Raw genomic sequence first — 110,497 nt, 5'->3', positions numbered from 1 at the left:
AATAAAACATAATTATTTTTCAAAACATTAGTTAAGTCGACATCATGAACAATTCACATTGACTATCTTGATGTCTGATTGCCTTTGAATACAAGGGTTTGGTGCATAAAGAACCCTATTTAAGTTGGCTTTTTTAATGATCAGGTTTTCAAAAATAATTATCCTATCTGCCATGTTTAACTATAAATAACAAATCAAGAAGAGTTGCATGTGCTTATGTTTATATTATGTGCTAGCACATGATGCCAAAATAATCTTGATTTTTAGATTATGAGATAATTTGGGGTGGTTTTGGTTTTAGTTGAAGTGCTTCTCCAGAATCAATTATGTAAGAATTGTGATTACAAGTTGCAATATTGATCATTAGTGATAATGTTTAGAAATTGAGCTCAAAACACTTTATAAGAACTGTGGGGGTGAGAAAGGATGAGAATTTTGGTAAATAAGTCAAGTCAATGGGCACACTTTTATCCCAAACAAAAGCAATAAAATGGAAGGGAAAATTACTTAAAGGACCCTTGTAGAGGGATTTATTTTTAAATAATTCCTAAATTTTGTGCGATAACTTGATAGGACATTTAGTAAATTTTTTATTTCTTAATGATTCCTTATTATTGGCGAACTCACCGCTTTTTTATTTACTGTAAAATTTATCACTTTTTATTTATTGCTGAACTTGACACCTTTTTATTTAGTGTCGAGTTCACAATTTTTATTATCGAACTCACTTTTATTTACTGTCGAGTTCACTACTTTTTTATTTAAAAAGTGGTGAATTTGACATTGGTAAAACTATTTTGAGTTTGTTTGACTAAAATATATGGAAAAATCGACTTGTTTATATGATTTCAACAAAAAAAAAATCATTCTTAATCGATTTTCATCCAAAAATTAAGAAAAAAAAAAAGTGGAAAAAAAATCCTTAGTTTTTTACGTACATCTTCAAAAATTTTGAAAAAACCCTTAAAAATGATTTCTTCTTCCTTCTTAAATCCTTTTTGACGGAATTAAGTCCCTGAAATTTAATTGAGATGCAAAAATCCAATTTTTTTGGATGAAAATGATAAGTTCGAACGGTTAGAACATTCAATCGTGAGAAATGTGAGAGATGAGGTCCAAGGAATGTTAAGAAAATAATAATTTATAAAATGGACCATTAATTAAGAGACCGCTCACAACTTAGGGACTCTTTAAAAAAAAAATCCTTCTGCCAGGACCCTTTAAGTAATTTTTCCAAAAAAGAAAGTAAAAAAAAAATGAGCTCGGAAAACTTAATCTTCTGATCCCTTCTTGGCTTTAGACTTTTTTGAGGAATCCAAAAGACAAATGCTAGTAGCAACATTGGCTTCTGACCCCTTCTTGGATTTTTGAATTTTATGTGAATTCAAAAGCCAAAATGCCCACGAAACAATAATTTGACTTCGAAAAGTCCTTTTTAGGGAGAAGAAATCTGAAAATTGCCTCTGAGAAGCTGCACGAAACCTTACCTAAACATGTTGGTTAAAGACATGGCTTTGGACCAAATTGAACGACTAATGTGATTTGTTCAATTGGTTCCAGATTTTTTGAATAAAGCTATAACTATGAAATAATCCCATATATTACACACTTACTGTTAGATGTTGATATTTGGATACTCAAAATCTAATTCGTTCTAATTCGATAACTCTTGGTCCATTATATAGATTTGGGTTCGAAATAAGGATTTAAGTCCTAATCTGATAAGAGAAGTGATTGGATGATGTGTTTGAAAATTAATTGCCAATGTGTAATTTAATTAAATATTTGAATTATATTATCTTTTATGTATTCTTTCATCAAATCAACTTGGCTTGGACAATTTAATTCTTTGATTAAATCAACTTTCATTAAAAGTTTTGGAAAAAAATTAATTACATATCCAAAGTTTTAAATGACACATCTAAATTGATTTTGAGCTAATTAAATTTCTTATCAGATCGATATCAATTTAGTACCAATTCAATCCGAACAAGATTGACAACACTAGTCGATGTCATGTGACATGCCCAAAACCAAAGTATAATAAGTGAGATGTTGTAAACCACATTATTGATCGAGACGCAGAATCGATGCCTTAGAGATTCTTAGAACAATAATCAACACAATTGGACAAATTACAAAAACCCAATTTTCTTTTCTTAATCATTGCAAGATTCAAAGTAAGATGATTGAGATTCTTCAAGCATTATTTGACCTTAGAAATTTACCCTTAGTGTACCTTATTCTCTTGATGATTTCACACGATTCCTTTTGATACCCAAAATCACTTATTAGTTTTTAGAAAATTTTGAGTGATTTGGTTATATCTAATTATTGTATTTATTTAATAAAAAGGGATTCTTAGTAAAAAAACATATTCCACCGACACGATTCCCTTTGATAGACAAAATCTTACCCATTTAATCACAAATCCATCTTTACAACCACCATGTAAATCCATGCATAAATGAGCACATTCATACATAGACATCATAAACTACATTCCTCCACAATCACCATGTACATCCATGCATATTATAAAACTAACACCTACATAGACAGACTCATGTATGCATGAGCATGGGGTATCTTTCCATGGCAATGTATGTATGTCCCTTTATGTATAATACATTCATCATCAAAACATCATGGACTTTTATTCTTCCTATAATAAATAGAATGACGATTGACCAGGCAAAGTCACATGGAGTGTTTCAGTTCCAAACTTCTGACGGACATGATTAAAACATATTGACCCGTTAAGGCCCAACAACCATACGATTTATCCCAAATCTAACTTACAATGCCACCATTTAATACTGTTTTTGGTGACAAAATAGTCCCAACTTTGCCACTTATGTGACCGACCACTGTGCCTTATCATCTGTAATTGCTCCCACCATGTCCCCTCCCCTTATTATGTATAAAAACGAACTGTTAGTTTCTCAAATTCAAAATTCCATCACAAACCCAAAGAGCCTAAGCAACAGAAGAGCAGAGTTTCAGTTTTCAAAAATGTCAAAGGTTGGTCTAGGACTTGAAATTACAGAGCTAAGATTGGGTCTTCCAGGGGATTGTCCTTCATTGGAAAAAAATGAGAAGAAAAGGGTATTTTCGGAAATTGCCTCCGACGAAAATAGCTCGAATGAGGATAGGAAAAACCAGCACAAGAATCAAATTGTTGGGTGGCCACCAATTTGCTCATATCGAAAGAAGACCAATGCTCAAGAAAAAAATGGGTCCGAAACCACGAAGTTGTATGTGAAAGTTGGGATGGATGGTATGCCATTTCTGCGTAAAATCGATTTGAATTCCCATAAAGGGTACTCAGATCTGGTCATCTCTTTCGAGAAGCTCTTCGGTCGCTCCAGCATTGGTGAGTAGTCAAATTACTCTAAATTTTTTTCTTGTATTAGACGAGTCAAATTATTTTAAAACTATATTTAACATTTATTAAGAAGTTAAATAATAAGTAGATGTTCATCCACAAAATCTTAATTTTCACCATTTAAATCACTAAAGGAATTCAATTATTTTACATTAAAAAAAAAACATGAAAACTCATTTGAAATTTCAAAAATATTAGATGAGTCATATTGGATCTTGAATGTTGAATGATTTACAAATAAAATCTCATTCTCTCGTGATCAAAACAAAGAAGACGTGAAAATTTAATAAATTGGCCATGCAATATTAAGACTTATATATATATATATATTATATCTAATAAAAATGTGCTATGAGGGACACTGAAGTAATTTTTACTTTGTTTTATTTCTGACAGGTGGGGTGTTGAAGGACCGTGACAGTTCGGAATATATTCCCATTTATGAAGACAAAGATGGAGATTGGATGCTTGTTGGCGACGTACCTTGGGAGTAAGTCCCTCAACAATCACTTTTTTTCAGTTTATTATTGTACCATATGTGCAACTATAGTCTGGGCCCACATGATTTTCCTTCAAATCCTCGGAAATTAATGTAAAATGGGGAAAAAAAAATTGTAGTGGTTCACTGTTCATCCCTCTCTGCAAATTGATGTAAATTTCGCAAATTTAATTATGTCTTTTTACAAGTATAGATTATATTTTTCACAAGGACGGGGCAATTGAAAAAAAAAAAAAAAAAATCTAAAAATTATTAGAACATCTATTTTTTTTGTATTTTGCCAAAGTTATTTAATTAATTATATATATTTTTTTAAATTTACAAAAACATCATCTTTCTGTAAGTACGTTTTCTATGAAAATAGTTATTTGTTTTATAATTAGATAGATGAATTTACCTTTATGCCCTTTAGTTTTAATATGTAAAAGGTCCATGAGTAAATAGAAAATGCGTCATTCAACATTTAAAACAATTTTGATTTAAAAAAAAAAAAAAAAAAAAGGGGGAAAAAGAAGCTTGATTGATTCGTTAAGTTTTTACAAAAGAATCGTAATAATCTGATTATCTGATGTGGCAAGCTCAATCGACTATACTGACATGACAAGTTTGAAAGTCATAGATCTATGTTTCTTGTATATCTTGAGGGAATCATGTATCTCGAAAAGCGTACATCTATGATTCTCGAATTTGTTAGGTAAGGTAGTCAATTGAGTTTGTCATGTGAGAGTCAGTTTATCACGACTCTTTGCAAAATAATAAGCTTTATCATAAAGTCTAACTTTGAACCTTTAAATTTTGACGGAACCGTCCTTACAAAACATGTGGCATTTTGTATTTATTTTACATCTTTACATTTTTCATCAATATTTAAAATACCTCCTTAGAAATACCACGTGTTAATGTGTAATCAAAACGAGAGTGTTCCTTCAATGGTCCATAATCCGGATCAGGTGTTTTTTTAATTTTCACGACTTATCTCCATGAGTCAACTGAACCTGACTCATACAATAAATGGTGCTGCATTATTAGTGGAGAGGGGACCAAGTTAATGAAGTTGGCCATGGAGGATATTTTGTAATATTGATGGAAAGATGGGGGTATTATAGTAAAAAAATTATCATTAAAGTTTACGCGGTTTCTACCATGGACCCCGCTGTTTCCCCGACAAGAAACAAATTTTAATTTGATGACAGAATTGTCCTCGAAGACTAGACCTGGTCAATGGTCTAGCCAGCTTATCGTTACACATGTAGACCTTTCATCCACAGATTCAAAAGACGACGAAGATTACACGTAAAGAGATAATAAACCAATAACGCGTAGAATGTGACTTCTATAGACCATATAATTGATTGCCTATAAGATATAGGTCAAGAATTATGGGTTCAGGTCGGATTAGGCTGTAACCGGAACCGTTCCAATACTTGGAGCAGATCGAAATCAATCGTCTAATCAGATTCCATATTGTATAATCTTTTATCTAAATCAGATCAAATATATATGATCAATGCTATGATCTATAAAATAAGAAATCAAATCTCATGGATTTTGGGGGTGGTAATAACGACAAAATCTTATGGGTCGGATAAGTTCTTGGATCCCAAAATCATGATCCGGGCCCTAAATTCTCAAATTATATTGACAATAATATTTGATCAAAGAAAATTTTCATGATAGATCTATTGAGTGGGACTCATCAATTGGTGGGGTAACTCACGTATAATCTGAAGCCCCTTGTTACTTGATATACAATTAAGGACTAATAGTTTTATTTATCTAATATTCATTATTATTGAGAATAAAATAATTAATGTTTTGTTCATTATTGTATACAGGATGTTTATTGAATCATGCAAAAGGCTAAGAATAATGAAGAGATCCGACGTGAAGGGGTTTGGATTGCAGTCTTGAATCTCCAAGAAAGACCGTAGAAATGTGACCAATCAAAAGGAAAAACTTATCAGTTTCATCGGAGATTTGTTTATCTAGTGTTGTTAATATTTGCTTAAGAAGACATTTTTTTTACTTAAAGTGTCATTAAGGCTTTCTTATTGTTGATTTAAGCTTTATATTATCTAGTGTAGTTGTTTAAATGCTGCATTTTTTAGGTTTAAACTTAAATTTGTTCAAAAGAAGTGAAAGGGGGAAAAAGCAAGAATCACCTTCAAAATAAAAATGTTCTTTAATTCGTTAATATGTTCTCCTCATTGAAGTATAATCGTTATCTTATATTATATAGAGTTTGCGTTATTATCCCTAAGGACTTTTTTTAACAAAATTTAAGAAAAAACATTAAATATAGACAAATTTTCGATTTTGCTTGGACAATCGTTTCCTAAACAATTTCAAGCTACTATACCAAATCACCTCAAAAGGTCATGGAGCCAAATTGATTAATAAGAAAAAAATGACTCATTGACAGTCAAAATTATCGATTTTCATGTTCTTTACCCACTCCACTACAGTGATTAAGTATAATCAAATATTTAAAATACATGCTCTGCTCTCTTCTTTTTTTTAAATATTAGTATGGGTTGAGATGAATTTTCATCTCTTTTTATTTGGCTCGGATTTCTTTTAGGATTGATTCCTAATTGTTATATCCAAAGAGCCGTTTGATGGATGTTTGTCAAGTCTTGTCGTGCTGATTGGGAATTTGTGGAACAATTCGTCATGAAATAAGAATATGACACCATTCTGGATCTTGATTCTAAACATTTTTGAGTTCTAATTTCTCAATCATCATCGAAGTGATTTATTAACCAAAGAGTTATATATATCACATTTTATTTTTCACTAGATGGAAGTGGACTATGCTGGAAAAAAAAATGGTTCAAGAAGTAGAGCCGACAACCAACTCAATAAGCTTAACTTATTCTTCGCAGACAAAAAAAAAAATCCGAAGTTAATGATAAAGAGTTCTGATATTCTGACTCTAAAATTTTCACTCGATTGACATGGTAAGTACATAGAACCATAAATCTTTTTCTTCGAGATACATAAGGAAAAAGATCTACGATTCTATGCACTTGCCACGTTACTCGAGTACATATCGAGTGAAAATTTTTGAGTCAGATTATCATTAGTCAATGATGAATTAATAATGCATCATGTCACAATGCACATAGCCACTAGAAGTCACATTCACTGCAAATATTTTCATTTACTATATTAATTAAGCAAAAGATTATTCAATAATTTATTAATTTAATACATTAAAGCGCCTAACTAATCAGTTACATGTCTGTGTTTCGGTTCAGTGTAACCTCTAATCTTGCAAGAACCGTAACAATATATATATTTTTTTTGGAAGAATAAATTAAATAAAATAAAAACTAGGAAGAACATGTGGCCTACCTTAGGTATAAAATGCATGCACATAGCTTTGGATACCGTTACAAGAATATAATTAGGGTTTCAAACCATAGTTTTACTAAAATCAAAGCCATGTGCTGAGTATATATAACTAAGACATATTAATCTAAGGTCAAAATCATATTTTACTTTAATTTAAACAAAAACAATTTCTACTTAATCCAAATCCCTATGTTGTATCGTCATGTTCTCGTGTTCTTGTGCATGCATGAACACCATGTTCGGCACGAACTCCATGATTGACTCGTTAATGATGAAACCCTAATTTAGTTTCAAATACCACAATGAATCTCTATTTTTACATTTTTTTATATTATAATATCCTCTGATCATGATTGATTTAACTAAGATAATTAAAACTCACACTTGATTAATTACAAATAATTTGTGTTTTCCTAAACAACATAATTGATAAGTTGACATGCACGACAGCTGATCAGATTGGAGATTAAATGTATTAGATAAACTCATAGATCAAGAGAAATACATCAGCATTTCAACGATATAAAGAGAACACTCCTAATAGAACTTATCAGAATAAATGCACAATCTAACTAAAATATTAAGAGACTTATAAAAAAGGGAAGAGTACTTTTCGAAAGATAAATTGTAAAATTACTTCTAATTTGAGCATCGAAATATCTTCGATATGGAGTTCAAGGCATCAGAGAAGAATATTATAATCAAATATCTTATTACACATCTCGAGATAGTCAAATTTTCATGATACTTGGTTGGATTAGTCAATGGCCCAAGTGGGAGATTAACTAATTTGATAGTTAAAGGTCTTTTGATTTTTAAATATCTTTAACGTTATGTCTGCCATAAATAAATATCCCTGATTAAAAAACTAAAATGACATATTTAGAAATTAAATATTTGTGATTTTTTTTTAAAGGGTTCTTGAAGATTAGTTGTCGGCCTTCAACCAGCATTTTTTTTATTTTTTTTATTTTTTTTATTTTTTTTATTTAAGATTATTACAGATATGCCACTCTATTTGTATGACGAAACTGCCCTTAAGTCTAACTAACAAAACAGTTTTTGGTTCAAGAATATATTATATGTATTAGCCCTTTACAATCATCTTTAGTAGTCATCCCCAATTCCAATCTGTTGGACCTTCTACGAGAATTGTAAGGTAATATCACGAGGGATCATCAGCAATCACAAAAGATGATGACTGGGGAGGACGGTAAAGGGACGATTCCTCCACCTACTAAATATAATATGGTTAGATTCATTAGTTGATAGTAACGGTTATATGGGAAATATCCGTCACTTCTAAACCGACTATAAAATTTCCTTCCAAGTATGTAGAATTATTTGTTAGAAAAATAAAATATTGATAATTAACTCAAAGAACTTCTATTGCCACATCAACGTTTGCTAATGCCACCCCAAGATTTGAGCTAATTCTTTGATGTTTTTTCTTATGAAATGGGGTGGCGTTAGCAAAAGTTGATGTGAAAATCTTAACTTTTGAAAAGTTTGATATTTATTCCCAATTATTAAAAATATTTTATTGTAAAATATAAATTTTAATTGAAATATAATAAAAGGAATTTTCATTTATTTAACTTTACTGAGATGAGTTTCAAATCTTCTTGCTTGCATTTTAATATCCTTTAGAATAAGTGTGACGGAATTAAATTGACCTTTAAACCAATTAATTAAATATGACATGTTGAATTTTGAACATAATTAAAAATTTGTTTTCACCTTCATTTTGTAATAAATTCCAAACCCTAAAGGATGAGAGGGGATTATAGAACCAATTTTTCAAAATCATGATCATTCCCCAAGTATAACTTTTAGAACAGTAACATTTGAACTCCTCTTTAGGAAAGAAAAACTCACAAGCCCATCTCTAAAAGCCATGCACCATTCATAATAATCAAGCATGAAATCTAGAGAGAAGAAATCTCACACAACACATCCTTTATGATATCCTTAAGGCCAACCATATAACTGACTACTCAATGTTAAAGAAAGTATGTGGATAGTAATAAAAGCAAGGTTTGTCTAAAGTAGCCACCCTTGAATGCGAATATATATAACAACTCAGTGATCAAGTGGTCTTATGTCAAAGATGAATGGGGCTAATTGGTTTGTGAAAACTATAGAATGTAAAAATGCATCAATATTGAATGTTTCCACCATAAAAGAAGGTACTCACTTAAGCATGTGATCGGGGATGAAGCAAAAATGAGGATGTTGATTTGAGTAATGCAAATATTGGTGAGAAATAGATGTTGTAAAAATGAAAATCAAGAAATACGTGCATCTGTAGACCCTCAAATCTTTCCAACAAAACTTTATTATTAATTAGTAGGGAACGCTTGTTGTTTATCTCACTATTAATACAAAATCATTTGTCATTAATTTAATAAATGTGAAAAATAAAATAGCAAAGATAACACAATCGAAACAATAACACAAGGATTTATGTGGTTCAACAGTGTGGCTATGTCCACGAAACATAATAAGTGTGGACACGGGATTTTAAATATTCTTCAAACATCCCTCCACTTTAGGGTGTTTTGGAGTCGCCACCATTCAAATTGGTAAAAGGGTGTGAATGGTCACCCGGATTTGTATTTTTGAAAAATCATGTCATTTTGCCATTTTTTGTTGACTCTCGTAAGATAAGGTGTATGGTCCAACCTTGATTCAAGGTAAGGGGGTCCATTTATGGAGTAGGGAAGGTGTTAGGCACCCTACTCCACCCACCATAGGTGGTAACCTCGGATTCAATTTTTTTTTAAATAAAAAGAAAATAAAATGAAAGAAAATCGATGATGTGTGCCCTCAAGTGTGAGGGGCTTTCGATGTAGGTTTCAATCATTAAGGGCACCCTTATGAAGAAGGGGCCCTTTGGTGATTTAACCCATGGGGTGTGTGCAAGTGTGTAGGAAAGGAGAAAGTAGAAGAGGGGATGTGGAGGGGGGTGTTCTTTTTGTTGAACCCACCTTGTCTCAATCTTGATCTTCAAGTATGTCTTCCCTTGAGTTGACTTGGACTTGCTTGAGGTTGTAGAAGATTGAATTGAGTTGAAAGTGAGGTGTTGAGAGTAGAGTAGAGTAGAAAGTTGTGGTGAGTTGTGATTTTTTAGAGGGTTTTTTTTTTGTCAAATTTTCATTAGTTGTTGTAAGAGGAGAATTGAGGGGTTTTTATAGAGGTTGGGAGGTATTTTAAGGGTATAATAGGGTGAAGGATGAGAATAGTGGATAATGGCATGGGTTTGAGAGAAGAAGGGTATGAAATTTGAGGGAGAAATAAGGGTAGTTTTGTAATGAGGGAAATGGGTTATGTTTTAACCCAAATGGTTTGGATCTTATCCAAATCCATTTGGGTAGAGTGTTTGGTGGGGTGAGATGAGTGATGGTTGATGGGAGGAATGGTGGTGTAAGGGAGTTGTTTGGAGAAGGAGTGTTGAGATGGTTGAAGAGGTATGGTGTTTGATTTGGAGAGATGAGTAGTGATTGGTTTGATTTTGAGAGGATTGAAGGGATGATGACATGTGGCAAATGTAGGGATGAAGAGATTAGTTGATTGGTGATGGTGGTTGGATGATTAGAGAGAAGAGTATGGGAGGTATGGGTTGAGGTGATTTTGTGAGAGTATTTTAAGGGAAAGTGATGGATAGATATGGCTTGTGATGTGGATGGTTGATAGTGTTAGAGAATGGGGAATAGGTTAGGGTATGTAGGGTATGGGTTATGATATTGGTGGTTGATGATGAGAGGATGGGGAATAGGTTAGGTTAGGGTAGGGTTATGGGTTATGATGTTGGTAGTTGATGATGAGAGGATGGGGAATAGGTTAGGTTAGGGTAGGGTTATGGGTTGAGTTGATTAGATGAGGGAGGTGGGAGGAGATGATGACATGTGTCATCTCTTGGTGATTGGTTTGATGTGATGATGATGGTTTGGATTGGGTTTGGGTAGTGAGTTGGGCTTTGGTTGAGTTGGGTTTAGGAAAATAGTTTGGGTTTTATGTGATGGGCATGGGTTTAGATTGAATTGGGTTTATGATGGATTGGATTTTGGATTGAATTGGGTTTAGGAGAATAGTTTGGGTTTTATGTGATGGGCTTAGCTTAGGTTGGGTTTGGGTGTGGGCTTGGATAAAATAGTGTTGGGTGGAGTTGATTCGGATTAGGGTGATGGATTTAGGTTGGGTTGGGTAGTATAGAGTAAAGGTGGATTCGGACTTATATTGGGTGGGATTTAAGGATGAGAGTGGTGACGTGTTTTTGGGTCCATGGGCTACGTGAGTAGCCTTAGACATTTATTGACGGAAAATGCAATGGGTTTTGTAGGTTTGGACTTTGGGGCCCATCCCAATTTTTCGGTTTTCGGGGCATCGTGCGTCGAGGGCCCGCTCAAATTCGGGTGTCTACAATTTAATAATCATTATTTTCTCTCTTTATTTTACAATTCTAGAGATATTTATTTATGTAACCAAGAGTTACCAAAATATGTAAAACTCCCCAAAATCAAAAGTCCCAAAAAATAGAAAATTCTTAAGAAAATATTACATGATTGCCCTTTTCATATCCCATACAAAATTTGAATATGAGACTTCGTCTTTTGCACCCCAGTAACTCTGCATTGCACAACAGAATACAAGACATTTACACAACAATATAGACTATGTAGGTTTATTTACTTTAGGGTCTAAGACGTAGATATCAACATGATCGTTCTACTAACATGAAAGAAAATAGGTTTTGAATCTTTTATATTTCTAATGATTGGAGATAGCATGACATAACTCTGGTTTGATTATATTCTATAGCTCATAACAATATGTCTATTAACACAACAGTCACCTTATTATGTATCTGGATGAAATGCACAAAATCTATTTGATACATGTTCCTTTAAATTTTATTGGAGAGAAACTAATAGGGCAACGTAGTTTTTAGCTCAGCTTGGAGCCCAAGATGAGTATTTTTATGTAATCGAGAACAATAATTCCATCACCAAGGAGTTAGCGAATATTCTTAGGTTCCCTAAATATTCCTTTAACCAATGGAAGTGACAAAAGTGGCCACCATGTGTAGGGAAATCAATGGGTCGATTTCTTAAAGGAACTATAACAAGAATTGATAGATTTTCTCAATTTAATTGAATAATTCAAACCGATGATAATTTTCTTCATTCCTATGAGTTTGATTGTCCCAGTTATAATGGGTTTCAATAAAATGAATCCAAAATTGCAATTTTCGATTTTGATTTTGTTTTGGTTTCGATTACATGGGTACCATATAACAACCTTAACCGTTTTGGGTTATTATTGGATTGAGTCGTTTCAGAGTGACTGCACAAGACACTGCATTTAACACTGAAAAAGGTTCACACCTAACATTTGATGTTTTCAGACGTATCTCGAGGAAATATCTCTTCTTCCGACCACATATCCACATCAGCTTAAAATGTGGAAAGCAGTGTCCTAAGTTGTCACTTCAGCATTTTCCTATTAGATCACATGATAGCTCACTTGTAGTGAATGGAGTTTCTGGTTTGATGGATCCCATCTCTAGGATCTACAACGAAAATGGAAATGCACACTTTATGGTGAATAAAGTTTGTTTGATCTGATCGAGAAATATGAGATAGAGTGTTAGACTCACCAAACGGTGGGCTCCACAGGTTTTACGATTCTGTGGATTCGGTCTTATATATCGTTTATTTCTTGTTTTTTTTTTGATAGAACGCACGTCAATGGCCGTACTAAAAAAAAAATCTTGTTTATCATTTTATGTCTAACAACGATTAAGTTGTTCATGTAAACATCACCACTTGAGTTCCATGTGAAAGGTTTACTTTATATGTTGGAACAAAGGTGAAACATTGTACTATTGTTTGGCAAAATATGACAGATTACTTGCTCAGGAAAGTTTAATCTCCAAGAATCTCATAAGACATTTTCTTGAAATTTCCGTTTGACTCAAAATTATTATTTTAAAATTTTAATTAAATCAGTTAAATTTTAAAAAAAAATACATATCTATATTCATTGGGGGATCAATGGATCGATCAGACCGAAATCCGATCCAATACCATCCACCAACTTTTGGATACAAAACAAAGTTTTAACTTTCATTATGTATTTGATCTAATTTGATTTGATAAGCCTATATATATATTTTAAATGTATGAAGAATATTTATATTTTGTGTATCAAATTGGATATGATTCTATTTAGATTGTATCTATATCGAGCTCATTAGGATCCTAATATTGAGATCTAAAAGTCAAATCCAACAGTATTCAATCAATTTGATTTGATCTATTCTTTATCAGATTGGTCCAAAATCAACCTATATCCGAATTAGACCTGATCTTTATTATTTTGAGCTTTCAAAATATAATTTTTTTAAGAATTTTTTCCTCGCATTATCTTACCATTTTACGGTCACATCAGATTTTTAATGCATGCAAATAAAATGAATTATTAAAAAAAAATATCTTTATATATTTAAAATAGGCAATTTTCCAAACTGTTAAAGTAGCTCTATTTCTTCAGTCTAATACAACATCCTTTTTATTATATGTTATGGTAAATTAAACTAAAATTTGTACTAAAAAAAAACTCTTTTTTTTTTTTTTTTTAATATTAAGAACTATGAATTTAGGGATAAACAACAAATTTGTACACAAGACTAAGCAATCTCTGTCTAATTTGGTAGAGTTTTGTAATTTTATTGAAGTAAGGGATATTATGGTAAATTCAATAAGAGAAGTTAGTTAATGATGATTTAGAAAAGATCTGAAGAAGCAAGGACCCGTAAATTGCGGTCATCATTGCAGTTCAAACGCAGAGCCGTGTGCCAGCTACCTGTTTATAACTCACAAGTGTCGGTTACGAACAATGTCTTAATCTGCTCTTAAAGATGCGAAAAAGGAAAAGTAGGGGACACAAAGCCGACATACCAACACTGTCACGTGCTTGTCGCGAGTACGAGTTTCTTCGCACGTGAACTAACAGAAAATTGACTTCAACCCTAAGCTAAACATGTGGGACCCATGTGCTTTCTTTCAACCCCTCTTCGAGAACCTTAAGTTGTTTTTCATGTAACTCTTATACAAACAACATCTCTGTATAAGATTATGTGAATTGGTATTTTTAAATCATGCTAATTCTTCCATGGCCCCACCATTAATGGGAGCCACGCACTCCATTTACCCAAATGCCTTAAAATTTTTAGTCTAATTGATCACATCTTATTGTTTGATTGATACTATTATTGTTGATTTAAATCATGCTAATTTTATTTTATTTTATTTTTAATTTTGAATATAACTATTCGGCGATTTAAAGCACCCAACTAATTGTCGGCACATGGAATTCCCTTCTCCCACACAAATGGAATATTATTTGGGATAAATATCTAAAGGAGACGTCTAAGGGGTGATTGAAAATTCAGTCCTCTATTGTGACATATCACATGAGATCTTCTAATTTATCGATTATATTTCATGTTTACGATTTTCATTTGGGTAGACTAACCCATTAAACATGGAAAAACGAGGATATGAGAATGACACAACATTTCTTTAGATGATCATAAATATTATTTATGCATCGTATTGATATAAGTATCCAAAAAAAGGTATTATCAACTTTACGATGTTCAAAATCTAATCAAATCTTCATTCACATTCGTTTGATCTAGAATAAGATTATTATTGATCAAACCTATTAGAGGTTTAATGTTACACGGACTGCCCTAGAGTTTAACTTAATGCTATTCGAAATTGACTTCCTCTATATGGGTAGCCATCTCTGCGACCCCTTTGGAGGAATCGCAAAGCTGCCTGTGCTAAAATATGAAGCCTAATATTAATTAAGCAGATAACCTTGAATAGGAGCTTGTTCACCAATCTCGTTGGTTAACCTTCCAAGGGCCTAGATTTTATTGATTGATAATAAATATATATTAATTGATTAAAGTTTTTATACAAACAATTTGTTTGTATAGCAAAGCATGTAAACATAACTCAAATAATAAAATAAACGTAAAAAAAAAATCAAAACCAACGGCCCAAACTTCACAATCTAGCCAATCATAGAGACGCTTTCGTCATTCATTGTCAGATACATGGAACATATCCTAACCGTTCTACTAAGAACACGTGGCAGTCTCCAAATGGTTGGTTCAAAATAGCCGCCTGATTCTCTCTTAACTTCCTATATATTGAGAGCACAACAGGACAAGTCTCGCCGACTGAATTTCACGATAGAAAGAGCGAAACACCTAAACAGCAGCGTTACCAACCTATGGAGAAGATGTCAGCAGAGACGACGAAGAACTTGCCGGAATCTGACACCACTTGCCTGAATTTCACGGAAACTGAGCTGACCTTAGGCATACCTGGTGAATCAAGGACTTTGACCGAGATAGGAGGAAAGGGGAGTGCGAAACGTGGCTTCTCGGAGACTGTTGATCTCAACCTTGGAAACGAAGATCGCAGCGATGATCAATCGGAAACTCAGATCTCATGTACTGGAAAACCTCCTGCAAAGTAAGAATTTCTCAAAACGGACTTCTCTAGGGTTCAACGAACGGATCGGATCGGGTCGATTGGTTCGAATTCAGATCTGGTCTTGTTTGTATTCTGGATACTTTGAGATCGTATAAAAATACGATTTCTTATACGTCTATTTCTTTGTTTTCAGGGCACAAGTGGTTGGGTGGCCACCGGTGAGATCGTTCAGGAAGAACGCGTTGAAGAGCTGTACGTACGTTAAGGTAGCCGTAGATGGAGCACCGTATCTACGAAAAGTAGATTTAGAGATGTACGGTAGTTATCAGCAGCTCTTGAACGCTTTAGCGGAGATGTTCACCTGCTTCACCATCCGTAAGTAGTTCTCACTGTATTTCTTATCAAGTTTACGGTATTACCCTTGGAATTCCGAAAATTACCAAAAGACAGTAGGGGTAATTTAGAGTTTTTGTTTATTGTTTTTAGGTAATTATTTAGACGAAAGGAAGCTTATGGACCCTGTTAACGGAACGGAATACGTACCTACGTATGAAGACAGAGACGGTGACTGGATGTTGGTTGGGGACGTTCCTTGGAAGTAAGTTTCCTAAATTGTCCTCCATTAATTAGTTTAGTTGACGAAAGTAGCCCTGTTCTTTCCATATTATTTTCTTTGAGTTGCAGGAAAATAGTATTCTAGAAAAAAATTGATTTGTGGGCATATGATCGTTCATTTTAATTGGAAAATCCTTTTTGCTTGTAGGAAATCAAAGATTAACGTTTTATAGGAAATCCATTTTCTTTGAAAAATCACTATTCTTTGGAAGTATTTTATCTGCTATCACACAAACCCTTGTTCTACATTGCTTGGTTGCATGTAGAGCATTTTATCTTAAAATGATACTAAGGCTCTCTTAGAAATTCATTTTTGTTTGAATGAAACCACGTATCAAAGGAAATATTTTACGAAATTCACTTTCTCAGCTCCAGTTTCTTTGAAAGTTTAGTTTATTTTCCGTAGGAAATATTTTCTGTGCAAATATACACGCATTTAGTTTACGTTGTTTAGCTGCATGCAGTGATCTGAGAAGCACTTTCACTTAAAGTGACAATAAGGCTATTAGTTTATGGGAAAATTAATTTATTAGAATGAAATAATATATCAACCAACAGATTTTTTGAGGAAATCCTCTTTCTTAGAAAATTTATTTCCGTTTACAAGTATTTTCTCTGCAATCATACACGCACCTTTGTCTATGTTGCTTGGCTTCTTAAGGAAACTAAAGATTGTTATAAAAATTCATTATGAAATCAATACCAATAGAAATTAATTTTGTTTAAATAAAGAAAGAATTTAGTATTAAGAGAAAATTTCTAACTTGAAAATTTTGAATGGTAAGAACACGTTTTTTTAGGGTATCCCACTTCCTTTCGGGATCTGAAGTAAATACCTATACGATTGCATGCCCTGATCCGATAGAAGTTTCCCAAAATTCAATTCTGGAGACTACCTAATTTCGAACACATGACCAGATAGAGCAAATATCTGTCAACAAATTTGATTTGGAGCAAATCTAGGTTAATCGGATCCGATCTGATAACTATTGAATCCATAAACAATCGGGTTCAAATAAGATCTAATTTGATTTGACAAATACTACACGCATGAAATATAGATTTATGCGATATAATCAAATAAAATATGCATAATATAATCCCCAAGAGTTGGTTACAGGCGAAGACCATGCCTCTAGAAGTGGAGGTCTCGTGTTCAAAACCCCCCCTTAAGATCCCCTTTGGGATTTATCCCACAAAAAAGAAATTACCCAATGAGTGTGAGGGGAGGGGATTGCACACCCCCTGAGGATTAGTTGGGTGCTTTAAGAGGTTTTGGTTCCATAAGTATATATAGTTTTCCACAAATTATTGCACTGGGGTTGATTCAGAACCTGGTCCAGTAAGATATCATACTGGATCCTTATTAGATCAAATCTTCACTATCTGATCCGGTTATAGGTCTAATCTGATCCATTGACAGCCCTAGTTACAACAACTATTGTTTCTAAAAAGGTTAAATGATATTATTATATATACTATAAGACTGTTATATTGCAAATATTATTTTTAATAATATTGCTATATTTTCATTTCTTTCTTCTTTTTTTTTTTTTTTTCCTTTTCTGTTTAAGATTAAGCTAAAACTTTCAATATGTTCAATTTTTATATTATATAAATGCTTATTTATCTAATCCAATATTCATTTCCTTTTTTTCTTTTATTACAGAATGTTTGTAGAATCGTGCAAGCGTCTCCGATTGATGAAAAGCTCAGAAGCAATTGGGTTAGGTGATTAATATGTTCCTTACCATTTAAATTAATCTTATTTTTTTTTCTTTCATTTTCTAATTTAATATTTATTAATAATAAACTTATTTATTTATTTTTAATGGTTGATGCAGCTCCAAGGACCCCTACAAAATGCACAAGCTCAAGTTGAGAAAATAGCTTTTGAGGATCACTCTTTGAAAGATAAAATAGCTTGTACAGAGATTATTCCTTTGTTTTCTGGTTGCCGAGTTTTGACTGTGTGGAGCAATAGTAGACAAATAAAAGAGAGATGCGTAGTTTTCTATATCATAGCCGGCTTTTTTTTTTTTTAATCTTAATTTCATAGAAATACTTTATTATACTCAAAAGCATTTCATTTGAAATCATATTTTACCGTAAATAAGATTCAAATTCGTAGAAAATCTGAGTAAATTATGATGCGAATTCCTTAGGAAAATGGGTATGGGAAAATGCATTCCACTATTTGATTGACCTTAAGAAAATGTCGAAAAGAGAGATGGGTTATTAGTTTGAGTCGTGATAATATAACACCCCCTCTCCGACACAAGTCGCCCTATGCCCCCATCATAGAACTGTAGATCATTTGCCTGGGGATACACAAGAAAAAGATTTATGATTATGTGTATCCTGAGGCAAATGATCTAACGGTTCTGTGACGGGGGTGTGTTAGAGGGGGCGTTAGCAAAATCATTACACTTAATTTTGGGGATGGGGGTAATTATGAGAGAATAACATTAGGCGGTGGGACAATCATTTTCTTTCTCTCCCAAGGTAGAAAATCCCTTTGGGTGGTAAAATGAATCTCAGGGAAAATGTGCAATCATAACCCCAAGGTGTTGTCCGAGTGGCAAGTCGAGCCATAATAAGCTCCTCAGCAAGAGGTCAGGTTGAGTGTTCGAAACCAAACAATGATTTCCTTGGGGGCACTCCCCAGGTTCGGTTGACCCTCGACTCAACTAGTTGCACTTAGGACTTTCCAAGGGATGATGCGTGTGACTGTGGAATTAGTCTCACCCAACGGGTGGGGATACCCATGATTAACCACACACACACACACACACACAAAAACATAAAAATCCCATTTTCCATGTGCAATCATGCAATACCCTTCATTGAACTTTGTTTGAATTCTTTGAGATGGGTATAAATAAAGGAATAATTACTTAGAGGACCCTGGCAGAGGGAATTTTTTCTAAATAGTCTTTGAATTCTAGGCGGTAACTTGATGGTCTACTTAGTAAACTTTTTATTTCTTAATAGTCCCTCATTATTGTCAAGGTCACCACTTTTATTGTCGAGATCACTACTTTTTATTTATTGTCAAGGTCAACATTTTTATTATCGAACTCACCACTTATTATTGTCGAGCTCACCACTTTGTATTTATTGGCGAGCTCGACAGTAAGCTCACCAATTTTTACTCTCGAATTCAATGTTTTTTGTTGTTGAACTCGACGCTATAAAACCCACCTGTTTTCGTTTTTCAAGATTTTCATATAGAAATACATGGAAAGATTGACTAAAAATTGACATAGCGATTTGTCTAGATGATTTCAAACCAAAAGAATCATCCTTAATTGGTTTTCATTAAAAAACGAAGCAAAAAAAAAAGAAAAAAACTATAGTTTTTTACATGTCTTCAAAATGCTTGAAAAACCCTTTGTCATGCTCGAAAGGTATCAAAAGAATCATGGAGTCGCTCATTGTAAAATTGTAAGTAAAGTCCTTCACTATTTGTAGTGAACAAAAGATTTTATGTTGGTCTTTAAGAGATCGAGCAAGTTTGAGGTTGTTGATTATTTGGATTCAAACTATGTAAGATGTCATGACAATCTGAAGTCCACTTTTAACTTTGTTTTCTTGCTTGCTCATCGGGCAATCTCTTGGAAAAGCTCCATACAATTTATTATAACCGATTCTACCATGAATGTGGAGTACATTTGTTGCTGAAGCTAATTGACAGGCTTTACAGCGGAGGAACTTCATTATGGAGCTGGGTGTTATGGATTCTATCCACAAACCATTAATCATTTATTGTGATAACGAAGTTGTGACCAAATATGTGAAGAATCATTGGATGATGAAGAGTAACAAACACATAGAGATCAAGTATCTTTTAATGTGTGAGAAAGTTTGAGAGGGCATCATTGATATTCTACAAGTGGTTACCAATTTGATGATTGTTGATCCTCTTACTAAAGGTCTTCCATAAGATCTTCAAAGAGCATGTTAGTTGCATGGGAGTACTTAGAGACTTTAGACTCTATAGTTTAGATAGAATTATTCTATCATGTCTTAAGCGATGTGTTATTACTCTGATTCTAGATGCTAGCATTAAAGTTATTAAAGTACTCATATTTTCATTCTATACCTTGGTAATCACTTGTTCGAGCATATGTTGTGTGAGTTGAAGTTTAGCATGAGAATATGGTTAATGTATTCATGAGGTATGCTTAGGATATATGCATCTGGGAAATGCATTGCTAACCATTTATTCTGATAGGATGTTGATGGTTTTCACATGGTTGGTTTTGTGTAACATATTAGAAACACACACTAAGAGTGTGAAGCATGATGAAATTGAAATACATGCACAAATGATTGCATGAGTTGTTTGTATATATCACTTCATTAAAACCTCCATAAAGTTTAAATTCTCAGATGCATTGATGATCTAACTTTAAGACCATGAAACATTCTTGGAGTTAATATAAGGAACTCCAAAATACCCATGATCAATTGTTAATATTATTTTTAAATTTGGATGAAAGTTAAAGTGATTTCTAAAGACCTTTGAGCAATGATTTTTCTAAAATTTAGTGTGACCACTCGACTTTTAAAATAAAATTTTCAATGTTATTTTTAAAATTAAAATCATTTGTATGGATCAAGTGAGAGATTGTTGAAAATTTTGGTCCAAACAAGAAATGTTGTAAGGACTTCATTTATAATTGGAACACTGTTTGCAATCAATGGTTTCCAATTTTTCAAAAGGTTCGTTGATTTATCTGAAATCAACGGAGTGATTTCCTCTTGTTGTGTCCCACATTTTCGTGATAGGTAGAAACCATGAAGCTTGAAATCATTGGTTGAGATATCAAGAAAGTCAAAAGTATATTATTTTTTCTATTCCGTTTTATCTAAGATTTGCAAAGGGTATGTCTTCAATTTCGAGTTGATAATGTTCTTGTTTTGTGTTTAATCGGTTGAATGTTTGAGAGCTAAAGATCCTTGATTAATGGGTAAACCCAACATCTACTACTTGGGATCTTGGGCCTCCACACCATAATATCTATAGTTTCCAAACAAAATAACTTTCAATTTGAAGATTTAATATTTTGTTAATTATTTACTGTTGTTAGTGATTTGAGACCCAAATTAACCATCTGATTCAATGGTTTAGGATCATTTTACATGATCAATGTAGTAAATTTTTTTTACAGCATTTCATCTTCTTGCATGTTGTAAACTAATACTTGTCTGCAGCAAGGAGCGGCCAAACAGCTCTGATGTTGCATCCATACAGAACAAAAACAAGGTCATTTCATTTTTGAATGTAATTTATTTTCTTTTATCTTATTTATATTTGTCTTTCCATCAATCCTAATGTCCACATATCAAATAAATTAATTAATTTTTTATGTAGAATTTTTATTGCAAGTTGGGACATCTTTCCATCCATCCCGACAGTTGTGAATCGGATTGGATTTTGCGGGAAATGAAGGAAAACATAGATATTTGGTTGCTATTAGTTCACAATTCTGTTGATTTTGGTTTGATAGAAATCTATTTGATGAAGTTTGTATCCTAAACCAAATTTTAACATGTAAATTTTGTTTTACATTTTAAGTCATGTGTCATGTTGTACTTTGGATGTTTAGAACAAGAAAGGATTGCTATATCGAATTGAATTGAATATAAATATCTACGCTTCTTTAACGTCGTTGATAAAAAAAAAAAATTGTTGCACTTGGTTTAGTTAGAGAGATTGAAAACTATTATTTTTGGGAAAAAAAAATCAACCTAGATTTTTTCAATTACCTAGACTACAATCTATTACCATCGAAGAGTTCATTAGGGTTTTCTAAGATGGTGTTGGTCCAAGAAAAGCCTTGGGTCATTGAATCCAAGGAGGTGGTTGCTTGAAGCCTAATAAACACCTACAAATTTAGTAGAAAGGGCGATCATCACCTTTAGGACATCGAGTCTAGCTCGAGCCTTGAACCATCTTTCATCTCTACTTCGATAGGTTCTTCTTGATTTATTTTTAGATTGCAAGATACAATATTGCTGGGTTGCTTGAACTTATTATCCAGCTCAATTGAGATTTGAATCAACTACAAAGAGGTCGGTAACTAACTCTTACAAGTTTTTTATTCGTCTTCTATTTTTCCTAAATCTGGAATTTTAGAAATAATTTTATCAACAAAAAAATTCACACAATGACATGACATAGTACGAGATATAAAAAAAAGATTCATTCTAGCACAAAATCATATTGTTGGTGGGCCCCATGTTTGTCATCTAATTGAAGAAAAAAAATAGGATAGATCATTTAAAGGGTCTTTAGTGTTGGAATATTTTTTGGGATTTTGTTTGGTTTAAGACAAAAGTGACCCAATCAAGCATGACAGATGCTTCGAGAGTTCAAATAAATAAATAAATAAAACACCATACAAAAGGGATGGACAACCCTTCCAATCCTAATTCACTACCATTACCCACACCATATAGAATTATTCTAACAATTTCATTACACAATCTAATCACTCATGAAAATTATTTCAATTACAAAGCATAATTTTCCTAGTAATTTAAAAAAAAAAAATATGAGCAATACATACGAGTTAAGCTTCATATGCATGTACATAAGACAAAATCAGCACATAAGTACAAGAATAAGCTCTTAAAAGGAAACATATATAGCTCAAATTTATAATTGTTTTATGGAGATATAAAAGGTCATCCATGCAGACATTGGCATCATGTGACGACCATGCCAAGCTCCTCCTATGCAAGCTAATTGTTGTCATTAAGGATTAGATGATTTTTAAGGGGAGGTATGGCAAATGAGACAAGACCCCAAATCTTAGGGACAGATTTGAGTCGATGGATGGTATAACTATAACAACAGCCTGGTAAAACTCTTGGCACACATTCCTAAGGTGAGACATAATAATCTATTATTACTTAATTGATTTAAATCACCCATTTGATTTGTCATGATTGTTTTAAGTATGATTCTTGGATGATTTTTCTTGGCGAGGAAAAACTTGTGTGGACAAAGAGTCATAATTGTTTCAACACACAGCTACTGACTTGGCTTCTGTTTACTACCCACAAATGTTTCCCAACTATTCTCTTTGGTAATGAACTAAGCAAACAACAATGCTTGTAACTCATAGCTGTCAATTAGTTTACAATGGCTGAACACTTCCTTGTCAATTAGTTTACAATGGCTGAACACTTCCTTCAAACAATCCATGAATTTATTGATAGAAAATTGATCCACATCCACCCACAAAATCACACCATCTATCGAAAACTCTTGGTGGGATGATGGAGAGACATGAGAGAGGGTCCAAAAGCTTGTCAAAGTTCAAATCAGAACACTTAATGTCAGATGTGTTGTCTTCAACCATTGTTTGTTTTTGTATATATGTAGCGATACATTCCCAGCAAATAAAAGGGGGAATGAGATCGGTAATTGTTGTTATTAATGAATCTCTTGTTTAATAATAAAACTGGTTCCATGCATATCTCACTAGTCATCATCTCCTCTTGTTAGAAGCTAACTGCCTCCCCTTTGGTTGTGACTGTGAGCTTCCCATGTTTGGTTCTATTGAAAAAACTTCTCTCTCTCCTGCCCACATTGAAAAAAATGAAATTTCCTGATACAATCACCTTGTGTCATTCAAAAACATGATTCAAGAACCATAGTGTTGTCGAAGATGAAATTTTATGAGTTAAAAAAAAAAAAACATGCACGTAGGTTGTGAATTTGGACCAATAAGCAATTACTGCTCCTGAGTCATGAGTTTGGACTGCTAAGCAATTAATGCTCATAGGTCATGAGTTCGATACCTAGTATGAGCATTAATTCCTTAGGGGCCACCAATGACGGCGCACCCTCACTTACCTGGTACATGTGATGTGCGGGAGTTGCATGTGCTCCAAGACTAGTCCTTAGATAAGACCATGGTTTATGGACTGGCAAAGCCTAGATACGAGCCTGGCTTGCTGTCTAAAGGGATACCTAGTTATTAGAAAAAGAAAAAGAAAAAAAAAACTAGTTATATTTCACTGTTGAATTTTATTTTTAAATTTGGGTGCTAACTAGCCTTCCATTTACAACACTTGATCATGCTCGAAAAACTATGTTTTTTTACCATGACTTTTTTTCATGAAATCTAGAAAGATGTAGTGTTTGATTGTCAATACGATAATCCATGTGGATCGCACAAATACTTTGTAAGATTTCTAGGCAATGGATGTGTGGGAAAGAGAGAGAAAATTTCTCTCTTGTTACTTACGTCATCAATACCACATGTCAAATTAGTGTTGGGCTGTGACCAAACAATCAGCCATCCAATACAGTATCTCATTCTTATAAAATAGGGTTGGTGTCTATGTGGCATGATTTAATTGGTGTTTAAAACACCTCGGGTTCCTAATTGAGTCGTGCACACAACCCAATGTGTTCATTTCCAATCAAATTGTGCCACGTAAACACCTTATGATTCATATTGGTTTTTAAACATTGGTTTCTATTTCCTTGTTTCAAAGCAAATCGATAATATATATAAAAAAAAAACGTAACAATCCCACTAGTCGTGCAGCCATAGATTCTCTATTTTCTAGGTTTTAGAATAGGACTTCATATGATCCTACAGTGGCATAATGTGGAACAACTAGTGATTAAAGAGTAATACTAGTGTATTTACAATGGGAACACTTCCCCCACTATATTTTTTTGTTAAATTACTTTTTTTTGCTAAGTAAATTGTTATATACTTTTGAGTTTGCCCCCTAAAACTTTTGGCAGTTGCCCCATGCCCACCCCACTAAATTTTTATTTATTTATTAGAGCTTCCTCTATTTGGTTGATATTGATAGTTGCCCAAGCTCCACCAACGACATTGTCCTTTGACATAGGTCTCCTATCAAAGACTAATGAGAAGTGACCTAAATGCCATTTTCTTCAACCTCTAAAAAAAATCGTTGAATTTTTTCCTCAAATTCATACTCTTCAACCTTATTGAGAAACTATAGTTTGCTGCCTCTAAAAGAAAATCATGGCCGGCGCCCCTGAACTGATCAACCTTTTAACATAGTTTATACAATTGGGCCCATTAATATATATAGGTGGGTTCAGGTTGGGCTTGGTTGAACCCTAAACCAGTGGGTTTTATCTTAGACCAGCCCTGTACTTCTTTTGGCCCAAAATCAATTATGTTTTTGCCCAACTCAACTAAGTTTTCGTTTTTCGTTGATGCTTGGATTCTATTAAAAAAATGGGCCGGGCCGAGTTATTAACCCAATGGGCTAAATTGATACCCTATCTACAATGTAGTACGCCTCGACACTCGACAGGCAGAGTGGAATGAAATTATTGACACTTTTTGTGATGAAATTATTGTTCTTTTGGCGCTTATGAGCTTCCCTTCAAATTCAATCACCACCGAAAGCACGCACCTGGCGCACTTTAGATTCCACATGTCAGTCTCTCGATTTTTTTCTCTATTTTTATTTTATTTTTAATTTCCAACCTCACCAAACTTTTTTTTTTTTTTTCGCTCTTTTTTGATTCTGCGATGTCCCTGAATTATTCAGAAAATGCCATCCCTTCTCTTCAATCGAGAAACCCTCATTGATCTTTCATGGAGGTTGAGCATCTCATCAGAAGCCCAAAACCCTCAAAAACCTTCAAATCTCCTCAGAAAAACTCAACATTTTCTCCCCTAGTCTGCATCTTTCCTCACCAAACCACTCTTAATTATTTTGAAATCTACAGATGAAGATCTGCAGATTCATCGCTGTTTAATGATTTCAAGGGTTAGTCTTTCTTCAATTTTGTTTCTTCGTTCAAGATCAGATTTTTTTTTTTTTTACATTGTAATCTTATTCAGAGAGCAAGAAGTAGATTTTCTCCGGTGTATCTTACTTCTGTTATCAGAATTTTAGGTTTATTTGCCATCTTCACAAGCAAGATCTAATCTTTCTTCTTAATCTAGGTTTTTCTGCAAAAAATTTTAAATTTTCTTGACGTAGATCTAGGCTTTTGTCACATCTAGTTGTCGTATACGATACAGATCTAGGGTTTCCTCCTTTAATATCGTATCCATGGCCATTATGCAAGGTTTTGATTTGAAGTTTGGACAGAGACCTAGCTAGGATTCTCCGTCTCGTTTGTATTTGTTGAGTTATTCAACCATGGTTATGATCTAGGGTTTAATATTCGTTTGATTCGACTACGTAGTCGCCATGCTCAAGCAAATTTTCAGCAGGATTTCCCAGAAATCTTCGAAATCTCAAACCGGTGATTCTGCTGGAAGCAATTCCAGCAACAATTCCATCTCCTCCGGCATCGGAATCCAAAGTACAACGAGCGGAAATGCCATCTCTGGCAGATCAAATTCTGTTAAACGGATGTCATCGGCAGTTTTTCCAGCTAGTGTTGTCACCGGAATAGAGCCTCTTTTATCTTTTAAAGATGTTTCGAATCAGGAGAAGCAGAACTTGTTCGTCGGTAAGTTGAACCTTTGTTGTGTGGTTTTCGACTTCAACGATCCAAATAAAAACTCTGTAGAGAAAGATCTGAAACGTCAAACCTTGATTGAGCTAGTCGAATTTGTTGCTTCCGGATCTGCTAGGTTTACTGAACCAGTAATTGCTGCAATCTGTAAAATGTCCGCAGTTAACTTGTTTCGGGTTTTCCCACCTAATTATCGGTCTAATTCAAGTGGTGGTGAAGCTGATGATGAAGAACCAATGTTTGATCCTGCTTGGTCTCATTTGCAAATTGTATATGATTTACTGCTTAGATTTATCACTTCTAGTTCCCTTGATGCAAAGGTAGCAAAGAAGTACGTAGATCACTCATTTATACTGAGATTGCTTGACCTATTTGATTCCGATGATCCGAGAGAAAGAGACTGTTTGAAAACAATTCTGCATAGAATTTATGGGAAATTCATGGTTCACAGGCCGTTTATCCGAAAAGCTGTAAGCAATATCTTTTACCGTTTCGTTTTTGAAACAGAACGACATAACGGAATCACTGAACTGTTGGAGATTTTTGGAAGTGTAATAAGTGGGTTTGCTTTACCATTAAAGGAAGAACATAAGATATTTTTGTGTAGGGCTCTTATTCCTCTGCACAAGCCAAAATCTGTAGGTAATTACCTTCAGCAATTGTTGTATTGTATAACACAGTTTGTTGAAAAGGAGCCGAAGTTGGCAAGTTGTGTGATAAAGGGGTTGTTGAAATACTGGCCAGTAACAAGTAGTCAGAAGGAAGTGATGTTCTTGGGTGAGTTGGAAGAGATTTTGGAAATGACTAACATGGTTGAATTTCAAAAGATTATGGTCCCGTTATTCCGGCGGATCGGGTACTGTCTCAATAGCTCTCATTTTCAGGTAATTTTTCTCACCCTTTTGTTGTTCTCTGTTATTTTGTTCATGTCTATGTTTTGGTGTGTTTTCTTTTTGATTGGGCTTTGTTAGTTATCGTTGTTCCACTTGTAATCCTGACCTTTATATTTTGTTCACTTATTCTTGAGGAGCATATTTCTTGGGTTTATTTAGGTGCTCTGCAAGATGTCGTCTATGTTTTCTTTTGATGACTTTCATTATTTATCCTTTCTTTAGTACTTTGTTGGAAGACCTTTAGCTAGGTTTGTTTGAATACTTTCATCATTTTTCCTTTCTTTTCGTAAGTCATGGCATTACTTAATTAATTAATTTATTATTATTGTAATAATATAATTTTCTAGATAATAAGATTTTTCTAGTAAAAGAAATATGAAATATTTTAAGAAAATAATTATATTAATTTTGTTTACATCATTGCTTTTGTAAAATGTCAAGTTTACCAGGGCATTATAGAAATTAAAAATTAGTTTTTGTTTGACAGTTGAAACGTAGATTTACCATTGTATTGAAAACTTTATAAATACATATTTAATTGGACATCTTTTTGTTAGTAGTAAAGATTGAAGTTCTTGAGTTTTTAATTAATGGATACAATTAGAAATTTGTTTTTAGTTGTGGGTTCAAATTTTTGGATATCTCGTAGATTTCTTTGAGGTTAATTGAAAGAATGTGAATGCATATGTAATGGGCCAGTGAGCCCCACTTTCTGAGAGTAGTAAAGGTTAAATCACCTCTCTCCTTTTTGTTTTACCTCAGATGCTACACTTCTCTTTCTATCTCATATCTCTTATCTCTCTAGCACACTTTTTTTTTCTTTTCCTCTCTTCTTCCTTTTCCCCATTTTTCTCATTCTATTCCTTATTTCTTTCCTTTTTCTTACCTTTGTTTCTTATATTACCTAACATTGTTAATTTTAGGATGAGGCCCCTTCTCGGAAAATTAGTTCGACAATCAGGGTTTTTGTTTCTTGTTATCTAATCTAAGGTGGATTCCTTGCCTCGGAAATGATTGGTTTCATCTAAACCAATCAGCGGGATTAGTGCGGGGTGCAGCATGATCAGTGAGGGGTGCACCTGACCCTTGCCCCATCTTTTGGTAGCAGCCCTGTACAAGATGCCAGATGAATATTTAGAGTCGGTCAAGATTTTGTTTATGTTGAAATTCTCTACTCATAGGGTGTCAACAAGAACATTGTTACGTAGATGGCTTACCCCTCTCAAGTCTGTTTATGAAGGAGACGACAACATAAGCTCACTTATTTCTCCTTCCTCAAAAGCATGTTGCACTTCTAGGACATTCTTCAACATCTCTTGAAGAACTCCATGGGGAAGGAGTCAGGAACCATGGCTTTATCACCTCCTACCTCCCCAACAATGTGCTTTGCTCTAAAGATAAACAATCGAAATCTTTGCTGTCCAAGGTAGGCCTCCACTAATGTGAATCCGAGTATAAATCCTCGTAGAACCGATAGATAAATATCAGATTCTCTCCTGGTATTCTTCAGTTCTAACCTCAATCTTTAGGCAAGATCATTTATTTACCCTGCTTCTTGTAATTGTACTCAATGGAAAAGTTATGTTTTTATCACCTTTAAGCATCTCTCACTAGATTTTTGTTCTAGTTAATTTCCTCAAACTTCATCAATTTCTGAAATTTCAGTGTGTGACCCTTTTCCTCCCATCTCCCTTTAATATTGAGTTCTCTTCTGACTGTCTATCAAGGTATGGAATCTCCTATAATCATAGTCCCATCTTTTCAGTTCTTCCTAAACTTGGGATACTTCCCTCAGCCTTCTAGAACATATAAGTCTCCTTTATTTCGATCCGATTACAAGCTTCCAACTCTGATTACATACAGCCACGTTTACCTCTCTCAGATGTTGAAATCCCATATCACGTGAGTGGTGTAGTAGTAGTGCATGATCGATTCTTTTTATGTAGGAGTTACATGGATTTTGTAAATTGTAAGGAGTGCCCCTTAGCTAAGTGGTAAGACGTGTGGAGAGTTGTTCCCACATCCTAGGTTCAAACCCCCTTGAACCCATACTTCTTATGCTAACTGCTGACCATGTTACCTGTCTCTAACCACTGACCATGTTACCTGTCACTAACCACTAATCAAGCATTTACCTATCCAAAAAAAAAAAAATTGTAAATTGTCTGCAATATTACAGGTACATTGTCCTGTATGATCATTTCCCAAGTTTTTGGGACAGAAAGAAGGCATTCTTGAAATTCCTACTTTGGGATTACTACGGCATCTGTCTAGTACACCCAAAGCTCCAGTAACTGTCCTCTAGCAAACATGTGTTCAGTGAGTGGTAGCCATGCAGTGTGTACATGTTCTCTATATTTTATTGGCTTTTTGTCATCTGTCTTTACTTCCTAAAAAAAATGTGATTGATCTGTTACGAGGATAGTATTGTCTTTTATGTCATGTTTGGGGAATCGCATTTTGCCAAGTTCCACTATGTTGGTGGCTTCAAGCCAGATTATTGTGGTGCATATTAAAGAAATAACTCATTAAAAAAATGTGATCGTTTCAGGTGGCTGAACGGGCTCACTTCTTATGGAACAATGATCACATTGTAAGCCTGATAGCAAACAACCGACAGGTGATCCTACCGTTAATTTTCCCTGCCCTGGAGAGCAACACCCGGAACCACTGGAACCAAGCTGTGCTCAACCTGACTCTTAATGTGAGGAAAAATATATCAGAAATGGACAATGAGCTGGTCTTGTCTTGCCAAGAGATGTATGAGGAGGAAGACACAAAACTAAGGGCAGCAGCGGAGAAGCGCAAGGATACATGGGAGCGCCTGGAGACTGCTGCCAGTGCCCAGCAGCCAGTAACTGGAAACACTGCAGTTCTGGTAACACCACCACCAGCCTCTATTACCTGCTAAGTCTGTTTTTTTTTTTTCAAAAAAACTAAACAGCATTTTTTATGTTTTGGTTTTCATCCCAATGTTTTATTGTATGGTTGCCACTTGCCAGAACAAGTAAATACTTCGAAAGTATGTTTAAGAGGTGGGGTTGAGAGTGAGGAGTGCTTGAATGGGTGGGTGTGATCTTGGGGCTTTAAATGCAAAGCCAGTTTCTGTGTTATAAGGTGTTCCACTATGAACACTTGTCTTGTTAAAAAAGGTTCCTGTTAAGGGCATGTAATTTTGGGATTCAAGCAATCATCTGTACTACTAACATCTTTTGTTACTCTTTTGATCCATCAGTGAATTTGCTTCACTGTTCATAAATTCATTACCTCAACTATGGGTATATCTGACAGCAGTGTTACTCTGTCACTTATTAGGACTTGTAGAATTTTGGCCACTCTGAGTCATGTAAGACGAAATGGGATACTACACCTATATTCTAAGATTTGAAACACTGATCACTTGACTCTAACATATCCATTAGATGAGTTAACTTGTTTGTTCGTTAGTCGATTTTCCTCAGTCTATGTGTATTACCAAATTCATTAAGGGTATGTTTAATTGCACATGGAAAATAAGGTGGAAAATCAATTTCCATGGAAAATGACATTTTTCAAGTGTTTGATTGCACATGGAAATGGAATTCATTTTCCACCCCATTCAAAAAGTCCACAAAATCATGGATTTCACTTTCCCACCCATATGGGTGGGAAAATGAAATCCACCCATGTTTTCCATCATCAATTATTCCCTACCACCACCACCACCACCATTACACTAACCTTGCCGTCGTTGTCATCGCCGTCGTCACCATCGCCGTCGGCTCCGTCTCTGACCACCTTCTCTCTCTCTCTTCTTATTTTTCTTCTTCTCCATCCCTCACCTCCTCTGCCACCACCACCACCAAGTTCTCCCTCAATTTTCCTCACTTACCTTCATCGTCGTCGTCGCCGCCATCGCCTCCACCATCGTCGTCGTAGTAGCCACCGCCACCGTCGTCGTCGCCACATCCTCCTCCTCATCTTATTTTTTCTCATATTTTTTCTATGATTTTATCCAAGTGAAATCAAACAATGGAATTTGATTTTCCAACCCTACCTATTTTCCACAACTAATTTTCCATGGATTTCAAATTCCATGGAAAGTGACTTTCCATGCAATCAAACATACCCTAAATATCTAATATATATATATATATATTCTTTTGAATAAAGTTTTACGTTTATTACTTGAAATAAGATTTTGATGTTGTTGAATTTGATGGTGAGATTTACTTACTTTTTTTTCCCTATACAATTATAGCAAAAGAAGGTTGAATATTATTTACAGAAGTTTATCTTAAATAACTTTTAGAGTCGAGCTACACCAACTTCGTCAGCACAATCACAATATTTTCCTAACTTTTAATTAGTTAGATTCCCACCTTGATTCATTTCTTGCTTAGTTGACTGTAGCCGAACCTCCCTGTGTGACACTGTATTCAGAACTGTTAGCCGGGGTGGGAGCCTAACAATATTAACTAGGCCAGTCGGACTCAAATATTAATATTACACAAATAATTTTCCGTTTCCGTGGATTCTCAATTGGTATAAGCAAAGTTTTAATACAGAGACAATTGGGCTGCATTTTCGTGAGCTACACCGAATATTAGAACATAGCAATCCATCGCACAGAGAGTAAAGCTTCTATGTTTTTTACTGTTGCTTTATTAGGGTAAATCTTCCTGAGGGCTGAGATTTGTCCGATCTTTTGGTGGCGCAATGGGATATTGATGAAAGTTGTTCCCCAAGTTAAAGTATATAGACTGCAATATAATAATTGAGAAATTGTAATAGGTTACTAAAATTCAAATTTTTAGTAAATTTGTATTTTTCTGCTCTCCAATCATTTATTCTAAGTTATATCAAATTGAGTTTTACTCTGACTCATATTGAAGAGGTCATTTTTCACGTGAGAAAATTGTTGTTCATTCTAACTTAGTAAGTTTCAAATATTACTAAGGGTTGCCACCGAGCAAATATGGATTACCACATTGACAATCTAACATTAGAGCTTTCAAGATTACATGGAAAAAAAAATTGTTTTGGACTTCATCCAAGACGTTGAAAATGGACGATAACCAAACTCCCAAATTTTAAATTAAAATTCAACAGTGAAAATTAAAATTTTGTTTTTAGAATTTTTAAAATTTTGTTCTCCACAACTATGTGACATTGGACCATGTTTTAAGATGCCACAATGTAAGTTCAAGACCCTCAATAAGATTTGAAATCTTACCAAAATTAGTAAGGTTAGCAAGATTTTTTAAATTTATCACTGGATTGCTTGGTACCGAAGGAAGTTTTTACTTAAATCATGGCTAGAGGTACTCTTATGATTTCGAAATCTTTTTTAATAGATAATTTGTTATCCTTGTGCAGGAAAGTAGCTAATTTTTGATAGTTGTGGTGGACCGTGGACCCAATTATAAACGACAATATCCCACCACGTTTTAATCCACGCTCCTTTCCATACCTAACTTTACTTTTTTTTTTTTTTTTTTAAGTTGACAACATGCACCTCTAGTCTTGGGAATATTTGAGATACCTCATGTGTCTCCTTCTTGATCTATTGACATTGGTCTATTCTTATAGACTAATGAAAAAACAAATGATATAAATATCCTCATATTTAACTTAACAAGATCTTTGGATTTTTCTTTCTAAAATCAATCATCTTCTAATTTTTTAATTTTTATGATAAATTATTTTAATCTTGAATAATGCTGAAGTGACCTCAAAATTGTATCTCATATCTCACTTTTCTAATATAGAAGTATGTAAGAATCATAGATGTTGTTCATTGAGATACGAATGAAAAAGCATCTATGATTCCTACATACTTCTACTTCAGGAAAGTTAGATATGAGGTACAACCTTGAGGTCACTATTTCACGTGATTCTTCTTTAATTTTTTCAGTCTCATCTTCAATCAAACTTTTTCTATCCAAAATTTATCATTTTCTACTTCTCCAAAAATATGTTCCTTTTACAGCTCAAAGTTTGAAATATAATGAAAGATTGAAGATGTGTGGGTAAATTTTTTAACCAAAAGTTTGAAGACGAATGGTTTTGGTGGGGAAGAAAAATCAAGTGTTTTTTCACAAAAACTTGAATATAATGGTATTTAGGTCATTCTTCATTGGCCAATTTGAAAAGACGTCAAGGGGCATGTAATCAATTTGAAAATATAGGGATGCGTGTTAAATATTCACCATAGCGTGGAGGGGCTGTCTAAATTATCTTAATTTTTTTTTACTGAGACAAGTCAAAGGAGGAAAGTTCTCCGAAACTGACAGGTGTACGTTATGATGCCCGGGTCGCTCCGGAACCTTAGAGCCTAAGGAAAATATCAGAGGTTAGATCATATACTATAGGGAGTTGTTTAGTTATCTTACACTCTTACTCCATTAGTGATGGATTCGCTAACTGATCTAAAATCTTTTGCGGAATAGTTGGCCTGCTAAAGGCCCATTTTCAATAAAAGAACATCAAACATTTTCTATTTGTAAAACAGCAAATTTGTATCTCCTATGACCTGTCCGCCATTGAGTGCTTATCGTAATACTTTTTTATGCGAAAACTTTGCATCAAAGTTTCTGTATGCGGTTGACGTGACAACGTAAAGAACCATAGATCGTTTTCTTCGGGATACAAATGAAAAGATCTGCGGCTTGTACCCTTACCACATCATTTTTCCATAAATAAATTCCAACAATATCCGCGTTGTACATCAAATCTTCATTTAATTCCAGTTTATAAAACACCGTCACGTCCGTTCCTATATGTTCAGTAGAGGAGAGAGAGAGAGAGTGAGGAATCTACTTCGTCTTGTAGCTTTTTGAATTATCTTCATTAGGGAGAAAATGTATTCTGCTGCACCGTCGTATCAAGAGATGTCGTACTTTGATCACGTCCAACGACGCCACGAGGAGAAGGGATGTCTTTACGCTTGGTTTGATTTCTACTTCTCTTTTACGTTTTAAGTTGATCTGGACCGTTATCAATATTGATTTTGATTTGAAGTGGGATCCACTTGAACTTTTCAATGATTAGATCTTCATAAACTGTTGATTTCAACCAAGTGGTGGGCCCACCGATCTTGTGGGATCTGTGAAATGATGATTGATATGGTGTGATGTTGTTTTGTATTTTGCAGTTTGTTCGCAGCGTGTTGTTGCTTCTGCTGCTTCGAGACTTGCGAGTGTTGCTTGGATGTTCTCTGTTGCTGTTGCCCTTAGATTCTCAGTCGGATACTAGTGTGTGTGTGTCCACCTTAGGAACATAATATCGTATTGTTCTGTAATTCTCCTGTTTGTCTTAAGGATGATGTAGTGCTTCGCAGACCATTCCCCTTAATAAAAATATTTAGTTATTTATTTTCAATTGCATTTTAATGGATCTTTCGTTGTTATTAACATGGAATTATGTATGATGCATTTACATCGCAATTATTTTTGGGTTGACGATTCCAAAAGTTATATTTTGTAACCCTATTTGATTCACAATTTTTTCTAACTAATTTAGTAATATGTATAGGATCGGATCCGTGTATACACATATCTACTTATATCTGCAACGTATTTTGTTTTATGTGGGCTAAAAGTTTTGGATTTAGCAGATCATCCTCACTAAAAATCAGCTGATTCTAAAACTTCTATATCCCCATATTTATAAAACTTCTATATCCCCATATTTATGAGTTGAAGAATGGTGGAGTGGCCACTTTTTGTAAATCAGTTTTGAAAGAGTTTAAAAGTTTTGGATGGAACTGAATTTTTTGTGAGGATGATCTCTTCATCATAGAGATTATACTCGCGAATTCAAACTTTTAGTCACATAGGACAAAACACGTTGTAAATATATGAGTATATATTTGTACACGAACCTGAACCATATACATACATATTTGGGAATGGTTCTTGCGACATAAGTAAAATCAATGGTTTTTCAAATTATGGGTTAGAAGTTGATTTTTTGAAAATCAACCCCTAATCCCATCAAAATTGATTTAGAATGTGAATCATAGATTTTTTACCAATAATTAGTAATAACTTTTTATGGATTTGGAAGTTTTAGATTAGGTTGATTTTTTGTGAGGATGATCTTCTCATCATAGAGATTATCCTCACAAAAAATCAGCTCACTCTAAAACTTCTAACTCATATTTTGAAAAATCATTATTTTTACATATGATTTTACTTATCCCATGAACCACCCCCCATATATATTGGTGGCGTTTTTTTGACAAAATCTTAAATAACATTGTAGACAAAATATTTTGTCTTCTATGAGCTAAAACTTTCAGAATGGACTGATTTTTTGTGATGATGATTTTTATGATGACAAAATCATCCTCACAAAAAATCAGTCAACTCTAAAATTTCTAACCCCATGAAAAGTGATTACAAACTAACAGTTCACGATTCTTCATCTTATATATATGAGGACGGTTCATGGGATATATGTAAAAAATCATAATTTTTCATAATATGAGTTAGAAATTTTGGATTAAACTGATTTTTTGTAAGTATGATCTCTATGATAAGAAGATCATCCTCACAAAAAATAGCTCAATCTGAAACTTGTAAGTTCATAAAAAATGATTTACAAATTATTGGTAAAAAATCGACGGTCCACATTCTAAACCACTTTTGATGGGGTTAGAAGTTTCAGATTGGATTGATTGGTTTTTAGGATGATCTTCTCATCATAAAGATCATCCTCACAAAAAATCAACTCAATTCAAAACCTCTAACCCATATTTTGAAATTTTATTATTATTACATTGTTTAAATATATATATGAATTGCAAAAAACATAAATATAACATTAACGCATTAATCATTTCAATCTTAATTAGTTAGTGAACATATTAATAAATTTTATTTATTAATAAAAAATATTTTTAATTTTAAAAATGTGTGCTTAGCATAATGTATGATGTATGTTTGAATACAACATGCAACTTAAAAGAATTCTTGAGGGTTTTTTCCTAATGGACAATGGAAAGGAAAATACAAAAAAGAAAAGGAAAATTGAAATGATCAATCTAAGAAAAGAAAATACAAGCAAAAATAGAGTAATTACTCCAAAATATTATTTCAAACGAAGTCCTCAAAAAATATTCCTCTGAATCCTTTAAAAATCTTACACTAGAAAAGAGTATAACCCAAGAATTGATAAAACTAACTCTTAGATTGATCGAGTTTTCCTTTCAAATCAATCTTTTTGAATTACAGAAATTCATATCTAATTGAAAATGGACGACTATCGAACTCCCAAATTTTAAATTAAAATTCAACGGTGAAATTTTTTTTTTTCTAAAATTTTTAAAATTTTGTTCTCTACAACTCTGTGGCATTAGACAATATGTTTTAAGATGCCACAATATAAGTTCAAGACCCTCAATAAGATTTGAAATCTTACCAAGTTAGTAAAGTTAGCAAGATTTTTTAAATTTATCACTGGATTGCTGGGTACAGAAGGAAGTTTTTACTTAAACCATGGCTGGAGATGCTCTTATGATTTCGAAATATTTTTTAATAGATAATTTGTTATACTTGTGCAGGAAAGTAACCAATTTTTGATAGTTATGGTGGACCGTGTGGACCCAATTATAAATGACAATATCCCACCACGTTTTAAATGGATGTCACATGTTATACCATGCACCCTCCTTTCCATACCTTACTTTACTTTTTTTCAAGTTGACAACATGCACCTCGAGTTTTCGGAATATTTGAGATACCTCATGCGTCTCCCTCTTGATCTATTGACATTGGTCTATTCTTATAGACTAATGAAAAAACAAATATCCAGATACATACCTATGGCAAACATACATACATACATACATGATCAAGTATAAGAAACTGCTACAAATTAATTCAACACAGTGTATAACTACCAACCCCATAAAGAAACAATAATTATACATACAAAACAAGTCCAGCTTGATCATGAAGAAAACAAGCAATCCGATGCAGCAGGTAATCACCATACAACCAAAACTAAAACAAAGAAAAACTGAATAACATGCTATATAAGATTGATTCTCTGAAGTCACCAAATGCTTCACACATATTTACAAGTAACACATCATAAAGCCTCAGTAACTGGGATGTGCACCTTACCGAGTGATGTCCTGAAAAAACTACTCCCACACTTGGAGTCCTGCCCAATGACAGCAAAGTCCACAAGTTCCACGCTCGACTGACTGAATTCTCCTAAAAGCAATCTATCACTATTTGCTGGTGGTGTCGTAGAACGTAGTTCATGGTTCCCAATATTTTTCCGGTAATGCTTCTTGTTGCTGCTGCTTCCTCGTGAAGATTTTCCCTTGTCCTTGTGCTTGTGCTTGTGATTGCCATGCTTCTTGTTGGTTCTGGATCGTGACTGGCCGTGGCTCTTCACAGTGTGAGAGAGGGACATAGTGGGTGGATCATACACGTCTTCAGCCCATGTTACTGTGAGCTTCCTCAGAGGTGTTCCGTGTTTCTCACGGCCACCTTTCATGGCAGACACGAGCTTCAAATGAGTCTAGGAAGAAAAGCATAAACAAGAAAAGAGGAAGAAAGATCTTGTCAAGGAAGGCTACCTCAAAGCATGTAAAGCAATATCATGGTATTAAACTTGCATATGATCATCACACTTGCACATGAGGAAAGTAGATGTAAAACTGGGTTCTAGGCGGGATCTGTCTAACTAAAACCCCACCCGTGCAGATCCTTCTTCACTTTCTATGAAGAAAGCATTTACCCAAAGAAGAATTAAGCCAAAAGCATAAAAAGATAACCTCTTGGGCAAACTCATCCTAATTTTGGGTAAGAACTAAGTTATTCTATTGACATTATAAACCAACTAACAAATAAACCCAGCAATACAAGAGAAATTGTTTGATCACACTTCCCAACCAATTCAACGAAACCAAATACAGCAAAATGGGAACTAAGATCTTAATAATTACACTATTAAGGTAATATAAAATAGTAAGATCTTTATCTACTAATGAAATCCATACAAAAAAATTGTGTATGGTTATTATCAAGTAGGGTTTGGTGTGGATAAGCAGATAGGATCTTATGGTGGATTTGTAGAGCATCATAAAAAGACATGGGAAGAAGGAAATAGAGATAGGGTGTTAGAGAAGATTTTCCAACATAAGAAGGATCTTGGGGGGGAGATTTTGATAGAGAGGAGAGGAGGTGCTATCAGTTTCCCCCATCACTGTCATTGTTGAAGCCTCCTTTCACCCAAGCACTAGTTGCCTCCCATCATTGTTTCCTTTATGATGACTGGAGGGTTTTGATGTGGATGAAGAATGAGTGACAAGTGTAGCAGAGACATAAGTAGAAAGATGGTTTTGTCAGACCCATAAAAAGAAAAAAAATATATCCATGCCCTTTTATAATAAAAAAAAGTTAAAAGGGTGGAAAAAAATAAAATAATTTTGAAATTGTGGCACCCAAATGGCGATACTGTGAGCATAACAAACTTATAGATAGTGTTAAAACATGTCAAAATGTAAATCAAACAAGCCCTATATGCAATTATCTGAATTTTGTGGGCTTCTACAAATAGAGATTAGTAATAGATAGATGAGGAAACTCACAGGCAAAGATATTGTGCGAGCACAGGCATGATTCTCAGAATTCATAGAGTTTTGTCCCATAAATGCAATATATGACATGATCTGTTTGGAGCATGGAAACGTTGCACATTTGCTCAAACCATTTGGGGTTGTTGCAGTTGAGGAATCAGCCTGATGTATTTTCAACTCTTCACACAATTTTCCCTTACTTATCTCGTCCTCATCTGAAGTTGGAATACGACCTGATACAAGATCCTGGACATCTTGAACGTGTAGGATCCCACTAAGTGAATTTCCAAGTTCTTCTAATGCATTTCCTCCAATGATACAACTTTTGCTGTGTGTAAATTGCTTATGGTTTACATATGACTGTTTCAAGTGATGCAGACTATTTACATTTTCAGAAACTGGATCATCACACAGAGTGGAGATGTCCATTGATGATAGGAAGTCCGAAGGAAACAAAACTGCCAAAGCATTCTAATTAGAAAAACCATGTTCAAAGTAAACAAAAATAAAGGGATAAACAATAGATTGTCACCCAGATACTTCGGACCCACATGGGAACTCAGCATGGTATAGGCATGAAATCCATGTCAGAAGTGGGTGTCATCTGTAACTAGTTAATTATACTAAGAGAGTACCTAAAAAGTGTAAATAGTACTTTTAGTCAAACAAATCCCTCACTTGTAGTGAGGGAAATAAATACCCCACTCACTTGTGTAGGTCCACATCCCCTTGGACAAAAACAAGTTTTGAGTGGGCTTTAGACCCATAGTTCAGTTGGTTTGACACATTGCAAAGCAATTATGGGTTCGTACAAGTGCTCCTTCCCGGTGGTGAATGTGTGGGGCCCGAACGTTCTTTCTAAAGTTTCCTTCTTTGTTTGGGTGGTGTCTTTGGGTAAAATCTTGACATTGGATGATGTAATGAAGAGGGGTCATTTCCATAAACTTTTGTGGGTAATGGGGAGTCTGTAGATCACATGTTCATTCATTGCAAGGTAGCCTACAAGATTTAGTATTACTTTCTAAATTGTTATGTAGTGACGTGGTGTGCTCCGGGTTCTTTGCAGAAGGTAGTGGAAGAATGGAGTGCTATAGGGGTGGGCTTCTCCGAATTTAAGAGAAAACTATGGAGCATTACTCCCTTTGCTATTTGATGGGAAATTTGGAGGGAAAAGAATTTTAGGACTTTCAAAAAAAAGGAATCCTCGGTCCAAAACATTATTTTGTCCATCTTGGGGACTATCTTCTCGTGGAGCAAGATTTTCATTGAGTCTAAGGGGGTCCTTTTTGAAGACTTCACAGAAAAATGAGGTAGCATTGATTCGTAGTTTGTAGTTTTTGTCTTTGGTGTCATTTCCCTTTTTGCTCCTTTCTTGTTTCTTTGTTTTGCACTTTGCTTCATGGTCTCCTCGGTCATGCTATTAATAAAGATCATTGATTTATCAAAAAAAAAGAAAAAAAAAAAAAGAAGCAACTATAAGGTCATGGGTTCAAGTCCAACTTACCCATCAAAAAGTAAATAAAAATACAAGTTTTGATTGTCTCCCACACAAATGAGGGGACCACTCCTGATATTTTAAAGATCATAAAATGAAAACAGGGATATACTTTTTGCCAAAAGAGTTCGGTCTAGTAAAGCTTTCATGCACGAAATTATATCAAGTTTGATACTCACATCTAGATACACAAAATAATACTAAGCGTGATTAAAAGGTATAAGGAGATACTTGTTAAGAACTACAAGTGAAAATAAGGACAATTGCTCTATGTAGGGCATGTGCCGGTTCGGTGTTTAATAATAAAGGACCATTGTTTAAAGTTAGAATTTCAAGAATTAGTATTAAGTATATTCCCAGGCATCGAACAACCTATGCCGCGTTGCTAGTTTGCAGTCTCATTCTCACTGTTCAATAATTATTACAGTAGAAATGCATACAAATGTGGTTCACAAGAAAGCAACAAAAGGATTTGAACTCACTCGACTGGGACGATCAACTCAATCTCATTCTATGCAGGGATTTATGACGAATGGCAATATGACTAGGAGATATGGTGGTTGGAAAGGCACCTTTGGGACCCTCCCTTGCATATGTAAACTAAACCATGAATATGAAAGTGTTTGGTTGTACTGGTGATCAGGTTCCTACTAAGAGAAGAATCTGGAACAGAGGGCTTGTAGTATCTTTACGTATTTGGTAAAAGTTCATGGCCACCTTACTTCTCTAATGGGGAATGGAGGAGGAGCCTAAATCAATAGCCACTATTGATAGATTCACAACATGATCAATTCGACATGTCCTATCAATCTAATAATTAAGCAATTCAATACCCCCCTCCCCTCTTGGAAATTGACCCACCATCATTTGAGCTTTAACATTCTGTAAAATTTTATGGTTCAAATAGTTGTTAAAAGTCGATGAGTATTTGAAATGCATCTATTTGAAATCCGCTTTCCAAAACAATGCTCAATAAAACTTTCTCGATATTTTTTTTTTGACATTGACCTCTATATTTCATTCTTTGTTTTTAAATGTGTAACTGGAGGCAAGGAACTTCAATGGCCTGGAAAGTGAAGTGTAATTCTAATGGTGACACCTTTTTTAATGAAACACTAAAAGTCAGAAAAAAAAAAGAAAAATAATTACCAATGGTGGGAAAAGAATGTTGATACATTTTATACGAGAAAGGCATATTATTCTAGATAATAATAATATAGAATAACTTATTATTATAATCTAAGTCAACTTTTGTGGGAAAAAAATGAAAGAATAAAATAGAAATTGTGAAGCTCATACAATCTAAAATTGCCATCACCCGCATATGTACCTGAGCTACACTAACACAAGTAGGGGTGTCAATGGGTACCCATTAAATCAGAATCGAAAACACCGGTTCCAGATCCTTATTTTCAATACCCAATTAGAACTAGGTCTAATAGGAACCAAACTAAATAAGATCAGGAACCAATAGGTTCAACCCGATGGGTACCCGCAGGTACCCAAAACCGATTTGGTTTACCATTTTTTCCTATTATAGTTGGTTGAAGGTTTTTGTACCTCTTAAAGTTCATCGATATTACTTAATTTTTTCATATAATTTATGTATTCTAATTTAAAATGTCATTTCCTATAAGTTAATTACTATTAAAGAAGATGATTTTTAATTTTTCAAAAAAAAGCTAACTCATAAATTTGTTAGATCCATTTGTAATTATGCTTTTATAGATGATATATTGTGTTCTTGAAAGGAATTCTTTTTTGCAATAATTTGTAAATAATATTTTCGTATTTTATGATTTAAAAAAAAAAAAAAAAACTTGCATATAAAAATCTAGAATATGAACATTAGTCAGGATTTTTATTTTTTATTTTTTTATCCATTTATCAAGAACCAATGGGTACCCACGATTTTTGGCGGTTCCGGTTTCACTAATTTTAAAACTGGAACTGATAATAATCGGAACCAAAGAACATATGACGGTTTCGATTCTAAAATTCTTAGGAACCGCACCGTTGACACTCCTAAACACAATGCACACGAAGATGTTGGAGTTGAACACATAGTTTTTTCCAAGGGCATAATAGATGAGTTACATGCTTCAAACACTATCATGATATTTTTATATGATGCAAGGTGTGTTCAAGAAGCCCGGTCCTGAGGAGAGTCTTAAGGTATAATCATCAAATGCTTTTCAAAACTATGATTTAACTGTCTATTATGAAAAACTAAAGAGGTTGTCTATTCTGTCTATAGGTATAGACACAATGAACAAGTTCCCTATCTTCTTCTTTTTTTGGGTTTCAACAGGATCCATTTTAACAGGCTTTCTTATATGGGTTTTATTGTGAAGATGGGGTTTTTGAAATCTGTGGTGTTACAACACACAAAGGTGACACATTCATCTGTTTAAGAGGCCTTTTGTGCATCAAATCGATAATGTTACAAGTTGTCATGAAATAAGATGCAATAGTACGAGATATCGAATGAAACGCATGCTTCACAATTAACGAAAGAATACCACAAAACAAAGCAACAAAGATTAAGAACATTACCTCAAAGATGACAGAATCCCCAAACCTTTGATGATGAACTCTAAGACAAAAGAATCCCTCTCCGTAACAGAAGCAATAGCAACGATACTGTGAACAACAATCAAATCCAACTAAACTGCAAAATCAAATTTTGATACCAAATGCAAATTTCTTGATCTCGTTGGCCAGAAGATATCTTAAACACCACTTCGATTTCTCGATCTATGATTCCTTTTTATTCGTTCGATAGCGAAATAGCTAGGAAGAAAGAAGAAGAAATCCTAAAAACCGAAAGATAACCTAATGCCAAATGTTAACTAAAATTACAACGCCGATTCCATTTTTCAAACTGTTTCATACGATTAGAACTAGAACCTCCATGAAAAGAGATCTCTGTAGGTATCATCGTTGCACGCCTGTGAAGGAATTCAACGACCACTACAGACATGGTCGATTCGATATTCTTCAAAACCCTAACCAGAAAACCCTAATCAACGACTCGATTCACAAAAAAAATCAAATAACGCCTTCAATCAACTCAAATCAACCCATCAGAAGATCAAATAAACAGAGATTCGTCACGAAATTGACACCAAAGAAACTTATCGAGGGAGAAACAGAGATATTTAGGAAAAAAATTGGGGGTTTTTGGAGAGATTTTTCTCTGATTGATGGCAATAGAGATCAGAGATTACGTTAATGGCGGGCGAGGGGATAAAAGTGAATTTATATGGAGAGAATCAGTAGTTGACCTGTAGAAATATCTAAAGACATAAAGGTTGTTTTCGTGGAACGTAATCAGGAACGTACACGTGTCTATATGATGTGATGCACTGTCGAGATATTTATGCCTTTTATTTATAGGTGGGATCCAGCATATCGTCCCATGCCTACGTGGTGTGTTTTGGTTTGATTTAAAATACATTGGATTGCGTGCACAGCTTGTCTAGGAGCCGATGAATTTAACTTCTAACCACCATATCTTGCCACGTAGACTCTATTCCTATAGAATATCTTGCCACGTAGACTCTATTCCTATAGAATATGAACGGGACACCGTTCTGGATCCCGATTCTTATAGAATTACGTAACTAACCGAAGACTCGGTCTTCATGCTCCTCAATTATATGGTATTTTAGTAAAACCCCTGCGAAATGTTCTCAATTAGTGGTACCCCCGTCAAATGCAAGATGAGGTCTTCAACCCTAAACTTTCGTTGACCCATTCTGTCTGTTAACATCGTCGATTTTGATGACGTAATGTTTTGTCAATATTGAAAACACCCTTGCAAATGATTTTTTATGAAAATATCATTCTTTAGATTTCTCATCAGGAAGAAAAATGAAATAATCATAGTCATTGATTAAACTATTGTAGATTATTGTATTAAACCCAAAGAAATCCTAAGTTCGTCATCTTTAAGAGGATGATGATGAAGTAGGGTTTCTCGTCATCATATTTAAGAGGGAGGATGAAGATGAACTAAGTTTGATATGAAGAACAATAAGTTTTCATCTTTGTTTGGAAGCTCTTCCATTGAAAAAGAGGGTTCACCCTTAATAAAGATTATTTCCATTTGATCTTGTTTAAAACACTACTTTTAATACAATGGATGGAAGGGAGAAGGCTCATGTGAGTTATTTCAACTTTTTTAACTCATTAGTTTCATTTTTTATTTTTTGAAAAAAAAAAATGAAGGAAATAACATATTGTTATGCATATGGGGGTAACACTGAGTAATTTATTTACAGTAAGGGGGTTTTATTAATTTTTATTTCTTCTTAATTTAACCACAATTTTTTTGTTTAAAATAATGCGGTTTGCATGTGGAGATTCTAATCATTGAGTCAAAGAATGCCCTTGGAATAAACTATCTCGTAGGATATCTGGTTGCATAAATATACGAAATTTTTGACATCCAAACAATCACATAGTTTTGGACACAAAGTTTTGAAATGCCAAAAATGTGGTGATTTCCAATGCCTTAATGATGTAATGAAACAACCTAAGAAGGACGAAGGATCAACATCTTCAAAGACAAATGCAATTAATTCTTTAGACTGAACTGGTGTACAAAATTAAAAGTGACCATTGAAGTTGATTTATATGAACTTTGTTCTAACTTTTCAGACAAAGTAAATGAGGAGATGTAATGGAATTAATTTTTAATTTTAATAAAGTCATGAAAATTTGAAAAATGTTAAAGTTGCTCCTTTATTGTCACATCGCAATTGGTTATCTCTTTAACATAATACCAATGAAAAAAATTGGAAACAATCCAACCAAATTCATAAACATTCATACTCTTTATAAAAAAAATTAAAAATTAAAGTTGCAGCCCTATCGACAATCCTCGGTGGTTCCTCGTCACAACATGAAGCTCGCACCAAAGTATTACGGTCCATATCAGGTGGTTCAACGCATTGGTAAAGTGGCATACATACTGGATTTGCCGTCCTAATCACGTATACATCCTATTTTTCATGTTTCTTGTTTGAAGAAGAATGTAGGTTTACAAGTTACTCCTCAATCCACACTTCCTAAAGTGGGCAATGAAGGTCAACTCCTCATCGAACCAGTGGCAGTTTTGTATCGAAGATTGGTGAATAAAAACGATAAAGCAGTGACCCAAGTACTAGTGCATTGGCTCAACTCATTCCTTGAAGATGCAACTTGGATGGATTGGTACCAACTTCACCAACAGTACCCTGATTTTCAACCTTGAGGACAAGGTTGTTCCCAAGAGGTGGGGAATGATCTGTGGATCAGTACCTGTCCCATTAGAAGTCTTTTTAGGAGTTTATATAAGGAGTTGTTCTTTGATATTTAAGAGTTTCTATTATGGGTTAAGAGTTGTTTTTCAATTAGGAGTTCTATTCTTTTGGGAGTTTCTATTGTTATTTCTGTTAAGAGTCTATATATTTCTGTAATCTCATTGAGATGAAGAAGAGAAATTAGTAAATTTTCAATAAATATTTAAGAGGGTTTCCCCCTAGACGTGAGAGCAATTTATCTTCTATTTTGAATCTTCTTCTTTCCGTATCACAAAATGAGAGTTTAACTTTGTAGAATTAATTAATAATGAATGTGAAGAAACCAGAAATAATTAAATCACGAAAAACCTTAATTTTCACTTTGAATTCGAATTTAGAAGTGATCATGGCTTCGATTCGACATGTATCGTTAATAAAGAGCTTTGGGGTTGTTAAGTAGAGTTTTGACGGATTGAAGTGAATCTCTATTGCAGAAGAGACGAAGATGTTGAAGATCCACCACTAAGAACCCGACGAAAACTAGAAGCGAACGCTATTAAAGAAGGATCTCGGACGAGTCATCTCAATCTCGGATGACTTTAATCTTGAATATTCAATCTTGATGTGGTTGTGCTTGTGGAGCCGAACCATAGTTTAAAAACGGGTGGGTCTATTTGCATATTTCACCCACTTGAACCGTTTTGATATTGATTTGGACTGGGATCCACCCACTTACCGACTTGAACTTTTCAATGATTAGATCTTCATAAACCGCTGATTTCAATAAAGTGGTGGGCCCACCCATCTTGTGGGATCTGTGTAGTGGTGATTGATATGGTGTGATGTTGTTTTGTATTTTGTAGTTTGTTCGCAGCGTGTTGTTGCTTCTGCTGCTTCGAGACTTGCGAGTGTTGGTTGGATGTTCTCTGTTACTGTTTCCCTTAGATACTCAGTCGGATACTAGTGTGTGTGTCCACCTTGGGAACATAATATCGTATTGTTCTGTAATTCTCCGGTTTGTCTTATGGAGATGATGTAGTGCTTCGCAGACGATCCCCTTAATAAAAATATTTAGTTATTTATTTTCAATAGCATTTTAATGGATATTTCGTTGTTATTAACATGGAATTATGTACAATGCATTTACATCGCAATTATTTTTGGGTTGATAATTCCAAAAGTTATATTTTATAGCCCTATTTGATCCACAATTTTTTCTGACTAATTTAGTAATTTATATATGGGAATGCATCAAGGGACATATGTAAAAATAATTTAAAATTAATAAATTTTCAAAATATGGGTTAGAAGTTTTGGATTGAACTGATTTCTTGTGAGGATCTCTATGATGAGAAGATCATCCGAAAAAATAAATCAGTCCAATCTGAAATTTCTAACCCCATTAAAAGTGATGTAGAATGTGGACCATCCACTTTTTGCCAATAATTTGTAAATCACTTTTGATGGATTTAAAAGTTTCATATTTAACTGATTTTTTGTGAGGATGATCCTCTCTTCATAGTGACCATCGTCGATAAAAATCAGCTCACTTCAAAACCTCTAACCCATATTTTGAAAAACCATTGTTTTTACATATGTCCTTTGAACTGCCCCTTTATATATATATATATATATATATATATATATATGTGTGTGTGTGTGTATACACATACCTACTCATATATCTACAACGTGTTTTGTCTTGTGTGGGCTAAAAATTTGGGAATGAACTGATTTATATTTATATATATATATATATATATAAAAGATCGAATCCGTGTACACACATATCATCTACTCATATATCTACAATGTGTTTTGTCTTATGTGGGCTAAAAGTTTGGGATTTAGCTGATTTTTAGTGAGGACGATCTCTACACGAGGAGATCATCCACACCAAATATCATGTAGAGATCATCCACATCAAAAATCAACTAATTCTAAAACTTCTATCCCCATATTTATGAGTTTAGAAGAATCGTGAATCGTCCCTTTTTTGTAAATCAGTTTTGACGAGGTTAAAAGTTTTGGATGGAGCTGATTTTTGGTGATGATGATTTCCTCATCATAGAGATCATCCTCACGAAAAATCAACTCAATCCGAAACTTTTAGCCACATAGGACAAAACAGGTTGTAGATATATATGTACACGAAACTCTCGACCCATATATATATATATATATGAGGATGGATCATGAGAGATAAGTAAAAATCATATGTAAAAACAATGGTTTTTCAAAATATGGGTTAGAAGTTTCGGATTGAACTTAGTTTTTGAAAATCAACCCAGTCAGAAACCTTCTATCCCATCAAAATGTGGACCATCGATTTTTTTACCAATAATTAGTAACTACTTTTGATGGATTTTGAAGTTTTAGATTATGTTGATTTTTTGTGAGAATGATCTTCTCATCATAGAGATCATTCTCACAAAAAATCAGCTCAATCTAAAACTTCTAACCATATTTTGAAAAATCATTGTTTTTACTTATGTCCCATGAGCCGCCCCCACATATATGAGTTGCGTTGTTTTTTTTTAACAAAATCCTAGATAACATTCTAGACAAAGTATTTTGTCTTATATGGGTTGAAAATTTCATAATGGAATGATTTTTTGTGATGATGATCTCTATGATGAGAAAATCATCTTCACAAAAAAATCAGTCAAGTTTGAAATTTCTAACCCCATGAAAAGTGGTTACAAACTAACAGTAAAAATTGACAATTCAAGATTCTTCATCTTATGTATATGGGGACGGTTCATAGGACATGTAAAAATCATGGTTTTTCAAAATATGAGTTCGAAATTTTGAATTGAGCTGATTTTTTTAAAGTATGGTCTCTATGATGAGAAGATCATCCTCACTAAAAATCAACTCAATCTAAAATTTGTAAATCCATCAAAAGTGGTTTACAAATTATTGATAAAAAATCGACGATCTACATTTTAAATCACTTTTGATTGGGTTAGAAGTTTCAAATTTGATTGATCTTTTTTAGGATAATCTTCACATCATAGAGATCATCCTCACAAAAAATCAGCTCAATCCAAAACCTCTAACCCATATTTTGAAAATTTATTATTATTACATTGTTTTTACATATATATATTTTATTCATTAATAAAAAATATTTTTAATTTTAAAGATGTGGGCTTCGCATAATATATGATGTATGTTGAATACAACATGCAACTTAAAAGAATACTTAAGGGATTTTTTTAATGGATAATGGAAAGGAAAATACAAAAAGAAAGGGAAAATTGAAATGATCAATCTAAGAAAAAAAAAAGGACAAGGAAAAATAAAGAGCAATTACTCCCAAATATTATATAAATATTGTTTTCCTAAAAAAATATCCCTCTGAACTCTTTGAAGATTGTACACTAGAAAAGAGTGTAACCCAAGAATTGATAAAACTAACTCTTAGATTGATCGAGTCTTTCTTTCAAATCAATCTTTTTGAATCACGGAATTTCATATCCAACTGGAGTCATTCACCAAAAACTTTTCTAACCAAACCCGAAAGGCAGGAACATGAATCTATCCGAAACAACAAAAAATAGTGGTTCCAAAAATTCATTGCCACCTCTCAATGAGAAAGCAAGTGATTCACAACAAATGTTAGGGCCGCAAAAACTCCTTCTCAACTCATCAATTGTTAAAATCATTTCCCTTTACAATGGTCCAAGAAAAGAAAATACACGAGAAATGTTCTCTTGTAGAATTAGTATAAAAAAAATGTCATATCCCTAAAGAGGATCGTTAAAAATTGATGGTTTGAAAATATTCTGAATTGATCATTTTTAATATATATGATCTATTATCCGCAAGATAGATGAAGGGAATGAGAAAGATATTGGTTAGATAGTTAACATGGAGATGTGAGTGATTGACATACGAGAATCAAAATTTATAAAGCAATATTAAGATCAAATATGTATTTTGAAAAATTAGATTTAATTTGGTAGGATTAAAGGATGTTGAGATAAGTGAGTGTAAAACATAAGTTGTTGGTGTGAAGTTTTTTTTTTTTTTGTTTATATATTCTTAAAAATCTTCTGCAAACACAAGTATGAATCCTCTACCCACCACTCCACCAAAAACATAAAAATTGGCTCAAGTCCACAACAAACAAGTATGAATCCTCAAGTCCCTTGTTTCGATATTTTTTCCAAAAAAATTATATTCCCCTGAAAACGAATTTTCAAAACAATGGGTTGAATAACCCTCTTTGCGTCAAAAACACATCATTCATTTCTTTTCATCAAAACCCTAACCAAAGTCAAATGGAGGAACCTCTGAACCACTCTCGGCCATATCCGGAAAGACAGATTATATATTCCTGAGCGCATCTCAAAGAAAAGAAGTACAAGATGATTATTTATTTGTCATTTTTTATATTAAAAATATTTTACTTTTTTTTAGTTTGATTGAAAAGTGGACGGCAAAATAAAATACCAATATTTCACATTTAGCCAAAATCCTCTTTTGACTTTCAGGATCCGTAATAACACCATATAACTACCAAACCCCCATACATTTCCTAGAGATCCTCCAACCAATGTAGATGGTTATGATCTACCAATCACTTTTAGGGTAATTTATCTCTTTGTGGGTTCTACCAATTGATGAGTCTCTGTTCTTCGATAAAAGGGCTGCGCTGGGCCCTCCCCACTTTACTTTATAGTCAATCAACCATATCTTTACTACTAAGAAAGTCACGATTGCTGAAAGTAGAGAGCTCAAAAATCCATTCAGAGGAACTTATAAAACAAACACAGTGAGACAGATTTGTGAATCATTTACAGGAGCCTTTCAACATGACATCAATAAATTACATATGAGAAATTTTTGCAGTAACATAATCCAAACCCAACCCAGTTGTATACATCCTCCTCAAGAAAACATTAGAGGGAATTACTTGAACTGCATGGTTATGTAAAATATTTCACAAATCAGAAAATCTAATGTTTTGCGAAACAAAAATGATTTCAAAGCCGTAAAGTCAAGACTTTTCTACAAGAAATTACCTTCGTACCACTAGATAAAATAACATTGTTTTATGTTCTTGAGCAAATTCTCAAGAGATGGTAAAATCTTAGGAAAGAACCAGGGCTACGACGAAGAAGGGCTTCCAGTTGATGTACCGAAAGACCACTTAGACGTTAATGTTTCAAAGAAAAGAAAAAGTAACTGCAGTGTGTATTGGTGAATGTTACAGTTTTTCTCTTGACTGAAACATTCCTCTTAAAAAAAAAAAAATTTAATCTTGCCAATAACAGTATTTAGATTAAGTGACAATCATCAAAGCCTACCTTTTTTTTTTTGTGTGCAAATTGTAACTTGTGGATTTCAAATATTGACACATGTAAATAACACTACATAGTAGAAAAACCATGATACCTGCCATAAGAACATGTCAACCAAAACCACCTCTCCTCCCCCTTCCCCTCCCCCTCCCACTGTCCCTCTCTCTCCCTCTCCCTCTGCCTCTCCCTCTAAAGCCTGTTCTTCCTCCATTTCTCTCCTCTTCACACCTTTCAAAATTAAACATGCTCATCCGTATCTTCTCTGCCTCCGACTCTTGACCCATTTTTACCTGAAATAGTTAGGAACCAATTAAACAACAACAGTAATAATAACAGCCATGGAAGATGAAAAAAATACGTACATGAATATCTTCCAAATCTAATTCATTCTGCAGCTGCCGAGCGATCTCCTCATCACGGCTAATGTTGTGTAGGCTGTCTCTTCTTAGAGGTTTCACCCCACCTTTTCTCCTCTCCCATTCATCTAGAGTGAAAACTTCTGGCTCTTCCCTCCCTTTCCCTCTATATTTTGGACCTCTCGGATGATGCCTGTCACCCCAAGTTGGCCGATTCATTTTCTGTAGAAGTTTTTGAGCTGCTGCTTGATTTTGAACAGGAACAGCTTCGGAAACTATGAAGGAACAGATATTTACATTAGTGCGATCTTAAAAACTAGACGAGATTTGTTTCTTGAATTAAAATAAAGTATGAGAAACAAAATGAAGTAACACCTTCTTTCGGGCGAGATTCGGAACTACTTGGTTTTTCTTCTTGCTTTCCAGTTAGGGAAGCTGTTTTCGTATCAACATCCATTTCATCTGCTTTAATATTGAGGCTCTGCTTCCTTCCCATTTCTCTAGAATCTGAAATTCGGATTTCTCTAGCGGGAACACCGCCCAAGTTCACAATGTTAGGCACAAAAGCTTTTGATGTTGACTCTGGAAAATCTAGAAAACACCATATTCGTTTGAGTTGCAAACCGATGAGTATTTCTCAATGAATTAGCCCAAAATTTGCAAAAGCAATGAGAGATAACATGAATTATGTATTTGCAAATCATGAATTCAACAAGAACCCAGAATATAATCCCATTCTCAAATTGCCTCCAAAAGGCCCAATGTGGTAATGCCCCTTCGTCCGGAGCCATTTGAGAAACTAACAAAGATAGGGATTATGCTAAAAGAAATATTAAAATGCATAAAGAAAAATAATGGTCCACTTTTTATGTAAAACTTGCTTCAAAATCAAGGTCTTCTCATTAAACAATTGTGTGTCGGTCTCATTAAACAAGTGTGCGTCAGTTCACTTATTCTCAGGCTTAAGTTGTAAGTTCCTTTCAGTATACCACCTTCAAATACATGAAAATTTATCTTCATGACCATCTTATATAAAAGTTTAAAATTAAATAAACAATGATCATTTCAAATTGCAAAACCAATAAGTAACTACTACTAAGGACAAGAACAGTTAAAATGACCCAAAGCAATTCATTTTTTTTTTTTCCACAAACCATTAACAAGAACATGGAATATACATGATGTCACGGACAATGAAGCATTATAGCCCATCTGACAATGTCTAAAATGGTATACCTTTTAACTACTCTCAAGCTGATATGGTGAGGATGTCATACTCCAATCCTCCCAAACACGTGCATTTGGTCGAATATTCCAAAATCCCTTCAAAAACTTAGGTTCGCCCTCTTTATTTCAAACCTTTACAGTCACATATCCCTTGTTTATCAGGTCGGTTTCAGAATTGTTATGCATTGTTTCATTAATAACTAAGAAATATAAGGCATCCCAAGTCACCCATTTCGAACCTTTTCGTACGGTCTTACTTTAATATTTTTATATTCCATCTTTATTGCTGCCTGCCTGCCTTTGGTTATAATGGCATCGACATAGAGAAGACTGACTTCTACAACTTACATACCACCCTCGTAGACAAAGAAGGGGCTGGCATGTTCTGTAATCACTGTGGAGAATGTAATTTATCAAATTATAATAAATCCCTTGGCCTATGTTAATCATTCAATAGGCTTGTGAAGCAAGCAAAAATCCTGTCATTCTTCCAGTGTCCTGAAGGGTCGTCCCATATGTCATTATTAGCTAATGGATGATATTAGTAGTAGTTATTAGTACATTAGTTGTCAATAGTTTTATTCTTTTTAGTAGAGAAAGTGGGGTATATTTTAAGTCCCTAGGGGCAATCTTGTATTTTTTTTTTTTTTTTTTACTTTTCTTAATATAAGTTAAAGGATCCTCTCTAAAACTCTTCTTACCATTTCTCTCAAGCTGTCAAGTGCCAAATAGGTCTAAAAACAAGTTGGTACCAGAGTAGGTCTTCTTCCACCTGTAGGGGATTATTTCTATTGACATCACCATGTTGTTACCTCAACAGGATTGTTTTGACGAACAAAGCTCACTTTCTGAGCTTTTGACTGGGGCAACCAAGATTATTAGTCAACATGTGGAGATGCATCAGATTTATGACTTTTTGTGTAGACTCTAACCTGAGTATAAGTACTTTGCATCCAGATTCTTGCAACAAAACCACTTCCTTCCCTACAATCAGTTTATGAGCATCATCGTGCAATCATGTCTCCTTCCAGCTCCACCAACATGAGTGATTTGCTCTAGTTTCTAAATCTCGATACTCTCCCAATACTTGTGGTTGGAGAGTGATAGAGATTGGGATCATAGACATAATGGACCCTCTGGTACTGAATGTAATCGTCTCTTTTGCACCTTTTGCAACAAATATGCTCATGATTGTGAATGCTACCATAAGTTGCATAATTTCCAAGTAGAGAAGTAGGGTATTTTAAAGTCCTTAAGGCAATTGTGTGTTTTAATCTTCTTAATAAAAAAAATTAATGGGTCCTCTCTAATACACTAAGGCTTGTTCCACATTTTCTTCTCTTCTTCATCTCCTTCCTCTTAATTTCATCTTTTCTTTCTTTCTTCTCTCAAAATAGGTCCAAAATCAAGTTTAATCTCTTGTTCAACAAAGCACTTAACAAAATTATTTTGAATTTTCCATCACAATATGAGGAAAAAGAATCCTATAAGAAGAAAAGGAATTGGTATTGATGAAGAATGAAAAAAAGTGAGTAAAAAGAAAGTTTAGAAAATACTAACAAGATGAACTGCATTGTTGAGCAAACTGACGTGAGCGTGCCTCAATTTGCAATTTCTCAAATGGTGGAGGACCATCGCCATCATTTTTCTGAGTTAACCTCAAAGATGAACGGGCGTAACCTGAATATTTTTTACTCATCTGCCATTCTTCATAAAGCGATTGGACAACACCTCCTAATACAGTTACCACCTTAGGATTCAAACATAATAAACCATTCTGTATTGTAACTTTATTTTCCAAACGAACCTACAAACCAGCACACAACAACACAAGTGATTGTTAATAATCATGTTTATTATACATGGTATTTATGTATATCAGTTCGGAACCCTCAACATTAAACTAACAAACAAAATATGTACTAGAAGCCTTTGCAATAATTAGGCACAACTAGGGGTGCAACTCAGTTCGATTTGGAGCCAAATCAGAACCAAACCAATATAGGTCGGTTAATAAGAACCAAACCAAATTGTCCACAGAACCGAACCAAACCAAACCAAACTAAGGTCGGCTTGGTTCAGTTCAGTTCTATAGGTTGTCAATATCACATAAACCTGCTTGAAAGCAACATATTTGTAATTGTAAAATAACAATAAATAATGAACAGTAGATTTCATATAATAAGTCACTAATCTATCAATCAAAAAAGAAGTCATTAATCTAATCACAAAAAAATAGTCATTAATCTATGTCCTAAATCCTAAAATGCAGTAAGTTATTAAGGGCTTGGTTCTCGGTTTCATTCAGTTCTATACAAGCTTTGAACCGAGAACCAAACCAAATTGATCGGTTCTCTATTTTCTTAACCCAAAGCTACGGTTTGATTCGGATCTCGGTTTGAACCGGACCAAGTTGCACCCCTAGGCACAACAGATCCAATCTATAATAACGGACAGCTAAGAAAAGATAACCAAACTCATCCAAGGAAATAGAAAGAGACTTGAACACAGTTAAAACCTACATATTGTCCAGAATGGTCTTATCTTCTTCTCGATAAGTTTTCCCAGGCAATGGCTGCAGTATGATAATTCATAAAATACTGAATAAAAGACGAACTGAAGTGCAGCTTAAAGCCTACATGTCGTAGCCTAGGTTGGTGTTATTTGTAGTTTATCCTATGAGCACTTTGTGTTGACGGGGCTCCATTCCATGCAACAAAAAGTGAATTTAGTGGCACAAAGCAGGAGAACCATGGTAAACATGATAGAAGAAAGAAAGAAAAAATCACGAAGAATGCCTAAGCATTTGCATTCCAAAAATTGGTATTGGTTTACACAATCGATAGATTTAAAGCTGATCTTAATGGGACCGTTGGTAGCAGTAGTGGTGAAATGATCAAGATGAGATTGGAATCACGAGTGACAAACACCGTGGGTATAAGTAGAAAAATCCAATATGGGATTCACCAAGTAAGACATCTAGTTAGAAATTAGACACTATTATACCGATTGAACCATAGTGACCCCTTATATGTGTAATGAGATTGAGTCGGATGATGGAAATTGTGTAATGGAGTTCTCAGATGCACCATATCATAAATGGGTACTTTTAATTTCTCTATATAATAATAAATAAATAAAAATCCCAACTATAAATTAATAAAAATTTCCATGAAATATCCAGAATTAGGGCTAGTTAGAATACCTTAGCCCCGGGAATTATATCGTCAGCTATCGACGGTATTGAAGAGTACTCAATAGCAGTTATTTCCGAATGCCCATCAGTAAGACCTAACCGAAGTAGACGACGATTACGTGAACTACCAGAAGAAGCTTCTATGGTGCTTTGAGATATGTCTCTTACAGAAACAATCTGCTTAAACGGGTTGGCAAAATCCAAAAGTTAAACCTAAAATCCACACTAGAAAAAGAGAGACGAAAAAAAGAAAAAGGAAGAGCTTTACCTGCAAAACCTTTGGGCCTTGAATTTGGGATAATTTTTTTATCGAAGAAGGATCCCCAGGTAAAGATTTTTCTCCCATTGATCTTAAATCCATATTGATAAGAAGCTCTGATTCTATAGAATCTGCAGAAATCGCATCCCCAGTTGTAGCTATATGGATTTGAATCAAACCTTTCAGTTCTTCAACATCTCTGAAACACCAACCCCTTTGAATTAGGGTTTCTATAGAGTCCAACGCTGCGTTAAACATTTTTCTTTAAAGATTTCTTCTTTTCGGCTGTTGCGATCGTTGCTGAAGCTTTACGTTCTCCTTTAGTTCGTTTCAGAGGGGTTTGTTGATTCGGAAACTGATACAATAAATCCGGTTGTATGTTAGTATAATACGACATCAATGTCATCCGACAAATTTGGAATGATTGTGAGCTTAATTTTTGTGGGTCCATGTGTCCTGGCTTTAGGAAGTTTACATCTTATCTTTGATGATTCTTTATTGAACTGAATCTTTGCCATTGAGGGAATATTGTAAATTGCCCTTCTAATTCTTTGATTTGATGAGCAATAATATATTACTTATGTCCTGTTTGGACAACTCTGTTTTAATTTAAAGTGTTTTTATAAATATTTATCTTTAAATCATTTCTATCAGAATTGTTGATTGTTTGGTGATAATGTTCAAGAAGTGCTTCTTAAGATCTAGAAAAGCTTTTGGCGTATTTGGTAATATCGTCAACTTCTACATAAGTCATTTAGATTTTTTGAACATGGAAATCTATATGAAGACAAGCTTGTCGAGGAGATTATGTGCAATACAATTTTCATACCCAAGTCAAGCCCTGAAATGGATGAAATCTCGAATTCTTGATTCTACTTCACTCAAACAAATACTAAATATTTGAACCCAAACTCATGAACAAATGTGCAGATAGATCGAGTGAATGGAAAACTTAAATAATTTAAAATTGTTGATGAAAATTAAGGAAAGATAACATCCAAGTATCATTATACATAAATTATCTAATAAGGTAAATCAATCTATCTCTATTGGCGAAGTCAAAAAAATTGATGATATATCCTCAAGTTTCTAATTTGAATATTGAAGAAATTGCCTCTTGAAATTTTGGGCCAAGGGATTGCGCTTTTCACCGTCGCAGTTCTGTGTAGCACAACAGAATACAAGATATTTACACAACTTTCAAACTACAAATCTGTTTTTTATAAAACTGATAGATTTTTAAAATGAGCCCAATATTGAATATTTTTAACGTATACAGCTCTGTATAGCACAACAGAATACAAGATATTTACACAACACTTTCAAATTACAAATTCGTTTTTTATAAAATTGGTAGGTTTTAAAAATGAGCCCAATATTGAATATTTTTAACGTATATTTAAAAAAATGATGTGTTTTTTTATTGTATTTTTGTATAACTTATGGAGGGCCGGGGGGGGGGGATTTCCATTTGCTATTTAAAAAATAATAATAAATAAAAAATTATTAGAGTAGTGCTTTAGATATTAGAACAAAAATGGGGAGTAGGAATTGAAACTAACATTGCGCTCTAAAAGTAGTTTGTAGTTAAAAAATAATTTGTAAGTGTTGTTATCTCAATTGGAGATGCTCTTGGAACCTGGTTGACTTCCTTTATAAAAATCGATAAGAGATAGTGAAATTGTCGTGGATATATGCTCGGACTTAACTTTTTGTTGAAAACTTTTATTTATTTTTCCAAAATTAATCATCTTTAAGTTTGGGAAATTGTCCCCCCTCCCCCCTTCATATTCAACCTTAAGGTTCTATCTACTTCAACCTTCAAACCTCATAAAGATGATGGAATTTTGAGTAGGCCAATTAAGACTATTTAAGATGGATTGAAGATGAGGTCCCATAAAAGTTGTAGAGCTTGAAGATAATAAGCTTTTGGGAGAAAACCCTTGCTACCTCCACATCCGTAATAACACTTTAGTTCTCAACCCCTAATAATATTCCAATTTCAACTCTCCTTATAAGTAGAATATGAAAATTAATCAAATAGACCCTTAATTTTTCCTCAGAAAGCCTATCATCTTCAAGTTCTTCAACTTTGATGGGACCTTATCTTCATTCCATCACTTAAAAAGTCTTGATTTTTTTACCCAAAATTCCATCATCTTTCTACTTATCAATTTTGTTAGGAAAATATTAAAATAATTAGGACTCTGCGTTACACATTGTGTTGATGTGGAGGTGCACACAAAACCTTATGGTGTGTTTGATTGTATATGGAAAACATGGTGTAAAATCATTTTCCATGGAAGATGACATTTTTCATGTGTTTTATTGGCATTTTTACATGGAAAATGATTTTCCACCCTCCTCCAAAAGTCTCACAAAACCTGGATTTTATTTTCTCAGCCATACCATGGAAACATGAAACCCACTCTTATTTTCCATTTTCCAAATTAAAATTAAAATTTCATCTCTTCTGCTTCTCCACCACCACAACCATAACCATCATCACATTCACCCTTTCCACCCTAGTCGTTGTCATTACATTCTTTGTCATATGTCAGCTCTCTTCTCTCTCTCTCTCTTCTCACATTCTTCTTCTTCTTTCTCTTTCTCTTCCTCCCTCCACCCCAACCCTCTCCATCTCCTCTCTTCTTTCTCCTCTTCCTCTCTTCATCCCAACCCCTTCTCACCCCCCTCCCCCCTCATTTTCTTTTTCTTCTTTAAATTTTTCTATATGAATTCAACCAATGAAATTTGGTTTTCCAACCTTACCATTTTTCACCAGTATTTTTTTCATGGATTTCAAAATTCTGTGGAAAGTCACTTTCCATGCAATCAAACATATCCTAAATGATTTTCCTTGAGATACGAATGAAAAAATCTATGATTTTGTGTGCAGCTCTACGTCAACACAATGCGTAACACAATGTTCTATGCAGCACAACTTCTTTTATTAACATGTGCTGAAGGGAACACGTTAAGATGTATTAAATACACATTTCTATGTAATAAAAACATAACTGTTAGGTAGGATAAACAACCCATCCAACTAAAGTTTTTGTAGAGCCCATTTTTTTATCTTTCCTCTTCACTTTCTCTAATTTTATCATTTTCTCTTTATCCCACTTTATTATTTTTTATTTTTTACTCATTGACCTTAATTTATTCGACCAATACCCAATAACTTTTTTTTTCTTTTTCACTTTTACCCCCTTAGTCATGAGGAGGAGGATGCCCATGTCCAAGGTTGTTAATGCATTGGATAAGACATGACATTTGATTCATTCTGATCTGACAATGTATTAGAAAGTATATAAACTACATTATATTTGTTGAGATGTATTAAAGTTTGTTTAGATTTTGTATATAAAATCGAGTTTGACCTAATTCGGATCTGATCTAATTGTTAATGGATCGGATGTTAATATTGAGTTCCCATCAAAATTCGATTGATACTTATCAGACCATTATAAGATTTGATTCCTATTAGATCGATACCAAATCAATCCCAATCTAATTTGCACCCCAACCTTACCCATGCTGTAGGCACAGTCGAACTTTAGTTGAAAATAAGCAAGCATGATTTTTTTTTTTGGTAAGATTTTTTAGGAATAAATCTTGGAGGAGTATTTAATGCATCTTAACGTATGCCCTTTTGGCACATGTTAATGGCACCCTCAATAGGCGACCGAGGACAAGAGCTTGGAACTAAAGGACAAGTCTTTCACTCTCCCGATGTCTGTAATTTTTTTTATTTAAAATGCAATATTTTTTGAGGCGACGGTTAAAGGGCATATTGAAACCGCATTCTAGCAGAATAATCTCATTTAGAGATCACAAAAGTTAAGACTCGAGAGCCCATGCAACCTCCATTAAATCCCTTCTAAATTTATACGTTTTTTCTTTAATTATTCTCCAAAATCCTTGATTTTGTTGAATTCGATTCCCAGACCTGTTTTTTGTTTCTCATCAACAAGATGATTTTCAGAAGTTTAGCATTAATTATTGTGAAATCTTGACGAATCGATCCATTTTGGTTAGATGGATTCTTTCGTAATATCCGAAGCTAGATATAGATAAATTCGAGAAAAATAAGCTTTTTCCCCCCTGTAAACCACTTCAACTGCAGAGAGATAGATAGATAGATACAACTTTAAATAAATCTTTATCTGCTCTATGTTGTTCTGGTAAAATTTTCACTGTTCGAGGTTGTGGGAGGGGGAAAGAAGTCCAAAATTAGAAACAAATTATTGAGGAATTGAAGTGGGTTTGTTACTTTGTTTCGTCTTGTTTTGTTTTCTTAGTAATTTCGATGATATGGGGTTGTTGAGAGAGCGAGACAGAACGTGAAGAAGTTCAAATGGTGAGGTATCTGAATTGGTGAAAGCGAATATGCTTTTTTGGGGTTGGTGAATCAGTTACGTTTATAAAATATTAAAAAAATTAGGTGTCTTTTGTTTGTTTTTGTCTAACCTTCAAAGCCACCTAGTTCATTTGTAAGATCTTTGTTTCTTGGAAGAAGAGCAAAAGCAGAACCAGAAGCAGAAGTAGAGAGATGGGTTCGTTCGTAAAGCTTGCAAGGAGGGCTGTGGAAACCGATACACCCGTCATGGTTCAGGTTTCGAACGATTTTTACTTGGTTTTTGTTTTAGTTCTATACATATGTGAGGATTATGTGAGAAATTTGTTTTGAAATTTAATAGTGGTTGTTTGATTGATAACTTGCAGATACAGGAATTGATCCGAGGTGTTAGAGATGCAGTTTCGCTGGCTCAGGTCTGGTTTCTTATTCTTCTTCATATTGTTGTTGTTGTTGTTGTCATCTCTTTGTTTTCTAGAAAAGTTTGATATGTGGTTAGGTTGGAATGGTTTAGAATTTCTATCTTCAACAAGTTGTTAATATCAGAATTGTGTTTATTCTGTGTAAAAAGTTACATTTTTAACCATTGTTTGGAATGATTTAATGGCCTAATTAGAGAAATTTAGAAACCATTGTAGGAAATAGAGAAAGTTTAACACATGTTAAGTGGTTTTCCGGGAACCCAATTTAATGGGCATGGTAGAAGTTCTTTGATCTGGTGAGGACTTGGAAAGACTTCCCCATGGATGTCTTTAAGCAATGATTCCTCTATTTTTTTGTTCATGTCAATGGGGTAGGTTTGCAGGTGTGGTGAGTTTGGAGATTTTGGACTCCAATGTGGAAAAACAGGGGAACTGCAAAACAAGGTTCTAGTACGTAACTTGTTGTAACGGCCATGGCCTTTATTCAGAGGTTATAATGGTAACGCCAATCTTTACTAACAAAAGAATAATAAAAAAAGTTGTAAAACTATTATAAATATTAGGGAAGGGACACGTGATATACACTTGCTGCCATTCCTCAAAACCACGGACTCTTTTTCATAGTGGAACTGCAAAACAAGGTTCCAATAGCTACTCGTAACGGCTATGGCCTTTATTAAGAAGTTGTAACGGTAACACCAATCTTTACTAGAAAAATAATAAAAATGTGGTAAAACCATTATAAATGCTAGGGAAGGGGCACGTGGTATTCACATGCTGTTAGGTTAAAGATTCCTCAAAACCATGGGCTCTTTTCATAGTGGAATTGCAAAACCAGGTTCTAGTAGCTTCTCGTAATGACTATGGCCTTTATTCAGAAGTTATAATGGTAACGCCAATATTTACTAGAAAAATAATAAAATTGTGGTAAAAGCATTATAAATATTAGGGAAGGGACACGTGGCATGCACGTGCTTCTAGCTTGAAGATTCTTCAAAACCATGAGCTCTTTTCCCTAGAGGAACTGCAAAACAAGGTTCAAGTAACTTGTTGTAACCTCCATGACCTTCATTAAGAAATGATGGTTACATCAATCTTTACCAGAAAAATAATTAAAAGACATAAAATAATTAAGGTAAGGACGCGTGCTATGCATGCACTGCTAGGGTAAAGACTCCTTAGAACCATGGGTTGCACTTTATGTTATTTGTCAAGAAAATTTTAAATGATGAAAAATATTAATTTGTTAAATATTTTTATGGATAGATTATTTCTAATGCATTAATAGATCATCCAAGGGTAATTTTGTACTTTAAAAATTTTATTTAATTGTTTTCAGTCAATGATACCAACCTTTCTCTCGTTATGTGGGTGACATATACATTTGCATATGAGTTATTTTTGTAAGGTTAGAATTGTCTTTGTAATTAATTAGATATTCTAACTTTATAATGCCGTGTCATTTAAAGTAATGCAAATGCATTTTCGTAATTTGAAAAATTAGCTAATATGGATTTGCATAAAAAATACTCGTCCTTCTCTCATTATAATAGAAGGGATAATGGTTACATCAATCTTTACTAGAATAATAAATAAAAATGTAGTAAAACTGTTAATAAAACACCCGCTGTGTTGTTATTTTAGTACCCTTATAATTTATTACTGGTATAGTTATTCCTCGTGTATAGGTAAAAAGTGGCATTCCCATGATACAAGTATTGCATTGATCATTTAATTAGTCATAAGAAGATCATTGTGGATTTCAATTCTATGTATGAAGTTTATGGTGCATTTGTTAATCGTCTTCTTATTCATAGCAATATTGCAAGGAATGTGTTTGTAAACTTTTTCACCTTCTTTGGTATTTCTTGGATCTTGTTGTGTTTGTGTTAGACCTCTTTCAAAGTTTGTATATTTCGACCTTCTCATCTAGAAGGGGATTATTATGGAGGTTGTTACCATTTATAGATTGTTTGGGTCTTGGGAAGGAGCAAAACAAAAAGGGTGTTAGATGGAAAAGTCATAGAAGGTCCAAGCTATTATCTTAAGTAAGGTCTTAAAGATTGATGCATTTCAATTATTTTGGTCAAAATTTATTGGTTTCGACAATCGTCCACACAAAATGTATTTGACGATGTCCGTTGGTCAATATTACGGTCACATCAAAGTTCATTTCGACCAAAATTTTGGTGAACAATGGTTTCAATAGAAATAATTAAAAATAGGAGAAATAACTATAACAACACAAAAAATTTAGAAAATTACTGAACCAACATGTTTAAACCTTAAATGTCCTAATGTTCGACTTGTAACCCAAAACTTTTAATTTTTCTTCCACAAATCAGTCATTTTAAAGCTGTACAACCTCTATAGTAAATTATTTTAATCTATTACGTTTTCATCCTCATTGTAATCTCTTGTAGAATCCCTTGATTTTTCTATGTGAAAAGCAGGTAAAAAATCAGAGTAAAACAAGGCGAGGTTGAAAATGACAGATTGAAGTTGAAGAAGAAGGAGAGGATTAGGGCCAAGTCAAAAATGTAAATCTTTTAGGAACTTGCAAAGTTGGTAAGATGGATTGAAAATAAAAATGAAAACATTTTTTCTATCCAAAAACCATAGTGGATACATGATTTGGTAAAACACCTTTATAAATACAGTTAAATGTATTTTTTCCTGCGAAATATGTTGAAAATTGAATAAAATAGGAAAGTTATTTTGAAAGAGAAAAAGCAAAGAGTTTGAAAAACTTAAAGTAGAAAAAACAACCAGCAGCAGAAGAATAAAATACAAAAGCTAACATGTTTTGCAAAGATTCTCTTATCAAATCTTTGTATTGAGAAGAAGAGAAGAAAATGGGGGAAAAAAACATAACTTGAGTCCTTGCCGTTCACGAGTGTTATTTGGTTCCGTCAAACATCTAGAACTTTAGGTGATTTTTCTTTACTTCATGAAGTTGCTTTTGAGGTTTCAACTGCGAAATGGCTATCTTTTCGATGACTGTAGTGGGTTTCTTATAAGGACACTCAATGGAAGATTCATTGCAGAGGGTTGCTAAGATCGAGAATGATGGTTGGTAAAAACTTAAAAGTAATATAATTTTTTTGCCATTTGTTTTATATATTGGGCGACATGGTAAAAGCCTTATTTCAAATAGATGGGGTCCTTATTTCAAATAGCTTGCTCATTAATTATTTCCCGAAGGGCAAAACACTAAACCCCCTACTATTTGCTATGATTCACAGGTTGGATTCTGTTTATTTGATAATATAAATTCTTATCGGTGATAGAGATGGTGTAATTTGAAATGGATGTTTGCTCCTTGGTTTGTTCATCTATGAATGGTACTGAATCTTGGACCATGTGGGTTGTAATCCATTCTTTGATGCATTGTGATGTAGGGGGTAGTTTATTGGCAACCACCCAAGCAAGCTCTGGAGAAAGTCAAAGAAATTGTATGGGAACCTTCAACTAGTCGTTATGGCGCTGATGAAGGTCTACCAGAGCTTCGAGAGGCATTGATTAAAAAGGTATCCACTTTTAAGTGTAGAATTTCAGCAATTATGTGGCATGTGTACTGATATGAGAATCAAAATCTGAAATTGAATGCAGTGTTACGCTTTGGCAAACTGAAATTTTGGTTCATTGATTTGGTTATTTATTTAGATTAACTTAAATTGAAATGTTACGGAGTAATTAGGTTTCTTCAGAGGTGCACCATGCAATTACATCTTGTATTTAGTGTTAAGACCATTTGTATTTTTCTTAATATGTTTGAGAGCAAATATAGATGTAGTTCATATTAGTATAAGGACTGCTTCACTGAGATGATAAAACCATAAATTTGTGTTATGAACACATGACGAATAGTGAAATAATAAGTTTAGAAGTTTCATGGATTATTAGAAATTATGTGTCAAAGAGAAGTGATTTCCTGCAGGAAGAGTCCTTACAGGTAAGATCAGAATAAATGAATCAGCCATCTCAAATCTGTTTGGCTTCTAGAATTATAAATTCACAAGATTTACATTATTCTTATTTTTTGAAACTTCTTGTGATTCCAACCTTATAAAAGATTCCCTTTTGCTAGACTGGAATCGTAATCGATTTATTTACCAGGAATAAAATCCAGTTTAATTAGATGTTTTTTAGTTTCTTATGAAACTGATTTTCGTGGGCATCTATTTCATTTGAGAAATAAATTTTGATCATATAAACTGAAATTGGGGTACCACCAGCTATAGGAATTTTGTGGACTTGCTTCCATGTTAGGTGAAATCTTTATCTTAAAATTCCAAGAAGTTGCATTATGACATGCTTAAATGTGAATTGTGGTCTTGGTATGAAATCAGCTATCTGGATCGGAATATCATTCACAGTTTGATAATAGATATTTACTCTCTGGTACGTGTCCTCTTATAGAGTTCAACATTTTCTTTTCCCTTTTTTTTTACAGTTAAATCAGGTGAATAAACTATACAAATCTTCAGTCATGGTCACAGCTGGTGCAAATCAGGTAAATGGTCTCTTGCATAAGATATAACCTTGTTCAACAAATTATTTTGAGATATAACCTTGTTTGGATTTGATCCATAGTTTTGTTGACATATTGCAACTCAACATTGACGCCATGGGTTTAAGTCTAGCTTACCCCTCCCCCCTCCCAACACCACACCAACACAGGAAAAAAAAATTAAGAAAACTTGATATGATGTTGGGCTCAATGTTATAATTGCTTCTTGGAATATGTCATATGTCAGCAGAATGTAATATAGGCGAAGTTTTTTACTTTTTCCATTTAAAATTACCTACCACCGCCCAAAAATAGAAGGAAAAATCAAAATAAAATTCTGATGTTTGTCTTTCCAATAGATAGTTTTCTTGGATCAAGTAACAAGCACACTCCTTCTTCTAAGAGTTTTCCGTGTTGAACACATGTTGGATCTACTTGTTGCATTTTTTATGTTTTTCAATTTAGCAATGACATTTGTATTGGAGTCTTACCATTCTACAAATTGAGCGAGCTCCCCTTGTATGCAATGATGTGGTGGTGAACCTTTCACTTGCTTGATGCTCCTGTATAGTATAGTTAAATGGGTGGATGTTGGAGAAGAAAGGAATCCTGAGCAGATATCTTTGCATCATCTAGTAAATGTATAAGGAATCTGGTGGAGAGACAAATGCAATCATGATTACAATGGGTTTACACCAGGAATTGACCCTGTGTCTACATTATTTACATATAGCTCAAGACGAGGTATTGGTGTACATGTTTTTTGCATGTTACATAAGTTGGCTAATTAGACTTGAGGGGAGGTAAGTTAAAAATAAAACTACATTGGGATGCTTTGAAGCTCAAGGGTTTTAAATTTGGTTTTTCCTAGACAAAGTGTATATGGCATGCCAAGGATACATATCCAGGACAAAATGAGGGGAACACAAGTGCACAACCACGTGTTGTCCGATCTTCTATGAAACCCAAGTGTAAATGATGAACTTTCTTGTCGCTAGAAGTGATCCTAGGGATTGTTCTGCCCTTTAGTGCAAGTAATGTCAGAGATTGATTACAGTTCATCTGTCGGGAGTAATGTGCTGTAAGATTTAGAAAATAAGCATCTTCAAGATTGAAAACATTTGTTTACTTTCTTGAAATGAAGCATCTTCAATGCTTCATCTGAACTAACTTGATCTTCCAGTTTATGGTCTAAATCTATTTTTTATTGTGTGGCGATATATGTTGTTCCTCATTCCAATTTTCTTGAAATTTAATATTTGCTATTTATCTATTTTGCAGGCCTTTGTGAATCTCGTGCTTACACTGTGTGATGCTGGAGATTGTGTGGTAATGTTTGCACCCTACTACTTCAATTCATACATGTCCTTCCAGATGACTGGCATCAATAACATACTGATTGGTCCTGCCAATCCCAAGACGCTTCGGCCAGATGCAGGTGAGAAGCTTAATATGTTATTCCTTGCATACAAGTTTAAGTAGTGGTGGTATTCCTCTATTTCTGATTGTGATCCTAACACTCCATATCTGAAATTGGGAATTAATCTTGATGACATCATTCTAGATCTTTTTTTCTTTTTCTCTTTTTCTTGCTAAGATATCAACAATACTTAATTGCAGTTTTCGACATTTTGCATTTGTAACTTGTACATGGATACATGTGTCCATGTTGTGCTCCTATACTACAGATATAGTGGCTTCAGAGGCACAATATTTGTGAATTTCTGCACAATTATACTAAATTATAGAAATATTGTATCAAAGGTTTCAAAAAATTAATTCATGTAAAGGAAGTGTCTTCAAGAAAGCAAAGTTGTTTAGTGATATATTGACAATATATTTGCATTATGTAGTTTTATTGCCTTGAAATAATACTTTTGTCACTAATATTAGAAAATTTACCTCATATTTGAAAACCGGTGAGAAGTTGGATAATGTTTATTCTTTTCACTCACATGCACATGTGAACAAGGGGAAAAAGCTAAATTAATAGTCTTGTCCAACATGTGTATCACATGGATGAATGTCCAACACACCCCCTAATTGGTTTTCCTGGAATTAATTGTTCCTAAATCTTTTTTTTTTTTCTAATTAATATTGTGATTATTGTAGATTGGTTAGAAAAGATTCTATCCACTAAACCGGCTCCGAAGCTTGTTAGTGTCGTAAATCCAGGCAACCCATCAGGGACCTACATACCAGAGCCTCTTCTCAAGGTAACTCCCACACCCAACCAAGTTAGATATCACAACAGACATGGTAAGGCCAGCCCCTAGAAGAAAATTCTATTTTGTTCTTTTTCAACCTCTCTTGAACTCTCTTAACTAGTTGTTTGTTTTGTTTAATCTAGAGAATTTCAGATCTATGCAAAAGTGCTGGCTCTTGGCTCGTTGTAGATAATACATATGAGTAAGTATATACTTGTCTTCTCCCAAAATCCTGGATATTTCTGTTCTGCTGTTAATTTGCCCACAGTGATTGGAAAATGAAAGTCAATTAATGGCTATTTTTTAGGTAAAAAGGTGATCATTATCCTCATTAACTACGCTATCCAGTTAGTAGTTTTGGCCACTTGAATCCAATTTCATCATTCAATTATATTTTGAGCCATATCATCAATCAAGGCATGTGTCTGTTTACAGACTCGGCTAGAAGGAATGTGCTAGTTGAAAGTTCTAAAAGAGTGAGAGAGACAAGAAGAGTGTGGATTGAGGTAGTGAGAGTGGATGTGATCACACTAGAATCAACAAAAGACATGACTTTAAGCAGAATTGAATGGGGGAACCATATTTATTTAATGATCCCTAATTTTTGGGATAATGCTTTGATGATGATGATGATGATAATGATTTGCAATCAAGGCATGTGCTTTTATATATTCTCTAGTTTATTTATGTCAATTCCAGCCATTTTGTTGACGGTTTAGAGCCTTCAACTTGCACTCCATAAAGTATGTCTGATCTTATTGTTGTTTTGTAAACATTCCCCTTCGGTTTCATAGGTAAACATCATTAATTAATTTACGGTAAAGTTCTTGGCTCTTGTATGCCATCATTTATTTTACTAGTCCCTCTAGTTGAGTTTGTAGTTGTTTGGTGACCCCGCCACCTCTTCCCACCACATTTCCACACATGAGAAGACGTTAATGACATGAAACCCTTCTTTGTCAGGGATGCAACCTGGAATGGGTTGGAGGCCAACCCAAGGTCCGTACATCCAATCCGAGCTTGACCTAACGTGAGCTTGGGCCTCAAGGTCAATCCAAGCCCCAAGAAATAAGTCAACTTTGTAATTTTGAAATTCAATACGACCAAACATGTATTTGGTTTACACGTTATGGATCTTTCAGTTATCCCAACTTTGCATACACATCAATCATCCATACAATTCTGTATCAAATGATTGAGTAAAACATAAATACTTTTAAGCTACTATATTTTTACGCAATGCTAAAATTCTTAGAGAAATTCTATTATGATTATCTGTGGAGACTCGAATTGTTTTATCCAAAATTGGGTCATGAATCCTATGGTTCAATGTTTTGATCTCGGGTTTTTACTGCTAAATTCTTGCAGGTACTTTATGTATGACGGACTGAAACATTCCTGTATAGAGGGTGATCACATTGTCAATGTATTTTCCTTCTCGAAAGCCTATGGGATGATGGGATGGCGTGTTGGATATGTACGTATTGCTTATGATTTCTTATTATGAGAATTAAATTTATTTTGTATTTTGTGGAAAACAAAGTAAATGATATTAGCTTTCTTCTTAATTTCAGTGTTGGATATGTTCTTGTGCCTGTTTTCCAACTTAGTTAATAATATTTAGCCAACCAAGTGAATGACCAATTTTGTTAATGTTAATGTTATTCTTTAAACTCGATTATTCATTGATATAATTGATATTCTGCTAAAATGAGATTTGGTGGTTAGTATGTTAGAAGATGATCATGTACATGCATGCAGATTGCATACCCGTCAGAGGTGGAGGGTCTTGGAGCTCAGCTCCTCAAGGTCCAGGACAACATACCCATCTGCGCTTCCATAATCTCACAGCGTTTGGCTCTCTATTCCTTGGAAACTGGACCTGAGTGGGTCAGAGACCAGGTGAAAGACCTCGTCAAGAACAGAACTCTCCTCTTGGAGGCACTATCACCCCTAGGAGAGGATGCGGTTAAAGGCGGGGAGGGCGCAATCTACCTTTGGGCAAAACTTCCAGACAAATTCCGAGATGATTTTGAGGTAGTTCGCTGGCTTGCTCATAGGCACAGAGTAGTCATAATCCCAGGGAGTGCGAGTGGTGGGCCTGGCTATGTTCGAATATCCTTTGGAGGGTTGAAAGAGGCTGACTGTGAAGTAGCTGCAGGGAGGCTGAGAAAAGGGTTGGAAGAGCTGGTGAGGGATGGTATGGTACAGAACAATACACCCAACGATCATTGAACATGGTGCATGAGCACATTTGGTATCTTATGTCGAATAAATGTCCATTTTGGCTTTGATGTAGCAACCATGGTCAAGGTGTATAAATGGAAGTTGAAAATCAGAACAGTTGAATTTTCATGCATGTTCATCCTCGCAAATCATGTCTTATAAATGAACTATGATTGATTTAATGTGCAGACCATCAGAATTTAGCTTACCATGAGAATATGATGAGCCTTGGACCTGGTGAGGATGATATGGCAGGCCGACATACGGACCATTTTTGGAGTCCATCATTGAGGTTGCCAACAAAGAGAAACTAAGTGGGTCCCTGCTATTAGTCGATTGCTTGGATTTTCTCCAACCGTATGATCCAAGGTTTTGGTCATTAGGCCTCAGTCTGTCACAGAAGTCCAGTGACTTCAGATCCTTTGGAGCTTCTTCATCAGAAGCACTACTAGTAGCCTAGTCACCAGTGTAAGGCTTTGAAAATTTTTAAGAGTTGTGCTGGAGTGACCGCAAGATTGTACCTCATATTGCACATCCTAACGTGAAACTGTGTAGGACTAGGAACCATAGATGCTTTTTAACTTATATCTCAATGAAAATCATCTATGATTCCTACATGCTCTCACGTCAAGATATACGATGTGAGGTACAATCTTGAGGTCACTTCAGCATTATTCAAATTTTATTGATTGGAAATAAACACATTCTCAACAGTCTAGAATCAAACAGTGCAGGTAATTAGTGAGGCAAATATTTTACATTTGAGTTCTTTCACGTGTATGCAATGCTGAGAAATTTTAAAATTTGTGGCCCCAATGTACCTAAAGAGCATAATATTCTTATTTTTTAATTGCTTGTAGCGAATCATCTTTTCTGTCAATATAAATGGTTTGGTTGGCAAATCACTTCTTCCACTGCGGCAACCTTTGAACCACAACCTGAAACAATATTAGAAAGAATGGAAACCTGTAAGTCTCCAAAGAAGAACACAGATTGATCTCTACTTACACTGATAAATGCCATAAGAAGAAAACCAGAATTGTCTGGTATTTAGTAATGTAGCTCAAAATCTTTAATATCAAATAAGTTCACTTGATGGAATTCATATCCAATAAAATAAAATGATAATGTAATTGCGAGCGAAAATCAGAATTGATTTATAAGTTGGACAAAATAGTGAAAATTAAGCTTTTTGATGGGAGAGATGATTCTTGCAATCTTCAAAAGACTTGGGACCATAGACAAGTATCAATTATAAACTTTGATGTCAAATGCTCAAATTTCAAAATCATTTTAGAACAGAGTTGTTAAGGATGTGTGTAGAGTGAAGAGCAACTTAAGAATATTTTTGCTATGGGTACCACACCGGTAGAGAAGAATGCATATAACATATCTCAAGACCCTCATATAAAACTTAAACAAATGCAATGTTGTGCAAACGTCGAATAAGGAGGTTTTTTGTTATAGCATACCTTGCCAGAATTCTCCTTATTTCCAACAATAGTTTGACAAGCCAGCCTCCAGGATTCGGGTTTCTGTACATTTAGTCCGAAGGCTAAAACCAATAAATAACGACGTTGTAGAAAGTAGGAAACTAAAGCAAAATTTATTAGTACCATATTTAAGTAAACCAAAGTGTGAAAGTTTTCTTTAACACAAAGTAAAGTATTTTAAGCTTATATTTCTTATTAGACAAATATTTAAGAATTTCAAAGCTGGGATGAGGTTGCAGTAAGCATGCCTTCTTTAGATACCGAAGTTCAGTATTTGTTCTTTCGTTCAGAAGATCCTTTCCATCAATGATCTGCAAATGGAAAAACCAAATGTTGTTAAAGATCCCTGAAAATTCTGTCCAGTTAGAGAGGCTAGAAGAGCACATCAAAAGAAAAACCTAATCCAAATCTAAATGTCTCCAAGTCGGTGTGAATCAGTCAAGTTTTCATTGAAAATTTCATGAAAACAAAGCAGCGAACAAGGCAACTCAGTATCGAGCCAACAAGCTCTAGTACTGAACAAATCCCACACTTTAAACCAAATTCTATACAAAATGTGATCCCTCATTCCTCCAATAAATGGACTAAGTGTAGGACTCGTTTTAGGCCGACTTGGAGTATATTTCTGAAATAGATCAAGTTACAGTGATCTTCGTTACTATTTTGATCCTTGGAGATTATAAATTATATTTGCAGCACTAATAAGTTAAGATAGTCCAAAACCAGTCACATTTGAGTCTTTTGTGTGGTTACACCGATGGTATGGAATTGATTAAGGATTCAATTCGAACAAAGGTTGCAAATCCAAAAGTAAATAAATTAAGTTGGAATCGGTAGAACTTTTTCAATCAAAAGTGTATCTATCACATGGGAATCTATCGTTTGTACGAATTTTCAATAGAAAGAAATCACAAAAGGTATGTTGCTGCCATTTTGAAACGATTAAGGATCACCGAAGTAATGTCTAAACCCAAGGTTGATTGAAAATCAGTAACTTTAAATGGTAAGTTAAAGAGCAAGAAAAGTATATTTGCATTTCATCATACCTCGACAATACAGGTTCCACAGCTTCCACCACCCCCACAATTCATCACTTTTCCCTGTTAAAAAGGTATAAATATCCTCTTAGAACTCTTATCAATGTTGTTAAATAGCATATAAGACAAGCACATGTTGTTCGCATATACGATTTCACACATGGCATATACTGCAAGAAAAAAAAATGGCATCGCATATTGGCAGATAGCATAATTTGGGGTATGCGACTGTAGCATATGCGACCGCTTTTGACAACACTGACTCTTATAAATCTTTTTTCCATTGATCATCTACATCATACTTGGTCAGTTTTTTGCATTATTGACAAACATTTTCACTCAAGAGATCGAGATGTGTCCCATCAACATTCATATATAATGTAAATCACGAGACCAATCATATTAACACCGCTAATTAGGATGATTAAGATGTCAATAAGAGTACCCGACTCATTGATATTTGATCCAAGCCTAAATTAATTATTCAAGTTCAAGGGTCACCAGTTTTAGCACTAAAATCAGAATTGTTGTATATGATAGACTATATTCTGGATACACTAATCCCAAACTGTACTGTAGATGTCAAAGTTTATAGTCAAACTGTGTTTGGATTGGATAAGAATCAGAACCGATGTATATAATAGGTAGATATCAATCAGTTTTTGGATAATCCAAGCCAAACTGGGCCTATTAGCAAGTGATACCAACTAATTAACCCATGGTTTTAAAACCATAAGAGTTTGAGTTGGCTCACTTCATTGACTCGTACGGTAACCATTTCTTAAAAAAAAAAAAAAAAGGGCCGAATCCAACGGTTGGAATTGGGATGTCAGCATCAGCATGTTCGCGGTAGAAATAGAATACTCTTATGTTTATAAAAAAATTGCTAAAATGCGCCGAAAAGCGCAAAAAGAAAGCTTTTGGTCTAACTTACATACGTGGCGTAGAGCTCTATCTTGTTATCCAACATGATGTTCCTCAGTAACTTCTCGCCACTAATAGCTGAAGCTTTCTCTACTGGAACTGAACCATCTTTCCCTTCTGGGTTTGGCTACCCACAAAAATGATTAAAAAAATAAATGATTAATTAATCAAATTAAGTAGAAAAAAAAAAGGGAGAAAAATTCGAATTTTGGAGATGTTGAGAGCGGACGAATATACCCCTATGAATTCGAGTTCGATTTCGGGTTTTTCTGGAATGGAGTTGGACGGTGGAGATTCAATCGGATTTACCGCGCAAGAGAGTGTGATTGGTTTCTTGGTGGAAGGAAAGGAAATGGGGGTTCTTCTGTGATTATGATGTGTGGTTGAGATTTCGAGTGGACGAAAGGATAGAGAGACGAAATGCAAGGCTGCCATTTTCAGTTGGTTTTCTTTCCTTCCGTTTTGTTTGTTTATTTATGTTTTGCCGAATATTTGCGATACCCGTGTTTTCAAACTGTTCATACACGTACCTTGACCTTGGTCTATACTGGAAGAGTAATGAATATGACCTAAATGACCTCATCTTCAAGTTCGAAGTCAAAAAAACCCACCTCTCTTGGGTGAATTATGGTTAACTTATTCAAAACCTCCTGTGCTTCCCAAAAATCATATATTGTGTATGGGGCATGCTATTGACACCCACTTTTTCTTTTTTTTCTTGCCACATCTACTTACTTGTTTAACCCACTCTATGTGTGGATCTCTTGCAAGGAATTGTTCGGTATGTAACTATTGATATAGGAACAATAAATTCGATGGAAATTACATAACGGAAAAAAAAAAAAAAAAAATGCTGTCATACAATAGGTACATACCAAACAATTTTTTACATGGGGATGTACCTACTGAAATAATGCTGATGAGTTTGGTTCCCGACTTACCAAATGTACTGCGAATGTTGAAAATAAATCTGATGCAAATGAGAAGGATAAAATTGATTTTTAATATGATTTATTTGCAAAACGATTAAAAAAAATTCTAAAAATAAAAGACGATTAAAATAAATGATTAAAACTCACCTCTTTCTATCAGAATGCATAATTATATCAAATAATATATGATAAAAATCAGATTTTAATGAATAATGTCCCTCAACAAATGGATGAAAATAAGATCTTTTGATGAAAAATGATTAGATCACAATGACTAGAAATTATCAATCAATCTGAACTTTCAGTGTGTTGGTCCACCAAGTGGAGAGCCACATGGCAATAATTGACATGGGGAACAGGTATCTGTGACCAACAACAGTACAGGTATCCTCTTATATTTGTTTGTCTACAAGCAGGCCGAGTATCTATGATCAATATTGCTATACCTTATTTTGTCTCTAGTATTTGTGGTAAGAACCGCCATGGCCAAAATATGGTGTCTTTGTGTTAAGAGTCCTCCCCATCACCCACATAGCTTACACCGCCCTCATCAACTCCCGACATCATCTATAAATGCATTTATTCTCTCTTCAACTACCCAATATTACTTCTCTCTCTCTCTCTCAACTTCCCACCACATACAACACACTTTGAAATTTAGAATTCTAAAAGTGTCTTTATAAGACTATTAAGTCATCATGGGTTCTTCTTCTTCTGTCTATTATCTCTTTTTCTTTTTAATTTGCATTGGTGTTCTTTTAGGTAATTCTCAACCACCATCGTCGGACCCAGTCCAAGGTACGTACACAAATATAATCTTTTTCATTCATCATTCATGGGTTGTGATTTGGTGATGTTTTTCTTAATTAACTTGTTTTGATATTGATTGATGATGATGATTGATTGTAGATTTAGTGTGTAAATTAGTAAATTGTGGGCAAGGAACATGTAAGGTTTCGGTTGGAACGTTGCTTCCTTTTGATTGCGAGTGTTATGAAGGATGGAAGAAGATTCAAGTTGGCCCTTTGACATTCCCTTCCTGTCTTGTTCCCAACTGTGAGTCTCTCTCTCTCTCTTTCTCTCAAACACAAATAAAACTTGAATTCCAAAAATGCCCCCACCTCACAAATTAAACTCAATATAGTCAGGTTCATTTTGATCAAAATTTAGAAAAATACACTAGCACATCCTTTAAAAACACACGCTAAATAATTTTTAAATTTTACATAAGCCCTTTAGTTACATGTCGGTTTGCACATACCACCTTCTAGCTTATTATAATAATAAAAAACTATGTTTTAAAATTTTGAGTTATATTTAGATATAGTAATAGCTTTTGAAAAGAAAATCAAACTAGTGAGGAATTTACCACCTCATGGGTTAGAGATCTCAAAATTATCGGGACATCAAACATTCCAATTTATTTAACAAATCATGTTTTTTTTTTTTTTTAAACCTGTTGTGGTAAATATTTAATTTTTGAAAACTGTATGATTTTACACTAAAATATCCTATATACCCCCTTACACTTGTGCATTTACACCAATAATAATGCCCCGCCTCCCACAACATTAGATGCCAATGTTAATTGTTCATATATTTTTTTTTTTGGGTGACAAAGCCCACCAATACTAGGTGAGTGGGTCAGTTAGTTTCAGAGTTCAAACCCATAATCTACCTTACTTTCGTAAATTTGAATTCCATTCAATCTTTTCTCTATTAGGAGAATAATTTGATTGATCTAATTTTCGATGAATTTGCAGGCACGGTTGACCTAAGCTGTGGCGGTGGGACTCCTCCTCCACCACCACCTCCAGCACCCTTACCGCCCCTGCCTGCCAATCTTTCAGATCGTAAACATTTTCGACCACTGTCATATTTTTTTGTTTAAGTTGCTTTCATTTTGTTTTTCTCTTCTTAATTCTAATAAGTTGTTGTTTGTATATGTAACTAAGATAATAATATTCCAATTAATTTTATAGCTTGCAGCCTCACCTGGTGTGGCGATGGAGTATGTGTAACAGATGGATCAGGATACCTTTGCCAGTGTAATGAAGGATCAGCTAATTTGATGGATATGAAAGACCTAGCTTGTTTCAAAGAATGTAACAATCTAATCATCCTCATCTCTCTCTCTCTCTCTCTCTCTCTCTCTCTCACACACACACACACACACACAAACACACACACATAGAGCACATGCTACTTGGGTAAATATTTGAAAGTGTGGGTTCTTGTAGTTGCATATTTTGTTAAGACTAAAGATAAATTGACCCTCTTCGTATGTTCTCTGACGTGATAATGCATAGAACCATAGATCTTTTTTCCTTGTGTATCTCAAGGAAGAAGATCTATGATTCTATGCACTTCCACGTCTGGGAGTGTACAAAGAGTGTCAATTTATCATGACTTGATATTTGTTAAGAGTATTTTGAAATATAAAAATATTATTTTATTTTCATGTTTCTTTACTATTACAATGAGAGAAGGTGAGGTACAAGCGGTTGGAGACCAAAATTTGAGTGGTTATGAATATCTCCATTTTTATATTTAAATTTAATATGATTAAGGTTATTTTGGTCAAAAGTCAAGAAATTGCCACACAAACATGGAGAATCACGTTTTAATTTCAAAGTACAAAACATATCTTTTTTTACGTAATATTCACAAACCTCTAAGCCATTGTCATAGTTACATATTACCCTTTTGATGCGTGTGTGTTTGCACAATGTGACATGCCACCTTCTAGTTTACTGTTATAATGAGATGAATTAGATGCTGTTTGGCACACAAATTAGAATGACCAAAACCCCTCATGTTTATGCCAACTATTATCATGATCATTTTGATCAAAATAATGAAAAATTGCAATCCCACATCTTTATAATCACATTGATTTGTTTTTAAAATTACAAAAATATCATTTTTACGCTATAATCTTCAAAAACCTTTTAATCAAAGTAATGCTTTTTTTTCATTCCATGCCTCTCACAAGACAAAGAGGCTTACCTCAAATTTACTTTCAGTTTAATAAACTTTGGTGTATGGTATATCCCACTATGAATCCAAATCGTTCTTGAATGGAAGAATATGATTAGCCAACCTCGATCAGATTATAGTTGGCACAAAACTTTTGGTGACAGTATGACCGTGTGCTCTACAAAATGATCTTCTATGTAGAAATCAACTTGATTAGATAATCCTAATCATTGACATGTTTTCTTTTCTACTCGATCATACAGTATGTAATTTGACATGATATCATGTAATAGTTTGCTAATAAAAACAACATTATGTTTGTTCATACTTTATATTACTCATTTTTTTGCTATGGACTGTTTTTTTGTTTTTTTGTAGGCTCTTTTGGGGCAGATTGTGTTGGCGTTGGATTTGGTCCGCACACACCACCACCACCACCGCCAGTGAAAAATGGTATGTCATCAGGAGAAATATTAATGCAATGTTTTAAAAACCTTTAAAAGGGTTTTTGATTGTAACTTATAAACTTCCGATCAAAAGACCAACACTAATATCTTGTGTAAGCTACCACATGCCCCAATCGATAAAAACTCAGATAGAAAACTAGTTTGGTAGAATATCTTTTCAATTTCTACTCATTTAACATGTTATTGCATTCTATTATACTTTTGTAGGACCAAGTGAAGAACCAAATTCCTCCGGAACTCAATATGCACTAACAATTTTATTGTTAGTTGCCATATTTCTTTCATTGATTTAGATGGTTCGAGCTATGTGACTCATTTGTACTTGTAGTTGATGCTTTGTTTTAGTTGATTATAGAAACAAGTGATAGAAGTTACATTTATTACGGACGAAATCAATCTCAAATGTTGTTTTAGTGTTCCAATTTTTTCCCGTGTAATGGAGGAAGAAAATATATGTATACCATTTTACCACTTTTATGATGATGGTGCCATGCTGGTAATGATGATGATAATGCCAAGAGGGGATGATTATAGGTGAAACACTTCCATTGAATTTTTTAAGCTCAACTGCTCGAGTACTGATAAATAATTGATCAGTAGTGCAATTTTTATAAACATGTCTTTACTATCATAACAAGAGAAGGCGGAGTAGAAGTGATTCGGCAACAAAAATTGTTTTTCATGAATACCCCCACCTTTACATTTAAACTTAATACAAATAAGATCATTTTAGTCAAAATCCAAGAAAATTGCGCCTTACTAACCTATAATCACATTGGTTAGTTTTTAAATTTACAAAAAATATCCTTTGTAACATTTAAAAACTAACCAACTAAAGTTTTAAATTACATATAAACTTTTTTGATACATGTGCATTGCACATGACACTTTCAAGTATTGAATAATAGAAGACTTGGCTTTGGATAGAACAAGAATGGAAGAACATGGTTCATTTAGCCAACCATAAATCTTTGGGATAAGGCTTTTATGATAATGATGATGCAATTTTCTTATTCGTGTTCGATCAGTGAGTTAGTGAAGTCTTTGCTTGAGATCATTCTAACAAAAATATTTTTCAGAGTGTCAAAGTGTTGATGCAGAAATTGATGATAGATTACAATAGATTACGATCACAGTAGCTATTATAGAAAAAACTTATAATAATGCATCCCATCTAATACTCAAATAAAACAAGAACTTAAAAAAAAAGTAAAAATTGTAACACATGGATGACCTTATAAATATAAAAATAAAATAAAAAATCTAAAATGATGTCTTGAAAACTCAAAAAATTTAAAAATATAATATAATATAATAATATTAAACAGGAGATTAAAGTAGAAGTATATTTTTTAGTTTATAATTATTGATCATCCAACATTCAACTTCATAAACTCAACCTTGGATCATGTTTGGAGAAAGATTTTCAGATTCAAATAGGATTTGGGCATAAAAATCAGAATTCAATTCTATTATGGGGCTGCCTGACTTTATATAAACATATATAGTTTTGTAGAAATGTATCATAATTAATTTTTTATCTTTGTGAAAATATATCGTTGAATCACCATTTTCTATAGAAATTTAATATAATTGTAACTAAGAAAGATTTAGAGTTCAATAATAAAGTAGTTTAATAGTATTATAAGGTGTTTTCTAGCGTCCACTAAACGGTCGATCATCATCATCAAATAAGTCTTATATCCGGAAGATTTGGGTTGACTAAATGAATCAAGTTTTTCATTCTTCCATTTAGTTTTGAAGAATAGTAGGACGATTCAATAAATCCCAACAATTGTATTTCACATTTTCATGGTTGGGATTGTGTAGTATTTATTGATTCGTTTTTCTCAAGTCTAAGAGAGACCTATTCTTGGATATAAACTTCACACAATAGGAGTGATGAAAGAGTTGCAGGAAAAGGTATTTTCTACTATAAAACTAGATTAATAAATGATGTAATGCATTTAATGTTAGTTTTATATGAAGAAAACACCAAATTCGATCTATAATTAGTCAATCCGGTCAAGTTTAAAAAATTTAACTGAACTTTTCAAACTCTTGAACAAGTCATTGAGGTGGCCAATTCACAATGAAAATCTCTCAAACGAGATGGCATGGGTTTTGAACCAATCATTTAGCTTCCCAATTAATTAATTATTTTCTTTTAAAAAAGAAAAACTCGCTCGCATGCTTCTATGACTGAGATGACTAGTCCAATTGTTGGGTCAAGTGGTCTTGACCCAAATTTGAAAGGAAAATGTTGGAATGAAACAAACGGAGATACTAAGGTGATAAAAATGATGTGGTGGCGTGCACATAATCGTAGATGCTTTTTACTCGTATCTCATGGAAAAGCATCTACGGTAATGTGCGTGACACCACATCATTTTGTCACCTTTGTGTCATCCTAGCACGACTCAATTTAAAAACATGAATGAGAAGTGACTCCATGACTTACATACAAGGACTCATTACCGCGACACCACATCATTTTGTCACCTTTGTGTCACCCTAGCACGATTCAATATAAAAACATGAATGAGAAGTGACTCCATGACTTACATACAAGGACTCTCAATTATGAGTGGTGGGATCTCAGGCTGACCCACGAGCACCCTTTGCAAATTTCTTCTAAGTAGGATTGCAATCAGCCTTTGCCGCATGTGACCAACTTCCTTGATATGATCCCTACAATGTTGGGTCCCAACTTCCGAAGGAATTATTTCATACATTCAATGTACCACACATCCCATGATGTATTTGTTGGGTAGAACTCAGTATTTATGGATCACACATGGAAAATAGCCTAGACAGAAAAAAGTGATCCCAATCTACCACAGTGATCCATTTAAGACACTTGTGATTGTGGTCCTGATGGTAATGGTTATTCAATTGGGTCTTTATTGGACCGTATAGGACATTATTTTCAAGAAACCAAAGTGTGTAATAACCTAGTGATCAGATTGTGGAACCAATGCGGGCAGGGATGGAGCCATGATTTTATGTCAGTGGGGACTAAGTACTAACGATGGTTGACCGATAATCTCAATGTCCTTCTGTGCTAATGTTGGGCTCGTCACTGTAAATAATAGTTGACCAATGGATAATAATGATGCTTGTATCCGTTGATAAAGACTACTAGATTTACCTAAAGTTCACTCTCAACGGCCTGACAAAACCATAGATTTTTAACAAGTTGAATCTTAAATTTTAATATCAATTTAGTCACAAAATCTTAGATTTTTAACAAGTTGAACCTTAAAACATGAAGAATCATTAGTCATTTAAAGACCACCAATATGGAAGTGGATCAAGTAGAAACATGGATGTTTAATACAAATTTCTATAGTTCATATTGTATTTATTATTTAAAATATTTTTTTTATAGATACACTTCTATAGATTTTTTTAATGAAAATATACAAGATCTATAGTGGTGGAAAAATCCGCCTCTATAGCACTATTTTAATTCTTTTTAAATATTTAACAAGCGAAGGCCAGCGATAACTGCATGTTGTGGAATAGTATAGAGGTACATGTGGAGGAGGAAAAATCTGCCGCTATAAAGTTTGTTGTTTTTACTTCAATATTTTCTTTTTTTCAAAGTTCAATGGGAGCTATAGGCCCCACTCGGCCCTATGTAGCTCTGCCCCTGAATATGGGAGAGAGCAGAGCGTCAAATTAAAAAATATCTTATATAATTAGCGTAATATCGGGCTCATTTGGAGCATCATTCATGTTGTTTTGTTTTAGCTACTCCGTTACTACTTATTATATATCATAAAAAGAAAAGAAAAAAAAAAACTTCTTTTATAATTCAAAATTGATATAGTTTAGTATAAGTAATTTTTTTTTAATTAATTAGAGTATACTAGAAAAAGACAATTATCGTTCCGTTAGGATTCATAACTTAACTATATATTTACGAACGATTTTTATAAATAATAAATATTTAACTTATATTTAATAAATTGAAATTTCTTCTATTATGAAGATTTTTAGTGTATTCTTGTAATAACATCTTGGTTGTTTTACTATTATATTATTGTAATCTTCTTATTGTAACAAGCACAAATATTCTATTATAATAATCATTTTTAAGGACAAAAATTACATATTTAAAAAAGAATGAAAATTACTTATTATGACGACAGAATGAGATTCCTGACGACTAATTGCTAACATTTTTGGAGTAGGTCCCATTATTTTGGGAGTAAGGATTGAAGAATAATCATCTCTCAAAGCATAGGTGTGAGGTTTGAGAGGAGGGGCGGCACCTCTAACAAAAGGTTTCCATTTTGGAGTGACCTCGAGATTGGACCTCATATCGTACATCTTGACGTGAAAGTGGATATGAACCATAGATGCTTTTTCATTTGTATCTTGAGGAGATCATATAGTTCGAATTCTCAATGATCAATTTCTGTGTCGGGCTCCTCACAAGCCAGCTAGATGTAAGGAATTCTAACCTTTATTTTTTAGACTGTTTTAAAATTTAGAATAATTTACCAAAGCAGTAGAGTTTTTGAAATTAATTCCGAAAATGGTACACTGTAGCAATTAATTCCGAAAACGGTAAATTTACGGTTTTCGGAATTAATATTTTTTACCAAAACGGTAAAAACAGTAAAATATTTTTTTTATACCGAAAATACCTTTTTGTTGTTTTACATATATATTTACAATTTTAACCTTAAAAAAATGAAAATCCAACTAAAAAGATTCACTCTCTTTCGGTAATCCAACAATCATATGTATTTTTTTTTTTTATCAAAATCAATTTTATTTTTGTAATTTCAGTCAAAAAATAAAAAAGGGCATTTTCGGTATTAAAAAATACATTTGACTGTTTTTACCGTTTTGGTAAAAAATATTAATTCCGAAAACGGTAAATTTACCGTTTTCGGAATTAATTGCTACAGTGTACCATTTTGGTAAATAAACGAAAAATTGTGCATGTTTTGGTAAATCTGCCTTAAATTTAAGCATAAGTAATTGGATTAGAGTGGATTAAATTTTGGGCTATGTCCAATCCATTAATGGCCCTAAGGTGTTGAAACCCGACCCACTTGATGACCTAACGATCACAATCACACTAAAAGTTGAAATAACATTGATGACCCATCTAAATTATGGATCATCGATGACACTTCCCTATCAAATTTAATACAAAAACGTTAAATTCAACAACTTTTGCCTGCTTTTGTAGTCTCTTAATTTGACATTTATGTTTGGGAGATCCATGAAAAAATGGTCAAGTACTTCTTTAAATTACTGAATCAGCTAGATTTTTTGTTTAAAATATTAACGAAAATGGTTATAGACCTAATTTTGTAATTATTCTATTCCAAGAGAGTACTTATCATATCAAGATCTCCCAAACCTGGCCCATCTGATCCACACAATATGAACTATAGAAATTAGTCCCATTTGAATCCTACCCATTGACAGTCCTTCCATCATTGAAATCACAAGATGAATCTTTCCAAAGGGCACATTTTGTTTTGCTGTACAAATCTTACTTACCTCCATTATATGCTTCTCTGTGTGGTGTGTGGAACAGATGGACCCACATGCATGGGGCCTAATTAATGAATGGGCCACAACTTGATGAAGAAGTTACTTTTAACAGTATATCTATGGACAAGCACAAGGAAGTATGAGTTCGGGTGTGAAATTCGTACAAGTCCTTGTAGTCGGGACCAACTTGGCTTTGGACTGTTGTACCCCGTGAGTCAGATGTTTTACATTTTAGGTCACTTAAATTTTTATTTTTATTTTTTTGGTTTAATTATGGGTTCTATGGGACTTGTGGTACATCGTCCTTAATGCACCTTACCTCTACCACTTGCCACTTGGTGCTGATGGTTTACAGTGCACTCTAATTCATCAATCCTTATCAGTCAATCTATACAGCCAATGAACCTTAGTAGCTAACTTCGCCTACATATTAAATGATGTGGTTGGTCTTTAATCAATACTTTGTATTAAAAGTTTTAAAAATGAGTAGATGGTATATTTCAAGTCATATAACACATGGAACAGATTGCTATTGTGCGTCTAATGGACCAATGGGATTTCACATAAACTCGTGATTTTCTAACTCCCCCTACGACAAATACTCCCCAAACTCTCCCCATGTGGCTGTGCATAGAGTTTTCTCGGAATACACAACTATACATCCCTATTTATATGTACAGTTGTGCATCCCGATGAATCATGTGAGGAGAGATTAGGGGGTGTTTGTCAAAAGGGAGAGTCAATTTATCATTATTCTTTCATATAATGTGATATGTGGGTTAATCAAGTCAAACCCTAGAACCTATACACTCTTGGGACCAAATAAAAGGTATGATTCCAAAATATTGTCGGATCTACTTTGTTATTGAAAAAAGTATTTATGTTCGATTAATCTTAAGAAAGAAGAGGATAACATGTTAACATTAAGTAATTAGGCATACATATTTGCTATATATCACCAAGAACGATGCTGAAGTCACCTCAAAGATTTCCTTCATTTTGCACTTTCCTAAAGTGGAGGTGTGTATAGAACCATAAACTCTATCATTAACTCTTGATACATGCTACTATCGACGAGATTAGTCTTAAAGTCAAGAGCATCATTGTCCATTTGTACATTTCTAAGCTTCTATAAATAAGACCCCCAAAATTATTTGGAAGGAATATAATTCAAAGAATCATTAGTTTTAACTTAATATTCTTGAAAACTAGCTTTATCTTCTTTCCTTTAGATTCCCTACCTCTTTTTTTTTTTTTTTTTTTACGTATCTCTCTTTCTTTATTTCTTGTTAATGTAAAGATTTCCAAACAACTGTAAACTCGATTAAGGTAAGAATCAGAGTCACCTCACTCAACTATTTTAACCTAATGTGTATACTCACATGTGTTCGACGATCATCCTACATGCTCATGTGCTTAAGACCTTATTTTGCCTCATTTTACATGTATAATATTTAAAATTACCATTAACCCTAGAATTGTTGTGGTTTGTGGACCTTGATAATATTGGAAATCAAGTCACTCCTTCACACTGATTGAACTCAACGGTGAGCTCGTTAGGGGTTTGAGGGGGGTTTGGGGGCGAAGTTCCTAAAAGAAAGTTTTCAAGGGTATTTTCATAATTTCACTAATATTATGTAAAATCCTAACTAGATTTCTTAGGATATTTATATTTCTCGTTTTTTGTGAAAGAATGTAATCTATATTGCGAGTTTTTCTTTATAGTGAAATTGATGTGATCCGTGGATATACCTCAATATAGAAGGAATCATGTAAAATCTCTGCCTTTCTTTGTGTGATTGCATCTTGTGTTTGATTTTTTGATTTATTTTTTTATTTTGATTACACGTGTTTTTTAACAAGAATTTCATATAAGGACATTATTTGAACATAAGAATAAGAAGAAAAAATTACAAATAAAAATAAAAATAGTATAGTCAAAACACTTATTATAAACAATTAAATAGGAAATAACTTTGAAAGAGTTAGTATGAGATAATGCCATGATTAAAAAAGGGAAATTTATTTTGTTTTTAAATAGTTTTCTACTTCTTCCACTAGTTTTTTTTAGGGTAAAGTACACTTTGACCCCCTGTTGTTTGGCATAATTTCATGTTGCCCCCATAACATTTTGACAATTGCACTTATCTCCCCTTTCACATGTGGTGTTAAAATTCAGTTGGCATTTAACCCTCTCATTTTATCTTTTTTATATATAAAAAAAATTTAAATTATAAAAATAAATCCTGAACCCTTAACATTTTGACAATTGCACTTACCACCCCTTTCACTCATGATGTCAAAGTTCAAGTGGTACTTTACTATTTTACCTTCTCATTTTATCTTTTTTTTATAAATATATATTTTTTTAAACTATAAAAGTAAATCTTTCAAAGCATTCATAAATAAATACAGTTTTTTACGAGGATTTTTTTTTTGTTATAAAAAGATTAACATTTCTAAAGGGGTAAAATGGTCTTTATAAAAGATAAAATTCATTTTTTAATTGTTAACCAATGACAAGTAGACAGAAAAAGGAGTAAGTGAACCTATACATAATTATAGGAGAGGTAAGTGCAATTGTTAAAATGTTAGGGGGTTGACACAACATTATACAAAACCATGCAGGGTGAAAGTGTAATTTACCCTTTTTATAAAATATAATGCTTGGTAAATGGATGTCCATGGTCCCAAATAGAATTGAGATTTGATGTCTCTAAAGTTATGTGGTAAGCTGATGAACCAATGGCCTGATGCCATGTGTATTAGATGGGCAAAAGTGATTGGTCACTCAGACAAAATTCTAAGACAAAATTTGGGAACAGTTTAAGTGTTTTATTTTTTGTAGTAACTTTTCAGTACACATGGTGTCAAGCTATTCATCCTCTTAGCATACTTCAAAGTTGGGAATTTCAATCAAACGCATTCAATGCCTCCTTCTACTTTCATTGATTATTCAATTTCTTGTTGAAATGACTTGTCAATATTTGCCAAGATACAAAAATGTCAATGTGAGGGGAAAAAAAGAACAAAAAGAAGGTAAACATCAACGCAAAGGATGAATCCAAATATATAGATGGGGGTTTAGGATTTTATAAGGAAAAATTCCAATATGGAAATCTGATTTCACATACACATTGGTTCGGATTTGGATTTTTCAACTCAACTTGAGATAGATGCCAAATCGGAATTCAGGATCGAATTGGCTCTTGTTTGGTTTATTTGGATCATTTGATGCAACATGAGATCGGTGTTGGCCACCGAGTCTTAAATTCGATCTACCAGAAGGAAGAAAAAATAGTGAATATTTTGAGTTTTCAAACTAATGGCATACCCATTAACTACAACCTCCCTTGAGAGATTAACATTAAACAACTTAAATGCTGTCGTCTTCAACTTTTAATAAGAGCCATTAATTTTTCCATCCAAATTTTTGAGCTTTTAAAGACCAAATCAAACATTTTACTCTTATTGATAGAAAATGACTTATTTTTTAAATATCAAGGAATTTACGTCATTTTCCTTTAGTCTAACAAAAACAACCACCCAAACGTACCAAAAACATCGGTACTTGCACGTAGCCCCAGGTGATATTTTAGGACTTGGTATCCAATGGCTGAGATCACCAATCAAAACTTCCAACAGTGAAGGACATTGATTTGTTTGACCCCATGGGGTCCAAACCCAAATGTTGCTAGTTAACCCTCTCTTTAGGGTCCATTGGGATATCGAATCACTCTCATAAGGGTTGGATGGGATCATTTATTTGATCCAATTCTTATTGGATTGGATCATTGTTAGATATTTATATTAATTTGGGTGCCAAATCTTTTTCAGCTATGATTTTTATATATTCGGTAAGATGATGGAGTCCAAGTAACAATCTTTAGTTCCATTAATCTTGTGATTATACCCAATTGACTAAGTCAGTAAAAATATTGTAAAATAATTAGTTTTCTTAAAATGAAAATCCTTTACATTTGTCTATAATTAAAATTAAAAAAAAATCTCCTTGTCATATCAACTCATATCTATTTTATACTTCTTATTTGCACATCACCACGATGAGACATCAAAATGTTTGATCACGTGATGTTTAATAATACCTTCTTTTTTTTAATGATGGGGTGTCCAGACCAGTGGGCCCAACTAGTAGGGGCGAACTCATTGGTGATGAGGGTATCTGGACCCATGGGCCCGACTAGCAGGGGTGAGACCATTGGTTTTCTAGAGTGTTATATCTAGTTCAAATCCCTTGGTACATGCAACTCACCTCATACTACACATACCATGAAAGTCAGGATAAGTCCCCTGTGTGTGGCTAACCAGGGGATTGAAACCGAGACCTCTTCTTTTTTTAAGGAAGGCCTTGACCATTATGCCCAACTTGCTAATTATGTCATTACTTACTCATTATGTGAATCATAACTTTTGATCTGTCGAGATAATTTTAAGAATTGTGGATTGGAAAGATTTATGAATATCGCATTTTTATCATAGAACGATGAATGAGGATATTATTTTATTTCTTATTTATAATAAATAATTACTCAGGCCTTACTTGGTACGAAGCGAATCATTTGCAAATGCAAATGATTTTTTTGGAATCTAATTTACAAATGCTTGATTACATTCTCAAATATTTTTGCATTATAAATTATTTTTATAAATCTCTTAAATCTTTCATACATTTCAACAAATAGCTTGCAATCCAAAAAGTGTTTCTCTAAACTTGGGAACATTTCGGTCCCCTACAATTTATATGTTAGACTCATTGATGAATCGGACCCATTTAATTTAAACTTAATCCAATATTATAGTAAGGCGACCCTTTCATCAAGAATGATTTGATTCATCGGCAGTCCTATTAAATGACTACGCTCCGTAGGAAAAAAAAAAAAAACATAATATTTTACCTAGGAACAGTGCTATTAATGAGAAATTCTGAAATTCAATGTAAGAACCATCGAATAAGGCATGGTTCTAGCCGATTGATAAAGTGTGGGCCATAGTTCATTAGTTTCAGTAATACGCCGCGTGTCATATTCTATACGGGGGCACGTGTCCTAAAATATGTAATGTTCGCTGTAAATTTTCTAACTAAGCTTTTGTTACGCTATCCGAACTCCGAACTACAAGCGATGGCATTTATTTTCGTCGGGATCGAAAAAATAGCTAGAGGACGATCCAACAGTAGGAAAGCTAAGGAGGACCTCTTCCTCAGGATAACCTCGTTTTGAAATCTTAAGAATTCTTCGTCCGCCCAACCGTTTTTTGAATCATTAAAGTTAAACGCTACTTTACAACTGTAATTTAATTAAAAACAATTAAAAACTGTAAAACCCTCACTCTTTCTAATTGCTTTAGGTAAAGAGGAGTGCTAGAATGTTCCCGATGCCAATAATATTATCATGTTTACTATACGTGGCAATTTATAATTTGATATTTAGCCTTGACTACGAATAGAATAAAAAACTAGGAATTTGGAGATGCCTCTCTAAGTTCTAGTCAATATTTGAGGTACCCCTCTGTTTTATGATACCTTTTGGCCAAGATCTCTTATGAGAGATCGAAGTAAATGACCAAAATACCCTCATCTTCAACTCCTAACTGATTTTTTTTTTTATTTTATAAAATAAATCAATCATATTCAACATTAATATAAAGTATTTTACCTTCTTCATATTTAATATTCCATCTTCGTCAACCTTCAATTTGCAATAACGAAATAACAATTTTGGATAAGTACAAGATTGATGAAAATTTGGATAAAAAATCAATGGTGTTTTACTTCATATGAATTGGTTAGAAATATCTTATCTTAAAATTTAAAGATATTCTATCGTCACATCAACTTTTACTAAGAGTATCCCTACCCATATGATATTAACAAAGAATTAGCACACGTGTTGGGATGCTCTTAGTAAAATTTGGAGTGGTAATAGAAGCTCTCTAAATTTTCGGATTAGAAGATTTTTACATTTTTCCTTGGTCATTTAAGATTTAACCTACTTCATCTTTCAAACCCTAAGAACTAAGACAAGATTTTTTTGAGAAGGCGAATGATGAATTTTTGCGTAGAAAAATATCAAAGATTATCTACAATATATTAAGAATCGTGATAATCTAACTACTTCACGTGACATACTCAATCGACCCCCCCTCCCCGACGTGACATGAGCTAGAATAGTAGATCTATACTTCTTAGGATACACAATTGCACTTTTTTATGAGGATGTGAACTTGTTTATATCGAGGAGTATAGATGCACGATTCGTGCACATGTCATCAGGGGAGTCAATTGAGTATGTTACATGGGGTAGTCAGATTATCATGACTGATGTATTAAAGACAATGGATTGGAGGTGAGATTGAATAAACTACAAATACTTTACCCTAGTGGTTAACGACCTGAGAATGCAAAATTTTCTAGGAGAAAAATTAAGTGTTATTTGATCGAGCTTGAGAACAAGTGCATTTAGGTAATTTACTTTGCCATTTTCTTAATCAAAACCTTGGTCAAGGGGCATCGCATCAGTTTGGAAAAAAAAAAAGTTGTTTATAATATTTGACTACAACGAAGCGGGGCACGTCCGAAGCACCCCAAAATAATTTTTTTAATCTTTCGAAGAGATAAAAAAAATACCGCGTAAGGCTACAATACAACTAACCGTGGTCCCAATATCAGGGGAATAAATCTCGTAATCTCCATTAACGTCTCTTATGCTCCTCAAATTGCTTTTTAGAGAAATTAAGCGAGAAAAATAGAGACAGAGACAGAGACAGAGATCGCCATTAATGCAGCTGAGCTCAACAACCAACTTCTGCCTTCGAAGTCGTTGAGCCGAAACACCCACCAATCTTATCATGCCTACTTTAAATACCCGTTATCTTTATCAGTCCTCCTCCTCCACTTATCCTAATTATCCATCTAGGGTTAGGGTTTCTTCGTCTCCGTACGATTCTGTCACAGAAAATCAAAGTCCATTATGTGGAATTATTCTTCCGAGAATGCGTTCTCGAGGTCGAATTCTTACAGAGAAGATGAAGACGACGAGGAGGCCCTAAGATGGGCTGCATTGGAGAGGTTACCGACTTACAATCGAGTTCGGAGAGGTATTTTCAGGAACATTGATGGAGATTTCTCAGAAATCGAACTGAGAAATCTTCAGGTCGAGGAACAGAAGCTCATCTTGGATCGCTTGGTCAGTGCCGTTGATGAGGATGTCGAGCGCTTCTTCGTTCGAATGAGACAGAGATTTGATGTGTAAATCTCGAATTATTTCTTTGAGAATTCTTGCGTTCTTTATCGTTTGATTCGTTTCTCAAATGTTTTTGGAAATTAAGTTCGTTTACATTTTATTTAATTGCGATCCTGTTTTTTTCCTTTTCAAATTGGGTAATTCTGTTCTTTTGGGGGGACTGTAACTCTGTAAGGGCTTGTTTGAAACGCTATGGACGCCAAAAAAAAAAAAAGACAATTTTTTCCTCAAATGATTCTTAAAAATATAATTTTTCTGGAAAATGGCTATCCAAACAGGCCCTAATTCTTTTCCTGTCCGGTAAATTAATCCATTTTCCCACTATAATTTAGATTTAATTTTCATGAAACTCTCATTAGAGATGTAATTTTATTCTTAACTTGAGAAAACACTTGTTTATTGTTTACTTCTAATGCAACTCTCTCTCTTTCCTCTTAATTTTCTAGTATTTTTGTTTATTTATTTGTATAATTTGGTTGTTCCAAAAAAAAAAAAAAAAAATTCTTGGATTTGGTCTAAGAATTTTCCTTTTTTTTTCTTCTAATTTTTTTTTTGTTGGTGGGTGGTGGGGGTGGAAGCGTATTGTGTTATTTGATCCACCTTTCTGACTTTGGATGTTATGTTCTAATGTCTGAATTTCAAAACATTCAATAGTGATCTTTGTTATGTTGTCATCTGCGAGTTGCCTTGCATATAATTGTGTGACCTGTGTGTTTCTTCTTTGGGCCACTGCAGAGTAGATTTGGAATTTCCCAAGATTGAGGTTAGATTTCAGAATCTCGAAGTCCAAACTTATGTCCATACTGGAAGCAGAGCATTGCCAACTATTCCAAATTTCATTTTTAACATGGCTGAGGTAGTATTGATTAATTTATAACTGTTATAAAGCTATGGATCAGATTTGGTAGTGGGCCTGACTAGTGGTTATCTGTTTATTATCATGTCAAGGCTTTTTTGAGGCAGTTAAGAGTTTTCCCAGGCAGGAGAAAAAAATTGTCTATTTTGGATAACATTAGTGGGATTATTAGGCCTTCCAGGTAAAAATTTAAACCTCTATAGAACCTCACTTGAGGAATTGATGTTAGGTCTTCATAGGTGCTGATATGTGTTGTTGTTTTGTAGGTTGACCCTGTTATTGGGTCCTCCAAGCTCTGGAAAGACGACATTGCTTTTAGCTCTTGCTGGAAGGCTTGGATCCACTCTGCAGGTATACAATTATTGTTCATCTGCAAGGGAAATTATGCATATTATTATATTTATATTATTACTTGGATGTGATTATGTAAACAATCACAGGTGTCGGAGATCTCCTGAATGAGATCAGGTATAGGTAACAGCACCCTTCTTACTGGGATACGGTGACTCGATGATTTGCATTGGTTTCAAACTTTGCTGAATTTCTAACATGGATTATAATTGGACTCACCTATAGTTTGAATTTCTGATAAATATAATAAGGAAATAAGTACGTGATGACATAGTGACAAAAGTCACGTTTTTTGTTGTTGTTATTGTTGAAAAAATATGAAATTCTCATCAACCGATTAAATCATGCTTTTTAAATATTAAAAAAAAAAAATCAACGTTTTTTTGTAAATAAAACACGAATAAACGTGAAACGTTTCCACTTTTCAAGATGCGGGTTTCACTTAATTCTTTCTTTCGGGAGTTGAGGAGAGGGTCGATGTAATTAAGCTTGTACTTGCTTTCGATTGGTAGCCCTTCGCCTTGGTTCCACCTTCAGATGTTCAAGAGTTGTTCTTGAATATTGGAGGAACCCTCCTCGTAACTGACACGTGGCTTAATTTCACGTCCATACTTTTTATTAATATTTGGAATACCTCCTCGGAGATGTCATATGTAATTAAATAAATTTTTTTTTTTTGTTAGAAAAACAGTTTCCTTATTAACTTAGTAAGATTTCAACCATTACTAAGGGTTGATGAGCTCAAATGGATAACCACATTGGCAATCCAACACTACATGCCTCTAGATTTCACGGAAAAACTCAAAAAAAAAAAAAAAAAAAAAAACACATTCAAAAGAACAATTTTTTTTGAACTTGATCCAAGGTTTTAAAAATGGATGGCTATCGAACTCCTAAATTTAAAATTACAATTCAACGGTGCAAAGTAATTTTTATTTATTTTTATTTTTTTCTTCAAAATTCATAGAATTTTGTCCTTTACGTCCTTGTGGCATTTGATCATGTTTTTGGATGCTACAAGGTGAGTTTAACGACCCTTACAAAGATTTGGAATCTTACTAAGTTAATAAGACTAGTCTTACTCATAAATATATTCTAAAAGAAAAAAAAGAACAAGGGATTTCTAAAAAACAACTTTTCTCCGATGTTTTTCCAACTTTACAGACTTTTCCCGATTTTTTTCGCAGTTTTTCTTTGCCGAATTATTCCCGAATAGCGTCTTTGTCACTATGCATGATATCAAATACAAGGTGTGTTAGCTTATATATGGGTAAAAGGCTTGCAGATGTAGATATGGTGGTCTGTGTCCATCACTAATTTTATAGAATTTCTTCCCTAGATTCTTATTTTTGTAATTTAGAGTTCAAACTAACCAATGTGACATGAAGGATGAATAAAACTACTAGCTAGCTTAATCTAATTTAACGTAAGATTCAATAATTTAAAAATTATTATACTGACAGTCGTTTTATACTTCATAAACTCGAATCAGGCAAATAATCACCTTTTAAATTTATGAGAGATTTGGATCAAGACTGAAATGTTTTTTTTTTTAATCTAGCTAGTTTCAATAAGAAATTGTTTCTAACAATTTTGACTTCATGGGTTGCTCTGTACATAAGAATATCGTTGCCTAATTAGTTTTATCCCAAAATTTCTCAATCATTAATATTCCTTGTGAAAAAGGAAGAAAATAGGTAATCTTTTTTATAAGAGATGGATTGAATGTGGAATTGGACTGTAAATCAACTTCAATTGAAGACTTTGGAAGTGAAATTGATCAATATATTTGTATTGGACATTCACAATATGGGAAAAGAAGAAATAAGAATCTTGTTGGAATCTGCCATGTAGTTGATGGGCATTTTTTGTTGTGAAGGTGGGACCAGAGGAGAGTTTGCAGTGGAGAGTTGATGGGTGAAAGGAAAACGTTATTAAATGAGAGTGGGTCATATTCAAGGCTTATCCCACTCCCTTACCAAGTTTGTATCTGTCACATCAGATACTAAGGTGTTTTCCCTTGATCTGGGTATTCTAACTTGACAGAATGCCATGAAATCAATTGCGCCTTGATGACTAAATGGCATAATTGTTTTCTGTAGTTTAAGTTGGGTTTTAGAGGAGGAAAAAGAAAATGGATGAAGAGAAGGAGAAAAAATAAAATGAAAAGAGAGCCTCCCAATCATGTGCAGTCCCCACTTCTCCATCAAGAATATATTAACATAAAGAAGGAAAAATTACATCTGTACCCCAATAAGAAAATAACATTAAAGAGACTATTTTAACCTTGCTTAATAATTTTCCCTTGAATTCTTCATCTGTTTCTTTTTCACTAATACCATTGAAATGCTTTGAAGATGTCAGGGAAAATTACATATAATGGACATGGTCTAAATGAATTTGTTCCTCAGAGGACCTCTGCTTATGTTAGTCAAGAGGACTTACATGTAGCAGAGATGACAGTCAGGGAGACTCTTGAGTTTTCGGGACGTTGTCAAGGTGTAGGAATCAAATATGGTAAGTCTAAGAAACATTTGATACATATGGATAAATATTTTTTTGTAACCTTGAAGCTGAACAAAGAATACCTGCCGTAGATATGCTTTTGGAACTCTCCAGAAGAGAGAAGAATGCTGGGATAAAACCTGATGAAGATCTTGATATATTCATGAAGGTAAATGACATCAGTCAAGAATTATTATTTTTTTGCTTCAGAGTTGGTGCCCAATTGATTCCTTACAATTATTTGTTTTTATCTAGGCATTAGGTTTGGGGGGAGAGAAGACAAGCATTATCGTGGAGTACATTTTGAAGGTATTGCATTAGGTGTTGTGAATTTTGTTGTCTGCAATGGTAATATTAGCTACAAAATTGAAATCTCATACTAGTATACGGTCTCGGTTTGTAAAACATTACAACTAAACATGAGTACCAGGTTTTCTGTGAAAAATATTCATTGCAGGATAAAAAAAGGGAAATTCTGTGAGAAGTGCAAGCTTGAGTACCATGGTCATGGAAAAGATATGCCTTCCTTTGGCAGTATTTTTTTTCGTACTTCATTATGTTAAGTAGTTCTCCATTTGGAACTAATTTTGAGAATTTTGAAAAAATCAGTAATATGTATTAGGAATGTGTGGTCACATGCTAAAAATCTTTCTGAAAAATCTTGATTCATCCATTTCTTTTTGGCTCAGTTATTATTTACATTAATAAAAGGTTTTTGGTTTCTTTATTTGTCCTTTGTCCTTGAGGATGTCTATATTAGAAGAGAAACTGCTAGCCTAATGAGGGGTGGGGGTGGGGGATGGAATCAAACTTCTCTGTATCATTTGAAAATCCTGATCTTTCTAAATATTATTTTTATATTGTTTACCAAGTTCCAATGAATATTCATGAAGTTATACAATTTAAAAATCTTTGAGCAATCTATAGGCTGCCATATCAAATTTCAAATAACCTATGGCTGTTCCATCGAATTCTTTCAATGCATAGTTACCTTGGTTACGTTACTGCTGTTAGTGTATAATATAGCTTCTTTCATTTTATTTTTTTCCTCAAAAATCCAACTTTTATCTTACAAAGATTTTAGGGTTAGACGTTTGTGCTGACACTTTGGTGGGAGATGAAATGCTTAAAGGAATCTCTGGGGGACAAAAGAAGCGCCTTACTACTGGTACGTTTCTTTTTCTTGGTATATCTTGAAAGCAAGAAAATTTTGCTTGAATTCTTACAGATGTGGGAGATATGTGGGTTTGCAGGTGAATTACTAGTAGGTGCAGCTAGAGTACTGTTCATGGATGAGATATCAACTGGACTTGATAGTTCAACTACATATCAAATCGTAAAATATCTTAGGCATTCAAACCATGCGCTTGATGGGACCACGATTATTTCTCTTTTGCAACCAGCTCCGGAGACTTACGAGTTGTTTGATGATATTATTCTTTTATCCGAAGGTCAGATTGTATACCAGGGACCCCGTGATGCTGTTCTTGACTTCTTTTTGTTCTTGGGTTTTAGATGTCCCAAGCGAAAGAATGTGGCTGACTTCTTGCAAGAAGTAAGTAATTAGAGAGTTTAGACTCTGTAGATTTATTGTATCAGGCTGAATCTTACGAGGCTTCGCTTTTTCCTCTCTCTCTCTCTCCTTGCATAGGTCACATCTAAAAAAGATCAAGAGCAGTATTGGGCTGTTCCTGACTGTCCTTACCAGTACATACCTGTGGTGAAGTTTGCAGAAGCTTTTCGCTCATTCCATATTGGTAGAAGTTTGTCTGAGAAACTAGCTGTTCCATTTGATAGATCTAATAATCATCCAGCAGCCTTATCAAATTCAAGCTATGGAATGAAGAGGGCTGAGCTTCTGAAGACCAGCTTTTCTTGGCAGAAGCTACTGATGAAAAGGAATTCATTTATATATGTTTTCAAATTCATACAGGTAATTTTGCTGTCTGATTTGTTGAGATCCTGAATCACTGTTATGCCACTTAAACCAATGCTGATATATGTCCATATGGGAACTTTTTCCTGTTTTGTAGCTTCTGTTTGTCGCCGTGATCACGATGACAGTATTTTTTCGGACTAAGCTGCACCATGATACAATTTATGATGGAGGCATATATCTTGGAGCATTGTACTTTTCTATGATTATGATTCTATTCAATGGTTTTACTGAGGTTTCAATGTTGGTAGCCAAACTTCCGGTTCTTTACAAGCATAGGGATTTGCACTTCTATCCATGCTGGGTTTACACACTTCCTTCATGGATCTTAAGTGTTCCAACTTCACTTCTAGAGTCTGGTTTATGGGTGGCGGTCACATATTATGTAGTTGGATATGATCCACAAATAACTAGGTAATAGCTTGTCTTGTACCTAGATGGAGTTTTGCACGAGGTTAGAATCTAAAATGGGTTCTCTGATTGATTTAATGCTTTGCCAGATTCCTTCAGCAATTCTTGTTATTTTTCTTTTTGCACCAAATGTCTATATCGCTGTTCCGTTTGATGGCATCCCTTGGTCGAAATATGATAGTTGCCAACACTTTTGGATCTTTTGCAATGTTGATTGTCATGGCTCTTGGAGGATTTATCATTTCCAGAGGTCAATGCTGTCTCTGTTCTCTTAATGCTTGTATGTTTTAGTGTCTCTGTAAATTCACTTTCCCTTTGTTTCAATTGTGACAGATAGCATCCCAAGCTGGTGGATTTGGGGTTACTGGGTTTCTCCTTTAATGTACGCTCAAAATGCTGCTTCTGTAAATGAATTTCTGGGGCACTCTTGGGATAAGGTTATACTTTGAAAATTGATTATTTCAAATTTTTTTTTTTTTGGCCTTTTCTGAGAAAATTTTGTCATTTAGTTCTTAATTCATTTTATTCCATTGCACTACACAACACAAATTTGTCCGGAAGAGGTAAAATATCTCTTAAAAAGTCATTTCCTATTCTGTTAGAATCAGTATTTTGTGGTGTTTTTTATTTTCAATAGTTATGAACAGGGTTTAAATTTCATTTTGGAAGAATGTTTCAGTAAAGGGAAAAAAAAATGAAACACTTTTTTGCTACTTGTCATAATAGTTTGTGCCTATAACACTTTTCCTTCTTCATGAAAACTAGTACTCTTGTTGGGTTTTGTAGAGAGCTGGGATCCATATGAATGCGTCATTAGGTGAGGCATTATTGAAATCTCGCAGCCTATTCCCAGAAAGTTACTGGTATTGGATTGGAGTTGGTGCACTGCTTGGTTACACTCTTTTATTCAACATCCTCTTTACACTCTCCTTGACTTACTTCAATCGTAAGCTATATCTCCTCTTGAAGAAGTTATTTACAACTTGAATTCCTTTTCTAGTAGTATTGATAGCCAAGTGAGTTTGTGCTTTCCCATTACAGCACTAGGCAAGCGACAGGCTGTTGTATCTAGGGAAGATCATCAAGATAGGGACAGAAAGAATGGTAAAGATGCTGCCATTCAGCTGAGACAACATTTGCAACATTCTGGTTCTCTATCAGGTTTGTACGATCACTTCCTATTGCGGCCTTTTTTTTTTTTTTTTCCTTCTCAATCCAACTCAAGTATATTTTCCTGTTCTACTGATGCAGTAAGAAATAGTAAAGAACAAAGAGGCATGGTTCTTCCATTTCAACCTCTTTCTATGTCTTTCAGCAATATCAATTATTACGTTGATGTGCCTGTGGTACGTATGCAACTTCTGTCCCTTGTATGCCATTTGTTTTCAGTTCTTTTTGCCTTCTCTTATACAGTATTGCTACAGGAACTGAAGCAACAGGGCATAGTAGAAGAGAGATTGCAATTGTTGGTGAATGTTACTGGAGCATTTAGGCCGGGAGTGCTTACCGCTTTGGTCGGAGTCAGTGGTGCTGGTAAAACTACCCTCATGGATGTTTTAGCCGGTAGAAAAACTGGTGGACTTGTTGAAGGGAGCATAAATATCTCTGGTTATCCGAAAAAGCAAGAGACTTTTGCGAGGATCTCTGGTTATTGTGAGCAGAATGATGTCCATTCCCCATGTTTGACTGTCTTTGAGTCACTTTTATACTCTGCTTGGCTCCGGTTACCATCTCATGTCAGTTCAGAGACACAAAAGGTAACAATAAAAAATATAAAAAAGTTGGATGGTTGTGTCTTTTTGGACTAGGAACAATTTGTATGGTGTTGTTTTTGCAGATTTTTGTTGAAGAGGTGATGGAACTTGTGGAGCTCACTTCATTAAGCGGGGCCTTGGTTGGGCTTCCAGGGGTCGATGGGTTGTCCACGGAGCAACGGAAAAGGTTGACAATTGCAGTAGAGCTGGTAGCCAATCCTTCAATTGTTTTTATGGATGAACCCACATCAGGATTAGATGCCAGGGCTGCAGCCATTGTGATGAGGACTGTGAGGAATATTGTGAATACCGGGCGGACAATTGTTTGCACCATCCATCAGCCGAGCACAGACATTTTTGAATCCTTTGATGAGGTCTTTCCCTCTTATTAATATTCTAGTATACCTGCAGAACAGAACATGCCTTTTCTTTTAGCAAGAAGATTCCATTTCTCCATATTGATATGCTTGTTAGGAACATAGACTATCTGTTAGTTTCAAAACTACTTTTTTTTTTTTTTTTCTTTTTTAAATTTCTATTTAAACTAGCTACATTTTCTTTAACACGTGCTTCTTTTATAATAACTTTCTGATTTTCCGTGTTTCTTTGACCATTTGGGCATGTTGGGACCTACTTTGGATGAGTTGTGGGGCCTATATTACAGTAGATCTCTATCAGTTCCCCTAGTTGGCAGTGAACACTTGAGATTCATGTATGAAAGTGAATCTTATAAGTTATTTATGAATGAGATATTTTTAGCGTTCTTCATGTTTTATTTGTTGAGGAAATTTTAGTCCCACATTGTATAGAAAACAACCCATTGAGTTACTGATATGTCACTAGTTAGAGAGTCTTGCGAATCTCTTAAGGAGAGGTGTTGGAGATCCACATCTAGGAGCATGAGTACCATTTTACATCACCCTCGGCTGGGCATGGGTTGCGGGTGCCACTGGCTCAATAGGACAATGGACAATTTTTTAGACTTTTGTTGAAATATCTATAGAAACTTTTAAATTGCTCCCATTTATGCTTAGGTAGTTACACAATTTTTATTTATGTATGTTGGTTTCCTTAGTTATATTATTCCTGAAGGGAGAGCTTAATGGAGTAATAAACGAGCTTGCTAAGTTGGTTAAAGTTTGTGAGTATTGATATGTGATTTGGGTTGAAAACCCATCTCCGGCCTACCAATTACAAACCACTAAACATACAAGGCCCAACGCATCTATAAAAGGTGGTTTTTTGCCTTTTTGGTTAGACAAAGACAACGTCTGGGTTAAGCCCTCTCCCCCTCTCTTGGTCCATCTTCCTTTGTTATTACTCACAATACTTTTAAATTTCTTTGGACGTAGTTACCAATGAGATCGTCAAACTCCTCATGATAGTATTGGCTGTATGGAGTGGATTGTTGAATCTTAAGAGGTGAGAACCGGCGTCTTGACAACATCTCAGGGAAAAGCAAAGGGAGAATTTCACCTTTAGTATAGTAAACAAAGTTTGTCTCAATCTAGCGACGTAACAATTTACTCTATTATTTTATTTTGCTATTTCAAGCTTTATGAAGAATGTTAATAAATTGAGCATGACTAGGAAAGATAAAGTTAGAAATGAACACATTCAAGAAAATGTCAGAGTAGCTTAAATAGATGATAAACAAAGAGAAAGTTGATTGAGATGGTTTCACACATTCAATGAAGGACAATTACCACCTCAGTTAGAAGGATATACAAGTTGAAGGTTTTAAAAGAGAGAGAAAGTCCCAAATGCACCTGGATTGCCATAGTGAAAGCGGATATGAACCCTTTCAATAATAAAACATGTGGCTCTAGACACAATTGAGTTGAGGAACATGATTCCTTTTGGCAGGTACATGATGATGATAATGTCAACATGATGAACATGATTGTTTGCCACTACCATGGTAGTATGATGATATATAGATTTCAAGATGGAGGATGGAAAATTTATAATCGGTATAATTCATGATGTACTTTTTAAAATTGGTATAATTCATGATCTTGCTAAGAGGTACAAACTGTGTGAGGATTTTCAAGTGGGTCTCGGGGCATTGAGTTTTGTTGGATTGTGGACCATATTTTTGGAAAAAATTTACATAAAATTCCTTAAGACTTTTAATTTATTTCTATTTAACTTCTCCTAGTTGTTTTATGGCTGTTAGGAGTTGCAACTCTATGAAACATTGGAGTCCTAAGGGTGGTTTTGGTTAGAGAAACAACATTGATTTGGGTTAGGGCCTCTCTTGCTCTTGGTCCATGTTCTTCCTACTTTGATATCCATGATATTTCTAATTTTCTTTTGAATAATCACCGCTTAATTTTTCAAATTCCTCGTAAATATTACTGGTTTAGTGAGCTTTATTGCTTAATCCTGGGAGGTGATTGTCGATACCTTAATAGTGTCATCTCACGGAGCAGGGGCGAATCTTTACCTTTAGGACAGCTACCTATAAAAAAGAGAGGCAAAGTTTGTGCCATGATTGAGCGACATAACAAGAAGTGCTCCACTATGTTATGCTATTTTAGGATATATATGCTGTTTGTGTGGTTCTTTCGGACATTCTATTGTCATCTATATATTTTGGGTGTATCTAATTTTATTGTGAGTGCATTTGTGTACTTAGGTCAATTGTTATTTCAGATTTCATATACCTAACACTAGCTGCTCCTTTTTACTTTTCTCTTTTAGTTTTATTATTTAACTGTTCTTTCTTGTTCACGGATTATATTTTCCATTGGAGGGTGTGTCCATTTCTAAGTTGCCCTGTAGGATATGAAACGTTTTTTTTTACTGGAATTTAGAGTCTATGTAACCATATTGACAAAGTTGGGATTCAGAAAAATTTGAAAAAATTCAGAAAAAAATTGGGAATAAAATAAAAATATATTGTTACTTAACACAATATTAAATGAACTTGTATTAAAATATAATATAAAAATATGTTTTTCAGAGTTTTGTGAAGAAGTCGCGATAAAATTGCCAATTGAAAGAAGTTTGAATTATTTGCGGCTTTTTAAAAAAATTGGAGCATTTTGTCACTATGTATGTAACAGCAACACAGCACTTTTAGAGTTAATTTCTGTGTTGATGCATACTGACTAATTGTAGCCGTATTACTTTTTATTATTAAAGTGACTATTATTTTAAATGGAAAAGGATATCTATAAGAGGGCTTGTGTCTTTTTTTTTGATAAGTCAGAGGGCTTGTGTCTTTCGACCTGCCTATGTTATTGAATCGCTAAATACAACCATAATTTTTTGAATCTTCGTATAAATCTGCTTATACATTGAATAGTTCTATGGTGCTTGAAAACATTTTCTTTTACTTTTCATATGTTTCTTTCAATATTTTTTATTTAGGAAAACCTTCTGATTTAAATATAATTGGATTGTGACACTTAAACGATCTCTTCTCAAATTTCTTTGATTGTCTGCAGCTCTTATTTATGAAGCGTGGAGGGGAGCTCATTTATGCAGGTCCATTGGGTGCTAACTCCCAAAAGCTTATTCAGTTTTTTGAGGTGCGTTTTGCTATGTTGTATCTCCATGAAGACATAATTTATTTTGAGGAACTGGTAGATGGAAATATTTGTATTCATATGTCCTAGTTTTTTATTGCAAGAATATATGTTTGTCTCTAGGCAATTGATGGAGTGATAAAGATCAGGTCGGGTTATAACCCAGCCGCGTGGATGCTAGAGGTTACTTCATCAGTTGAAGAAAGTCGCCTTGGTGTTGATTTTGCTGAAATTTATCGGAGATCTAGTCTATTTCAGTACGTATGATTTCAGGGTTCACAAAAAGTTTTCCTTTTTCTCTTTTATCTAATTGTGCTGTCTTCTGTTCTTCAGGCGGAATGCAGAGTTGGTTGAGCGTCTAAGCAAACCGAATAGTGATTGGAAAGATTTAAGCTTTCCAACGAAATACTCTAAGCCGTTTCTTGACCAGTTTCTTGCTTGTCTGTGGAAGCAAAATTTATCTTACTGGAGAAACCCGCAATACACTGCTGTTCGTTTCTTCTACACTGTCATCATCTCCTTGATGTTGGGAACGATCTGTTGGAAATTTGGTTCTAAAAGGTTTCTTCATTGAACCATTTATTTCCTCTCAATCCTTGCTTTTCATATGATTCTCCTTGGACGTCTATCATAGCTGGGCCTGTTTTACTGAAATGAAATGATTTTAGTACACTGCATGAGAGGACCAAATTATTAAAAAAAAAACAAAAAAACAAGACCTAGTATTGGTCCACATCCCCTAGGCTGATGTAGTGTCTTCTCAAGTGGCTAGTTCATTAATGTCATTCCATGCTTCATATTTATACACAAGCTTGTGGTGGTGTTCAACACTTGTATGGGTGTTAAGACACCGAATCCCACAAATCCAGTACACTGACAAGTCCCAATGTTTATTCCATATGTTGATGGATATTTTAGAATGAGAAAGTGTAATAGAAACTTTAAAGAAATATATTTTGATAAGCTGATACACATTGAAATCATATATATGTAAAAATATTAAGTGAGATTGTTTGTCAAGTCTGTTGGCATGTGTCCTTCATGTGAGTATAACCCGGTGACTGACATGGGAATTTCGTATAAAAATGGAGTGTCATAGCCTGCAACTGATGTCTCAGCCCCCTTTGATGATGTGTTCTATAGCATATGTTTAAAGGGTGGGAAGAATGTTTTTTCCCCCAAATTTCTTCCTTAACTGATTAATCTTGTTATGTACAATATGGTGCAAACCAAGTTTTGATCGAGGAGAAAGTATGATGTTGCTCGTACTTGTAATTTTCTTCACATTTAGAAGTTCATTCCCTCATCTCCTTGTCTATTGCATACTTTTGTTCTGGTTCTACATTTTCCGTTATGATATCTAATACCTTGAGTACCATTTAATTTTGCAGAGATACTCAGCAAGCTCTTTTTAATGCCATGGGGTCCATGTATGCAGCCGTCTTGTTTCTTGGAATTACCAATGCCACTTCTGTTCAACCCGTGGTTTCAATCGAAAGGTTTGTTTCATATCGAGAGAGAGCAGCAGGGATGTACTCAGCTCTACCATTTGCATTTGCCCAGGTCTGCCTTTTCCCCTATGTTCTCTCTTTAAACTTGCACTAAACATGTTTCCTTCCATTGGTAAGCATACTTTCAATCTTTTTTGTGTTCAGGTGGCCATTGAATTCCCTTATGTGTTTGTCCAGTCACTCATATACAGTACCGTGTTCTACACCATGGCCTCATTTGAGTGGGACACCTTCAAGTTCATTTGGTACATATTTTTTATGTATTTCACTGTACTGTACTTCACATTTTTTGGGATGATGATGACTGCGGTCACACCCAATCATCAAGTCGGGGCAATTCTTGCTGCTCCATTTTATATGTTGTGGAACCTCTTCAGTGGATTCATGATTGCTCACAAGGTAATGATCTGGCATTTACTGCTTCCTCCTTTGGTGCTCATTAAAGTCCATTTTTTTTTATAACTCACTGGATTATACCCAGTGGATCATATGTACTAATTTTGGGTGGTTAAATTAGAAGAATAAAAAAAACCTCTCTTTATTTGCTGAATTATTAAATTATTTAATATCCAATTTGATAAATTTCATATTTATATTAGAAACAATTTACTTATAATCCATTCAATAGGTGAGTAATGATGGGGCTGTGTGGTATGGAGTTTTTGTTGTCCACATTGTTGACATGAAAAATGAAGGGTCGTTCAATTAGTAAATCTGGTTAAATCCTCAATGTGAACCATCCGAGGCAGGAACCACGATTTGAGTGGTTGAGCCCTTGTTCATTACATTTATGGCAAGTTGGAACGACAAGATGAACATCCATACTGTCGAAGTACCCTCCTTGGAAGAACCCCCAGATACTTCATTTTCTTATGTTAACTGAATTGGCTTTTTTTCTTTGCAGGCTATCCCCATATGGTGGAGATGGTATTACTGGATAAACCCTGTTGCGTGGAGTCTATACGGCCTCATGACATCCCAGTACGGTGACGTGAATGAATCCATGAATCTCTCAGATCGAGTCCACTCAGTTCCAGTAAGACATTTTCTTAGGGACAAGTTTGGTTACAGGCGTGACTTATTGGGTATTGCTGGTTTTGTTGTGGCTGGTTTTTCCGTGATCTTTGCTGTAATCTTTGCTTTTGCGATCAAATCGTTCAACTTCCAGAGGAGATAAATGGAGGTAATGTTACTGAGTTAAAAGTATGATGTGGATTCTTAGATATATTTGTGGCAGTAGCAGATACAGGGTTACCATTTGTGTTACTTAAGCTAAAAATTTGTATAGCAACATTTTTCTATATAATTTTAAAGTCTATTTGTTAACCTAAGTGAAAACAGATAAATGGATTCAATTCAGGTATATTTTGGAGAGATGTTTACTTGAATGTACTTTGAGGATGAATGAGAACAAACTTCACTTAATGGTTTTGTAATATTTATATGAAAGTACATGAGAATGCATTTGCAACTAAGATTTGAGTTCCATGCCTTGGAAATAATATAGAGAACCTTCCCATCGGAAAAAAATAAAAAATGCAGAGAACTTAAAGTCCTTTGTGTTAAAGAACAATTGAAAGGTGCTGGATTAAAGATTCTAGGACACTCTAGTTGTCATGTGTAATGATAATATCTATTGATACACCATTTTATAATTATCTGTCTTGTTAAATAATAACTAATCTCCTTCAAAGGGCAACCTGGCTGTATCTCAGGAATCTCATCCTATAGAAGCTTGTTTTGACAGACTCCATTCTTTTGATTATCTGGGAGAATTTTACCACTCTAGTATTCATCCTAGAAATCTTAGGGAAATTGAACCTTACTCTGTTCAAAGATGCAATTAGAATCTCTAAACTCCTCCTCTGGAGGAGAAAAAAGAAATAACATTTTGGAAGCATTGCAAGAAACAACTACAGGTAAATCATCCTAAGTACCCTTTTCTAGTCTTTCTATCCGTTTATGTGCTCTAAAGTAAGTAGAGTTCATCCGAAACCTCTTGCCTATTAATGTAGTTAGTGATTGTAAGTGCTAAAGTAGAGAAATCTTATCCTATCGGCCAGGTTATATGTAGTACTATTGACAGTAGTAGGTACTAACTGAATTTAGAATTCATGGAGGTTGTTTAGTATGTCTGGAATTTGAGTTCATAACTTGGGTACTATGTGGGAGTTTAGTATCAAAACCTGCAAACAAGCAAGTATCCTCCCTCAAGAGAGGTTCTCCAAAGACAATAACTTAAAAGAGTTCGACTGCCTAATTCATAAACACATCTTCCTTTCACTGGGAAACCAGTGGGCAATGAATTCTCTGTGCTCACAAGGCCTAGGAAATGGCCTTGATGTGCCCTGTTCGGTTGGATTGGACCAGAATCATGTTAAATTAGATGGCGACTCCAGACAAGACAAACTCGAATCCAAATCAACAACATTAACAATAAGAATGAACAAACATAGTGGAATTGGAAAAGTGCACATCAATCCGAGTTCAAGAAGATGTGCCAGGTCCTAGTAGTTGCAACCCCAACATCTACATCTTTAAGGTTTGATAACATGCTTGAATGCCTTATCAATTTGAAAGTTCAAGTGCCTGTCCACATCCATCTCAATGGCAAACTCGAGTCCAAATCAGCAACATTAACAATAAGAATGAATAAACATAGTGGAATTGAAAAAGTGCACATCAATCCGAGGTCAAGAAGATGTGCCAGGTCCTAGTAGTTGCAACCCCAACATCTACATCTTTAAGAATAATGGTGGGTTTGATAACATGCTTGAATGCCTTATCAATTTGAAAGTTCGAGTGCCTGTCCACATCCATCTCAATGGACATTAAAAAGGGAGATCTTTAATGTTTTTCAGCCATTTAAACTATATATAATTAAACTATGTAAAAAGGGAGATCTTTAAACTATATAATTGTAATCTTCCAGTAACATTGAAATTGACATCCGTTCACACATTACTGATGTTGATGCGTGTACAAAATCATAAATGTTTTTCATCGAAATACTAGTGAGAAGCATCTATTGTTGTATGCAAAGCAATGTGTGAAATGATGTCAATGTCAATGTTACTCAGCATGACTCATTTAAAAGTAAAAGTAGATTAATGATAAACTGACTTGCTAAAATTGACGCTCTTGACATTACATGTGTACATACTCACAAATCTTTTTGTTTGTGTATCCCAAAGAAAAAGATCTATGATTTTGTGTACTGTCAGAGCAAGAAGGTTAGTTTAGCGCGACTCATAAAGGTAAGGGCATTTATGACCACCTAAATTTTGGTGTCCAACCACTTCTACTCCACCTTCTCTCATTATAATATTAAATGTAATGATTTTTTGACACCCCCCTTGACACATGCCCCCTGACATGGTACGTGCTAGAACCATAGATTCTTCTCGTCGAGATACAAAACTACACATATTTATGGGGATGTACAGATATGTATTGCGACGGAAAAAATTTATGATTCTAACCCATGCCACATTTGAGGTGTGTGTTAGATGGGGCGTAAGAAAATCACGACTCTAATAGTAATGATTTAAAATTTTAAATAATTAAAAATCACTTGTTTATATAGAAATCACAAAACCCAATTGATTTTGGTGAGTTTTCTTGCACCCGACCAGTATTTTCAATAGAGCCTTCTTCACTGACTTCATACAACACTGTGTTTGACATTGCTGACGTAGTGGTGTGTGCGTACAACCATGGATGCGTTGAACAGTGTTGTAGGAAATCAATTTAGCATTTTTCAACGAATTAATATGAGTGATGAGTCAAATTGACTATCTTACCTATTGAGTATTGACTTCGAGGAACCCTCCTGGTAGCATGACATGCTGTCTTTTGTATTTATTTTACACCCCTACTTTTTCAATAATATTTGGGATACTTAAAAGAGATCACATGTCATTTAAAATAGAGGATTCTACCGAAATTTTGAAGCGGGATGGGGGCTTAAAAGTTTTTTTTTTTTTTCCAGTCTCGGATGAGTTTTAAAACCATATGGAAAAAAAATAGAAAAAAAAGACATCGTTGTGCAAAAAAATCCAAGTATAATAGGAGGGGCAGTACAAAGGACACTTGACCTTAATGAGACATGACCTAGACACCATCATTATTATTGCCTCGATTATTCCCAAGCGACAGCCTCATGATGGGGCTACTTGACTGTCACCCTCAATGTCCCCGATGAATGTTGCGAAATCTAGATACAATGAGTGTGGATTGAAGGAGTTCTTTCGACCTTGAGACGATAAAAACCTCAACGACCTAAGAGTGGGTAATTGTAAGGGTGCGAAAGGACGCATATTCTCCAATGCACGTTCCATATCGGGGACTACTATAATCATCCCCTAGGACCAAGCTCAAGTCCAAGAAGATGATAACCAACTTAGTGTCACAAATATGCAATCTAAAGGTATCCCAAGAAATCGAGGTAACAACTCTTCATGATTAATCAATACAAGCGGGCTCATGTGATTGGTGGATCCGAGATTTTTGTGAGCGAAAAAAAAAAAATTCAATGGCTAGGGGAAGTTAACAGTTGATGCAGGACTCCTGGATATGACTAATAGGAGTTAATGGGCTCCTATTAGCAACCTACCATAGCAAGTCCTTTATAAAAATATAAGGGGTGAAGCTTATATTTCAAATAGTATATGATCCATTGAAGCTTATATTTCAAATATATGTAATTTTTTTAATTTCTTTTACAGCTTCTACCATTCCTCCCATGCTTCTATTGACTTTTCTTGACTTGAGAAACTTTTTGATGGAAAATGGGAATCCAAACTGTTAGGATTTTAGGAGCTTACTTGTTAAGTGCCACAAAGATTCAACCTCGAATTGTGTCACGTTTACTAGTCGTCGAAGATCAGAAAGTCCAAACACACTTGTCACGTCGACGCTAATAAAGCAGTCACGAAATTTTCATGCCTTAAATCTTAGTGTCGTCGATAGAAATTCATAAACTCACAAAACTTAAAGAGGAGAAAGAACTGGAAGTGCTTGAGAGATTTCTTTTCTTTTCACCATGGTATCTCACATATGAGTCTCTACTCCTATTTATAGGAATAAGATATTTGTAAATTGCAATCTCCTAATCATGTAGGGACTCAATCTCAGTAAGACTCTTAACTTTCAGAAGATTCCTAGTGTGACTGTATTACGGAATGGACCCATATGGATGCCCAAAATAACCAACACAAACAAACCCTTAGAGCAAGTTTCATTACACGTTCTTATGGATTTGAGTTGAAGTTGAGAAAAATGGGCAAATACTTACTTGAGCTGGAACTCATTTTACCAATATATCCAAGGCAAGATGTGATATACAAAATATGTAAATCTGGAATTAGAAGTAATGCATCTCTTGATCAAATATCCATTGATTGTATTAGACAAAAAATGGCATTTTTTTTTTGAGTTTGCTATTATAGCACTATTACATTTGCCGATTTGGGTTCTATCTGTTTTGCCTCCAACTAAGTTTGATTACAAATTGTACTAAGAGTATATAATTCACAATAATTTTGATTTCTACTTATTACAGTTCATAGGTAGTTTGAGATCTAAGATAATTGATTTTGACTTCAATCGAATATCAATTGAAATAAAGATCATCGGGGCCAAAAATACCCATGGATCTGATTCTTGCTTTACCAAAGTTGAGTTGCTTTGACTCATACTTGATCCAAATAAACTTGGCCTTCATTTCTAGATTCCTACTCTTAGTTAGATACGAAACCATGATCACTCAATCATAAGTATGCTGAGCCACGTTTGGGTGGGCTGGGTTGGGTTGGGTTTAGGTAGTGTAACTAGGCCTGTTTGAATATTTGGCTAGTCCAAGTAGGCAGAATTCATGTTCGGGTGTGATTGGGCTTCAATGCTAGGCCGTGGTCCATGATTCATGATATGGCCTAATAACTTATATATATTATAAATAATAAAATACAATTGTAGGACCCCACTTTGCTAAACATAATGGTAGATCCCACTCAATTATAGTTTTGTAAGTTTTATAGGATATAAATATCCACTTAACTATAGTCGAGTGGGGTCCACACTACCCCACTTTATTGTCAAAACAAATCTATATAAGTTTTAAAATAAATCTACATAATAAGATAAAACGATGAAGATTGTCAGTTAGAATTTTGTGGGGTATAAGTATATACTTAATTACAATGGAGTTGGGTTCACAACTGTGGGTCCAACTTCAACTATAGTTTTAAGGGGAAATAAATGTCCCACTTCAGTTACAATGGAGTGGGGTTCACGCTACCCCACTTTAATTTATTATATTTCTTATTCGTCCTTCAATTTCATTGTCTTTCCCCTCCCCTTTTTTCAATAATATCCCTTTAATTTTACTATTTTTCTTCTTTTATCCCCTTTTCAATAATACTCTCTAATTTTGCTAAGTCAAGTCAACCACCAGATTGACCTATGAATAAGCCCAAACGCATGCAAATGAGTTTGGATCATTATTTGACCCAACCCAGCCATTAAATGGTTTGAGTTTGAGTTAAGATTTTGAGGCTTGATTAGGATTGGCCAAAATCCATTGATAACCCTAATCATAAAGTTGTTAATTGGCTAGGTCGAGCCTAAAAACTTAGTTAAGGCTTGACCCATTTGTCCTTGACTAAACCAATTTCACCAGATTTGTTCTTACTATGTCTTACCACTAATTTCTGAAAAATAATGAACCCAAATAACTTCTTTTTGGTCAACATTATACATACATACACTAGAGTTTGCCCATGCCATAGTCATAGGCATCCTCTTTCGAGTTTATAGGGGTAAAT

At 34.2% G+C, this 110,497-nt stretch overlaps 9 protein-coding genes and 1 long non-coding RNA gene across 13 annotated transcripts; 7 read left to right on the top strand and 3 right to left on the bottom strand.

The window, feature by feature from the left end:
• The first annotated feature begins 2,945 nt into the window (after nucleotides 1–2,945).
• Nucleotides 2,946–5,945, top strand: IAA19 (indole-3-acetic acid inducible 19). Its single transcript, XM_086454767.1, has 3 exons — nucleotides 2,946–3,376; nucleotides 3,785–3,878; nucleotides 5,723–5,945. Exons 1-3 carry the CDS (start codon nucleotides 3,016–3,018, stop codon nucleotides 5,796–5,798), a joined length of 531 nt encoding a protein of 176 aa, XP_086310893.1. The 5' UTR covers nucleotides 2,946–3,015; the 3' UTR covers nucleotides 5,799–5,945.
• Nucleotides 5,946–15,486: 9,541 nt separating this feature from the next.
• Nucleotides 15,487–18,392, top strand: IAA15 (indole-3-acetic acid inducible 15). Its single transcript, XM_086454757.1, has 5 exons — nucleotides 15,487–15,799; nucleotides 15,954–16,135; nucleotides 16,247–16,358; nucleotides 18,045–18,106; nucleotides 18,220–18,392. The coding sequence occupies exons 1-5, from the start codon at nucleotides 15,555–15,557 to the stop codon at nucleotides 18,255–18,257; spliced, it is 639 nt and encodes a 212-aa protein (XP_086310883.1). The 5' UTR covers nucleotides 15,487–15,554; the 3' UTR covers nucleotides 18,258–18,392.
• A 7,449-nt stretch (nucleotides 18,393–25,841) lies between these two features.
• Nucleotides 25,842–31,045, top strand: LOC147411982 (Protein phosphatase 2A regulatory B subunit family protein). 3 transcript variants are annotated; one of them, XM_086454736.1, is made up of 3 exons: nucleotides 25,842–26,164; nucleotides 26,469–27,748; nucleotides 30,309–31,045. In XM_086454736.1, exons 2-3 carry the CDS (start codon nucleotides 26,594–26,596, stop codon nucleotides 30,666–30,668), a joined length of 1,515 nt encoding a protein of 504 aa, XP_086310862.1. In that variant the 5' UTR covers nucleotides 25,842–26,164; nucleotides 26,469–26,593; the 3' UTR covers nucleotides 30,669–31,045. The 3 variants fall into 3 exon arrangements, with proteins under 3 accessions (XP_086310862.1, XP_086310854.1, XP_086310873.1); XM_086454747.1 differs by having other exon boundaries at nucleotides 25,845–26,164; nucleotides 26,617–27,748; XM_086454728.1 differs by having other exon boundaries at nucleotides 25,842–27,748.
• Nucleotides 31,046–34,084: 3,039 nt separating this feature from the next.
• LOC147411981 (uncharacterized) lies at nucleotides 34,085–35,119 on the top strand. The gene is made up of 2 exons (XR_015182695.1): nucleotides 34,085–34,688; nucleotides 34,893–35,119. It is a non-coding gene; the product is annotated as an uncharacterized LOC147411981 (long non-coding RNA).
• A 2,532-nt stretch (nucleotides 35,120–37,651) lies between these two features.
• On the bottom strand, nucleotides 37,652–44,110 carry LOC147411980 (uncharacterized). The gene is made up of 4 exons (XM_086454720.1): nucleotides 43,524–44,110; nucleotides 43,387–43,426; nucleotides 39,348–39,793; nucleotides 37,652–38,275 (listed from the first exon to the last, which is right to left on the bottom strand). Exons 3-4 carry the CDS (start codon nucleotides 39,762–39,764, stop codon nucleotides 37,835–37,837), a joined length of 858 nt encoding a protein of 285 aa, XP_086310846.1. The 5' UTR covers nucleotides 39,765–39,793; nucleotides 43,387–43,426; nucleotides 43,524–44,110; the 3' UTR covers nucleotides 37,652–37,834.
• Nucleotides 44,111–51,240: 7,130 nt separating this feature from the next.
• LOC147411979 (tudor domain protein (DUF1767)) lies at nucleotides 51,241–56,796 on the bottom strand. The gene is made up of 6 exons (XM_086454710.1): nucleotides 56,478–56,796; nucleotides 56,219–56,386; nucleotides 54,574–54,820; nucleotides 52,162–52,377; nucleotides 51,793–52,061; nucleotides 51,241–51,720 (listed from the first exon to the last, which is right to left on the bottom strand). Exons 1-6 carry the CDS (start codon nucleotides 56,724–56,726, stop codon nucleotides 51,541–51,543), a joined length of 1,329 nt encoding a protein of 442 aa, XP_086310836.1. The 5' UTR covers nucleotides 56,727–56,796; the 3' UTR covers nucleotides 51,241–51,540.
• A 3,455-nt stretch (nucleotides 56,797–60,251) lies between these two features.
• On the top strand, nucleotides 60,252–70,329 carry LOC147411978 (Pyridoxal phosphate (PLP)-dependent transferases superfamily protein). Its single transcript, XM_086454690.1, has 9 exons — nucleotides 60,252–61,086; nucleotides 61,197–61,244; nucleotides 64,652–64,780; nucleotides 65,707–65,766; nucleotides 67,045–67,201; nucleotides 67,876–67,979; nucleotides 68,114–68,172; nucleotides 69,339–69,447; nucleotides 69,732–70,329. The coding sequence occupies exons 1-9, from the start codon at nucleotides 61,024–61,026 to the stop codon at nucleotides 70,203–70,205; spliced, it is 1,203 nt and encodes a 400-aa protein (XP_086310816.1). The 5' UTR covers nucleotides 60,252–61,023; the 3' UTR covers nucleotides 70,206–70,329.
• A 583-nt stretch (nucleotides 70,330–70,912) lies between these two features.
• LOC147411977 (2Fe-2S ferredoxin-like superfamily protein) lies at nucleotides 70,913–74,123 on the bottom strand. The gene is made up of 6 exons (XM_086454700.1): nucleotides 73,888–74,123; nucleotides 73,661–73,777; nucleotides 72,736–72,789; nucleotides 71,938–72,000; nucleotides 71,669–71,731; nucleotides 70,913–71,134 (listed from the first exon to the last, which is right to left on the bottom strand). The coding sequence occupies exons 1-6, from the start codon at nucleotides 74,083–74,085 to the stop codon at nucleotides 71,099–71,101; spliced, it is 531 nt and encodes a 176-aa protein (XP_086310826.1). The 5' UTR covers nucleotides 74,086–74,123; the 3' UTR covers nucleotides 70,913–71,098.
• Nucleotides 74,124–75,099: 976 nt separating this feature from the next.
• LOC147411976 (uncharacterized) lies at nucleotides 75,100–78,508 on the top strand. Its single transcript, XM_086458023.1, has 6 exons — nucleotides 75,100–75,380; nucleotides 75,492–75,638; nucleotides 76,346–76,435; nucleotides 76,565–76,687; nucleotides 77,940–78,014; nucleotides 78,236–78,508. The coding sequence occupies exons 1-6, from the start codon at nucleotides 75,281–75,283 to the stop codon at nucleotides 78,319–78,321; spliced, it is 621 nt and encodes a 206-aa protein (XP_086314149.1). The 5' UTR covers nucleotides 75,100–75,280; the 3' UTR covers nucleotides 78,322–78,508.
• An 11,794-nt stretch (nucleotides 78,509–90,302) lies between these two features.
• ABCG32 (pleiotropic drug resistance 4) lies at nucleotides 90,303–105,055 on the top strand. 2 transcript variants are annotated; one of them, XM_086454683.1, is made up of 24 exons: nucleotides 90,304–90,818; nucleotides 91,549–91,669; nucleotides 91,762–91,850; nucleotides 91,936–92,020; nucleotides 94,378–94,537; nucleotides 94,618–94,694; nucleotides 94,781–94,834; nucleotides 95,603–95,693; nucleotides 95,779–96,080; nucleotides 96,177–96,458; nucleotides 96,559–96,875; nucleotides 96,962–97,122; nucleotides 97,206–97,309; nucleotides 97,659–97,818; nucleotides 97,914–98,033; nucleotides 98,124–98,218; nucleotides 98,297–98,629; nucleotides 98,710–99,000; nucleotides 102,082–102,165; nucleotides 102,286–102,419; nucleotides 102,496–102,723; nucleotides 103,554–103,725; nucleotides 103,818–104,072; nucleotides 104,578–105,055. In XM_086454683.1, the coding sequence occupies exons 1-24, from the start codon at nucleotides 90,541–90,543 to the stop codon at nucleotides 104,848–104,850; spliced, it is 4,266 nt and encodes a 1,421-aa protein (XP_086310809.1). In that variant the 5' UTR covers nucleotides 90,304–90,540; the 3' UTR covers nucleotides 104,851–105,055. The 2 variants fall into 2 exon arrangements, with proteins under 2 accessions (XP_086310803.1, XP_086310809.1); XM_086454677.1 differs by having other exon boundaries at nucleotides 90,303–90,818; nucleotides 98,124–98,629.
• Nucleotides 105,056–110,497: the final 5,442 nt, after the last annotated feature.

Source organism: Akebia trifoliata, chromosome 1 (genome assembly GCF_017979445.1).
Source record: "Akebia trifoliata isolate Shusen 1 chromosome 1, ASM1797944v1, whole genome shotgun sequence".
In the NCBI taxonomy this organism is placed as follows: domain Eukaryota; kingdom Viridiplantae; phylum Streptophyta; class Magnoliopsida; order Ranunculales; family Lardizabalaceae; genus Akebia; species Akebia trifoliata.
Note: the sequence above shows the minus strand (reverse complement) of the source record. Positions and strands in the feature narration are given on the sequence as shown.

Excerpts from the sequence above, each read along its gene's own strand:
- IAA19 (XM_086454767.1), top strand. The coding sequence starts at position 3,016 with ATGTCAAAGGTTGGTCTAGGACTTGAAATTACAGAGCTAAGATTGGGT. Across the intron at positions 3,377-3,784 it reads CTTCGGTCGCTCCAGCATTG|GTGGGGTGTTGAAGGACCGT; the intron begins GTGAGTAGTCAA and ends TATTTCTGACAG. Across the intron at positions 3,879-5,722 it reads GTTGGCGACGTACCTTGGGA|GATGTTTATTGAATCATGCA; the intron begins GTAAGTCCCTCA and ends TATTGTATACAG.
- IAA15 (XM_086454757.1), top strand. The coding sequence starts at position 15,555 with ATGGAGAAGATGTCAGCAGAGACGACGAAGAACTTGCCGGAATCTGAC. Across the intron at positions 15,800-15,953 it reads ACTGGAAAACCTCCTGCAAA|GGCACAAGTGGTTGGGTGGC; the intron begins GTAAGAATTTCT and ends CTTTGTTTTCAG. Across the intron at positions 16,136-16,246 it reads GTTCACCTGCTTCACCATCC|GTAATTATTTAGACGAAAGG; the intron begins GTAAGTAGTTCT and ends TATTGTTTTTAG.
- LOC147411982 (XM_086454736.1), top strand. The coding sequence starts at position 26,594 with ATGCTCAAGCAAATTTTCAGCAGGATTTCCCAGAAATCTTCGAAATCT. Across the intron at positions 27,749-30,308 it reads TCAATAGCTCTCATTTTCAG|GTGGCTGAACGGGCTCACTT; the intron begins GTAATTTTTCTC and ends TGATCGTTTCAG.
- LOC147411980 (XM_086454720.1), bottom strand. The coding sequence starts at position 39,764 with ATGGACATCTCCACTCTGTGTGATGATCCAGTTTCTGAAAATGTAAAT. Across the intron at positions 38,276-39,347 it reads CTCGCACAATATCTTTGCCT|ACTCATTTGAAGCTCGTGTC; the intron begins GTGAGTTTCCTC and ends TTTTCTTCCTAG.
- LOC147411979 (XM_086454710.1), bottom strand. The coding sequence starts at position 56,726 with ATGTTTAACGCAGCGTTGGACTCTATAGAAACCCTAATTCAAAGGGGT. Across the intron at positions 56,387-56,477 it reads AAGGCCCAAAGGTTTTGCAG|ATTGTTTCTGTAAGAGACAT; the intron begins GTAAAGCTCTTC and ends CCGTTTAAGCAG. Across the intron at positions 52,062-52,161 it reads CGAATCTCGCCCGAAAGAAG|TTTCCGAAGCTGTTCCTGTT; the intron begins GTGTTACTTCAT and ends GTTCCTTCATAG.
- LOC147411978 (XM_086454690.1), top strand. The coding sequence starts at position 61,024 with ATGGGTTCGTTCGTAAAGCTTGCAAGGAGGGCTGTGGAAACCGATACA. Across the intron at positions 61,245-64,651 it reads ATGCAGTTTCGCTGGCTCAG|GGGGTAGTTTATTGGCAACC; the intron begins GTCTGGTTTCTT and ends ATTGTGATGTAG. Across the intron at positions 69,448-69,731 it reads TGGGATGGCGTGTTGGATAT|ATTGCATACCCGTCAGAGGT; the intron begins GTACGTATTGCT and ends ACATGCATGCAG.
- LOC147411977 (XM_086454700.1), bottom strand. The coding sequence starts at position 74,085 with ATGGCAGCCTTGCATTTCGTCTCTCTATCCTTTCGTCCACTCGAAATC. Across the intron at positions 72,790-73,660 it reads TAGAGCTCTACGCCACGTAT|GGAAAAGTGATGAATTGTGG; the intron begins GTAAGTTAGACC and ends CCTTTTTAACAG. Across the intron at positions 71,732-71,937 it reads AACTTCGGTATCTAAAGAAG|AAACCCGAATCCTGGAGGCT; the intron begins GCATGCTTACTG and ends CTAAATGTACAG.
- LOC147411976 (XM_086458023.1), top strand. The coding sequence starts at position 75,281 with ATGGGTTCTTCTTCTTCTGTCTATTATCTCTTTTTCTTTTTAATTTGC. Across the intron at positions 75,639-76,345 it reads TTCCTGTCTTGTTCCCAACT|GCACGGTTGACCTAAGCTGT; the intron begins GTGAGTCTCTCT and ends ATGAATTTGCAG. Across the intron at positions 78,015-78,235 it reads ACCACCGCCAGTGAAAAATG|GACCAAGTGAAGAACCAAAT; the intron begins GTATGTCATCAG and ends ATACTTTTGTAG.
- ABCG32 (XM_086454677.1), top strand. The coding sequence starts at position 90,541 with ATGTGGAATTATTCTTCCGAGAATGCGTTCTCGAGGTCGAATTCTTAC. Across the intron at positions 92,021-94,377 it reads GGCTTGGATCCACTCTGCAG|ATGTCAGGGAAAATTACATA; the intron begins GTATACAATTAT and ends AATGCTTTGAAG. Across the intron at positions 102,166-102,285 it reads AGCTTATTCAGTTTTTTGAG|GCAATTGATGGAGTGATAAA; the intron begins GTGCGTTTTGCT and ends GTTTGTCTCTAG.